The sequence below is a fragment of the Peromyscus californicus genome, unplaced genomic scaffold, assembly GCF_007827085.1.
Source record: "Peromyscus californicus insignis strain IS unplaced genomic scaffold, ASM782708v3 Scaffold_5__1_contigs__length_169319896, whole genome shotgun sequence".
Lineage (NCBI taxonomy): Eukaryota > Metazoa > Chordata > Mammalia > Rodentia > Cricetidae > Peromyscus > Peromyscus californicus.
Window position 1 is genome coordinate 114,515,589 of NW_026294573.1, and position 144,179 is coordinate 114,659,767.

The 144,179-nt window shown below is 40.3% G+C and overlaps 1 protein-coding gene, 1 long non-coding RNA gene and 1 pseudogene across 4 annotated transcripts; 2 read left to right on the top strand and 1 right to left on the bottom strand.

Moving 5' to 3' along the window:
* Positions 1-204: 204 nt before the first annotated feature.
* On the bottom strand, positions 205-64,661 carry Map3k7 (mitogen-activated protein kinase kinase kinase 7). 3 transcript variants are annotated; one of them, XM_052718692.1, is made up of 17 exons: positions 64,486-64,661; positions 51,643-51,753; positions 49,567-49,632; positions 48,263-48,308; positions 46,823-46,961; positions 45,095-45,219; positions 42,050-42,178; positions 39,599-39,729; positions 38,315-38,396; positions 35,206-35,336; positions 34,532-34,661; positions 32,049-32,129; positions 21,636-21,700; positions 13,303-13,408; positions 7,072-7,133; positions 5,665-5,780; positions 205-3,057 (listed from the first exon to the last, which is right to left on the bottom strand). In XM_052718692.1, exons 1-17 carry the CDS (start codon positions 64,603-64,605, stop codon positions 2,877-2,879), a joined length of 1,821 nt encoding a protein of 606 aa, XP_052574652.1. In that variant the 5' UTR covers positions 64,606-64,661; the 3' UTR covers positions 205-2,876. The 3 variants fall into 3 exon arrangements, with proteins under 3 accessions (XP_052574652.1, XP_052574653.1, XP_052574654.1); XM_052718693.1 differs by lacking the exon at positions 32,049-32,129 and having other exon boundaries at positions 64,486-64,660; XM_052718694.1 differs by lacking the exon at positions 64,486-64,661 and having other exon boundaries at positions 46,823-46,983; positions 51,643-51,688.
* Positions 21,707-32,042, top strand: LOC128097868 (40S ribosomal protein S6-like; annotated as a pseudogene).
* Positions 64,662-138,519: 73,858 nt separating the features above from the next.
* LOC128096028 (uncharacterized) lies at positions 138,520-141,243 on the top strand. Its single transcript, XR_008213503.1, has 3 exons — positions 138,520-138,670; positions 139,612-139,736; positions 140,831-141,243. It is a non-coding gene; the product is annotated as an uncharacterized LOC128096028 (long non-coding RNA).
* Positions 141,244-144,179: the final 2,936 nt, after the last annotated feature.

The following is a 144,179-nucleotide window of genomic DNA, read 5'->3' on the forward strand; positions in this document are numbered from 1 at the left end:
TAGTAAGTGCTCTTAACTGCTCAGCCATCTCTCCAGCCCAATGCCTCTACCTCTCCAAAGCATGATTATGGCACAGCAATGCTGAGTATCCTAAGAAACTGGTGTTTTAGTTATTAGTCTGTGTTAGGTAAACTCCACTGGCGCAAACCCCACAGCTCAGCTGCTGAGAGAAGCCAGCTACCATCCCTACATACCAGCCTGAAATAACAATCTGAATTTTATTAGAAACAAAAATAAATTGAAAAAGCCTCCTTTAGTTACATAATATGCACAAGAGTTTCTACATCACATCATTTTACAAGAAATTTCTGAATGACAGGAGTAAAAGTAAAACTTACTACGTGAAGAGAAGAAGACGGAGAGCGCAAGGATGTACACACACACACACACACACACACACACACACACACACACACACACAGGAAACAAGCCTACCTATAATCTCTGGCTGTAGCAGGAGATGGAACTAGGAGCATGACAGAAATCGAAGGAAAAAGATTTTCGCTACTTTAAAAAATACTTCAGCAAAAAGTAGTCGACCATTTGTAAATAACTTTAAGCAGAGCTTTTCAGTATGTAGGATAACATTCTTAACTGACTTTTATTCAATCCAGAACACAGTTTTACCGCTGAGGGGGATTTCTCTCCACATTACACAAACTTTGCTTCCTTTCCTGGAAAAAACAAAATGCAAGTAGTTTCTGTGCAGGGACTGTGATTCCTGGCCATCACTTGGCAAACCTGTCTGCCTATCTGGTACTTGCACCCAGAAAGTTAGGCTTGAATAAACTGTAGAACAGGAACTAACGACACATCCGGTTCCCCGGTACCTTGGGTATTGGACGGTTTTACGGGTAGAGACATCGAGTAAACTGGTATGGATTCAAGTATGTATGTTGTCGTTTTAATCTTCAGGGATAGCGGGAACTTTAAAAAAACATCTGAGTGTGGCAATGCACTTACTTAAGGCTGTCCAGGACCACTACAGTATTGGAAGCCACAAGGAACTGACCACAAGCAACTGCTTAACAGTTTTTTGCCATTGGTACCATGAGTAAATTTAGTATTTTCTTCCATTTACCTGTTTGGATACTTTTATCAAGTGACTGCATACGATGATGCAGATAAAATATCCTTTTAGCTCTAGGATGACCTTACAAAATAAATTTCTGGTTAGAACTGAGGTTATAACCATGTAACATGAAATCTAATGGAAAGTCAAACTCAGCACTCATATTTCGAGATACTTTTGACATGCTGCCTAAGAGAGACCACACCCCTGGGGTGCAGTGGCAGGGAGACTTTGGTCTTTGGCATCTCAGTCTACAGCTATCTTATTTTCTCTGTCATTTTTATTTCAATTATTAATGCTGGGCTTAAATTAATTTCACCTGATAGAATTTGGGAACGATAACATTTAAGTGAAAGAAGACACTTAGCTCCCAGGAGGAAGGCACATGTTACTATAAATTGCCCTATACCTTTATTTGTATACAGAAGGGATTCATTATAAAACTCAGAGAGGAAAAAACAATGGAAGAAAAGTTACCTGCTTCAGCATTTTAAAGAACAATTTTGATAGCTTCTTGTGCTCCTCTGAAACAGAGCAGGAACATGATAGATGTCTAAGGACCACAGCAATCATGCTTTGAGTTCCAAAGTGTTCTCTTTACAAACATGAACACTATAGAAGCAAGACTGATGGCAGCCTTAGTTAAAAGACAATCTCATACTGGTATCAAAATGTAGTAACATGGACTGAAAAAATAGAGCTTAGGGAATTTTTTTTCAATGGCATTTTATTATTTACCTTTAAGTTATTTTGAAGGTTGGTAGTAAACTTAATGTTAACAATATAAATATTTTCTTTGTAAGTGCTGAAATTCTCTTAAAAGCATGGGAAGGTAGCAGTCATTCTAGATCGGACTTCAGAGAAATCAATCCTCCAAATATCTACGGAAAGTGGGTTTTCACTTCATCTTCCTTCCTCAGGTCTCCTGATTTGTCTGCTTATTTGCTATCATAAGCAGACATGCCTTTTTGGCTGGGCCAATCATTTATGTTTCCATTATTTTTCAATTTTCTTCAAATATACCATAACATGATTCAATAATTGTTGTAAGGATCATTTAAGCTAGACCATGTTCTTTCAATTTCATCTGATACTAATATTAAAAGTCAGAAAAACTTCTGTTTCTACACAGAACTGAAAATCCTTAGGGCATACAAAAGAGCACATATTCAGTATCTCATAAACGATGTTCAGCCTAAAGAAAATCACTAAACTTGCTTTCATTAAACACAGCTGCCACCACTTACCTTTAATATTAACAGATGGAACTATGTTTAATATTGCTCCAGGATGTGCTGGCACAAAACCCTGTCTTTGAACTCAGCTTAAACGTTGTGTACTTCCGTAATGTACCACCAGTTATTTATAATACCCTGTCTTTACATTGGTGCACACCAGCTTTTGGAAAATAGCAGACTTTTGAGATGAGCTCTAAGAAGAACATCCTTGAGGTTCCACCTTTTACTACAGAGAAAAGGACGATGCTTGCACACAGTAGCTAGTGTGATACCCCCCTGTCAGCTAGCTCACACCAGGAGCATGCATATACAGCCAAGTTTACTGCATGTGCTCTGAAATTGAGAACTCTTGCCTTTCCAAGCCACAGGTGCTATCATCTTACGCAACAAGACAGTGGACTGTATATCCACCATAAGAAGAAAATAAATGACATACAAATGCAGCAAATATAGGCATTTGGCATTCAGAACACGCCAAAAAGCTAACACTCATGAATTGTCATAATGGTTTGTCTTTTCTTAAAAAAAGGTCTTTGCATATTTTAAAATGTGACGGTCCCAGAGAGTCATGAAGTGCCTTGTCGCTTCTGCTGTTGGCTTCTGATGACCTCTAGTTGTTTTTTGCATTGCTGGTAATAAGTAGAAAGGCTTTTGTTTTCATCTAAAAGCTTTTTATGTTCCTGTACCAGACGAGATGTATTTTGCTGGTCCTTTTCATCCTGGTCCAATTCTGCAACTAGTTCTTGCCTAAAAACAAATTACACAATAACATTACACATGGTGGGAAGAGCTACACCTTTAGCTGATGAAGGAAACTCAGTTAATGTGAACTTTTTCTCCCTATCATTCTGCAGGTTAAGTATTCTACTCCAATACAATCCTAGGACAGAATGGAAATAACCACCCACTCTTCTACAGTAACCACACAAGAACCATAGTCCTTACAGTAAGTACTTAAGGCAATCAGGGAAACAGAGAAATCACTGCAACGTTTCAAAAAACATTTGATATCCTCTTCATTTGGTAGGAAGAAAAAAGGTTCCATCCAGTTCCAGGACGGTAGAACTGTGTCATAGTTCACACTCCACTTTCATATGCCATTATATCTTAATCCATATTCTGAAGTCCCAGACCTATTTAACTACAGCTCCAATGGCAGTAACAGAACATCTGCAAACTAATTAAGAGATATTACACCACTTAAAGTTCTTTTCTACTCTACACAGCAAGAAGAGTATCTGTAAACATTTTCAGGAGATCCTTAGTTTTACAGACAGGTCAGCTTCAACTCCCTCTTCGGAGGATATTGAGAATTAGCCCCTGAAGCAAGAGACTCCTGGGTGTAAATGAATAATGAGGTCTTATTATTCAAAGTAGCTTCCTGACATTTATCATTTAAACTAAGTATTCAGGTTGGTGAGATGACCAGTGGGTAAAAAAGGCATGAGTCACCAAACCTGATGTTGAGTTCAAGCTCAAGAACTCACACAGTGGAAGAAGAGAATAGTACCTCCAGCTGTACTGTGACACTGCCCACATAATAAATAAACTAACTAAAAATTTAAAGCAAGTACTGTGATCTAGTGTCATAGTTTTCACATTCACCTATATCCAACATTTGTATAATTATTTATTTTTATTTGATGTGCATTGATGTTTTGTCATGGGTGTCGTTGGGTCCCCTGAAACTGGAATTATAGACAGCTATGAGCTACCATGGGGGTGCTGGGAATTGAACCTGGGACCTCTGGAGGAGCAGCCAGTGCTCTTAACCACTGAGCCATCTCTCCAGCCCCCCAACATTTGTATTTTGTTAACAGAGAATTCTTCTTTCACATAGTTAAATGTGACAAGGCAGGTTAAATACAGAAATAAATGCAGGGCTCCTCCCCAAACACAGAATTTTAGAAGTTCCATAGCTATGCCTACAGCTTCCAGACCATAATATTCAACTTCCTATTTGAGATCTTCAGGATACCAACTTAGATTCCTTTAAATTATTATACTATTTTCCTCTTTTTAAAAATTATTCTTTTGTTATTACATTTATATTATTGTGTGTGTGCGCACGTGTATGCATGCACATGCACACCACGAGGTGTGTGTAGGTCAGAGGACAAACTCCTTCCATCAAGTGGGCTCTGGAGATGGACTTCACGTCGTCAGGCTTGGCTGCCAATGCCCCTACCCACTGCGCTACCTCGCTGGCTTGAGCCTTCCTTTCTAAAGCACAAGTACAGATGATTTCTTACAAATTACTCTGGAAAATAAGAACTTTTACTCCAGTGCAAGTTACTGTAAGAATTCTATTTCCATATATACACTTATCACAGTTTTTTCTACAACATTTAGTTTTCATTCTTCACAAGTCTAAAATTTCACAAGGTTCATGCTTAAGTGAATACCAACCTTCTAACCAAACCAAACCAAACCAAACCAAACCAAACCAAAAGCACCTGTGTGGAAATAAGCAGGAGTTTTTAAATAGAGAAGGGAGGCGGTTTCTATCGCTCTCGAAAATCATAGGTGGCTATAAAATTACCCCTAAACACTCACAGCTACAAACACAGAGCCTGCTGTCACAGTATCCCTGCTCTAGTCAACACACACTGAAAGACTGTGAAAACCACCTCAGAGACCAAACTCAACCGAATGCCAGGAAAACATTACTTTACCTTTGGTCAAGAACCAATAAACCTTGTAGTGATAACTCTAAACACCCTTCCACTGTTTGACTTTGACAACATAAACTTGGGTATGCAACCAAGTTCATTTTCCTTAGCACTACATGATGTCATCAAAAGGGTGAGTTTTGCATGAAACTGGTTAAAGGGTGCTTATAGTTTAACATAAATCTAGATGGAAATACCTTTTGTATTTATTCATTAACTTATTTTTTGAGAAGGGTCTCCAGATGGCCTTGAACTCACAAAGATTCACTTGCTTCCACTTCCTGAATGTTGAAATTAAAGGCGCATGTCACTACACCAGCCTAAAGATTTATTTTTAGTTATGTGTATGTGTGTGTGTTTGTGTTTGTATGGGTATGTGCACATGAGTGCAGTACCCTCAGAGGCTGGAAGAAGGCATTGGATGCCCTGGAGCAGTAGTTACAAATGGCTGTGAGCTGGCCACTGTGGGTGTGGAAGTAAACTTGGGTCCTCTGCAAGAGCAACATGTGTGCTTTTAATGTGCTGAGCCATCTTTCTAGCTCTTGGAAATGAGTTTAATGACTAATTTTAGGACTCTTAAGACAACAATTTCTTAAAGTTTTTTAAAATAATGTTGCTATCTCAATATATTTTAAATTCAAAGTACCAGTATGTTTTTAACGTTTTTTTTTAAAGGACTTACTTTCTCTGTAGTAACAACGCGATTTCAGTTTGAACTTTCATATATTCCTGTGCCATTTTACAATGTTGTTCAAACACTGCCATGGATTCTTTGGAATTTGGGCATGGTGCTAGAGGCTGCAAAGAAAGCAGAAATGTTAAAATGTAGACCTCAGTATCTACCTAAGATGATGGCTAAGGCAGAGACTGACTGACATGTTTTTATAGCATTAAAGCAATGTAAGCAAAAGTAAGTGTGCTGAGGAGCCCACCAGGTTTCACTGGACAGTGCCAAACCCTGGGCCACACAGAGCTAGACACAGTAAAAAAAATGAAATAAAACTCATGGATGTGAGAAAGAGACTTGTAGGGAAAGAGGTAAGAGTGTAACTAGAGGTGAGCGGATTAGGGTCACCAGAATGCACTTCATACATTCATGAACTGCCCAAGAACAAATTTTCTGAAAGTTGTTTGGAAGTGTTACTGTGTCCTGGTAAACTTGGTGCTCCCTTGTCAGCCAATTCAGAATGGTTGTGACGAGACCAGGTGAAGCTTTGGGATGACATTTCCTGCTGCAGAGCTGGAACATACTAAGGACCCTTCTTTTATTTATTTATTTGTCTGTTTGTTTGTTTTTTTCGAGACAGGGTTTCTCTGTGTAGTTTTGGTACCTATCCTGGATCCTGCTCTGTAGACCATACTGGCCTTGAACTCACAGTGATCCGCCTGGCTCTGCCTCCTGAATGCTGGGATTAAAGGTGTGTGCCACCACCGCCCGGCTCTTTTAATTGGACAGGACTGGGCTGCTAAGGCAGACCTGCAATTTTCAGTCCTATCAGCCCTACAAGTAGCTAGGACTAACAGCACATGCCGGGCTCCCAGGATGCTTATAATTCTCACATTCATAAAGAAGCATTGAAACACTTTACATATGCTTTCAGTTATTATGAACCTAAGGATGCAACACAAATGTTTTAAAAGGAAGTTTTGTATCTTAATACACTAAAAAATTACAGAGTGTAAATGCTATACTTGGCAGTCTTACAACAGAGATATGGAACTATTTTAAGATGACTATAGGGATGAGAACATAAACTATGTTAATCCTAAACCTAAGTAACTTAAAAACAGTAAAAAAAAGAAAAAGAAAAAGAAAAAGAAAAGATTTTTGAGACAGGCTCTCTTGTGGTTCAGGTTGACTTCAACCTCATTTTGTAGCTAAAGCAGACCTTGAACCTCTGACTCTCTGGCTTCTGCTTCTCACATGCTGGGATCAGAGGTGTGAGCACCATGCCTGGCAAAGCCATTTACTTTACTTTGATTGTGAAGTTGGCTGAAGGGGGTCAGCTAAAGGCATAAAGAAATGGACAGGAACACACTGTGAATACCATGAACTACCCCAGGAGGAAAAGCAAATGTGCTCCTTTACCTGTAGCTGGTGATCCAGTGTAAGATACGCCATTGGGATGGAGTTATCTGAGCCATTGGTATCTGGAAGCCAAGCATGCATTTTATTTATTAATTCCTGAATGTAAGTATTCATTTGTTATAACAATAAACAAGTGGGAAAGGGTATGAGATGTTATCCCCTCCAAATATTATTCAATAAAAGTTACTGTTATTGGTAATGAACAGGGTCTGGTTCTGAATACTAATGAAAAAGGGGGAACACGTGGTCACAGATATTAAAATATAAGCTTATTCCACAATTTAAGTTGGCTCTAAACTGAATAGGATACTATATACTAAAGATCACAGGCCCATGTTTAACTAGAAACAAAGAGACATGGCACACAGCCTTTATATTTTCAAATTTAAACTCAGTCCTAACTAATCCTACGCAATTCAAGCCTATATCCCTTTCCCCAGGTTCTGTTCACCAGGAGCTGGATCAACTCTGTCAGCGTCAGTGTACACAAGAAAGGTAAAAGCAAGTGTTCTGGAGTCTCCAGATAGTCTTCAGTTGACACAGATGCTGTTGTGAACACCCCCAGCCTACTCCAATGAGACACTATCGGTGAAAATATACGACATGAACAAACAATAGAGACAAAAGAAGCATTTAGAACTCTGGCTCAACACCATGTCCCAAACAGTTATATTGGTGAATTCAAGCCATTAGCCAATCTTACCAAAAAGTACTCAAAGTATAGGTCTTGTTTGTTTCAAAGGCGGTAAAACTGCCCTCCCACTTCAAAGACTAGTTATAGATTAAAGCAAGGTCATGCATGATGACAGTGGAGACCCTGCATGGAATCCAATGAAAGGCTGAGGAAACGAGATGACCCACTCAGACACTGCTTTCCATAAAACTCAAATGGGATGAAAATGATAGCTTCCTTAGAAGGAAGAATGAACCATCTTGAAAAAGTTTCCTCAATTAAAGACTTGCCTCCCACGGCTCTTCCCCTCAATCACGGCTACCTCTCCACTCCACTGTACCAGCATGTAGTCTCTGATGGGCACTTCAGAATCAAGTAGAATTTGTTGGTATTTCAGAAGCACTGTGCTGGTTCAAACAATGAAAGCTTTCCACAAAGGGAAAATTAAGGTCCTTTACTGGATTTCATCTTTTTTCTCTAAAACCAAGGAGTGGCATTTCACTTTCTCATTTGTACCTAAGTTGGAATACCAGCTTCCAGTTTCTAATATTAACAACTGCTCACAAGATAGCATGGTTATTACTCCATGAAAGTTTATTTTTATATTAATTAGACATGACCTCTTCTCATGAAACATTAAAACTCACACTGTTTTGGTTAAGTAAGGCAAAATTTCTGTTTTTCCAAACATAATAGATATTAACATTGTCCTTTCTTTACAGACATATTCCTTTAGTGGTGGTTTGAATGAGAATGGCCCCCAAAGGCTCATATATCTGAATATTCTGTACCCAGTTACAACTGTTTGGGAAGAATTAGGAGGTGTGGCCTTGTTGGAGGTGTGTCACTGGTGGTGGACTTTGAGGTTTCAAAAGACTTGTGCCATTTCCAGTGTCTCTCTTGGCCTTCTATTTTTGGATCCCGATGTGAGCTCTCAGCTGCTGCTCCAGTACCACGCCTCCTGCCTGCTGCCATATTGTCTGCCATGATGGTCATGGGCTCTAATCCTCTGAAACTGTAAGGTCTGCAGGAAGCCTTGGTCAAGGCTTCTTATCACAGCAGTGGTAAAGTAACTAAGACATACTTCTGTGGATGCTTTCTTTTTCTTTCTGGAATGTGACTGAAGAGTATCTTGGGGAGCTTTTGCTATTATTAATTTTTAATTTACCCAAACTAGAGGGTACGTACATCCCTTGATAAACAGTTCTAAGTTACATGACACAGAGAAAAGCTGCTCATTTAATTTTTAAAATTTAACTATAAACTTGACTAAACTACACTAGGTATCTACAAATACTGGAATCATATTTTAGTTTGTGAAGACAGAAAGCTGAATTCTAAATTTCAATTTAATTGCTACTATTAATAATAGCTGATCTTATGGAAAATTCCAAATGGCTTCATCTTCCAAGGCTTAAGACACCACCTTCCTTTATGACTTACTAGAACACAAATCAAAATCTTTACTTAGCCACATAGAGCCTGGGGTCTGAGCCAAAACCTGTAGCCTTGCTGGTGACCAGGGACCATGCTGGTGCCAGAGCCATCCTGATCTGAGTGGCTGGGGCTTCCATCTGGAGCCAGGTTGTTGACTGGGCTGAGTTGCTGCTGAGGGTCATGTCTGGGTCGGTGGTCCAGCTGCAGTTGGGGTCTGTGTCAAAGTCTGTGGCCCTGGTTTCTACTAGGGCCTACACGGACACCTGGGATCTGGGCAACAGCCTGTGGCCTTGTTGGAGTTTGGGAAGCCATGCTGCAGTGGGGGGGAATACAGATCTGGATGGCCTATGCTGCTACCTGGGACATTCCTTCTGGGCCCAGGTTGCTGCCAAGGGGCATGTCTGGGTCTGTGGCCCTATAATGGCCAGGGTTTGGATGGATATATGTGGCTCCTCTTGCCACCGAGGGCTGTGAGGATGCCCAGGGTCAGGTCAGCCACCTAAGTCCAGGTTGGTGTCTGAGGGCCATGATGCCTTTGGGGCCATGTAGATCTGAGTTTCCTGCACTGCTACCCAAAGCCATGGTAATGTCTGGGCCAGGGATACAGCTGAGGGCCATGTCTGGGTCTGTGGTCCTATTGCAGCTAGGGTCTGTGTTGATGTCTAAGGTTCCTGTTACCATCAAATGCCGTGCGGATGCCCGAGGTTTGGGGCCATGTTGTTGTCCAAGGGCCATATTACTGCTGGGGCCTGTGACGATCTAAGTGGCTTGCACTGCCTCCTGGGGCAATGGTGACATCTAGACCTAACTGCTGCTGAGGACCATGGCTGGGGTCTGTGCTGAAGTACAAGTTCCGTGCTGTCACCAAAGGTTACATAGAAGGCCAGGGTTGGGGCCTCAACCTGAAGCCTTGGTGGTGTCTAGGGGCCATGCTGTTGCCAGAACCATCTCGACCTGAGAGTCCAGTGTTTCCACCCAGAGCTAGGATGTCATCGGGCTCAAGCTGCTGCTGGGGGCCATGTCTGGGTCTGTGGTCCAGGTGCAGCTGGGGACTGTATTGATGTCTGTGGCCCATGTCACCTCAGGCTCATAGGAACTATGAGAGGCGAAATCAGAGGGCCAGGTTGGGCTGGCTCCACCCTTCGCTGACCCAGGGAAAGCTGGCTTTGCCTCTAGCTGGACACTGTAACAAGAGAGCTGACCTCTGCTCTCTCAGGAGAGATGATCCCACCCCTCACAACAGGGGAGGAAATACCGACCCAGAGGCCTTGGGCCTAGGAGGGCTGACTTTGCCCCCTTGTCTGAGGCAGGTGGCCCCAGTGGCTCAGATTGACCAGCTCAGCTACCACCCAGGCCCACAGCTGGGCCCTGGGTCAGCCCACCCTAACATCTACCCCATCTAGGACCTGCTGGAGCTTGTGAAGGGACTGGTCCCGTGGAACAACACCCTCAGGATTTCCATGACTCGGGGTAGCCACAAGATCCCAGAAGAGCTCCAGTGAGGATCCAGTGATGATGGTGTAGCAGAAACCAGAGGCCCTGAACCAGACCAGTGCTTCATTGCAATGAACATTTGCTAATGTAGCTGATTGGACAGAAGGGTGGACAGTGTGATACACTGAGGTTCCTAATGCCACCAGGACAAATGAAGAGGTGGTACTGTTTGCTTGCTTGCTTTGTTTAGATCTTTTAAATGTTCTTTTGTGGGATTGTACTGCAGAGGTAGAAGAGGATATGGAGGGACCGGTAGGGGAGTGGAATTGGGGTGCATGATATGAAACTCCCAGACAATCAATAAAGAAGTTAAATTAAAAACAAAACAAAAAACCAAACAAAAACCCAGAGGCTGACATTCAGGAAATAACACCAACAATTGACAAAATGGATTTCATGAAATTATAAAGCTTCTTCACAGGAAAAAAAAAAGTTAAGCTGGGTGTAGTGGCCTTTAATCGCAGCACTTGTGAGGCAGAGGCAGGCAGATCTCTGTGAGTTTGAAGCCAGCCAGGTTCTACATAGCAAGTTTTGAGGACAGCCAGTGACACACTCTGAGATCCTGGCCCTCTCACAAAACAACCAACCAACCCACAAACCAAACAACCAACAACCAATCTGTTAAGTGAACAGAGTCTACAGAGTGGGAGAAAAGTCTCTGATGGCTGTATGCATGACAGAAGATTAATATTTAGAATATACAAAAGAAAAAAACACTCAAGAAATCAAGCACCCAGCCAATCAACTCAGTACATAAGCTAATAAGTAGAGAGTTCTCAAAAGACGAAACACAAATGGCTGATAAACACATGAGAAAATGACCTGGTTAAAGCCCAGGGCTGATTAGGTTATAGGTCCTAGAAGGGAGCCTAATGTTATCTTGCTAAATTAACATGTTGTTAAGGTGCCTTCTAAATATTTTATGTTTACATCTATAGGTTAGTGGTGCTCTCAGCTTTGGCCAGAGAAGTTGCAGTGGTTAATGCAGAGACTCATTACTGGTTCACGTGTTAAGTTCTAAATGGGACAGCTGTATCAACAGCCCCAAGGCTCAGCACATCACAGAGGAGGAGGAAAGACTCTAAGAACCAGAGGATCTGAAGGAGTGCTGTGAAATGCTGTCTGATGGACAGGGCATGGGCATCACACTCATGAACCCAAAGCAGCTGTGGCTATCTGCACAGGACCAAGTCAGTCAACATACCAGCATGACTGGGAAGAGGCTCAGGAGGCCCACCCTTAGCTAAGCAATTGATGGCTGCCTGGGGAAGGAGAGCCACAAGCATTTTTCTTGGAGGGGTGTGGCTGTTGATAGGTTGCCCATGCTTGGTGGATGATCCAAACCCACGGGTTATCCGAAGCATTCACTGGATTCAGTGGGACATAAAAAAGAAGACACAAATGTGGAAGGGGGACATGTTGGGAAGTGGGTCAAAGGGGGTAGGATAATGGTGCTGGGGATGGGTAAGATACATTGTGTACATGCATGAAATTGTCGAAGAATAAAAGATATTCCCATGGGGGGGAAAAACCCCGAAAAATGCTCAATCTCACTAGCCATTGTTGGGGGGTGGGGAATGCAAATGAGAACTTACCTGCAATCTCAACTCATCTGGCAGAACGACACCTTATATACACTGCTGGTAGAAATGTAAACTTCTCCGGTCATCATAAAATCAATGTACAAGTTCCTTAAAGCACTAAAAGCAGAGCTACCATTTGACCCAGATATACACTCCTGGGTATTTACCCAAAGGACTTAAGTTCAACAAATTCCAGCAAAACTTACACATCCACGCTTAATGCAGCACTAATTCCTAAGAGCTGAGTTACAGAACTCATGGGGTATCCAACAAGAGAGGAGAAAGAAAATGTGGTATGTATACACAACAGTGTTCCGTATGTCCTTTGAAGGAAAATGGAGGCAAATGGAAACAAACTGAACTGGTCTAAGAAAAGCAGTTTATGTTTTCTCTCCTTTGTGTCTTTATATGACATGGAAGTAGAAGAGAGCTGGCCAGGGGGAATGAAGAGGACTAGCAGGAAGGAGGGGGTGAAAGAGAGAAGAGGGTATGGGTACAGAGGTCTGTTCAGCATGCAGTACGTACTTACGTGAAAATGTCCTTAGACAACACAGACTCATGTACAACGAATACACACAATGGAAATTAAACACAAAACTGAGAGTTTGGGAGGCGTTGGAGTAGGGGGTGGGTATGTTCATGTATGAAATACCAAATAATGTATAATAAAAAGTAGAAATGGAGATAAAGAAGATGATGGTTATTTTTTTGTTTTTACCATTCTAGGAATTTTAATTACTGGAAAGATCCAACAGGAAGGATCATGATAAAAAAAATCACAGAGTTAAGTACAAGGACACATGATGTTTTCTAACTGGAAAAACCTATTTTCAACATACATGTTTAGTATTTGGGAGAAAAATATACACAGGGTAAGGCAGTCAGCCTCTGCCATAATACTCCAAAGGACATTTGAAAAGTTATTACCAAGAGTGGATTTTATAAACATGAAAATTTAAATAATTATATCATGCTTGTTTTTGTAAGAATAATGCCTCTCAATTCACTCAATTTCATATTCCAATGAGAAACTAAACTGGTCACCTGTGGAGTCATCGGGGGTCCATGGATGACTGCGAGCTGGCTTCTCTGAGGTTGGTCCTGAGGTAGTGATCATTCTGACACTAGGACTGGACGACCTACTGCTCACCTGGAGGAAGGGATGGAAGGAGGACAAAGTGTCATTGTTTTTAAAAAGAATGACAAGACACATTTTCATTTCTAGTGAAAGGCAAAAAGATTTTCATTTTTATTAATAGAGGCCTCGAGACTCCTGAAAACGGAATTCTAAGTAATATAATCAATGTATATCAAATTCTCAAGTCAATGTATGTTGAATTTGTACAAGACATCTCTTCAACACTTACAAGGCTTGGACGATAAAAGTAGAAATGAAGCCCACAAAGCCAAAGGGAGCTGGGGAGTGCTTAAGCTGCCAGTAGAGGACTCCAACCTAGAGCCCATGATTGCTGTGCCGAGAGGAACTAGTAATAAGGCCTAGTAAGGAACTGGTAATAAGTCCTTGTAGGATGAGAGGCCTGGAGAAAGCCCTGCTTGAAGCTGAAGCAGGGAATGCTTTGTTCTCTGGGAAAGAGAAAACTAATAAAAAATAAAAAAATCTTCTGACAAAGGCAGGTGGCAGACACCTATAAATCAGCACTTGATGGCAGAGGCAGGAGGATCATGAGAAGGGAAGAACAGTGCCCCCTGTACATCCAGGAACCATTTCTAGAATTAATGGAAGACAGAATTGTGCAAATGTACATGAAAAGTATGAGAAATGAGACAAACCATACACTAAGTTCACCATGCTCATATATAATCAAATTCCAGAAAACAGAATGACCTGCAGAGGGAAAAGGGCAGCTATCAGTGAAGCTTCCCTAAGTCAACAGATTTGAAATTAGAAATGCTTTGAAACCTGAAACTGAGTGCTCACAAGATGTCACAGGTAGATACACTGTACCTAACTAACACCCCCCATGCCAGGTACACTGAAACAATCAAATAAAATTACCTGCAGGCATGCTTATTGTACAGGGAAAACAAATGGGTGACAAATTCAGACTTGGGCCTCATTACGGAGGTGTCCCCATCAGATACCTGCAAGTACTTCGAAATCTGAAAAGAAAACCCTCAGCTGGAAACCCAACTGGTTTCATGTGTTTCAGAACAAACATTCAAAACACATTCACAAAATATGAACTACAGCCACAAAGGAAGCCGGAAAAGTGGATTTCTAGCTACACAGTGCTGGCAGAATTACTAATAGCCCAGCGGAAATGAAGAATTAGATCAGAACAGCATCTGCAGATGATGAAAACTGAACTGACCATCCACAGACTCTTATGACAAGAATTTCTAAGAAGAAACCCCACTTAACAAGAAACTTTTCCTTGACAAAAGGGCCAGGATACAATTAACTTGAAGAAAATTCTGACAGAAAAAGGTGCTAGTCTACATAAATTGAAAACCGTAAGTGAAGGAAAGAGTAATTCATTCACAGAACTACCAAACAACACAGCAAAATAATCTACAAAATAATAAAACCCAAATAAGCAAGAACATTGTTGTTAAAATGCCTCTGTTGTTCAGAAAGAGCAGAGGTATTAAGCAGGCTGGATATACAAGTTAAAATCTCAAAGGTACTCACAAAAGTCGTAAAATCTAACTCTTAACCCAGAAAAACAAATGTGATGAGAATCAAGAAATGTACCTATTGAACTTTAAAGAAGGCAAGAAGATAAAAGAGGAGTCTCAAATAAGATGGAGCAAATTTACAAGTAAAAGTAACCAATATAAACTACAATATTATAGCTCAAAATGAAACAAAGCAAAACCCCTAAGCACAGGGCTGGAAGACAGTATGGGGGTTAACTGCTTCCTGTCTTCCAGAGGACTGCTGTCAGAGTTTGGATAACAGTCCTGAGGAGGCTCACAACTCCAGCCCCAGGGGATCTGAGGCCTACTGTGGCCTTTTTGGGGACCCATATTTGTAGCATGCATATGCATGCACATATATACAGACACACATAAGTGAAAAAAAAATAAAGCCCCAACTAAATTAAAGGCCTGCACCACCACCACCACCTGGCTTTTCTTTCCTTTCCTTTTTTTTTTTTTTTAAGATTTATTTTATGCATAAGTGCTCTATCTGCATGTACACCTTTATGACAGAAGAGGGCATCAGATCCCACTAGAGATGGTTGTGAGCCACCATGTAGTTGCTGGGAATTGAACTCAGGACCTCTGGAAGATCAGTCAGTGCTCTCAACTGCTGAGCCATCTCTCCAGCCCTAAATATGCCTAATTTACTGGCAAGATGACTTGTGGGTAAGAGCACTTACTGCTCTTCTAGAGTACTCAAGTTAGGTTCCCAGTACCTACACCAGGCAGCTCACATGTGCCTATAGCTCCAGCTCCAGGAGATCTAATACCCCTTGCCTCTTCAGGCAACTGCATTCTTGTGCACATCCATACTTCCCATTAAAAAAATAAATAAATAAAAATAAAAACAAAAGAATGTGAAAAATTAGAAAAATACTAAGTTAAATAGAAAAGACAAACCAGGTAAAAAGCACTCAAAATAAAATATCTATATTAATATTAGAGAATATATTTTAGGGTCAAATTAAGAAGAAGCAATAATGTATGGTGTTCCAAGGCAGGGAAATCTGGGGGATGTAAGAACGGAAAGTAACCCTCCCCCTGAAATCCAGCCAAAGCTTCTCACCAGCAGAGAAGCAAATGTCCAAAGACAATCAGCAGTGTAAGGCCCTTCTCTCTCCCCTGCCACCAATCTTGAGAGTAACCAAATGGTATACAGGGCTAATGCTAAGACAACTGTGCCTCTCCCTCATGCACACCTGAGGATGTCTTACTCTGGCATTCTGAGATGTACTCAGGCTGCTTTCTTCTGAGAGCTTCTCATTCTCTTAATCCTATGCTTAAGCCTACATTAAAGATATCTTAAAATCTCCAACACTACTTTCTTACATTTGCTAGTCCTACAATGTTTCCAGTATCAGAACTACCAATCTTGGTCTGGCCCAAGCTGATGTCCCTGTCCACTCGGAGTTGGAGCTTCTGCTCTGCCATTTTTAGTGTCACAGCTTTAAATAAGTCTCAAGACACAAGAGTCAAATGAGGGTCCCTTAAGGGTCTTGACAAAAGAACGACGTCCATTAAGTGGTGGCTGTGAGGGAGTAGAAGACACAGGATGATGCCATGCGGCGGTGTGCAGCACTAACAAGTCCTTCCCTAGCTCAAAACCATGTCTGTAAGGCATCTAACTGGCTGGGTGCTATCATGGGGATGCCGCCCCACACCTGCCACTTAGAATTTTGGTTATATTTATAGTGAGTTCCTACATAAACTTGGGCTTTATATTATTATCAAAGATTCTTCAACACTTTAACTTCAAGGACAGAGAAAAAACTAGTAAAGGAAATCTAAAGTTCTCAAAAACAACATCAACAGTACTTTTTAGAGTATCTGAAAAAATATACGGCATAAATAAAATTAGGTCTGATTTGACATTAAAAATTATTTTGTGCTAACCTATGTTACAGCTCACAATTAGGGAAAACGCTTTATTACAGAATCTGCTTTTCAAATCTTGCTGGTAGAATGTCGATGGCCCTAAATGCTAACTATTATAGTTCATTTGGGTTGCTTCTTCCTGAGACATTTCCAGGTTACCCTCTTCTGACATAAACTAAAGTTCAGAGATGCAGAGCAACAATGGACAGAAATGCCATATGGCCACCTGAGGCAGCAAAAGAATGCAAGCCAATGTAAACTCTAGGGGTGAACTGCCAGCAAGAGACATGGACCATAACTGGCCTTTGACCAGAATCTTATCTCTGTATTTATGAAATGGCATGGGGAGTGATTTTAGAGACAAAAAACAAATCTTAGGTTTTTATGTCTCATCAGGTAGACAGGAAAATAATTCCATTAAGTCAATAACTTGCATGTTTGGTGCTATGAGACACATCCTTTTAGAACCTTAGTTACTGCAGTCACAGAAGCACAAAACAGAGACGCAGTACAGGTTGGGTCATAGACTTTAAAGCAGAGATCTAAGTGTCAATGTGGACTTAAGACAGGCACTTCCTTCCTCTAAGGCAGTCCCAGGTACCCAGAACAGTTACTGAAATGCTCTCCAATCTGTACAACTCCAGTCTGCAATTTGCATCATTACAGCGTTTTGTTTTGTGAGACATCATCTCAATATATAGTACACACTAGCCTTGAACTCAAAAGGACATCAGGAGCTTTTATCCACTGACACCTGCCCCCGTTTCCCCCGACACAGAGATAATAGAATGCAAGATTGAACTGATTTCCCAGTACTATCTTCATTTCACATCTGGATAGCAAGAATGCTACAGTGAGGACAAAGAAGTATTACCAAGAGCTCTGTATAGAGGAAGGCTGTAACACAGATCAGCATCTACTGTGTGTCTGTACTCCATTCCATAGGAACCCCATATAGTGGGTGTTACAGTGCGCAGCTGCATAAAGACTGCTGAAGCTCAGGACAATTAAGGAGCATGCTGGGCTCATATTGTGTCTAATTCTCTAGACAATGGTAACTGCATCAGTATGGAATGGCAAACGTATACTGGATGGAATCCTCAAAGGGATGCGTAGATCTACTTTACAGTACATCATTTTAGTGAAACAGGAAGGTTCATCTAAGTGTTTAAAAAGTAAATGTGTTTTGTTGTTGTTAGTTTGTTTTGTTTTTTGAAACAGTTGGTCTCAAATTCATTATGTAGCAGAATGATGATCTTGAATGCCTGATCCTCCTGATACTTCCACTTCCCAAGAGTTGGATTATAGGCATCCATCACCACATCTAGTTCTCCACGTGCTGATGACAAAGTCCAGGATATTATACATCCTAGGTAAGCACTCTGCCAGCTTAGCTACCTCCCTACTCCTGTAATGCAAGACAGAATGAAAAAAGTTGATAGTGCCACTGAATCAGACTTGCATTCAAAACCTCTTCTTAACAGTGTGCTGAAAACATGAAGGAAGAGAGACTTAGGTTTGGTTTCTCATTCTCAGGTGACCCCAACTGCAAAGAAAGTATCCAGTACCTAGGGTTAACATACAGGTAGAGTCTACTAAGTGTCTGCCTGGCACCAAGGCCAGTGCATAACAAATGGCAGCTATTATCAGTAGTGGTTCTCCAACTGTAAGAAAGTCCATCAGGTAAGTATGGTCTGCTTTAAAAAGTCCTTGAGGGGGACTGGAGATGTAGCTCACTTGGTAGTGTTTGCCTAGCACACAGAATGTCCTGTGTTTGGTCCCCCAATGCCACATAGACAGGAGTAGTGGTTGACACCTGTAAGCTGAGCACTTGGGAGGTAGAGGCAGGAAGATAAGTAGGTCAAAATCATCCTTTGCCACATGGTTTCAGGCCAGCCAGGGATATATATTAGACCTCCTCTGAAAGTCTGGGGACAGAAAAGGCTTCACCAAGACTGGGCATTTTTGGTACCGTCTGTCTCCAGGGGATGACTGCTAAGAACACACTGGTGGAAGAAAGTTGGGTTTACTATTGTGGTGATGAAGGTTCTCTATGGGGCACCACAGAGCATCTCTGTACGAATGCTTTAGAAAGAAACTTAGAGAACTGTGACTCTGTGGTTGGTTGATTTGGGGAGGACAGAGTCTTCTCTCTCATTTGGCTGCGGCCAACAGGGGAAATTGTACAGAGAGGCAGACAGGCAGAAGGAGAGAGCTGCATTTGGTAAAGCAGTTGTAGCCATTCTCTTTTGTAGAGAAGGGCAATGATTTCTTTGTTTGGGGTGGCAGGGACCCTCCTACACTGAAGTGGATTTGCTTTGTCTTATTTTCCCAGGGTCTGAGCAATCTTTTTGATATAGCTAGTAAAGAGCTGCTTTTTTTCTTTCCCAAACACGCTAGGAGGCCAGATACATTTTGAGTGCTTCCTAAGCTTCCCAAATTAACTACAAACCATGCACACTGCAAGCTGTGAAGAAACGGTTTTGTATACATTTACACTGTTATATGTAATTAAAAAGCTTGCTTTGCTATTACTCTCAATAGAAAGGGAAGTACCAAAAAACCCAAAAGTCCTACATTTTAATTTACAGGTGAAAAGTAATTTCATTGAGATTACTTCTCAAGTCACAAGCCCAAGTACACACAACTCATCAGTTCACTTTTTTTCTGTGAGATGTAATGCTAAGCTTCACCATCAACTATTCCTTTTCATGAAAATCGTACTACATAGGCCTGCTTTTTTGTCAGGCTCTTTACCGATTTCAGTGTCTAGAAACAAACCTCAAAATAAAACTAAAAGCAGAAGTTGTACCCTCCCCCACCACCTCCCAACCATGCACATCTGCCAATCACTTCATTAAATTTGGGAAGAAGCACACTGTCAAGTTATGGAAACCCATGCTGTGGGCATGCTCCCTCCTACATAATCAATGCTGTTTTCATGAGGAGTTACATGGATTCAACCCAATGGTCATGCAGAAACTTTCCTGGGGAAATGCATTCATAGTATACTATGACTATTCTCTGTCACTCTTATCCCAAAGTGAATACAATGTACTGTAAGGTTATAATAATACTTTGGTAATTTTTAAAGAGGATGAGTTTAAAACACTGGTTATACCAACTATTTTAGAGACAAATCAAATGCTCTTTTCTCCCGTATCTTCTGAAATGGTGTATGATAATTCATGCCAGTGACTGTCCCTCGGCCAGTCTGACTCGGTCCCTGGGTTTTACTACTTGAAGGCATTGTACATTAAAGGGTTAATAGCCACAGGTCTAAGCTAAGTGTGACCAGTGGAGAGATGATCAAGGTGTGGTACTGGGAGTGTTCAGACCGAAGCTCTCACATTAGCAGCTACTCTGTGTTGTAGAGTAAGAGAACACTGGGTTAGGGTTCAAATAACTGGAATATTGATGGTAATAGTAAACACAGCTTAAAAGCTCGTGCCCATCAAGACTATGGACTCGAAGCAAACACCAGATGTTAAATAGGCTGATTAAAGCCTTTAAACATCAGTGAGGGAAAGCAAAAGTTCTAGGGTATCATAAAAACCAATAAACTAGAAAAACACCACTACTGAATGAGTGAGAAAAGGTTTAAATTTATTAATGACTCTAAAAAATTAATAACTTATGTATCTGTACTATATTTTATTACATAAATATATGTGTGTATGCAGTATGAGTTGTCATAAAATATTACCAGATTTAAATAAAGTCAAAGATATTAATCACTTTATCAAGACTTTTTTTTCTTTCTTTTCTTTTTGAGACACAGTTGCTCTCTGTAGTATTGACTGTCCTAGAACTCACTATGTAGACCACGCTGGCCTCAAACTAACAGACATCCATCTGCCTCTGCCTCTCAGGTACTGGGATTAAAGGTGTGTAACACAATGCCCAGCCTATTAAGGTATTTTTAAGTTAAACAGAGAGTTAGAAACATTCTAACTTTTATTAGAAACTACAAAATAAACCATTAATTCTTGTAAAAAATGAATAAAAGTTTCTAAGATGAAAAGCATTAATGTATATTTCCTCAAAGTAAATTACATTGATACTTTAGATGTACACGTGAACCATGTAATAATTTTATCATTTCATATGAATACTATACTCACATGAAAACAAAACAACAAAATACCTCATACTTAGTCCTTACTCATTTTAGAAAACATGATAGAATGTATGTCAAGTGTATTGAGTAACAGAAAAAAAAAACTTAATTACTTAGTTACTTTTATATACCCGATTAATTAGAACTCTATAGTAGAGTCAATATGGCTTGAATTATAGCATTTTCTGGACTATTTACAAAGAAACTATGATAAAGAGTTGGGGGAATTCAGAAGAACATTGAAAAAACAAACAATAAAATCTGTAATGACTAGAACAGAAGTTTCCTGGAGTTTAGCCATCTGCTTAGTAGTATTTTCAAAGGATATTTAAGAAAAATATGTCAGTGGATACATCAAATTAAAAGATGTTACCATTCTCCAGGTGGCCCCAGGAGTAGCATATTAGGGAAATATTTATTTCTCTCATTAGTAAAAAGTATTCACTTTAGAGGACAAAGATAAAGATGCATTATTAAGTTCTATAACAGAGTACTTTCTTAAAACATATGAGAAACACATGGTGCCCTGCTGAACAATATGTTTTCTCACACAGTTCAAAGTGAATTAGGAACATCAGAGCTTCTAAGTTCAGTGGCAATAAACTTCTCCACCACATTTTCAGGTCAACTAGTTTGCAGAGGATATTATGGTTCATTCTTGATCTCTGCTTATTATAGTTCTCCACAGACAGATATTTTGAGTGTTAAGTCTTACCTGACCAGGTTCTGTCCCAGTAACAGTCAAGTCTTGGATGGATCTACGCCTTGGTTGCCCGTTGCCTTTAAACAAAACAACAACAACAACAAAAAAGTAAAACTGCAATCTATTCACACAAGTGAGAAGGGTGTAACTGCTGCAGAGGAAGTGCAATCTGCTGCTCCTGGGATCTACATAACACGTTCGCAGGAAAAAGAATGAGTAAATTTATTGTTAAAACAAACCTACCCAAAAACTGAGAAAGAAAGACACAGAGAAAGAACTATAGTGTATTAACTCAAAATCTGCTGGCCCACAACAGAGTATGTCCGAATACAGTGACACTCCTACCACACAAACAGCAGCTGATCTGTCTTCCACCATCTTCTGTCATGTGTTTAAATAGATGAATGCTTGGGGGCTGGGGCTGATGACGGCATCTATTTCAAGGGCCTTACGTTACAGTTTTCACAGCAAGACAGCTAGCAGGTTGCAAGACACGTTTGGTTGTAGCTGGCAGCAACGCCAAAGAGGATGCTTAGGTTTAAATTATTGCCCAAGTCACATTGAATCCCATTAGTCTTTGTCAGAATGCAGTAATTCATCATTAGTGGGTAACAGCTCAGTTTCCTCTTTGAGAGGAACAATGGTCAGTCTATGCTCAAATAAATGCTTGTTGAGATGGGCTATAATGAACAACCTGCTTTAGAAACATCTGTATTAGCAACTATTTTTAACTCAATAAAAAAAGAATTCTACAAATAAGCCTTCAGCAGAACAGATGGACTTAAACAACAGCTTCACTCAGCACCTTTACTTGGGAGTAGGGTTGTTTATACAGTATCTTTTAACATGAGAGATCAGCTGTTAAAAAGGAACACTAAAATACTACGAGAAACAGCTGGCATAATAGTTACAACTCCTTTGAGCCCGAAAGCTGTACCATATAATTCTGCAACTAGCAGGCAGCACTCAGGACACATGCTCTAACAGCTCTGTTCTGATGAGCAGATAAATCATTTACATTTTTCACACTTCATGATCTCAGATATAAAAAATTGTATCTAAAACCAATCAGTACCACTTAGCATCTTAATCCATGTGATCTCATTATTGTTTGACATATAAACTAAATGGACTTTGAATAGAATTAAGAATGTTTAATGAAATAATACAAGTAGTGAATATAAAACTCAAATGTATAGTCACTCTTGTAAGTATAGCTCATAACTTTTCCCATTTTAGACTGTTTTAAAATTCTTTGCATACTCTGAATTCAAACTTACTTCAAGTTTCAACTTATTCTGAAATGTCCCAACTTTTCATTACAAAGTAAAACAACAAACCGCATTTCTTAAATCAGACACTCTCATGAATGCTTTTAACTATTTTTGTTTCCCCAAACAAAAAGGATACTACTATGACTAATGAGCAATTTTAGGCACATTTCATTCAACACCCTCATTCTAAAATTAGCACAGATGAGACAGACTGTAAAAGTGTCTGGAACTCTTTTCAGATCAGCAACATTTACAAATCTGAGGAACTCCAGCATATGTGTATACACCATGACATCACCATCACAGTTTCACCAAATATGAGTTCAAGTCTAGCTGAGGGACAGAAAGAAAGGGGAAGAAAAACTTTAAGGAAATAGGGTAAAGAAGAGCTGACAGTTAACAAATGCCATCAAATGAGAATTTTCATGCTATAGCATGAGTGGAAGCAAGCAGTATTAGGCAATTCATTTTAATGAGCACAACCATGGCAAACCACCTGGCAAACAGCTCAGACAAAGCAAAAGAGGATTGCAATCAACAAATACTTGTTGCTCCAATATTAAGTTTAAAAGCCATAATTTAGAAATATGAATGTAAATAACTCAAGCTCCTAGTACTGCAAATGAAAATCACTGGGTGTGGTCTTAGAAAATTTGAATTCTCCTTTTTTTGCACTGCATACTAATCTACCAATGTACTCATTTAACACTTCAAATACATCTTACTGTGTATATGTGTGCCTATGTACTCTTGCTACAGCAGGGCTGTGGAGGTTGGAAGACAACGTGTGAGAAGCAGTTCTCTCCTTCCTGCCTGTCAGTCCCGGAGATCACACTTAAACTGTCAGCTTTGGCAGCAAGTTCCCTTACTTGCTGAGCCATCTCCATTTCCCACTTTTTAAAGTTATTTGATATGTGCACACCTGCATTCCATACGCTCTAGTAAACAAAAAGGCAGAAAACCCTAGGGTATTATGATATAAGTAAGAACCAACAGTCTACACAAGACACTCCAGCATCGACAGTGTAAAAATCCTTGACCTTCTGCCAGGCATGGTGGCACATGCCTTTAATCCCAGCACTTGGGAGGTAGAGGCAAGAGGATCTCTGAGTTCAAGGTCAGTTTGGTCTACATTGGGAGTTTAGGACAGCCAGGACTCTATAGAGAGACCTTGTCTTAAAAAAGAAAAAAAAAATCCTGATTGTCTTCAATTTGTAAGAGAAAAATGAGAGTTTTAAGAATGGTTTGTCTAAGATCTCACTGCCAGCTCATGCTATACACTCTCCTCCAGGCCCCGAGGCAGAAAGGGGAGACAAGAACATTAGAAAGCTGCTGTCACAGCTCAGTTCTTCAAGCGTGTCACAGATACAATCTAACTCCTCAAAAAGGCTGCTCTTTTAACTATAGTTGAGTTCCTAAGCAAGTGTTTAAGTCATTTCAGAACAAGTCCAGAGATTACTAAACGGAGGTCTCACACAGTCTACCGCTTTGCTTTCTCATATGGTCTAAATCAGTCCACAGCTTTCTCCACCAATGCCTTAAACTTTCAAAGTACATGCAGACTCTTCACGTAAAAGCAAACTATTATTGTGGAGACGTCTCTAGTCCAAATTGCTGAAAAATCAGAGATCTGTAAGTTCTAAATAAAAATTGTTCTCATGCATAAAATAGGATTGAAAACATTGTATAACATTATATACATAAGTATTAAATTACTGCTTAGTGGTAAACTGAAGATGCAATTTAAAAATGTGTGCTCATTAGATTGCCACAAATCTCTTACTCTTAGTAATTTCAATAAATTGTGTCTCTTTTCTTAGGATACCAGCTTGGCTTTTCAAAGCAATTATTAATGACTGATGAGTTTTGCTCTGGAATTAGCTTTTTTAGATTAGAATTTGAAGTCCACCCCTCTTTTCTTTCTTTCTTTCTTTTTTAAATAAATTTTATTTCTTTTAGACAGAGTTTCACTATGTAGCCCCCCCTGGCTGACTTTGAACTCTGAGAGATCCACAGGCCTCTGTCTCCTGAGTGCTGGGACTAAAGACAAGGGCCAATATACTTAAATGTTACTTTAGTTTTTAGATTATAAAATGTGACCCTGGTAATCTAAAACTTGGTGGAGAGAGTTGCTGAATATTTACAGTAAAGTTAGATTAACTTCTCTATTTAACTAATCACAAATACCAAATTCCATAGGAAGTGAACAGGAGTATCTTAACATAGTCCCCAATCAAAGGCTTACAATTGTTAACGAGACTACCTGAGATAGGTAGGGACTTTTCAACTGTAGAAAAGCTTCAATCTCCCATTATACTGTCTTATATTATATTACAAATGGGAAATTGTATAATTCTAGTTGAAGAAGTATTTACAAACATTAGTGTCTACTAGTTCTTGAAGCAAGCACAGCAATGTCTGGTGTCTCTCAGGACTGCCTCTGCCTCCAGGGCATGGCACTCTAAAGAGCCCTCCTCCCACTGGTCACTATGCCCGGCAATACCTAAGCTGGAGGAGGGCGAGAAACCCAGTTAAATGTCCGCCTGTTTCACCTTTCTCTTCATCATACTCTTGCTATAAAAGTAAATATACAGCACAGCCAATGTCTTATAAAAGTGAAAGTGAGTATTTATTTTTTTGACAGCTAATAGACCTAAATGTGGCTAATAGATCTAAAACTTACAGTTTGTTTCTAACTTCAAAAATAATACTATAAACAATATATCAGATAATTCAAGGTCTTCAGGGAATTGTAAAAAATATTTTATATACGTCAAGAAGGCTCAAAAATATTATTATGCAAAGAAAATACCTAAGATGGAATACTATTTTTAGTGAAGGGATTCTATCCCTCTCCATACCAGGCCATATTATCACTGACTTAGAAACCACAAAGGTATAGTAAATCTGCACTGTTATGCCCTCAAATAGGAGCATTTTAAGATATTGCATATCTAGAGTGGATCAGAGGCTATTCAAGTGCCTTAAAATGAAATCAAACATTATAATTAAGACAAATATTCTATAATACTTTCTAATTTAGCTTGTTTTCTCAAGATATGTATATATTATGACTGTAGTATCAGTATTTATAAGGTGACTTTGTAAGTCAAATTTTGAGTATTTGTTTCATTTTATAGTAGCAATCAAGTTGGTATAAACCATAAATAACTGTAATAAACCAAATAAACCATAAATTTTCGTATTAGAGAAAATGCAGAAGGTTGTTTCAATTACACCATTTGTTTATAGGTGTGTGTGTCTAACTGTGATTTTTTTTCCCAATGGACTATGAAATGCATTATAATCATACCTGGTATCCCTGAGTGCTCCAGTCACTCATAAAGTGACTTTAGGGCACACGTGCTCTTCCCTGACTATTGAATTTAGAATTACAAAGCAAGAGCCACAAAAGACCAAGGACAGCACAAATAATCCTGAGCAAAGAGAACAATGCTGGAGGGATGCCCATTCCAGACCTCAAGCTACATCGCAGAGCCACAGTAGTAAAAACAATATGGCATGGGCACAAAGGGAGACACACAGATCAACAGAACAAAACAGAAGACCCAAACATGAACACATATAACTGCAGCCATGTAATATTTGACAAACATGCCCCAAACAGCTCTCTACTTGGGTATAAGACCTGCTCAACAAGAGGAACATCATGCTTGGTTCTGGAAACCTTGCCCACTACCCACAGCTAGTGAAGTCATGGATCTTGGAGAAAATCCTACAACCACTACTTTGCTAAACCACTGAATCTCTAACTACATTTTAAATATTTGTCCGATGCCCACAGGTAAGTGTAGTTCTTACCTCTTATCAAGGAAATGTCTCTATGCACTGGATAAAGATCATTATAGGAAACTACAACTGGTCAATATGCAGAGCTGCAGAGCCTAGTCCCAAATGATACGTCCACAACACAACTTCTACACCGAAGCCTAAAGGGGTATTTCATAAGATAGGGAAGAAAGATTGTAAAAACCAGAGGAACAGGGAATTTGCTCTGAGACTGTCTCCTAGAAATGTCAGAAGCTACATGTATGAAGTCTCACCAACATGACAGCTTAAACATGACCTAAGACAACAACAGACAATATTAACAGCACAAAGGGAAAGCTCATAAGGTCTCAATCCTTGACCTAAGACAACAACAGACATTATTAACAGCACAAAGGGAAAGTTCATAAGGCCTCAATCCTAGACAAAAAACTATAGGCAACTAAGGAATGCTGAGGCTGGAGAAACAGTCTTCCCAAGCAAGAGTAGACTAACTGACTACTCAATACCGCAAGTATCATTCTACAGATTGAGCAAATTGTATTTATATATTCAGGAACAAATGACACACCACTATCACCACCACTAACACCAATATTTGAAAAGAAGAGGCTGTGAATTTGAACTGGCAAGGAGGGGATATATGGGAGGATTTGAAGAAAGGAAAAGGAGAGAAATGATGTGGTGGCATTATAATCTCAAGAAATAAAAAACTTATTTAAAAACAATTCTGAACAAAATTTGCTTTCTAAACTACTCAGACTCTCATTCTCCATTTTAAACCAGGGAAGGCTGTTGCTTCTTTTATGTAACTTTTAGGTATTTTGCCTATTCATCTTCGACAAACGATGTTTTTGAAGAAATGTACAAGTTAGATATTTTAACACCAGCTGAAAGAGATGACCTCCCACTGCCAGGATAATTTTGCAAATATAATCCCATCTGGGCATCTGAGAAGGGGAAAGGGAGAGAAGAACCAGATCAAAACTTGGGGCAGCAGCCATGTCAAGATGAAGCAAAGATCTCCTTTCTAGGCACTGGCCATCAGAAACTCATTGAAGTGGACGATGAACGTACGTTTCACATTTTCTAGGAGATGTGCACGGCCACAGAAGTAGCTGCTGATGCTCTGGGTGAAGAGTAGAAGGGTTATGCGGTCTGCATTAGTGGTGGGAATGACAAAGTTCTCCCCTGACGAAGCAAAGTGTCTTGACCCATGTCACAGTGTGCCTGCTGTTGAGTAAAGCACATTCTTGTTATAGACCAAGGGAGACTGGAAAGAGGAAACACAGATCTGTTCATGGATATGTTCATGGATATGCCTTGTGGATGCCAATCTCTGTGTTCTCAACTTGGTTACCGTAAAAAAGGGAGAGAAGGATATTCCTGGTCTGTAGAACTAATGTGCCTGGTGGATGGGGACCAAAAGAACTAGCAGAATCTAAAAGCTTTTCAATCTCTCTAAAGAAGATGACGTCTGTCAAAATGCTGTCATACAGCCTTAAACAAAGAAGGCGAGAATCCTAGGACCAAAGCACCCTAGACTCAACATCCTGTTACTCTATTTGTGCTGCAACACAAACACTGATGCACTGCTCTGAAGAAACAGTGCACTAAGAAAAACAAAGAGGAGGCTGCAGAATATGCTAAACTTTTGGCCTAGAGAATGAAGGAAGCAAAAGGAAACACCAGGAACAGATTGCCAAGAGACATAGGCTGTCCTCACTGAGAGCTTCTGAGTCCAGTCAAAAGTAAGTCTTTAAGGGTAACAAATAAACTATCAGACCTCGAAGAAAAAAGTTAAAACTTGGGGGGTAAAGCCAAGTTCAAGATCTATCTTACCTTCTTTATTAAAGAAGTGGAAGGAAAAACAACCAGAAAACTTAAAGCAATCCAATAATACTTCACCCATTTCTGTTTCTTCAAACAAAAGAATCTATTGCAAGTCACTGGAAGCTAGACAGTGGTGACACACTTTCCCTAGCACTCCAAAGACAGAAGCAGGTGAATCTCTGAGTTCCAGGCCAGTCTGGTCTACAGAGCAAGTTCCAGGACAGCCAGAGCTACACAGAGAAACTCCGTCTTAAAAAACCAAACCAAAAAACAAACAAACAAAACCCCAAAAACCAAAAAACAAGTCACCGGCTGTAAAGAAGAAAGGATCATGCTTTCAAAACTCAAGTGTCAAGGGAAGGCACATAAGAAAAGCCCACTGCTTCTTCTAATAGCCCATTTCAATTCATCAGTGTACAATGTAACAAGCAAATGTATTAAGCAGTTATAGTATGAATGTCCTAAGTATGGGTGAGAACCTTCTCATCTGTACTGACATTGCCTAGGGAAAGCTGGCAGCACCTCAAAAGAAATGCATAAGCAGTAAAATGTCACCAGCACTCCATTGATGAGCAGCTCTTAGTGGTGTCCTACTTGGTGTAAGAACAAGACTTAGCTACAGCTCCCTCTGCAGGGCAGGGGACAGCGGAAAATAGAAGGGAGGGTTACTATGCCAAAATTTGCCAACAAATCAGCCCTAGGAATGAGACAAGGTATGGAACTTGTACATTCTCACAGTGTATGAAACAAAAACAAAAAACAGCATCTCCCCAGGGCTTCCCGGCTTGAGCACTGCTAACCTTTCAGACTAGCTCTTCCCAGCAGGCTGTCTAGGGCTACACCGGCTAGGAGCAGCTAACCTCTGGCCATCGCACAACACTAGCTCTTGCCTATCTAGACGATTACTATGTTTCTTCTTTCTTCCCCATTATTTTGTCTGCCCTTTAGACTTAGAGACCTAACTTCAGGTTAAGTTGCTACTTGTCTAAATTTTCTGATTTTGTAATGTGTTCAAGGATAATACAGCTCTATGTAAATTTAAATGCTGCAATTTTGGGGGCACTATATTATACCTATCAGTATGGAAATAAAATAATCACAAATACTTTGTTAATTTCTAAAGAAGCCATCAATCAATAAAAATTGCTACATGAGTGATGAGTTAACAATATCTGAAGTGGTGACAATGTTAAAAAATAGGATATCACTTTGAATATTAAAGAAAACTAGTTTTATATAGACAAAATAGCCCATAAAACTATAATCTGTATTTTTGGGACCTGAGTTTCTAGCTATGAGAGATACTCAATGACTTACTCATCTAATAACCTATTTATTAAACAGTATGTTCAGTGTGGAAAGTACTAAGTACTATGGAGACAGTTACTACTGACAGAATCAATAACAATTAACAAATACATAGTCCTTATCCCTTAGTTTTGAGTTCAGACAGAAAAAATTAGGTGTTCAACTACGGTTGAAACACAACACTAAATAAGTACTATCATGGGCAAAAGTACAGAATGCCAAAGAATCCATCTAAATCACACATGTGAAAAATATCAACTCTATAAAAAGTCATGAGATGAAGGAAAATCTTTAGTTTATTGAGCACAGGGAGAAATGACAATTTTTATAAAAATCTACCTTTATTTTACTTATCTTGTCCCATGTGTGTACACCTTCATGTGTGGAGAACAGACGACAACCTTTGGAAGTCTGTTCTTCCACTATATGGGTCCTAGGAATTGATCTTAGGTCATTAGGCTGAACCGGAAGCGCCTTGACCTGCTAAGTCACCTCAATGGCCCAAATGATCATTTTAAGAAATTATGCCATTTAAGTTCGTCTTAAAAATGGTGGCTTTTAACATTTAGCTTCTGTTTCTACTTGGCATCTTCTTCCTTCCTTGGAGGTCTCACCATTTAAGCAAAACAGATTTGATAAAATGTTGGTAAGGTGAGGTCTTGCTTGTCTCCACTAGGTCATCTTCACATGAATCCAGTGGTTATAAGGTCTTATTTTAGGGGTACTCTTTCATTTTTTTAATAATGGTTTTTAGCTGATGTTCATGAGAGAATGAATCCTTAGAACTGTGCCACTAGGTGAAAGGAAATCATATCTAAGAGTGTGTTTTTTTACAGAGCTTGTCATACCATCCACTGGGCCCTCTGCTGGAAAAGTAGAGTCAAGTCTCAAATAATGCCTTTTCGATTGTATCCTCTAGTATTATAGGTGTAGGACAGCACTGTATCATACCTCTGTGAATGTAAAATAGCTTGTACCTGCTTTATGATACAGAGTAGTGACTGGGCTTTATCAGAGCTGTTTTTTAATGATGTTACTCAGAATTTTTTCTTTCCAGATGACGGTTGAGAAACTAATTTTAAAAAAAAATGGTGTCAGGTACCACAAGAGTAACGGGACTGTGCCGTTTTCTGGGGTTTTGTATTTTTTACTTTCTTTCTTTTATTTTTTTTTAAATGGAGTGTGCTGGATGTCTCTACAATTTTGTTCAAGTGACTGCAGAACCTAGAAAAGCTGTTGCTGCTATTGATGCATAACATACTGCTATTATTGGTCTTTTTATATAAATATAACTATATATATATATATATATATATATATATATATATATATATATATATATAATTTGATTTTTGGAAACTAGCTGTGCTGTCAACTTTGGAAAAAGTATCCCAGTTTACCGTGTTGAGTTGGCATTGTACAGAAATTAACAGCCATATTGGTCTAGAAATGTTGAACTTAATTTTTTTTTTCCATTTGTACAGGAGTAACACACTGTATTAAATATAAGGTCTTATCTATGTGGGTTTGATTACAGAAACTAATAAAGTATTCTCTAAATGAAAAAAAAAAAGGTGGCTTTTATTTATCTATGAAAGGCCCACTATAAGATATAAAAGCATTTACCAACTGACACACTGAAGCATCATGTATGACTAGGATATAAAACACAGTCTGTGGACCTTCCTCTTAACATACTAGCAGCAGAACTAACAGCTGTCCTAGTAGTTTTGTTTCTGGCAAGGTACTCTATAAATGGCAAGCCTTGCCTGGTTTCAACTCTCTGCTCTCCAGGTTAGGATGATGCTGTGCGGCAGCTTTCTTTTTCCAGCTGCATGCCCACCGGCTCCCCAAAGACACAGCTGGACAGGGAGGAAGGGAGCCAAGGACAGCAAAAGTTTCAAGCAGCTGTAGCCTCTTTCTGCTATAACTTCTGCTCTCACGTCCTACAGAAGACTAGTTAAACATGAGGGTGGTGTTATCCCTTATGTGAAGAATGTTACTTCCTTTTTACTTGACTCTTGTTACTAGAGATGTGAAATTACATTTGCAAGTTGGTTTCAGTGTGGCAGTATACAGTTTTCTACTGGTCTCCCTGGGTACAGTATGTGAGGTATCTATTTTCAGATCATATGAAAATTGGAGCAAGAAGCATTTAAAAGTACCAGGATCATTAATCCAGTTCCACAGCTGTTACACCAACACAGGTGGTCTATGATACCTGATATGACGATCTCAGGGACATCCAGAATGTTGCCAAATGAAGCGGTTTTACGGTGGCCCCGTTTAGGCTTGGAATAGGCTGAAAAAACACACATGTACAGTATACATGCAAACAACCACAAACAGTAACACAGGAAATGACTGCAAAACAGAACAGTTCTGAAATAGTCATGTTAATTACATCTCATGCAGAATGGCATGCAGAACTATCTAACTTTTCATCCATGCTTAGGAAGGTGCCGTTAAAGAGCAAAAAACAAACAGTCTAGGAAGTTTTACACACTGGTTTTAATTAGCAGGAAAAAAAAAAACCAAACTAACAAAAAAAAAACACCCAACAACAAATACAGACAGACGAAGCTGCAGGACAATGGAGAAGCTAAATTTCCAATGTGTTCTTAGAAACAGTCTATCTAAGTAAAATCAATGCCATGAGGTGAAGGTAGAACGATGGATGGGAGGAAGGAGAGTGGAGTTAGTAGGTCAGCTGCCAGATTTGTGCTAATGACACAAACGGGAACAGATAGCTCTTTAAATTAGGTGTTTCTCGGAATGTGCTATAAATTAAAATTCTGTGATTAAACAATAGTTATCAAATCAAAGCATAAAAATGTATGTTTCTCTAAGTACTTCTACATTATTTCTAATACACTGAACATTAATAGCTTTCAAGTTTAAGGTATATAGTTGTTAAATATGAAGGCTGTCAAAAGCTGGAATATGAACCTTTCAAAGTAAGACAATTCATTATAAAATTCAAATGATTTAAAATTCAAAGAATGTATTGTCCTATATTTAGGTAGAGAGGACAAAGTAATTTATTTGTATATGATTATCCTTGAACTGGAAAAAACTCATTCCTTTAATATGTAATTACAAACCTGTAACTGACTAGAAAAATAGACTTAGCAAAAGCATAAACTATTACCCTAACATTACTGTGCCTTTTAGGGCAGAATCAATATTGTGTGTCTATTTTGAATGACACCCGAGAAGTGGAAAGGTTTTCCAAAAGTGTTGGGGGTATGTCATGGGGGCCAGTAGATGGCCACTGACCTCTTCTTAGCTTGACACTTTCTGACGATTTACCTGGGGCAGAGACAGCTAGTTCCCTGCTAATCTCTAGTCTTTCCTTTTCCTTAGCAATGGACCCTAACTCTGCTAATGCAGCAATGTCAGATATGGATGCAGATCCCTTCTACTAGAGAGACGGACAGGCCACCTGACCACGTCACTCTGGCTACTGGCATGTATGTACAAGTTGTCAAAATGTCAACAACAGCTTTCATTCTTCTGCTATCTCTTCTTTCATGCCATCAGAATTGTGGAAGTGATGGCGTGAACTGTAACAGCCATTTTGGACCACAAGGTAACCTTGAGAACGGAGTTAAACAATACAGACTGTGACATGGAGACACAGAAAACCAGCTGCCTAATGACCAGGGGGCATGTCTAGACTTGTCTATGTGTGATCAGAGCTTATGTGTTCAGACACCGTTAATTTCAGATATTCTTTCCTGTCTAGAGGCTTTTAGTGCAGGTCGATAAACTCAGTGATTGTGATTAGTTTGGACAAATACAGTACAGTTCATCTGGATGCCACTTTCTACAAAAAGAACACACACAATCAGATTATTTTACTTAGAAAACAACTAAGTTTAAAAAATAAAAAAAGGCTGTATCTATAATTAAATGATATGCAGAGAGACCAAAATATCCTCTGAGGAGAATTTGTAAGATTTTGTTATTTGTTAACACTTTCACATTCTCCAATACAATGTTTATTTTTATAACTCATTCTTCTCTAACCTTGAAGAATCAGAAATAATAAAATAAGACCCAACTAAATGGACACCACTAAAATGGAACCTGGTTAGAAAAGATGCTGGTTGACCGGGTGACAAAACACCATTCTTCTTTATTCTGGCCACTTTGTCTATTGTAACATTTTAAGAGGTGACAAAATGAAATTTAAACACTAGCAAAACCAATGTTTGATGAAACTATTACTATCTCATTTTATCACCAGATAAGCAAACTACAACTAGCTCAGCTATTCTTGCCACTGGCAGGAGAGAGGGACCACAACACAGTTCTGGAGCACAATTTTCTGCCATGATTTTTTGTTTCTGGGCTCAGCATAAAAACAGTGGTAAATTACTCAGTCACTGTAAATATTCTGGTATTGGTAGAATTTCAATTTCTTAGAGCTAGTTTATGTTTGAGGAGAAATATATTTGATAAAATCTGTAACTAGGAAGATGTATTTTATAATTCAATTAATTTTTAAGCCATATTTCTCTTATTTAAAATTCAAGCCAAATATACAAATTTACTGTTGGAAGTTTAGAAAACCTACTATAAACCTGCTATCTGTTTAAAAAAGTACTTAGAAGAAACAACCCCCTGGTAGCCCCACTGAAAACAACGGAGTATCATGGGAACCATGGGCATTTCCCTTTGGACTTGCAGCCCCTTTACCTGCAGTCGCAATGATCCTAGCTTCTATCTCAGACATGTCAGCACTCATCCTCTTGCCCTCAGAAGTCGGGGGCAAGCTTTCCACACTGCTTCCACGAGAGGCTCCCAAGCTCAGCCGTCCGGATTCACTCTGTTAAAATTATAGGTCAATCTCAATTACTGAATTTCTTTTTATGTAGAGATCCAGGGCAGCCAAAGAGGAAGATGACAGATGGATTTTTATGACTATGGTACTGTTCTGAAAGAGGGAATTTTATACTGAGAGGGAGCTAACAAAGGAGAGCAAGCTCAGATACATGTCGCTCAAAGTAATCAAACCAACAATGGCCACAACACAACCAACCTGAACAGGATAAAATGACAGTCTGATGAGAACTCCTTAACTGGCTCACAGAACCAAACTGTATTTCACACTGTTCACAGGACCCTTAGCTAGGGATGGATCACATGGAGGAAGGGGCAGGCATTGGCAAGAGTAACAACCAGCAGAAAGGAAAACAGATTGTTTGGTAACAAATGGCAGCAAAATTTCATGTCTCTCACCATAAGCTCATTTGTCTGGTGCAGGAAGAAAACTTAGGATTGTTAACACACAAGACAAATAATAGATGCCTTTAGTATAATGCTGTGACTACTAGTTAGGTAACCATGCAACTTTACTTTTAATAACAAACCTGTTGCTTCGCCTGATTTTTCAACAGTTTTGACTCTAAGCGTTTAATAGTATCATTTGTGGCAGGGACTTGTTCCATATTAGTGTCACTTTTATTACTGGTATTTGTAGAAGCGATGTCCATGAATGAGCCTAGGAAAGCAGAAACATTTATGACTTAAGGCTGAGAATGATACAAATGCCTCATTCAATAACTGACAAGTTACACATAAAAAAGACTTCCACACCAATGGAGACATCTTAAACAAGCCCACTGTAAATAAAGGGTACAGACAACACAATAAAGAACCATCAGTCTTCCAAACAGATGAGACTAATGTAAGGGTTCACCTGAAGTAGAGCTAAGGGTTCACTAGCTGAGATGGGGAGACCAGAGGATGAATGAGTTTGGAGGACATACTCAGAACTCAGTTTGAAAAGCCTTGTTTGAGTCCCTACTAGAACTCATGTTCTGGATCTATGAGGGTGGAATTCAGGTGTAAGATGAAACAAACATTCTTTCTCATCTGGTCCCAGGCACTTCAGGAGCCACAGGTCACCGTGCAGACATGGCCAAGTCCAAGAACCACACCACAAATAAGAAATCCCCCAAATAGCACAGGATGGCATCAAGAAACCCAGTTACAAAGATACTAATGTCTTAAGGATTGACTTCAAGCTCCTCAGGAACATACACTTTGCCCAAAAGTGCAACTAGAAAGGCTGAAAAAGATGCAGACAAACAAAGCGAAGATGAGTGCACATGCAGAGGTCATTAAGGCCCTTGTAAAGCCCAAGGTGGTTAAGCCCAAGGTGCCAAAGGGCACCAATCGTAAACTTAAGTCTTCTTGCTTTCATCGCTCACTCCAAGCTTGGGAAGCAGACTTGAAGCTACATGGCTAAGGGTTGTAGGCTCCACCAACCAAAGCCCAAGGTTTAAACCAAGGATGAGGATGCAGCTCCAGCTCAGTCTCCCAAAGGTGCTGGGCCCCTCTGAAGGCCCCACAGAAAAGGCTTCTATCAGCCAATATGAAGCTAAATGGACTGATGTGACATACCCACACACTGTTTACAGATGGTTAGTGCTCTATGCTGGTTTTATAAAAAACATGAGGCAAGCTCTCCTGAGGGGGCACGGAAGATGGGGGGGATAGATGGGACAAAGTCCTGGTATTAGAAGAAGTAACCAAGGAGATGGAGATGAATGGCTAAGTGAATAAGTCAACGGCTGAGCTCTTGGCACTCTAGCACTTATAGCTGAGGAAATGTGGAACGACTAGCGAAGAAAGCCAAGAACAAGCTGGGGACAGACAGTCTCAGAGACATAGTTTGTGTAGCATTCCCAAAGTCCTGGCTTTCACTTGTTTTGCAAAACAAAATAATAGCAAAACAATAACTACCACAAAACCCCTAAATGACCAGAAATGCAATGTGAAATTCAGATCAGTATTAGGTCCTGCACAGCAACTTTACAGAGTGTAAGGAGAGAGTGATGAATGCACCCAACACTCATTAGCATCAACTGTGACTATAAAATTGCATTCATTTGCTGTAGTTATACAGAGATAACTGGTGAGCTCCATGAGAACAATTCTGCAGTAGTAGTTGTAAGAGAAGTCTAAGTGAACTTGATGCTAGAGAATGGGAAGGGGGAGCTAGTGCATCTGAATACACTGTATTTGCTCTGGAAATGCTCCCAGTGGAAAGGTGAAGTAATGAGAGGACAGAAAGTTATCTCTCTGCTGGGAAGGGTTAATAGGGCATAATGTACAACAAGCATAGCGTCTTGCCTCTGACTAGAAACATGGGCAGTGAGTTGTAAAAGACAGAAAACAGAGAAGGTGGGCACTGATCCATGTAGCTACGAAGACTCGGGGAACTTGTAGGAGCTGTCTTCTGATGACTCAAACATTCTTAAACAGAAAACAAGGTCAGACTACATCAGGGACTAGAAAGACAGCCGAGCTTTCAGAAGAGGAGCTGGGTGACCGCACAGTGGCACTAAGCATTCACCTGAGGACAGTCAGTGTGTGCTGTCCTCAGCCACATTCGGGTCAGGAGGAAGCTGAGAGCCAGTTAGGCCTGGAACTTAGCTAAGCACGTGGGAGAGAGGAATGCCACCACTGAGTAGGATTCCCGATGGATCATCATTGACCAGAATGAAGTGAGGGATGAAGGAAAAAAGAGCCTCCAGGAACTGAGGGTCAGTGAAAAGGTGGCACCATCGAGGACTGAAAATCAGAAGATGAAGAAGAGGAAAAACACAAAGGGAGTTCTGGAAAAGTTCACTGTGGAATTTCAGGGCAACTCAAAGGTTTTCAGTAAAACTGAATTTAAGTATCATTAGCTTAACAAAAACCTCAAAACAAACCAACCATCTCAAAGTGGGGGAAAGAGACTAATGAAAATATTTGTTGTCAAAAGGTGAAATTTTAAAGTGCAGGGTACATACACATTGACATGTACATGTGTATCTCTAGATGAAGTCAAATAAGTAAGAAAATGTCATTTATTTTGCAAAGTGCAATTTCTCTAAGTTGAGTGCTAGTTCTACTAATTTTGATAACTTCAAACTACCACTTCTACTTTATATTTCAGGAAACTTCTAATTAAAGCAGTTTCTTGCGTAAGTCTCTTTAGAAAAAAACCAAAAAGCAGAACCGAGTTAGTGAAGAAATCTAATGTTCATAGTAATCTGCAGTCCTGTTTGACCCAGTGGTACCCACAGAGAAACTGTTGGGTGTGGTGGCATGTATCTAGTCTGAGAATTCATGAGGTTTTTGAGGCAGGATCACATGACTTTGAAGTTGGCCTGAACCATACAGTGAGTTCTGGGCTATCCTGGATTCAAAGTAAGACTTTATCTCAAAAAGATTGAAATGAAGAATCACAGCAACGTAATATTCAATCCTTTAGCCTTAACTAAGCAGGGACTCTAGACATGGAAGCAGGTCTTAAATAGCTCTTTAACCTCAGGACCATCATGAAGGAAGCACCTGGCAACTCAAACTGCACTGAATCCAGAGAAATGAGAAATTAAAATGCAAACATGGACATCATTCCTTTTTCTCATGACAAACTTCATGGGATCGAGGGGAAATCCTGATGTTGCTCTGATGTCATCCGGTTACCTGTGCTGGTGGCTGAGTTGCTCTGCCCTTCATCAGAGTACTGACAAGGATACTGTAATGGCTCGTCCGCTCCTGGAAAGTACTGTAGTAAAAGCAAGCCACAGTTTAAAATGCCTTTAGTACAGGGTAAACTCTGTTACTCAAGAGCACATCTACATCACTGCTTTAATTTAAGGAGCATTAGAGGCAGACACAGCTCTGCTTTCCCTCAGGTGTGTACTGAATGTGGAGCAACTTTTTTCAGAAAGCTAGCTGTGGACAGTGGCATGTACCTACGTAAGCACTGAGATGACAGGAAGGGAAGTTCACTGCTCCTAAGTACACGGACTTGGAACAGTGACATATACTGAAAACTGCTGCAAGGACTGTTAGTCTGACAACTGGCAGTGAACACCTCTGAATCACGTTTAGAACCAGTATTTTAAACATTAAGAACATACCTTATAGAAGTCCCCTTATGAACTGGGGACATAATACTGAAATTATTTACCTAACAGTGAAAGCAAAATTTAGGGGAAGATTTTGTTTTTTTCAAATTAGATAAAATATGGGTGAACAGTTATAATGTGACTTACACAACCTAAAGTCTAGGTGTACAAACCTGAGTCAAAGCTACCACTTACGACTCTTGTTGAAAAAAATAATCTATTTTCAATAAAGGGAAAAGAAAGCCCTAAAATATTTGAAATAATCCTAAAGTGTTAAGATAGGTAGAGTAGGGAATTTGATTATCTTTTAAAAGGGTTCTTCTAAATTAATTCCATCAGGCCTAAAAAAAAAGTTGAGCTTCTATTGGCATCTGAAAACATGCAATCAAAAGCTAAAACAGGAAACATTAAAATTACTCAAACACATGTTTCTTAAAATACCTCCCCAGCACACTAGAAATGACTGTATTTTGATGAAAAGCTGATGAACTTAGTTTAGTTCAGCACGTTATTAATCACATTAATCACATGGAGGCATGAGAAGCTGTAGATACCTATACCAGCATCTCTTATAAACTCTGGTGCCCTGGAACAAAATGCTTATCTACAAATGTTAGTATGGGACAGCGATCCCAGACATCTCATCTAACCATCTTGCCATTACAGAGAGCTAAATATTTTTCTAAAGTAATGTTTTCTCTTCTGATACTATGAGTAATAAATGCCTATTCTAACTTTAAAACCTAGAAAAGTATAATGCAGAAGTAGTTCCCATTCCTTCATTTTAAAAACCCATTAAAACTTGGTATATATTGAAGTCCCCCAAACCCAAAGCCCCTCAAAAGAAGGATTATACCCGCATCAAGTGAGTCATTATTTTCACAATTTCCTCCATTGAAGGGCGCTGAGAAGGGTCCTTAGACCAACAGCGGGTCATCAAACTCTCAATGGGTTTAGGTAAATTTTTGATCAGTGGTGGTCGAGTACCTATAATTGAAAATTAGAGGAAGAAAAGAATTATCTACCAAAGAGCAGTGCAAGATTTTTATAGTTTATTTCCAAGAATATCTGAATTAGCATTTTGGGTCTTTTAGTTTACCATTTATTGCATCTATATATTTTCACAAAGGGAAAACTATACCAAAGTTACATTAAATTTTGTAACACATGGTGATAATAACAGAGAACTAAGACTACTTCACTTGGGCTAGGTGTACGCCTTTACTCAGTGCTTGTGAGGTAGAGGCTGGCAGAACTCATGGGTTCTAGTTTAGCCAGGACTGCAGAGTGAGCCTCTGTCCCAAAACCCAAGCTGAACTGTCTGTCACAAGCATTCTTTCAACAAACAGCAAAGGCCAAATGCACTAATTAAGAAAATCAAGTAGCTGACTTGAGGGAAGATGAATTTTCAGACTACAAAATCTCAAATGTGTTTGAAAAAAATCTTCCATTTACAGAAAGTGGTCAACCACAGTGTCACACCCACTGACTTTGCTCAGCTGTGGTATCACACTCAGTCTTCCCTCAACCAGTATTAGACTCACTGACTTCCGTAAGCATGGGTCACACTGACATCCCTCAGGCATGTTGTTATACACACTAACTTTCTTCATCTACAATGGTATGCTTGCCCACTTTCCTCTGCTGCATTGTTACACTCACTGGTTGCAGTTAACCGTTTTACAGGATGAAAAGTGCCAACTTTTTTATAATTTATTAAGTCTGCAATAGCATTAATAAGCTTCCCCCACTCAAGAGTGGCTTCAGATACAGTAAGACTTTCATAGGCTAATCAGTCAACAAGTTAGTTCTTTTACCCTGTACGACATTGCCAATCATTTGCTGAGAAATGATAGACAGAGGAAGCACACTGTCTTGGTCAAGGCTCCTGTATTTTCTACAGTGACACTACAGGATGTAATAAAGTTGGCAGAGGAAATTGATATGAAAGCTAAGATTACTCTGATGGTTTTGTTCAGCTAGTCTACAAACACTTTAAAGAGTTAGACAGGTTGTTTGTTCTTTGATCACCTGTGGACTAATATACAAACATGCACCCACTGGAATGATTAGAGGCATATGAAGGAACAGTGATGCGCAGTTCCATCATAAAGAGTTCCTTTATCAAAGAAAATGTGAAGTACCTATTAGTGAGGAAGATACCTTAACACATCTGTGAATAGAAGCATCACTGGAGGTCAGAGAGATATAACACTGTGCCCATTAAGTCACTATGATGAAAAGTAGGAGCACCTGAATCAGAAGGACCTACATTTGGACCCCAGCTCCATCACTTACTACTTGGGATGTTAGTACGTGTAAGTACTGTCGAGAATACACAAATAAAACGTGTGAAGCACTGAATGTTGTGTCCTTTTGAGTTCAAATAACAACTCTTACCAGCAGTTTTGCGTTCTCTCTTTGATGAGAGACTGGTTTCCCCAGGACAGAAGGGGACTAGCTTCCCAACTATCTTAACAATACGAGAGATTTCATTTACCTACTTTCCTGTAATGCTTCTCTATCCCCGAGACTAAAGGTGCTGGCTAAGTACGGATAGTCTTTTCCTAATCTCTGAAGTTGGCAGCCTCAACTCTATGCAGAGGCGTCTAAATTCTCCCCATCAGAACAGGAGAGTGCTAAGGGAAGGTGATCTGGTATACATGGTCTACATTTCAGTGTCAGGTGTACATGGTCTACATTTCAGTGTCAGGTGTACATGGTCTACATTTCAGTGTCAGGTGTACATGGTCTACATTTCAATGTCAGGTATACATGGTCTATATTTCAATGTCAGGTGTACATGGTCTATATTTCAATGTCAGGTGTACATGGTCTACATTTCAGTGTCAGGTGTACATGGTCTACATTTCAGTGTCAGGTGTACATGGTCTACATTTCAGTGTCAGGTGTACATGGTCTACATTTCAGTGTCAGGTGTACATGGTCTACATTTCAGTGTCAGGTGTACATGGTCTACATTTCAGTGTCAGGTGTACATGGTCTACATTTCAGTGTCAGGTGTACATGGTCTACATTTCAATGTCAGGTATACATGGTCTATATTTCAATGTCTGGTATACATGGTCTATATTTCAATGTCAGGTATACATGGTCTATATTTCAATGTCTGGTATACATGGTCTACATTTCAGTGTCAGGTGTACATGGTCTACATTTCAATGTCAGGTATACATGGTCTATATTTCAATGTCTGGTATACATGGTCTCTGGGGAAGAGGATGGGAACGGCTTTCCAAATAGGAAATATACAAAATATATTCAAGAAAAATTTCTTTTGACAAACCGTTATGAACAGCCCACATGATTCGGAAAGCTGGGCCACCAATCTCATCAAAGGGTTTCCGGCGTGTTATCACTTCCCAAAGAATAATACCCCAGCTGAAGACATCACACTTTTCACTGTAATTGCTACCTACAAAAAAAGGCAGTGTAATCTTGAGACTTGTTCCATAGGAATCACAGAAACAATTAGTTTCAAAAATTTTAAAGGAATGGGTATTTTGGCTAAGAGACTGTCATACACAGAGTTAAGCAATTACTTTCTTAAATTTTTCAAAATACAGTTTAATGAATTAAATATAAACAATATACTCAAAATCTACACGAGAAACTCATTATTTTCTACTTTTTCAACAAAATACATTAGCCTTTCTTCTTCTGTGTGCAGACTGACTCTTTTATAGGCATAGTTAGAAACACCTTTCTATTTCTTTCTGTAATTTTTCAATTCCTCTTTTAGAACAAGGTTTATTTAACTTTATTTTATGTGTATGAATGATGTTTTGCCTGTATGTATGTCTGTGTACCATGTGTGGCAAAGTAGTCATCAGGCACCCTGGATCTGGAGTTATAGACCTTTGTAAGCCTTCTGTGGGTACTGGGGATTGAACCTGGGTCCTCTGCAAGAGCAGCAAGGGCTCTTTGCCTCTGAGTTATTGCTCCAGCCCCTCAATTTCTTTTAAGAGTGCTTGTCTGGAGATGGAAGTGAGGGCCGTTTTCATACAAAGCATATGTTCTGTGACTGGACTATATCCCCAGCTCCTGTAATTTGTTACCTTAATACTTCTCCTCCTCTGTGACAGACAGCATTCTTTGCCATTAGAGTAAAGCACTGTTTTAATTTAGTGGCTTCCTCCTTAATATATGGTTAAAATTCTTAATTTAAAAACCACAAAGAAAACTTAAGTGATTAAAATTATGTGTCAAATGAAAACTAAGCAGATTATGAACAAAATTGTACTACTAAGACAGGATACACCAACATTATATATATACGTGCATATACACACATATATATGTATATACACACATATATACATATATATACATACACACAGCAAACTCCACCATCAACAAAAAAATCCATACCCCAGTTATTATAATGATAGATCTGCATGCAAAGAAGTACACAATAATATAGAATTGCCACACATAGCAATCTAATTTAGGCTACAGCTGCTGCCTGATGACACCTTTCAGAAATTTAGAAATTTACATAACCTAATAGTCTAGGCTTTGTTGCCTTCAAAACAGAAATGACAATTGCTCTGCATAACAAACCCCTTTCCTTTATTTACTACAATATTGTGCCACTGTAATGCATAGAAAGGGACATTAAATAAGTGACTAAATTACTAGAAATGGGACCTGCATTATCCAGATGAAAAAAAGGCGTTATTTAATTTTATGTAATTAAACATCTTTAGTCTAACACTGTGTTTTGTTTTTTGAGACAGGGTTTCTCTGTGTAGCCCTGGCTGTCCTGGAACTCACTATGTAGACCAGGCTGGTCTCAAACTCAAGGAGATCTCCCTGCCTCTAGTCCAACAGTTTGTAACTGGCCTTCGAGGAGTAACAGTGCTAGTCAAGTGACAAGCTGCATAGCATTTCCTGTCTCTGGGGGTGGCTAAACACAAAGTGTCAAAAAACTTTAAAATTCACCGAAAGAAAGAAAGTAGGAAAGGAAGGAAGGAAGGAAGGAAGGAAGGAAGGAAGGAAGGAAGGAAGGAAGGAAGGAAGGAAGGAAGGAAAGAAGCAAAGCTCTACCCAGCGGTGGTGGCGCACGCCTTTAATCCCAGCACTCTGGAGGCAGAGGCAGGTGGATCTCTGTGAGTTCGAGGCCAGCCTGGTCTACAGAGCGAGTACTCGGACAGCCAGGGCTACACAAAGAAACTGTCTTGAAAAACAAAATAAAACAACAACAAAACAAAACAAAACAAAACAAAAAGCAAAGCCCCTAAGTAGAGTCTGATTCTTGAATGTGTTTTGAGTATTATGGCATTCATACAAATGGAGATTCACACAAAGCCCATTTCTTTTTTTTTTTTTTTTGGTTTTTCGAGACAGCGTTTCTCTGTGTAGCCCATTTCTTTAGCTCAGTGTCTCTCATTTGAAAGAGAACTTGTTTTCAGACAGAAACTTAAATATACGAACTAATCTTAGGACATCTGAGTGAGCTACGGAGATGTAAACGAAGCAAATGTTAGCTTACTCTTTACAGGTAGATTTCAGTATCATATCTGCACCCACAGTCCTTTCAAGGCATGCCCACCTAAACCTCAGCACTCTTAATTTTTAACTGATAGCAAATCAGTGCAAAGATACAGTTCATTCTCCTTATTTGGGCATATACACTCTATTAAGAAGTCTCCATAATCATTGAACCACTGCTCCCAGGGGAAACACAGAACTAGGTTCCTATGTGTCTTTGTCAATTAATCAATACATGTCCTTGTCTTGTGTGTGTGTTTAAAGACTCTTCACCTAACGCTCCAGTAGTTCATTAGTGTCAAACTCATGGCACTCTGGAGCATGTTGGAGAGAACACCCGCTAACATATATTTTCATGTATCTTACATATTCAAAGCTTTCTTGTACTTAGGCAGCACTATTCCTGGGGATAGTGTAAGCAGTAAAATCACCATGACCACCAACAAAAAAAGGGAAAGCATGGGTCTGAATAAATTGCAAAAGGGTCCCTTATTCACCTTATCAGAGAAACAACCATGGAGAGTGCTGGGTATGACTCAAAATGTGTACTGTTGTACGTGAGGACCTTACTTCTGGACAGTTCTGAAAGCGTCTCAACTAAAGGTCGCAAGTAGACAGCTTCCCAATTTTGCAACCTGTGAACAATGAGGATCGGCTGTACATATGTGTGAATCTGCATAGAATGCCAATTTAAATTCTGCCATAAAATTTGAAATCTTAGGCTATAATCATTTAAGACCCCTTTATGCACTATTCAGAAGTACACTATATATAGTATTGTAAATGCATCCTGGATTTACATAAATCAACCAACCATATCATGCTTTTATGATTGTACCTTCAAAAACTTCAGGTGCCATCCAAGCAGCACTCCCTTTATTATTGGTCATGTGTGTCTGGATGTCACAAGCTGTACCAAAATCGCAGATTTTCAGAACTGTCCCTCCTGCAACCAGCAGCAAGCTATTGTAAAAGATTCAAAAGTCACAATGTCAGTATTTGATTTTATAGTAAAAGAAGAGATAATCATGGAACTGGAAAAAGCCAAGTTAAACGAATGCTATCATTAAACTTCTATAAAATGTTACTTGGTCACTGTATAATGGCCTAACAGTTTGGAGGAATATCAGGAAAAATTAAATGGTCATAACCTAGAGGACTTGGGGAGACCATCGTATTCAAATTTTGATGTCCCATCCTTAGTCCCATGACATTTCCTGACCAAACATCCCTTTGGTTCAGCTACATATAGGTTTAACAGCTTCCTACAGTGCAGCACTATAGTGTCCTGGAGTGGGAGTTTAATCACAAACATTTATTTCTAAAAGAATAGCAACATAACATGAAACAAATAATCTAACTGAAGATAAAGTAAAACAGATCAATACAGAAGGAAACCAATAGTATTGGTTTATGTGTTTTTGCAGTGTAGGAAATTGAACCATGGGTCTTGTGTATGCCAGACAAATGCTCGATTGCTGAGCTACCCCTCCATACTAATGGCTCTGATTTTATGTGTTTATTCAATGTGTAATCTCAATACCATTTCTGAATTTAGAATAGTGTTGGGAGAAGGACTACGAGTCTTGTATAGCTATGCTAGCCTAAATGCTAGAATGTTTCGGAACTTCGGCTGCCTAGGTGCTAGGACTCAAATACAACTACCAAAGAGAATCTTTTTACTTACAAATTTTACTTTTGATAAGAAACAGAAATAGAGATGGGTCATAAAATGTGCATAACCATACTGTAGTAACTATTCAACAGAAGTACATGAAAACTTGCTGTAATTATACATTCTATTAACTTCTTGTATGTAATGTTCTACTTAAACTCTAACTAGAGATCTAGAAAATTCTTTAAATTCAATGTGATTATAATAAGCAAATAAGCCACAATTTACAATGTCGTACTACCAAACACTTTTATCATATTTTAACTTTCCTATGCATGCAATTCAACAACAAAATTTCTGTCTCATTGTTTTGCCTAGATTCTTGTTCAATCCTTTTAAAGGTTCTCTAAGTATCAGGATTCTCACTCACTATGGAGAAATCTGGTCTGTTTGCATCTCTACCCAGATTCAGAAATGCTTTTGCTCAGTCTCTAAGAACAAGAACACCACTGGCACAGTTCTGCAGTGTCCACCATGTGCGACACTGTTCCTGTGAGGAATGCAGCAGGCCACTGGCACCGTTCTGCAGTGTCCACCATGTGCAGACCCCATTCTTGTTAGGAGTGCAGCAGGAACAGTTAGTCAGACTTGTCTCAGCTCTCAGAAAACTATGCAGAAGCAATTTTACACAGTACAAGTACAGAATGGGACTTACAGGCTAATAGATTCTAATTACAATGTAGAGCTGCAGTTAATTAAAACATCCCCCACAGACAACATTCTAAAATATAAGTTTAGATAAATAGCTAGATGATAAACATTTAAGTAAAAAACAATCATGTAAATAAAAAGGAAGAGAAAAGAGGAAGTCAAGAGTGACAATTACCTTGAATTAGAAATGAACTGGGTTGGCAAGAGGGGAGAAACCAGTGTCACACCACTAAAACTTACTTTGGAGGCTTGAGGTCCCTGTGAATTAGTGCTTTGGGCTGCATGCTGTGCAGATAAGCCACTCCTTGGGAACACTGTAAACACCAACTCATGGCATGGGCAGCAGTGTAGTAAGGCAATGGTTCAGCACCATGCAGCACTGCAAGAGAAAGGCACAACAACTAAAAAGAACTTTATTGCACGTAACATGGAACAATATAAATGCAAGCACCATCAGAACACAAATGGGGATTCCTTTACAAATATTTTAGACTTGTTTCTAAGCCTTTTCTAGATTAAAACAACATGTTTAAGAAATTTTAGTAGATAACTTCCAAATAGCTATTCAAATAAAAGAAATAAATACTACCATCCTTTTAAAATTGAGTATCTTTCATACAATCACATAAATTATAAGCAAACCTATTCATTATGAAGGTGGAATAGAGAAACAGTAGTAAAATAAGATGGCCATATCAGATGCTTACAATTATACTGTGTATTGTAGCTAAAAACTAGTAGTTCTCTCAAATAAAATTAGAGTACTATATACAAATTAACAATGAAGAATGTATCAGTGAGTATAACTAAATGTTTATGTAAAATAATGGTAACTTAAAGTAAATGCTGTCGATTTTATAAATCTTACAGGGACAACTCACACATATATGAGGTTGGTATTTGTAGGTTGAGAGCTTTGTTCCACAAGGGTAATACAAGCACAAAGTTTTCTTTCATGGTAACTGTGGTGGTTTGAATGAGAAGGACCAGTATGGACTCTTATGTGTACAAATTTGGCCTCCATATGATGGAACTGTTTGGGAAGGATTAGGAGGAGGAAGCAGTCAATGGAGGCAGGCTTTGAGATTTGAAGACTCAGCCATGCCAGTGTGCTCTCTGCCTCCTGCTTTCAGACAAAGATGTAAGTTCTCAATGGTCCCAGCTAACATGCTTGCTGCCACAATGCCACACCCTTTGAAATCGAAGCCCAGTTAAATGCTTTCTTTAGTAAGTTGCTTTGGTCATGGTTACAATAATAGGAAAGTAACTAAGACAGTAACAATTCAAAATGTTCTGTGAAATGAATTTTTACCATTTTATGTTTTGAAAAGAATGTACAATAAAGAATAGTAAAATGAAATATAGCTAAAGAGTTCTAAAACGAAGGCTCAAAACTAAAAAGATAGAAAGAAAAATGACTGAACACATTTTAAAATCTATTTAAAAAGCAACTGTTATTCAGGCTTTGACCATAATAAAATATTGTTAACTTGAAAAATGTATATAAATGTCACAGCATCTTTCTTGCCCTAAGTCCTTAGCAGTGAAAAAGGCCAAACAACAAAATGAACTCCGAACTCTGATGGCGGATTGTGAAGGTCAATAGGTAATTTAGTTTTCATTAAAAGCTTTTCAACTGCTTCAATCTACTAGCTAAAAGCAGGTTTAGCTGATACTCACCATTGTACAAGGAGCCTCCTTCAGCATATTCCATCACAAGACATACCTAAAGGGAACAGGCCAGAATTAACTGGAGTGACATATTGGGCCCTCCCTGCAGATAACCTACTTCAACTGTCTGACTGCCCTGAAAATGATTCCTTTTAAAAAACCCGGAGCCAGATATTGGAGTAAATGCTGAAAGATCTGAGAGACAAAGAACAAGCCACAGCCACTTCTCTCCTCACCAACTCCATGAATCCTGACTTGTCTCTGAGTCCTCAGCCAAAAGGCTCTTGTTCCTGTCTCCTCAGCCATTTCACTTCCTTCCTAGTGCTAGGACTGATGGCGTGTGTGCTTCCCAAACCTGGTAGCAAAGGCATGAGATCTCAAGAGCTGGGATTAAAGGCGTGTGGCTCCCAAGTACTGGGGTTAAAGGTGTGTGCCACCACTGCCTGGCCCTGTTTCTCTCCTAGACTGAATCATCTCATATAGTCCAGGGTGGCTTTGAACTCACAGATATCCGGACAGATCTCTGCCTCCCCAGTGCAAGGATTAAAGGTATGTGTCACCACTGCCTGGCCTCTATGTTTAATCTAGTGGCTGGCTCTGTCCTTTGATCCTCAGGCAAGCTTTATTTGATACACAATATGTCATCATATATATATATATATATATATATGGATCACAAGGCCAAAACAGAATCACAAGACCTTTTGAGGACCTTCTCCAGTGCTAATAAAGGCATGTTCTAGGACATCAAGTCCTATAACAAGGTGAGTTACTGGCAATGTAGGCTTTTATTCATATGGGGTCTAGTATAGGAAGAAGAGCCCACTGCTTGCTTACAGGCCAGGGTAGTTACAGGGCAGAAAAGAGGAAGGGGAAGGATTGAAACGTTTCCTTTTGTGGCCCCTCATTGGCCACTGTCAGGTTAGCTAAGGAAATAAGATGAGCGATAACATAAGGAATGGCAGGTGATCTCTCTTGGCCAGCAATTACTGGGGTCCACAGGTGGGGAAGGAAAGAATTTAGAAAAACAAATTATATTAGTTCTGGAAATTAAATTAGTTTTGAGAACTGTTGTTTACACAAGATGAAGGAGCTTTATAAAATGGTGTGGCCAAAGCTAACAGGTACCTGAGACAACTCCACCAGCATACTGTTGTGTTAAGACTAGACACAAATGAAATGCAGGAAGTGTAACATTTTCAGAAATAAAGCTAAGACAGAGCAGATCAAAACAGCTTCACGCAGTATCTAAACTGTATACACTTGCCATACTGTTTCCTACAGGCTTATAGAACAATTGGAAGAACACTTACTGGATTCAAGCAGGCTCCATACAACTTTACAATATTAGGATGGTTCACACGTGATAACTGCCGGAGCTGTAACAAATTATTAACAAAAAGTGCTAGTTTTTGAGGTACTTATTTTACCATGTTGTTGAACTCTTACTGTCACACAGAACATCTGTTTAAATCATTCAGTAACATCTGCTCACCAGGTAGCAAGCAATATGGAAATCCCCAATCCCTGCCTGGAATCCCTGTCCTACAGTTCAAGTGGGAACACAGACATAATCAAATATATTAAGATAGAGAAATCATTAAACCATGCACAAAGTGCTGTAATGGGAGTTAAGAACAAGTCAGGACAAACACAGAAGAAACCAGCTGCCAAAAGTCAGGGCATTATCCCAGATGTGCTACTGACCGAGTTACCCACACCAGAAGCTGTGCTACTTTCATTAGAGCTACAGGTGATCAATTTACCTATTCTGTATGTGCTCCTGGATTTCTTTGACTCTGAAGATAGGTACTATTACTTCCATTTTAAATATGACACCTTGAAGCTAAGTTCCAGAGAGAATAAAACAGCTAAGCTGTTAAAGATTCCATAGTCAGGATTTGAACTTCAGTTTATCCGACATGACATACACAGTCTTTCTGAATAGCTGCCCCAATTCCATTTTCTCTCTTAGAGTTACTACAGAGAGCTCCCGTCCTGTCCTGTGTTCCCTGCCCCCACCCCGACTCTTTCTCCTTTTCTCCAGTCACATGCTACTGGCTCATGGGAAGCCCACTAAGGTCTCTTAACCTTTTTATCATAGGCCACTGGACAGTATTTTTTACAGTCGACATTCATGAATTTTTTGTTCTAACAGAAACTATTATGTATTTATTGTATATAAATACATTCCATCTTGGTAAAACTCTAGAGTGAACTTCACATAGCACATTATTCAAGCATTTACTCCTGTTTTCTCCGAGTCTTATAAAGTAGGTGAAATTTTTTGTTGTTGTTTACAAGGCATAAACTCAGAAGGATGACGAGAATCTGAAATGAGACAACAGTATACAATTTTGGAAGTTGACAAGTTAGAGACTAGTAATAACTGACCCAGCAGACCTACAAACAAATCATAAACAAGCAATGAACACAAGAGAAGCAACATGATTTACTTCACAAAACCTCGTTATGCAGAAGAAACTCAAAGTAATAAAATTGATGTTACAAAGGGTTTACCAATAGCCTTGCTTAGGAGATAGGAATCACACAAAGCAGAATTTAGCTAAGGGATCACTGCCTTCAAAACACCCCAAAGATAAATAGTGTGCGAACCAGCCTGTTAGAGATAAACAAAATTTACAATGCTGGATGTAAACATTTGCTCACCAGGATTCACAGCCATTTACACCCATCCCCACATAACATGCCTCTAACTGGCAGCTCGGGGGCAGCACAGGGTCACAACCATTGTTAAGTCCTTGGCTGCCATAAAGCCCTCACTTCTCTTCTTGAGAAAACGTAATTCGGCCGGATGGGCAAGAAGACCCATATGAAAAGAAAACTCTGGTGCTGTGTAAATCTCCCATGTGCATAAGTGGCCAGACATGTGGTCTCCTGTATTGTTTAAACTGTTCCAAGTGTAACCTGGGGCTGAGACCTAAAAGAGTAAGGATTACAACATATGCGAAATGAAAAAGCCCACTGTGTATATAAATGAGAAAAATCTTCAATTTGAGGCGGGCTCCGCTTTGGGTGCTAGCCACAACTGGCCCCGCTTTTTCCGTAAAGAGCTTTTCCTTTATTAATCTCTAAGTAGTTGGAGTAGCTTCTCACTAGAAAGGTGTATTATTTCTACAACATTATAAGAGATTCTAAATTTTAGGTAATGGGAAAGAATACCATTTCAAAATTAAAATACAATACCTTGAAACAGATTTGGAGTCCATGGATGAAAAGCATACTCCTATGGTACTACCTTCAGTTCAATCAAATTGCTGAGGTTCACGTACACAGAAAAACGAAAACTCAGAAACAATGTCTTTTATCACCTTAAGATCAGAGTATCTCTGGTGAAGAATCTGGACAGAAATGACATTGCAGCTTACCTCCACAATGAAAGCCTTCCTCTCGGATTCACTTTCTATCTGTTTAATAGCAACATCTTTTGCTCTCCACTTAGCTTTGCAAACTACTCCAAAGGCTCCTCTTCCGACAACCTTAATTAACAAACAAACAAACAAAAAACCCAAAATTCAGAAGCAGACTCAGTTCAATATGAAACAGGCAGCTTTTAAGTCTGATCAAAGGTTCAGAAACCACCATTATCTGATTTTTCTAAGAATTAATTTTTCATGAGACTGAGGATGAAATGCAGTTTTAATCTGTGAAATAAACCTCTTCATTCTCAAGCAAAAACAAAAAATACAAGACACAAAGCAATGTCTTAATCACAGAAGAAAATTAAAGGCAAGATGAATGAGTAGAGAAGTGGTTCAGAAAAAGAAAGATAAAAAAGAACATATAATATTTTAAGAAATTAAAACCAGCTTTCAAATAATGAAATAGGGGTAGGGAACGGAGGGAGAAAGACTAAAGATACATATGATAAAAGACTCATTCTGAAGTACCCACAAAATGTGTTACTGTCTGTACAATGAAATATTGTTAGGTAAGAAAAATACACAAATATGGCTATATGCAACAACATGGATAAACCTGAAAAATATACTAAGTAAAAAACAAAAACAAAAAACCCTTGACCCTCAATACCACATATTTCAAGGTTCGTTTATAAAATGCCTATGAGCAAGCAGATCAGTGGTTGCCTCAGAGTAGGGCGAAAACTGGAATTAATATAAATGGCTACTGGGCATCCTGCCAAGGTGACGACATGTTTGAGAGTTGAGTGTGATTGGCTGACAACTGGATAAATTTGCAAAAGTCATTAAATCACACTTCACATAGGTGAGTTTTACTTTTAAAAAAGTTATAAAAATACAGATCAACCATATGCCATATTCTTGCTAAAACTAATGGCTATCACATGGGTACATTGCTCTGTCAAGCTGTTCTATTTTTAAAAATACTTGGAAAAGTAAAAAAAGAAAAAGAAAACAAAACTAAAACTTAGCTTGATCTCTGTCAGATCAAAACGATTCAACTGTTATTATGAAGGGCGTTAGTTAAGCATCATCCTCTCCAATCTCCCACCTTCTTCTATGTATCTAAGACTGTGGCATGGCCCTTTCCTTGGGCAAAAGTCCATCTCCATTCATTACATTTTTATATATTTTCTACTAGCGGGCACTGAGAGAGTGCTGTGCCCACATCCCTCTTTACTCAGCCTCAAGAGGAGGTGCTAATGTTCTCCTCGTGTTACATATAAAGTACACAGCTTTAAAGAGGCAAACTCACTCTCTCCAGTCTACACAGGGAACAAACAGTGGAGTGCAGTCAATGGCAGGCAGCCCAACAACACAATGTCAGTGGTTCAACACATAAATCAGATACGAGATCCCTTGGTGAGCACTTCACTTCAGACACATTGATATAAAACTCCTTAACAGCAAAGCTGACTGTAGCTAGGATGATCAAATGGTTGTTTTTAAAAATCTACACTGGATTACTCCACAGAGGAAAAAGGGAGAACTATTCTAGGGCAGAAGCTATAACCTGGGGTGCATGGACAGTCTAGCCATGGCTCCAATTCTATTTCCTAAGTCATATAAAGCAGTGTGAATATTTCTCATACTCAGTGTTCACCATAAGATAGGAGCAGTGTGGTGTATTTTTCATGGATTAGCACATTTAATCCTCTTCCATTTTAAAGGCAAGCAGTCACAGGTCGCAACTTACCCACAATACACAGTAAGAAAGTATTCAGAAGCAGGATCTGAAACCTACAGCACGTAATGTAATTACCACATGCTATGGGCTATATTCAGATTAAAGGTAACCAGGCTGCCTCTAGGCAAGGTCCCAAGTAAGCCAGGTTCGTTTGGAGAGTTTTTCCATTTCCTCATCCTGGGCGCTGAGAGCCCACTGTCTTGTTCTTCAAGCCTTAACAAGAACAAGAAGCCAACACTGGTGATTTATACTCACAACCCAGTTACTTTAACATCACTGGGAAATTGGCTTGAGTTTGAATGTGTCTGCCTACATACTCACTCTTATTGCTAGGTACCCTGTTCACTCTGACTGCTAGATAAATTAACAGCTGAGTTTTTCTTGGCACTAAAGCAGAGATGCTTCTATTTTCCCTAGTGAGTATCTATAGAGTTCCTAAATTAAGTTTATCTACAGGGGTCATAGAATCATAAACATTAAGTGCTCAGGGTTGGGTGTGAATTAGTGTAAGGAGCTGAAGCACTCATTTTTCCCACAGGAAATTAGCAGCAAACAGGTCTTAAGAGGTTTCAACTTCATGGTCATAATAAACTAAGACGATGCACACAGATCAGCTACCTGTTGACATTATTAATTATGAATGAATGATTATAAAGCATTCCAACCATGTATGTACCCACAGATGAATTAAAGTGACTAGTATTTAGCATTCTAAAGAATGTCAGATCCCAAATATTTTCTGTATTTATAGATTATGTACTTGTCAAAATTGCATTGAGTACGCATGACTATTTATGACCCACAAGTGCCACCTAGTGATGAAATGATGACTGACTGAGTTTTCAATTTAAACCATGGGAACAAAATGTGAGCAAATGGATACATGATAAACTCCCTTTTGCTTTGAGTAATCAATTTTATGAAACAATCTGAAATAAAACCAGTCACTCTGAGAACCCATGGCCTTAAGTAATCTCCATTCTTATCTGAGTCATAAATTACTTCACATACACAGTTAAGTAACATGTCCTAAGTAACAGAGAAAGCAAGATGTCAAAGTTGTGCACATTTACTGAAACATCTGATAGAAATAGCTGTCATGATTTCATAGGAGTCAGTTTATAAGCATGGAGCCAGGGCTTAAATAACTATATTTCTTTATATTATAAAGACTTCAATTTTTCATATGGCATTATTAGGTGTAAAATATTAAATATCAGGAGTAAAAAGAAGAAAGTATGTAAAAACTGACTTTTTGTGAGATGAAAATGAGGTAGGAAAGAAATCCAAGGCTACACAATAATAGAACTTAGATTTTTTTCTAACACTTTTTTTTTAACTGCTAAGAATGCCAAAGGCAAGCACTAACAGTAGATTCTACAGACCTCACTAGCCTCCCTTTCCAGAACAGGTTTGGAGATTCAATGGTAGAAAACATTCAGACCTTTCCCCATCCACACTCTTCCCTGAGATGACCAAGGCAGACAGCCTCACAAATGTGCTCCATAAACATGGGCAGCTACAAAGGCCTAAGAACGAGGCAAGGACGGCAAGGACGACATAGACCAGGCCCTACCCCAGGCTTCTTTGGCCTCAGTTGAATATGGAAATGACTCGTAAGTCTTGCAAAAGGAGCAAGACAAGTGAAATTCAAGTCTGACCACAGGGAAGGGGCTACTGAGGGAGGGTTGAGACCTGAAATGGAATGATAGCTGATCAATCAAACCTTAATGCAAAGTCAGTTGAATTTCTGAGGATCGATGACAGTCTGGGGAAGACCAAGTCAGCAAGCAGGAAGAAAGGTCTTTCTTCAGTGGTAAACTGAACTGCAAACTGCATTTCTTTACTCCTGAAACATTTCTTGAGTACCTAATGTATCCAACTGCTGTTTTTTACAGCAGAAATAGGAGAACTGAATGTTGTTCTTTACTTAAACTGACAGCATCAAACTGGAAGAAGCCGTCAGAAGTAGAAAATATGCTACAACTAGCAACCATCTATTTTTTGACATATCACATTCAACAGGTTAACTGTGGAGAGGGGATTTTTAAAAGGGCTCCACCCTTTCATAAACAAGAGTGTCTGGGACTAGCAGAAGCTTGCACATAAAGCAAGTCTCCCAAGATGGCTGCCCTTGGTCTTTTCTGTCCTTGTCTGTCTTTACCATTGCTCTACTGAGGAGTTCACGGCTTCTTCCCTTGAGTCAAGTCTATCAAGAATGGCTTTTATCAGTAGTATAGTGGATGCTCTGGAACCTTCAGAACCAGGGCTCAAGAAACTTTAGCAGCTTCCATTTCCTTCCTTTTAGAACCCAACATCATGAGATAAATGCCCACTTGATACAGAAAGGCCACATGGAGAATGACTGGGCATTGCTAAGAGTCCAACTGAGTCAGCAGACAGGAGTACTACTCTGGCAGGCATAAATAAGCCACTTCAGATGATTTGGTCCAGGTGACAGTAATACGTATCAAGGTACATGTAAACAAGTGTGATCATTTTGACACAGCAATTTGACTTCTAAAACAAACAATCTGACAAGTGTGAAAAGATATTCCTTTGTCTATAGTAACCAAAAATTAGAAACCAAAATGTTAATCATTAGAAGACCAATGAAGGATAATTCTATCTTAGTCTCCTTCACCAATTCTTTTTCCTCTGTCCAACTCTCAGATCCTAGTACTTTTTAGGTTTTGTCTTTGTTGTCTGAACCCCCTCTCCTCGTTTGTGCTCTATCTCATGACTTTATACACCAAAATCATGTTCCCATCCAGGTGTTTGCCCAAGCTCAGGATATAATGTAAGTTGCCTTTACAAGCTGTTGGTACTTGTGGTGGTTTGAAGAATAGCCTAGCCCTATAGGCTCATATACTTGAATGCTTGGTCCCCACTTGGTAGCACTGTTTCAGGGAAGGATTAGGAGGTGTGGCCTTGTTGGAGGAGGTGTGTCATGGGGTAGGCTTTGAGGTTTCCAAAGCCCAAGTCAGGCCCAGTCTCTCACTCTCTCTGCCTCAAACTTGTGGGTAAGATATGTGTTCAGCTACTGCTCCGGTACCACGCTTGCCTGTTGTCAAGTTTCCTGCCACAATGGACTCACCCTCTAAAACTAAGCAATCACCCAATAAACTCATTCTTTTATAAACTGCCACTCTTGTGACATCCTGGCAAAGCATGTGGCTGGGTAGCTTTTATCCTAAGAATCTGCCTAAGGTTAAATTGAAGAATTTTGGACTAATGTCACTAAAAGAGGAGATTTCAAGACTGTCTAGTATTGACTCAGTTGTGTAGTTACTAGAGACCAATCTTAATCAGATCCACAATGAAAAAGAGCATGCAGGGCAAAAAGAAATACAAAAACACAGTTGGGGGAGGGCAGGGACCAGGAAATATAATGTTGGAGGCTTGGTTTGTATTGAAAGAGATTAAGTAGAGGTCTGATTAGGAATGGAATAAAGAGATTGGTGCCCTCAGGATAAGACCCCACTCAGCTAATTCTCTAACTAGTAAAAAGGAAATGCCTAAGAAATCTTCTAAAGCTAAGAAAACAATATTAAACACAGCAAAACATCAAGAGATCCAAGTGTATGCAAATGTAATTCCTGGAGGGGGCAAAGTTCCATCCCAAACCTGGAGCAGAATTTGACAGCTTCTGCCGGGAGTCTGGGTTTAGGGTCAGGAATAATACAATAGTAGAGATTGTAGAATCATCCTCTGGAAAGTCACTAACATCAGGTCATCAGGTGGGTGGCAGGGGGGTCCCTGCATGAAGCTGTGAAAGTATAGCCTATATTGTGATGGAGACCCTAAGATGCTGGAGATGCCAGAGCTGTGTGATGGCTGCTGATGAGAGAAATGTAAACAGGGAGCGGAGACAGCCCAAGAAAGAATGGGACTGGAAGAGTCACCTAAGCCCTTTGACATCAAACATGGTGCTACAGGTTTTGGAGCTTTCCCTGCTGGGTTTCAGTCTTGCTTTGTTCCACAATTTCCTCACCATGCCCCCTTTCCTCCCTTTGGAAATGGTAATTTTCTGTGCTACTGTATGTTGGATGGATGTATTTTACTTTTGAACAGGGGTTATAGTTAAGAGATTGCCTTGAGTATCAGAAGGGGCTTTTTGGGGGACTTTGGAAGTTGGATTAAATGCATTTTGCATTATGATATGACTACAAGTCTATGGGGACCAGGGGCTGGAATGTGATGGTTTGCATGAGAATGGCCCCCCATAGGCTCATATATTTGAATAAGTGGTCCCTAGTTGGTGGAACTCTTTAGAGAAGGTGGTGTGGCCTTGTTGGAGAAGGTGTGTCACTGGGGGTGGGGTGTTTTGAAGTTTCAGAAGTCTCTCTTCCTCTCTGCCTCCAACTTGTGCATAAAATGTAATCCCTCATCTACTTCTCTGGCACCATGCCTGCCTGCTGCCATGTTCCCAGCCATGATGGTCATGGACTCACACTTTGAAACGGTATGCAATTCCCCCTCCCCAATACATTCTTCTAAGTTTAGAAAAGTAACTAAGATAGTACTGTAGGCACTACAAAGGTCTAGCATGTCAAATACCAACTTGAGGCTTTCATGGCTAGTGCTTCTACCCAATGAGCCATCTCTCTGGACAACTCAAGTTCAATCTTGGAATCCACACAAAAAGCCAGATGCAGTGGAACAGATATAATGTAATCCCAGCACACCTACAGGGAGATGGGAAGCAGAAGAGAACTGCCTAGAACTATGCAGCATAGCAGCAGAGAAAGAAAAAAGAGTCTCAAACAAAATGAAAGGCAAGAATGGACTCCTGAAAGTTGTTTTCTAGTCTCTACATGTGTTCTGTGATGTGCATGTGTGCACTCATTAATCTTAAAATGATTTATAGAGTGTGTTATTTATTCTAATTAATCCAATCCTTACATTCTTGAGAAGTTTTATTTGGTCAAAGTTTATTACAACTTAAGCCTTAATCAGATTCCAGTAAAGAACTACATTGAATTAACACACTGTATCTTCACATGTTCTACAATATATACAAAACAGAATACGTTTTGTTTTACTAGGAATGATCAAAACAACACGTAGCCTACTGCCATTATAGGACTCATTAGATAAGAAAGTGTACTTCCAGGGATGGAGAGAGATGGCTCAGCGGTTAACAGTACTGACTGCTTTTTCAAAGGATCTAGGCTTCATTTCCAGAACCCACATGGAGGCTCACAACTGTCTATACCCCTTAGGAGAACTGATGCTCCCTTCTCACCTCTGTGGGCACCAGACACCTATGTGATACACAGATATACATGCAGGCAAAACACTTGCACACCTAAAATATAAAAATAATAAAAGAAAGTCCACTCTCTCTCTGTCTCTCAGACTGATAATGTAAAACAACACTTGGCTGGTGGAGGAAATTTTCACTACTGGAAGAATTAAAAAGTAAATTATTTTTAAAATGCCAATAGCTTGGTAGCAAATTTTATTTTTATACTAATTGAGAATATAAAATGCCAGATCTTCATGAGAGAAACTAGCCTGTCTGGACTAGGAAAAACCAAACCAAAAACATAAAAAAAAATTATGTCCACTGTTAGAAAGACAAGTCAATGTTGCAAATAGCAGCTAGCAACCCAAAAAGGTAACCCTTGAGATACAGTGATAAACTGAAGGAGACAATTACAAAATAATAAAGTTATACTTTATTTGCTACCTCATTTCTAGTTCAAGTTCACAAAACAAGCTTTGCAGACTGTTTTCATAACTGAACAACATAACACAATTTCTATATCAATTTTAATTTCTATACTATCATATACACATTATTTTCCACATAGAACAATTTTCTTTAACAATGTAGAAAAGAGAACATGTAAAGGTTGAAAATATCTATGCCATCATACATGTTTATTAAAATGGTGAACCTGCAAGTAGATTTCAGATAGGTCTTATAATCACTTCTTTGTAAAACAAGAATAGAGAAATATAAAGACACTGATTTTAAAAGCATTTCTTTCTAAATTAAAATGTTTTAGATTCTCTTGTTGCATGCATTTTTTCCTGTGGTTTAGCTCTTTTGATTTTCAAACAATTTAGCTTCATAAAACAGATTCAAATTTAATCCTTAATAAATAAATGAGATGGTATATAGGGTAATCATGCACTTACTACTTAAAGATACAAAAAACAATTAAAATATTAATTTCTTTGGCTGAGGAGAGAGCTCAGTTGGTAAAGTCTTTGCTCCATAAGCATGAGGACCTATTTCTAAAAGCTAAATTTAAAACATTTGGTGTAGTGGCACACATTTATAACTGCAGCACTGGGGAGGCAAAGATGGGCAGACCCCTGGGGTTCACTGGTGAGTTTCAGGCCAGCAAGAGATTTTGTCCTAAGAGGATTGATGGTACTTGAGGAAGAACTCTGGTTGTAGGTCTTCAGGATTCCACGTACATGTGTATACAGGTGCACCGACATAGAGGCGAACATGCACACAGGCAGCCTAATTCCTTTAAGTATGAAACATTAATTACTCCTTTCCTTCATGTAAATAAGATTAAAAACCAACACCTAAACACCTAACCTAAAGTAATAGAAAAGGCTGTATACTCTTGAGCTCGTAATTTAATATTTGATGATTCATGTTAATTGTCTCCATTTTATTTAGTTCAGTGACTATGGCTGTCAGTTTGGTCTAGCTCTGTTCTATGCACTGTATGAATGGAACTCTAGCTATGCTACTATTATTCTGGCAAGAAATCTGGAACATGACAGAACAAGCATAGATCCTAAATTCATTAGTTCGGACGTGGCGTCTCCAACTATTCAGAGCCTCAATATCTATTAATAAACTGTCACAGTGTAGAACTGCTGACAAGGCAGACTTGATAACATAAAAACGAAGCTTTCGTTTTTTTGCTCTTCTAGTCTTTTAAAGCCTGTCAAAATGTCTTCACCATCAACATCTAACTCTCTACAACTGTAAGCCAAAATCAATTCCTCTGTAAGTTGGTTTTGGTCATGATATTTTATCACAGCAATGTAAAAGCAACTAATACCATACCTGACCCACTTAATGAGTCTTTCCTTTAAATGATATGCTCAGATTATCTGTTCAGCAACATGTGTATGACACATAAACAATCTCTGTAGCCATTTCTTTATTGTAACCATTCCCGATTTCTATTGAGATCGGTGGCCACCAGTTTCACATAGAACTTACTGATTATTTTTGGATATCTGTAACAAGCCACTAACAAACCCACAGACTCAGTTTTTTCAGGCCCTATAATTTTAGGCTCTCCTCTAGAATCAGTTGCCTAATAGTTTATAGTCACTGCTAATGTTCTTTCTACATAGTCTCATCCTAGAATATTTTAGCTTTAAAAACAAAACCTTTTCTGTGCCTCTTCAATAAAACATAAGCACACACATAAAAAGAGTGATTGTACATGTCCAATATCCTTGGTTGTGGTCAACATTCTGGGACTCTTTTACAGAGTCACCCCTATAAATACAGTCTATGTACTTAAGTTAAAGTCCACCTTAATGACTGACTCACTCATAGCACCTGGCTCTTCATAGGATCTTTCACCCCTGCTAAATCTAAGTATTTGCTAAGTATAATGGGGTAGAAGGGAATCAAGACTGGAAAGAGTCAGATCTCATTTCTTGTGTAAATGCTGGCTTAGGCAAATTATGTAAATTAACCCTTGATTTACCACATACAAGAAAACCAGATGTGCATGTAATTCTCATAATTTTGTTGTGATAATTTTGTTTACTGGCTCAACAAATAGTTAACAAATGGATAACACCTTTAGGTGCTGTGCACTAGGGTTAGAAATGTAAATAAAACTTCACACCTGTCTCAGAGGGACGCACAATTCAATTACAGGTAAGTGCCACAAAGGACAACAGAAATAACAAAGTCAAGTTGATTAGGGAAAGATTCTCTAGGGAAGGAACATTTGTGGTAGGACTTGAATGGCGAGAAGGAACCAGTCATGTGATGCTTTGGAGGAAAAGCACATAAGGCAGAGGAACAAGTGCAAAGACAATATTCACTAGTGATATTTTGAACCAACGAAAGTGAATTGATTTGGCATCTAGCTTCAATCCTGTCAGCACTTACTGGAGCTGCTGAGAGTCACTCAACTGTCAAGTTATGGCTTATATGCTTGAGCTACACCACATCTACAACTGTGATTCTGAAAATGTAATTAATCCTAGGACTCTTCCACTGAGCCTTAGCGTACTGTACAGAGAAGAAAATGTTAGATGAGGAGGACCAACTCCTATGAAGGAAATCAGTATTTTGTATCTTCACTTCTAGAATAAGGTTCCTTTATGGAGTACTGCAGTGACATTGTAAATCTAGAGGAAAGAACAAGGGACTCATGAGTGAGAAAGTTCAAACACCCAGCTCTACCACTGATGTTACTTTTGGCAAACCAAACTCTATGATCACGAGTCAGTATCTATAAAATGGGCTCTGTCTACCCAACCCCCTTTCCTGGGAGATTATGACTACTGTCTGAGAATGTCTAAATTTACTGTGGAGAACAGGAAGATACAGTTTTTTATTTTACAATTAGAATAGACATCTAATGATCTCGTCCTGTCAATTCAAGAGAGAAATCACAGGTCTCCAAAATGAATGACCTGCCTAAATATATTCTGACATAATCCATACAGCGCCTAATTTTCCACATACTCAGCTTAATACATTTTTCACCAAACCACATTGGTTTTTTTTTAACCATCCCACCCTCAATGGCATCTATAGTTCTAATTTTTTCCACTCAAGTACAAGAAGGTTAAAAACTGAATGACTTTTAAAAGAGTTAAGTACCCATGTAGATTTCTGAAGCAGAGAACTGATAAATTTGACAGCAGAGTTAAATTTTGATAGTGAAGAGCCGCAATACTAAGAATGCAGTGATGGAAAGCATCTGCTGTCTTAGAAATGTGTGTCTATTAAATGATTCCACATCTGTTCTGTAGCTAGATTGCTTTCTTTAACCACAGCTTCTAATTATCTTTGTATAATGCTGATTCCATTATATTGTTATTGAGAAATAAATAATATGGTTCTCTTAACTCACTTTTTGTGTGCTGGAATTGAAGCCAAGCATGGTGGGCAAGAATTCTATTCCTGAGTTACACCCCGAGCCACTATTTTCTTAATTTAAAAGGTGATATACTTGTCCATATAAAACACTGAAAGCAATGTAAGATTGTTTTTGTGTTGGGTCATCTTTCTGTTTTTCTATTTATGATTTAAACTAGAGGTGGAATGTGAGTTGAAAAATAGCTACTGAGTGCTAGTGGTGCACCACTGACTATACAACACTGTTTAGTATGCTCAAAGAAGGCTACAATGGAAAGAATGGAATGGTTTTGACATCAGAAGGGCCTGAATTAAAGCAAGAATATGAAAATAAACTAGGCACTCAAATGAAACAAATTTCAAAAGTGGACCAGCTTTGGGTTGAGAGCATTCAGTTGATTACTGTCTCCCTTAGCAACTTGCAGGCCTCCATGAAGCAAGAGTGTGAAAGCTTTAAAGAGTAGTGTATAAAAAAGAATCGGAGGAAGTTTATGGAAACAAGTGGTAGACCATGAAGTACAAGTTATTATTATATAACAATTTGTAGTCTCCAAGCACAGCAATTCGCCAGAGGACATGTAAACGCTTATTTAAAAACTGCAATTCTTGTATAATGACTCACTGAAATTTTAGTCTTAAAAAAGAATGTTATCCATGAAAGCTGGATCAACTACCCGCTTCTGAAAAGAGGAATTTATCTTAGCTTCAAAGAGGGGGGAAAAAACCCTCACATATAAATGTTTTCCTCTTAAAAAAAACCAGGTCTTCTTTTAGCATGTGACCTTAAAGCAGGTCACCCTTCCTCTCCTGAACTTCATTTCCTAACTATATGGCAGACACTACGTTGGCTTTTATGCATTCACTGCTCAACTGGATTTGTCACACTGATAAAGTAGCAATTACTCCCATCTTACAGCTAAGGAAACCAACACGCAGAGAGCAGAGGGAAACCAAGTCACACAGTGATCTATCCCACCCTCTGAACCCTCTTGTCTTAAACCTCACTCTTATCACACTTGTAAGACAGTCATGTTCTCAATGATCACAGTGATCTCTAAAGTTACTTTTTGTGATAAAAAGATACGACTTAATAATCATCGAAGGTAAAAATGTATGTGTTGAGTGTTAATTAGCTTGCAACTCTTAACTCTTCACTACAATAATTAAAAAAATTTAAAGACAACTGAGAGTCTAGACTTCAATAAACCCCACACTGAGGTACAGAAAACACAAAGTGCTTAAAAATAGGATAAACTCATATTAACTGCATGAAAGCATTTCTAACCAAAATTTTAACGAGTTCTAAGCTGCATTTTAAGTATACACACACACACACACACACACACACACACACACACACACACACAGTTTTTCTTTTGTAAAAATGAAGACTCTTAGAACTAACTGACCCCACTATGGATCTGAAAAAAGGTGATGTATTGAAGACGCTCTGAAACGTTTGTTCTGAAATTCCAACTGAAGGTTTAATTTATTCGGTTTTTCTAACAGTGACTTCTGGTGTAGTGTTATATTCTGACTATCACCATCACCTATCACTATCACCTAATGTGCCATTTTCTTTGCACATTTCAAACATCTTTTCACAACAGACTCATGTCACTGAAGAATGGAATTAATCTACATTAGCTCAATAGAAGACAGAACTACTCTATGGTACCAGAGAAAGAAGCCGGGACCAGGGAAAGCACCGTGACGACGGATCTCTTTACCAGCCTGTCCCGAGCATCCTTTCGTATCACACCACGCTAGAAGACAGATAGACAGACACAGACACACACACCCTTGGCCTTTAACACCACGACCAGCGAACCGAGACTCCGCAGCCGTCAAACTTGGCTCGATCTATTTACGGATAATCGAACGGCGGACCACATCTGTAATCAGGTAGAGAGTCACAGACTCAAAGTCAACCACGAAGCCCGTCCGGAAGCCGCCTCCCGCCCCCGATCCGAGGCGGCGCGGGGCTGCAGGGCCGGGCCTCGCTCACCTCTTCCACTTCGATCTCCTTGTAGTCGATCTCTTCGAAGTTGAGGACCTGCGAGGGCGCTTCGATCATCTCACTGGCAGAAGACGAGGAGGAGGACGAGGCGGCGGAGGCTGTCGACATGATCCCCCGCGGCGCCCGGGGGGCCGCGCCCGCCCACCCGCCCGCGCGCCGCCCTTCAGCCCCGAGCCGCGCCGCCCCGCCGCCGGGCGCTCCGTGGCGCGGGACCGACCGGGGCCACGGCCGAGTCCCGGCTTCGGCGCCTCAGCGCTTTCCGTCGGCCGGCCCCGCCCACCACGCTTCCAGTTCCGGTTTGAAGTCGGAACTGGGAGGAAGGAGGCGAGGCTTGAGGAACCGGACGCGGGAATGTTGTGACTTGGAGAGAAAGAGAGAGAGAGAAGCCAGGGTAGGGGTGGCGTGGAAGAGGGCGAGAGCGGAGCTGTGGGCCTGGGGAACAAGTTTCGCGAGACTTTTGTGAAGGGGCCGCCGCGGCAGGGTGGTACCGCGATACCTGGCGCGGTGACGTCATGAAAATGCGCGAACGGAACGGGCGCGGAAGAAGACGGAAGGCCGTTCGGTTGGTCCCGCAAGAGCCAGCGGGAAAGATAAACGCTGTAGCTTATTGCTTATTTTTCGAGCTGTGTCGTGCCGTCCCCTCCTCTGTTCTGAGCCTTCTGCAGACAGGCAGGGTGGTTGTTTGTGTCGTGCTCTTTTGGCGCCTCTTAATTTTCAGTTTCACTCGTGAGCTGTTGAAGAAGCGTTTACCATTTGCAGAAATGTTTCCGCGCTGTGGCATTTGTGGCATTGTGTCTGTGACTTTGAGCTAACCCCTGAGCCTTGAGGGATTCGGAGAAAAGTAGTTAGTGCGCGTAACCTGAGTAACACCATGAAATAGGAGTGCTCATTGATAGAAGTTAGCATTGTGGTGTAAGACAGATAAAATTTCACACAAGTCATAAAGTAGTTAAAATTGTTTAACTTTGTCAAGTTACCGAGGCGGTCGCCCGCAGCAGCCCGAAGAGTTTGAGAGACTTGCCATCGTGCAAAGCTGGACCCTTAGACACACCAAGGGAAAGAATCCTAAGAGGAGCCAGTATGAAGCAAAGCTGGAAGAAGAATCATACTTCATTGTCCTCACAATGTTTATGTACAGGATTTTGCTGACCTTTGAAGGCATTGCCTTTGATGGCTTGCTAAGGAGTTAAGTGAGATCGTAAGGTGGTTCCTGAAGAATACCTAACAAGATTACGATTGATGTTGTAAAACTCCAGACTCCAGGATTGCTTGAGTTAGGATAACTTCTGTGGAAACAGTTAATACTCATATGAGATTCCCAGAAGATATCTAGCAAAGGACTAAGGCCTTACTTGAAGGGCATAGAGGCTTGAACCTTAAGATCTACTGCTAGTTCAACATGAAATATCTTTATATAAAGGGATGTTGTCAGTCTTCATAGCAAGTGTTAATTGTACTGGAATTCTTGATTTTCTCTAACTTGGTGATGAGCCTAAACTTCTGAGTGAGGGGCTCCTTTCCTTTATGTTCCCATAATTCTTCCATTCCTGCCTTAATGCTAGTGCTGTATGTTTCGTAGAGTACTCATCAATAGTTTTGCAATTCAAGTTCAAGCCTCTCAAGTTAGATCAGAACACCCCAAGATGCATAGTATTGTCCATGTTGTATGACCAACACAATTTTTAGTTTAAGCCAGGTGTTGAATTTTAGTTATTTATCAGCAGGAACACTGGAGTTAGATTTAGTGCTCAAGGATGAACTCCTGAGACTGCCAAGTTCTGACTTTAGTAATGGAGACTGAAATGGAGGGAAGAAGGGGTAGAGGTTCCAGTTTTACTACAGGGAAGCTTTCCAATGAAAGAGTAGCCAACTAAGTTAATGCAAGTAAAAGTAAGTAAGCCATGCTTGGAGTTGCAAGTAGATCGTTGTATTTGACAAGCAAGAAGCTATTGTGAGTTAACCATTCTCATTTTCTAAGTCTAGTAACAATGACAATTTGTTAAATGGATGACAAAGAATAACTTTCTTCCTTCTGTACACATTTTCTAGATAATTTTACCCAAGGTCTTGACCTTCAGTATTATTGTTGTGACAATGACTTCTGAGGTCTTCTGAATAGTAAATTTTATTGGGTTTGGGACCTGTTGGACATCTGTATCTGCCTGTAGATGTAATATAAATGCCTAAGCTTGAATATCAGAGTGGTGGTTCGCCATGCGACTGATAAATGCCTGTAATGAAACTTTTCTGGGATAACTGGGTGGATATGGTTTGGGATTCAAGAGTGAAATATTTGAATCTGCTCTTTCATAGGTAATGATGTGTCTAGTGAGAATCTGATCTGATTCATAATTTTGAGAAAAGAGAAGGTAGGCTTTAGTTTATTTTTATTTTTATGTTTTTACTCTTTGGGGGCCTGCCACCTAGCTCCCAAATAAATATATGGAGACTTATTCATAGTTATGAATACCTGGCCTTAGCTTAGCTTGTTTCTAGCCAGCTTTTCTAACATCTCATTTTTCTTTAACTACTTTTTGCCTCTGGGCTTTATACTTTTTTTAATTCTATATACCTTTCTTTCCTTCTTACTCCATGACTGGCTGCGTAGCTGGGTGGCTGGCCCCTGGCATCTTCCTCTCCTCTTTCTCTATCCTCGCTCTTTTTTAGAGCCTGGATTTCTTCTCCTATTTATTCTCTCTGCCTGGCAGCCTTGCCTATCCCTCTCCTGCCTAGCTATTGGCCGTTCAGCTCTTTTTTTAGACCAATCAGGTGTTTTAAGACAGGCAAAGTAACACAGCTTTACAGAGTTAAACAAATGCAACATAAAAGAATGTAACACATCTTTGAATCACTACATTACACAAATATTCCACAATATAAATGAGTGTATAACACATCTTAAACTAATATTCCACAACAGTAGGTCTTTGGAACTGAGAAGTGTGGAAATTGATAAGGAAGGATATTGATGGATTGTTATTCAATTATCTGCTTTTTCTAGTGATAAATATTACTGAGATGAACATCATGTACTTAAATCTAATGTTAAGGTATTGTTAGGTAAAAGCTATTTTGGTTTTATGGTAATTTTACTTTCTCTGTAACATTTTTAGTTTGCCTGTGTTTTGAAGAAAAGTGCTAATTAATTGCTGTTAGGATTTATGTCTTTTATCTTAAAAGCACAGATTTTAGAATTCTAATAAAATCTCTTATTCCAGTTCCGCCACATATCTTTAATAAATTAAACTCTCAACCTCAGTATGTCTACCTAATACCAACCTCAATGGAATATGAAAAAATTAGAAGAGTGACTGATACAAAAAATTAGTTAACCCTGAAATAGTTATTAGTTTCATATTTTCCTTCTTTGGGGTGTGAAATTAGGGGAAACAGTTATTCATCACAGACACTAGGTTCCGATGATTAGGAGAGTCTGTTATCACGGGATAGCGTAACTGCTGACTGGCTTACCCTTGAAAGTAGAGTCGGGCTTAGGTTGATAAGTAGCTGTTCATCCAAGCTCATTCACACACATTCTTCTTCAGCCACTTATCAACCTAAGCCCGACTCTACTTTCACATCTGGGGATGTGTAAAGTCTCTTGTGGTGGGTTTGAACCCAGGGGAAGGGGACAGGTTAGAGAGAGGATAACTTTGCTCAGACTACCATTTTCTGCTGAAGAGAATGTTATTAAAGATGGAACATCTTTAACTAGTTTGTTGTCTTAAACTAGTTTGTTTGGAATGTATAATTTTTAAATGTTTAGTATGTGGCCCTCTGCTTGTACTCTTGCTCTGGGCCCCTCAAATGTTAGGTTTGGGTGTTTGTTGTTGTTGCTGTTTTATTTATTTATTTTTATTATTTATTTATTCATTTATTTATTTATTTAATTTATTTTGTGTAGCTGGAGTTTTTCTGGCTCTGCCTGGCTCACAGTCAGGACAAATCTCTCTCACCCGTCAGTCCTGCAGCCTCTCAGACCCAACCAAGTAAACACACAGAGACTTATATTGCTTACAAACTGTATGGCCATGGCAGGCTTCTTGTTATTTACTTCTTCTATCTTAAATTAACCCATTTCTTTTAGTCTATAAGTTGCCTTGTGGCTCGTGGCTTACCAGTACCTTACATCTCACTTGTCATGGCAGCGGTGGCTGGCAGTGTCTCTCTGCCTCAGCCTTCCACTTCCCAGAATTCTCCTCTCTTCTTGTTCCGCCTATACTTCCTGCCTGGCTATTGGCCAATCAGTATTTTATTTATTGACCAATCAGAGCAACACATTTAACATACAGAACATCCCACAGCAATTGTGTGTGTGTGTGTGTGTGTGTGTTATTTCTGTTCCTATGTGCTGGCTGGTTATAGGTCAGGTATTCATAACTTGAGTTTCCTATTTCCTAAATTACTCAGGAATGTCTATCTTATCACTTGGGTCTCAGCCCAATCACAACTTCAGAGATAATAATGTCATACTTCCTTAAGCCCCTACCTTTTCAGTTTCTATCTGTTACTGTTTTATTTCTACATAGTTAGCTATCTGACATCTTTAATTTTGTCATAGGCTTATATTCTGTCCCAGTCTCTTTGATCTTACTGTCCTAGTTAGCATTAACTGTTGAGTTGCCACAGCCTATAATCACCTGAAAAACTTCTCCATTGAACAGTTGCCTCTATCAAGTTGGTCTGTGAGGGATTGTCTTGATTGATGTAGGAGAACCCAGCCCACTGTGGGTAGTGCCACTTTCTGTCAGGTGTTCTAAGCTGCATAAGAGAGCTAGCTAACTATGAGCCACAGAGCAGAGGTAATTAGAAGCATCATGTCTCTTTGGTTCTTATGTCTGGATTCTCACCCTGACTTCCCTCAATGATGCATTGTGACCTGGAAGTATAGGTCATTTAAACTCTTTCCTCTCCAAAATTACTTTTGATTAAAGTGTTTTGTCACAACAACAAAAGGAAAGACTAGAACAATTACTGATCAGGATTTAGAGCAATACCTGAAGTTCAGTATACACTTTATAGAAAGTGAATGAGTATAGATCCTAATAAATACTGCATTAGCTTATTTTACATATGAAGCCTGAGTTAACCAATCGTTTTCTGTAACATCATTGGAGAAGACTTAATAAGTAGATGAAATTGATGTGTAGTTAGCATACCAGTTTGTAATGAAAGTTTGCTTTTAAAATGTTTGAGAGTTTTGAAAATGCTTCCTCTCCTAGCAGGTAGCTCTGCTATGTTAGCAGTAGGCAGTTTAGGGGACTCTCTCTTCCCAGAGTTTCCAAAGTTAAACTAGATCTTCTTACCAAACACTAATATTATTTAGCTTGTTTCGATAGATTGCTGTCTAAAGATTAGTAACACTATTATTGTGGCATTAATGATTGTTTTAAAAATAACTGGTATTTTAACTGTTTTAGTTTCTGCATTTCCCAGGTAAGCTAAAGCTTCCTCTTGTAGCTCACATCATCTTTTTTTAAAAAGTAGACCCCTACACAGATAAGAACATGCTTTAGAAAGGAAAACAGTCCTCACGGAAATAGTATTCTTTGTTAAAAACACATTCATTAAATGTCTTATTTCACAGGCTACATCAATAGATGCTTTAGATGATCTTTCTCAGAAGAAATTCTGGAAGCAATTTGGCTTCATTTTCAGGGATAAGTAAGAGTGTTTCATCTCACACAGCCCCAGGGAATCACAAATTAAAACTTTCCACTTTAATGATGCCATCTACTATTCATTATTTCAGCAAACAACACCCCCACTCCCACCAAAGTCACAGTCGGTATGGTATTGGAGTGCTTGAGACATGCAAGGCAGAGAGACCCACTTTGCATTCTTGCTCATAAGCAGTCTGTTTCCCACTGTCCTCTGCTTCTCCAGCACCCCACAGAGCTGCTCTCAGTGGTGAGAGGCTCCACTGAGTGAGAGATTCCCATTCGAAAGTCATCTCTGGGAGCTGAACGTGCTCTAAGAGAGAACTATCGACTGTTAATCAACTGAATCATGTAACACACTTTACACACAATAAAGGGAAAGTAAGAGTCTTTTAATTATGCCCAGAGGCATTCAAGTAGTTAAAGGAAATAAACTAATGGGAAAACCAGCCCTAAACAGTGTATTATTTTGATCCTCAATATTCACTCCTTCTCTCCCACTTGATGAGTTCAGGGAAGAAATACTAGTATCCAGATGCTTAAGAAAGAATTAAAATGGAAGAAGAAATTTAGGAAATGGAATTATAGCATGTATTCCTTAATGGGATTGCTAACCTGAAGTGCAGAAGACAATCTCAATGTGGATTATTAAAGCCATGCAGTTTTATCTTGAACCTATAAATGAAAATTAGATAAACTTTTAATATATGAAGCCAGAGTGACTATGGTAACTAAATATCACACTGCATAAGCTATGCTTATTCCCATCACTATTGTAATGTTTTCTTAGTAGTAAGTATAGGAATTAGTGGGAGCTGTAGAAATTATAGTAAGTATTAAATGTCTGTCTCTAAATCCTTTACTGTGTAAGAAGTGGTATGTGGAATTAGTACATTGCTTCAAAAGTCTATGTGGCCCTCAAAAATCGTATGCTTTTCTGTATGGAAAAGGAGAACCAGGTGACACAATTCAACAGACAGCTGGTCACAGCCCCTCAATGAGTTAGTATTCTGAGTTTCTCATTCAGTAAGTCTCGGGCAACCTTGGTTTAGATTTTGCAGTCCAATCAGAGCTAACTCTTGAGGCCACCTAACAGTAACTGTAGCCATAACATTTATTTTATTGAGTAATTTGACTGTCATTTTGAAGAACAAAACTTTGCTGATTACATTTTAATCTTGGGCCTAGTTTCCTTTTCTCTGAAAGAAGAAAGCTGGCATTAGCAACTTTGTTTTCATTTGTAATATGTTTCTTTTTATTAAGTTTAAGATTTACTTCCAATAGGCTCCGTAAGACTTCGATGTGGACACTGTCTTGGCTGCAGTCTTTTGTTTTGTAATTTTAGTAACTTCGTGTTTTGATTTGTTCAAAGAATGATTGCTTTTAATTCCTTCTTTCCCAGACCACTATTGACCATATGAAGTAAAGAGTCAATACCATTTACTAAATTTTTTCTTGAAAAGTTTAAATCCATTCTATCTATCTATCTATCTATCTATCTATCTATCTATCTATCTATCTATCTATCATCTATCAATCATCTCTCTCTCGCTCGCTCGCTCTCGCTCTTGTGTGTGTGTGTGTGTGTGTGTGTGTGTGTGTGTGTACATGCACATAGTGCAAGAAATGTGACCAAAGGACAACTTGTAAGTTGATTCTTTCCATCCATCCTGTGGGGCTGAGTGTGAAACTCAGGTCCTTAGGCCTGGTGGCAGGCTATTCTACTCCTGAACTGTCTTTCTAGGCCCTGCCATTTGCTAATCTTGAGACAGAAGCTGGAGGAAGGAATTCCCACAACCTGGGGAGAGTTATAAATAATTGGGCTGATGAACAAAAGAGGGCTTGAAGTAAGCTGTGCATATCAAGACGCTGGTACAGGTGAACTCACTGTCCTAGAAAAGTCTTGAGTCAAGTTGATCAGATCACTGAAAGACCTCAGCTACCTTGATGTGCATATGAAGATATTTCAATCCTCTCTAGATGATTTTCCTGTCTCCAAACCTATTTTTCTAAAAAGTGGGAGAGTTACATGCACAATTCTAGTCTTCAGCTGAGCTATCATTATTTCTTTGGGGGGTACATTGCCTTCCTTTAAGATAAATGATTGATTGATTGTAATTTTTTAGTTTGAAGAATGTTATTTTGAGTATGATTCTTCCCTAGGAAAAAAACCAGAAGACTTTAACATTGACTTATTCTAGGTGATAACTATACTTTGAGTTACTTACAGTATTTCTTCTTATCTGATCATTTACTACTTATTCAACCAAGTGTACGTAAAACTTGTGGAATCAAGTGGAGAAAGCTTTGGTTTGGGGGAGAAGGAATCAAAGCTGAAATTGAAGCATAATGAAATACGTTAAAGAGTGCAATCTCATTAATCTCTAGTGATGATTCAGGAATGTTTAGGAAAGTGATGGTTACTGTAATGAGTAGATCAAATGTGATATTGTTAACTGTAGGCATAGGTAACTTGGGGAGGATGGAATATACAAATGCTGTCACTCATTTATGTTAGAATTTTGAATCTTTCCATTTCTTGACTATATAAATACACCTTTCTGGCTTCTTGATAAATGGCAACTGCTTAAGGTAGTATGTTATTATCTTAATCAAAATTGGTTGATATCCACAGCCTAAAGGCAAATTTAATTTTGAGATAAAATTAAGCAATTTTTGATCAATCTCAATAAGTTCCACATCTAGTACATTCAGAATCCAAAAGTTTATCAATCGATATAAACCATCTTCATTAAAAGAAAAACAATAGCATATTTTAATTGACATATGATCTTTATTAAACTAACAAAAATAGAGTTGTCTTTGGTCTTAATGAGGTTGCTTAACTAAATCTGCTGCATGGAATTGATTTCTGCCTTTTTTTAAAGGACTCATTATCAACTTTAATAAGCCAGGGATTGATCCTTTTTGGAAAACAAAGAATATATTATATCCTAGGTCTCCAACTTAATTTGTAGAGAAATAGATACCATCAGAATTGCGAATTCTCCTTCACTGGAACATATTGAACTGGCCTAAGAAAGATTTCTGAAAGCAGCACAATTTAGCTGCAGGACCATAATAGGATGTGGAATCAGCACGGACACCTTAGCCTTGAGATGCTGTTCATTCTAAGAATGTGAAGGATTCAGCAGACAACAAGAAAATGATGTCTCTGCTCTTTAATTTTAGGATGCTTTTCTGCTTCACATTTTAATTGGCTATATAGTTTCATGTTAAAACTCTTAAGGTTAAGCTATTATTTTTATTCTTGGTTCTTTATGGCAAAAAATGCAGTCTGCGACTATCTCTCCCAGAGAAAAGTCCTGCATCAAAGCTAGTTCACCATAGTGAACTCTTTTTTTTTTGGGGGGGGGGGGGGGTTTTTTGAGACAGGGTTTCTCTGTGTAGTTTTGCGCCTTTCCTGGAACTCACTTGGTAGCCCAGGCTGGCCTCGAACTCACAGAGATCCGCCTGGCTCTGCCTCCCGAGTGCTGGGATTAAAGGCGTGCGCCACCACCGCCCGGCTAGTGAACTCTTAAGAAATAAAATTTCCTATCTATGCAGAGCTCAAGGGGTCTGCTGTGGCTGTTCTGGTCTGTCTGTTGCAGATTCTCTTACTATTTCTACATGTTGGTTTGACTTTGTAGGCCAGTGTGCTGGCTAGATTTATGTCAGCATGACACAAACTATAGTCATGGAGAGGAGGAAACCTCGATTGAAACAATGCTTTCATAAGATTAGGTCGTGGGTCAGTCTGTTGAGCATTTTCTTAATTAATGATTGATGTAGAAAGACCCAGCCCATTGTGGTGATGCCATCCTTGGGCTGGTGGTCCTGTGTTCTATAAGAACGCAGGCTTAGCCGGGCGGTGGTGGCGCACGCCTTTAATCCCAGCACTCGGGAGGCAGAGCCAGGTGGATCTCTATGAGTTCGAGGCCAGCCTGGTCTCCAAAGCGAGTTCCAGGAAAGGCGCAAAGCTACACAGAGAAACCCTGTCTCGAAAAACCAAAAAAAAAAAAAAAAAAAAAAGAACGCAGGCTTAGCAAGCCATAGGGAGTAAGCCAGTAAGCAGGACCCCCTCCATGGCCTCTGCATCAGCTCCTGCCTTCAGGTTCCTACCCTGTTTGAGGTCCTGCCTTGACTTTCCTCAGTGATGGACTATCACTTAGAAGAGTAAGCTGAAGTAAACCCTTTCCTCCCCAGTTGTCTTGGTCATGGTGTTTCATCACAGCAATAGGAACCCTAACTAAGACAGCCAACAACTACATATTTGTTGGGGTGCTACCTTTGTGTTACCAAAATCCACTTTCTCCACATAACACAGGCAGGCTATGGAAATTCATGTTCCCCAGGTGATAGGCCTTAACCCAGTGAACTAGGCAATAGAAGTTTAAAGAATTTCCAAGATCTTCACTCCCTTTGCAAGAATAATTTTATAGCTTCTTCATGTCTCCTGGAGTATTTGGCTTAAGAGTTCTCCCTGTACTGGCTATCTTTATTTTTCTGCAATCCTTGTCCTAGGGATTGTTTCTAGGAAAAACATCTAGGAATTTTGTATCCTATAAATAACTCAGGTGGAGGTTTGGTTGTATCAGCACAGTTCTACCAAATATGGATGGTAGATAGGAATGTTGTTTGTCTTTCAGGCCTGGAAACTTACATGCCTTACTGTATGAATAAATATATTAGATTTCAGATTGTTGGTAAATAAATGTTGGTATATAAAAGTCATATGCACACAGTTCACATTCATGTGAATCTTGTGTTTGGTCAGTTGATTTTACTTTGAAATCACTAAACCTCTCCCAAATCATCAGTTATAGATAGTTGAAGTATTTGGTGTAGTGGTACACATTCCTGGCAATTGGGGCTGAAGCAAGATTGACAGCTGGAGGCCAACCAGAGCTGCAGAACCACCTGCAGCCCAGTGTGGGATACATAGCAAAACTGACTCAATGATAACTGGATGAAGCAATTTCTGTGTGTCGCTCTTATTTGAACAAAACTTACCGAATGACTATAATGTGCCAGGCACTATAGTTGCCTTTGGACACACAACAGTGACAAACAGTAATGGTTGCTTACTCTTAAACTCTCTGCCTTTGTGGAAGTTTAAATCTGAGCTGATTTTGCTGTACCCAGATATATTTACATAATATTCTTCCAAAAATACGTTGTTCTTGCCACATATTTTGTGAATCTTACTAGCTGTCTTGATAGATTTCTATTGCTGTGATAAAACATCATAACCAGAAAGCAACTTTCAGAGGAGAAGATTTATTTCTATTTACAGCTTATAAGTCTGTCATGCTGGCAAGTCAAGGCAGGAACCTAAAGGCAGGAACTGAAGCAGAGCCAATTCACTGCCTTTCTCCCCATGGTTTGCTTAGCCCGCCTTCTTATAACCAGGATCACTTGCCCAGGGCGGCATCATCCACCATGTTAACCCTCTCATGTTAACCATCAATCAGTAAAATGCCCAGCAGACATATTTAAAGACCAATCTGAGGCCAAGCATTATCTCAATCAAAGAGTCCTCTTCCCAGATGACCCTACCTTGAGTCAAGACTGAGTGGTACAATTGTTAAGAAGAGGCTCTGGGCTAGGCTATGGTGGTGCATGCCTCTAATCCCAGCATTTGAGAGGCAGAGGCAGGCGGATCTCTGTGAGTTCGAGGCCAGCCTGGTCTACAGAGTGAGATCCAGGACAGCCAGGGTTACACAGAAACCCTGTCTCAAAAGCAACATCTCCAAAAGAAGCTCACTTTGTTTATTTCCTTAGGATTTTCTCTGCAAGCTCGGGGTAGTAGTACACTTTCCGTTATGTTTTTCTATAATGATTGCGGCTTGACTGCATGTCTGCTACATCCATGTATATAGCTTTTTTCCCTCTTCATCTTTGTTCAAGAAGGATTTTTTATTGTAGAATTTCGTTTCAAGTTCTATCTTATTACCTTACTAACATCTCACCAAGGACAGCATTTCTTAATGTTTCATATTTGAGCCAGTTGTATTTACTCAGAGATATTTCTTAGCTTTTAATTAAGTACAAAATAATGTGTTCAAAATTGAATATATTTTTTTATTAAGAAAATAAATGGGAGCAAGTGAGATGGCTTAGTGGGTAAAAACACTTGCCCTATAGCCTCACCTGAGTTTGGTCCTTGGAACCCAAATGGTGGAAGAAAGACTGACTTCTATAAGTTGTACTCTGACCTCCATCTTTGCACCATGACACATGCATGTGTGGGTGTGCACACACACACATACACATGTACACACACACACATGCACACACACACACGCCCAAAGTAATAAAAAAGTTTTTTTAAGTGAAAAGAAAAAAACTAGTCTGAAACACCACTAATTATTCTTTTCTTTTCTTTTTTTGTTTTTTCGAGACAGGGTTTCTCTGTGTAGTTTTGATGCCTGTCCTGTATCTTGCTCTGTAGACCAGGCTGGCCTCAAACTCACAGAGATCCGCCTGGCTCTGCCTCCTGAGTGCTGGGATTAAAGGCATGCACCACTGCCACCTGGCAACTAATTATTATTTTAAGACAAGGTCTTACTATTTTGCTTAAGCTAGTCTTGAACTCAGTGTGTAGGCCAGGCTGGCCTTAGACTCATACAGGTCCTTCTGCCTCAGCCTTCCAAGTGCTAGAATTAATAGCTCATTTAAACCCTTTTTACATTTATCTATTTATCTGTTTTGTGTGCATTTATTTAGAGGTCGGGATAGCCTGTTGGCTTGGTTCTTTCCTTCTGCCGTGTGGGATTCTGGGAGACCCAGTTCATTAGGCTTGGGGGAAAGCGCTTTTACTTGAGCCATCTTGCTGGCCCCAGGGTTAATACTTCTTTTTAAAGATTTACTTTCATTTTAAAATTATTTGTATATATTTGTGTCTACATGTAGGTTTGTGGATGTGAGTACAGATGTCCACAGAAGCCAGAAGAGTCCTGGACCTGGAGTTATATGCAGCTGTGAGTGGCTGGAAACTGAACTTAGGTCCTCTGGAAGAACAGTATTCACTCTTAACCTCTGAGCCATCTCCCACCCCAATAATTCTTCTTTAATTTTTTTATTAAAAATTTTATTTTATGAGTGTGAGTGCTTTGTCTGCATGCATGCCTGTACACTACTTGTGTCTGGTGAACAAGGAGGCTAGAGAGGTTGTTAGATCCCCAGGAACTATAGTTACAGATGGTTGTAAGCTACCATGTAGTATTGGAAATAGAACTTTGGTCCTCTGAAGAGCAGCCAGTGCTCTTAACTGATGAACTGCCTCTCCAGCCTCAAGTTCCAGTATTCTTACTACTTTGCAGGTATTGCATATAGGTTCAAAATAAGTGCCATTTATATTCTTTATATTTCCAGCTTTATTTTGTTGTCAAGTTAATACTCCCTTAAAATGCTGTAGTTTTCTTGCCTAGGCAGTGGTGGCACATGCCTTTAATCCCAGCACTCGGGAGGCAGAGGCAGGCAGATCTCTGTGAGTTTGGGGCCAGCCTGATCTACAGAGGGAGCTCCAGGACAGCCAGGGCTACACAGAGAAACCCTGTCTCGACAAAACAAAACAAAACAAAAACGGCAAAGAAAAAGCTGCAGTTTTCTTATAGTCAGTAGACTCCTGTGCACTTATTTCTTGGGATTCTCACCTAGTCAAGCCTTACAAAAATAGGAAAACTTGTGTGTGTATATGTGTATATGATGTTCCACAATTTGAAAGTTTGAACTCATGCAGTGTATTCTTTGAACAAAGTATTTCTTTGGGAATTGGAGAGATGGCTCAACAGTTAGAGCACTGGCTGCTCTTCCGAGGATCCCAGCATGCACATGGTGGTTCATAACCATCTATAACTCCAGTTCCAGGGGATCCAATGTCCTTTTCTGGCCTTTGTGGGCACCAGACACACATGTGGTGCATAGACATACATGGAGGCAAAACACAGAGACACATAAAATAGTAAAAATAAAATAAAAATTCTAAACAAATCCTTTGTTGTTAAAGTCTTTTCCTGTCTTGAGGGTTGCTTGCAGTTGATGTGTCTGAAGCTGACTTTTCTTTTGGGAGGACACTTTGGTTTCCCTTTGGATGATAAGCAGGAGAGCCTCAGGAAAGGCTTACTGCCCTTCCTTTTTGTGGTAGTCATCTTCTGAGAGTGACCGAGCCAGGAAGTAGTATGTGTCTACCATTGTCCCTTTGCTGACTGTTAACAGGTGCACTGTGGTTGTTTGTTTTTACTCTTTTCTCTTTGTTCTTTTGAGGGGCCTGCCACCCACCTCCCAGATAAATCACGTGGAATCTTATTCTTACTTATGAATGCCTGGCCTTGGCTTGACTTGTTTTTAGCCAGCTTTGCTTAGCTTAAAATTTCCCATCTTCCTCTTGCCTCTGGGCTTTTGTATTTCTGTATACTTTTCTTTACTTCTTATTCCCTGGCTTGCTGTGTAGCTGGGTGGCTGGTCCCTGGAGTCCTCCTCCTTCTCTTGCTCCTCTATCTCCTTTTTTCTCCCAGATTTCTCCTCCTCTTTATTCTCTCTGCCTATCAGCCCCACCTAGCCTTTCACCTGCCTTGCTATTGGCCATTCACCTCTTTATTAGACCAATCAGATGTTTTAGACAGGCACAGTAACACAGCTTCACAGAATTAAACAAATGCAACATAAAAAAATGCAACACATCTTTGCATCATTAAACAAATGTTCCATAGCATAAACAAATGTAACACATCTTAAAATAATATTCCACAGCAGTGCCCACATAAACCTGTTTCTTATACTGTGAGTCATGACCTCAGCATTTCATAGTTGATTGTGGGGGTAGCAAAAAGTTTAGAAAGAATGAAAGATTTCTCAATGCATATTAACCATACTTTAGTTTGAACTCGGAAGCATAAATGAATCCACAATAGTAGTGGCAGCTCTGCCCCTTGTTGCAATTTCACTTCAGCTTGGTTCTGAACATACAACATGCACATGGTGCACCGCACATACCATCATGCCATGCAATGCCAATGAATGCTACCTGAAGGAAAACATTGCAGTGTTTGTTCTGTACATTTTCTGTTTTGTTAGAAACACAATGACATAATTCTAGGAAACAGACTTTTAACATTTTCCTACCTCCGAACCTCTTTGTCTAAGCACCAAATTGGAGTATCTTTGGATTGTATTGTGTTAGAGTGTCTAATTTAAAAAATTAGTATATCTGTCCAGGCAGTGGTGACACACACCTTTAATCCCAGCACTCTGGAAACAGAGGCAGGTGAATCTCTGTGAGTTCGAGGCCAACCTGGTCTACAGAGTGAGTTCTAGGATAGCCAGGGCTGTTACACAGAGAAACCCTGTTTCAACCCCCCACCCCAAATAGTATATCTGTTGCTGGCTTGATTTTCATAAACAGTCACTAAATGAAATTTGGCTTGAGATTAGAACAAAATTTCCAACAACTGTTGAAATGGCCCTAAAGACACTTCTGCTGTTTGTACCATGTGTTTATGCAAAGCAGTGTTCTCCATACTGACCAAGCAATGTTGATAAGTGTTGAAATGTTGGGTTCATATAGTGTATCCTTTGGAAAAAAATTCTTTGGTGGGGGTTGGAGAGATGGCTCAGTGATGTCAAATACTCAGACAAGATCTAATTCTTTGTGTAAAAATAAGCAACTCCTTTCATTTTTAGTAATGGTGAAATTTTGTGTGTACCAAAGAATTGTTTTAAAATAAATTTCCTTACTGTTCATTATCAGTAGAGTTTTTAATCTGGATTGTTATTTTATATACCTGTGTAACTGGGGTCACACAACAAATTTCTTGAGTGAAAAGAGTTTGTGAGAAGAAAAAGTTTAAGATGCCCTGGTGTAAATAAGGCAAGCCCATGGAAGCCAGTAGGCTTTGGCTGGAACTTTGGGGAAAGACATTTTATTCTTGCTAGATCACTAGGGAAACTGTATCTAGGCTACTGGTAATTATCTTTGTAATGACTTGGGAAGAGCTTGTTGGAGAACAAAGCCCATGAAGGGAATTTGCATGGATTGCAGAATCCTAGCACCAAAGCCTGAACATATGGTCCACTGGCACCAGGGGAGCCACCTCTAACTCTTACTTGTTTGAACTGAGTTTTAAATGGTTTGGGATTATTTATTTATTTTATTTTATGTGTCTCAGTGTTTGGTTTGCCTCTATGTATCTGCACCACATCTGTGTCCAATGCCCATGGACGTGAGAAGAGGGGACTGGACCTCCTAGAACTGGTGTTAAAGATGGTTGTGAGCCACCATGTGGGTTTTGGGAACTGAACCCCAGTTCTCTGCAGAAGTGGCTACCGATTTTACCCAGTGAGCTTCCAGCTTTCATTGGAAACTTTAAGTTCTAGATCCTCTACCACTGCTTTCCTGTTACGTTATGACTCTAAAATCTCCACCCCACCTACTCTTTGAACACTTGTTCCTCTCAGCTGGTGGCATTATTGTGGGAGACCTTGGAGCCTTTAGGAGGTGGGGCCCAGCTGCTGAAAGTTTGTCACTAGGGGAGGTCCTTTGAGGTTTTAGTTTGACTCCTGGTCCTACTTTCTGTGTTTTGTCCTCCATGTTGTGAGAGCCCTTCCCAACACACTCTTGTCATGAATTCATGAACTCTGCCATACCATCCACACTGTGATGGACTGAGAACCTCAGAAACCATGAACCAAACCACTGTTTCCCCTAAAGTTGGTTCTGTCCATATCCTGCCAGTGTGGTATAGAACTAGTGATAAAGCCCCTTCACAATCTATCAAGGCCTCATAACAGTCTCACAGAGATTGCACTACTCCATGCTCTTTCCCCTTCTCAAGACTCTCCAAAGAAGTGGACCTCTGGTTTAAGAACCTTCTGACCCTTGACTCACATATGAGAAAGTTAGACTTTTCCTTGCTGTGCAGCAAAAGTGCCCAATGCTGTTGAATCCCCACTTAGATATATACATGGAAGCACAGCTAGGAAGTGTAAGCATTAGCTAACTACATTTATAGAGGACAACTATTTTCTTTGGAGATAGACTGTTCATTCAATACATACATACTGAGTTCCTGCAAACATGTGCAACAGAGCATGAGCAACACAGAAAAAAGCCAGTCTCTGAGAGCTAATATTCTTGTATGTGTTTTGTGGAAGGCTTGATATTCAAATTCTGGGCCAGATGGCACTCAGAAGCTTAATTTTACTACCTAAAACCCTTTAGTGAATTTCATTGTACTTAAAAGTCTAAAAGCCACAGCACCTAACCAGGGCTGCATCAGATCTGACTCGTGTGTACTTGTCCAAAATCTCCCTTGGGGATTTTCGTCGCTGGTTACACTAGTCCCAGCAGCCTGTTTCCCTCCCTTTAATACCACCCGGTTTCCGAAGTGTTGTGTTCACATCTTCCGTCTTGACTGTTTTTCTCCTGCTCGTCACCCTGTACTTCTCTTAGCATGGACACAGCTCAAATGGTGCTGCCTCAGGATGGTTTTTCCTATCCATCCCAACCAAAGCAGGCCTCCTTAAAAGTTCTCTTCAAAAACCCTGTTTTCCATGATGTTTATAATAAATTGTTATATATGTCTGTGCTTGATTTTTAGTGTGCATTTACCACTGTTCTTACACCATTTAGTGTGTACAGTGGTGTACACACTTACACCATTGTAAGCTCCATAAGGTCAGAGGCTATATTTGTGCTTTTCACCACCAAATTTCCAGTGTCTGGCATAATGTCTAGGACAAATATATTTGTTGTATAAATATTTGGCTTGTAGGGACAAATATATTTGTTGAATAAATACTTGGCTTGACTTCAGAGTCTTTAGAAGCAGTCTCAACTCTCAACTCTTTTTCTCAGTCTCAGGCCTTCTAAGTCAGACCCTTTCTGGCCTTCTTCTTTTGATGCCTATCCTAGGGTTATGCTGATACATCAGTCATCATCTATTTATGTAGTAGGTTGTGCTTCAAGCACCCAAGTTGGAAAGTGACTGCAGGGACCTGATGAGCTAACAGGAACCAAAACAGAAACGCTGCCCTCACAACTAGAGCTTCCCGGAGCTAGAACAGAGAGGAGCTGTTTCCCCATTGGCCCTCACTGGTCTGCTGAATCCCAAACCTGAGTGTGGACAGAAGACAGTCAGCCAACAACACGTGAGAGCACGGTGAGACAAAGAGCATGTGCTGTTTGGAATGGGATGTGTGTGAGCTGGTGGCAGTTACACACTGACTAGCTGTGTCTGCGTACAGGCTGACTGTAACCTACAGACTGTGTGCGAGCTGGTGGCAGTTACACACTGACTGGCTGTGTCTGCGTACAGGCTGACTGGAGCCTACAGAGTGTTTGGGAACCTGGGTAAGATTGACCTGGAGGTGAGAGAACCACTGTAGCAGACTGTATGGTGTCTGAGGGTCTGCTCTAGTGAGTTCTGATGACATTCTGACCTATAGTTCTGGCTCTCAGTCTGGTTTTAAATGGAGTATAGACCATTCTCTCAAAACAGCATACTCTGGTCCTTTTAGATTTCAAACTTTCTCAGAATTAAGAAATTAATTTTCCTCCCCAATATCTTATTTTGAAAAATTTCAAATATAACTAGACTTAATTGTTTTTACTGTGAACCCCCAGACCTCTGCCATCTAGATCCTCTCGTTAACATTTCACTGAGTCCATTTCATCACATCTCCACCTGTCTCTACATCCTTTAATTACCCATGTACATCTCAATTTGTGTTTAAAATTGGGGCCTCGAAATGCTCCTCAGAACTAGCTCCAAGTTCCTTGGCTCATGCAATTCTCCTACGTCATCCTTCTGGTTGGTGCCTACCCCTACATTCAAGTTTTTCATAGAATTGTTGTGCAATTTTTTTGCCTAAGTTGGTACCCTTTCCTTAATTCTTCAGAATTCATATCATTATCAAAATTCAATATTTTTACATATAATTTACATGTAATATATATTCAAATATTTAGTATACATACCAAATCCTATCATAATATAAATGTCATCCGTCATCACCGTGGATTCTGCCGTGCTTTTTTCTAGTTAATCCTTTTGACATAGTCTCTAAGAGCCCAGGGTGGTCCTGCTTTTCATTTTATTTTGTTTCTTCTGACTAGTTTCAAGCTACTGATTTATACTAGTTGATGAATTTTGAAATAATCTTTCTTTAATGGATATCTGTTCTTATTATCCACACAGAAAAAAATTCTGCTTCAAAAATTCAGACTCAAAACCTAAGAAAGAATTGGCATGAGAAAGCTAGTGTGAGCTTCATAGTCATTTTCAGTTAGGTGTTATGTGTCTAGCTCAGTTTCCCTGGTTACACCAGGTACAGAATACAAATAGGGTTGTACCTAAGTGATGCTAACAGAAACAAGGCAGAGTTTCCCTGGTTATTACCTCTTCTGTCCCTACTCCAAGATCTTTCTGGCTTCTGAAATCCTTACAGGTGCTTTGAGGACTGCTTCCTATTCTCACATGATCTTATTTATTTATGTATTATGATTCCTTCAGTCTTCTTTTTGTTTTTTTATTGAAACAGATTTTCTCTCTCTCCTACGTAATATATCCTGATTATGCTTTCCCCTCCCTCTACTTTTTCCACACCTTTAATCCCAGCACTCATAAGGCAGAGGCAGGCAGATCTTTGAGTTCAAGGCCAGCCTGGTCTACAGAGTGAGTTCTAGGACAGGTTCCAAAGCTACACAGAGAAACCCTGTCTCAAAAAATCAAAAAGAAAAAGAAGGAAGAAAAACCCAACAACAAATAAGCTTCTAAAGGATAATGATAAAATAAAATACAAAAAGATAAAACAAAAACTAACACATTGTGTGAGGAGAGCCTCAGTGGTCTATATATATCAATTTATTCAGGGGTTCTATGGGGGAAACAGACTCACTGATACAGGATAAGGTAAATTCAATTGCAGAGTCCTTGGAAAGCTGGGGACTGATCACATGCTGCTTCACGCTGCCTGATTCGATCTTTACAACCCAAGAGAGCGTGACGCCCTTTCTCCCCTTTAAGTGGTCACATAAGCAGATAAGAAGCACTGCCTCTGTCAGGCCAGATAGCCCAAGTCATGGGTGGAGGGAATTCCCACTATTCCCTACTTTGGAATAGGACAAAAACAAAACAAAACAAAACAAAACAAAACAAAAAATGAAGAGAAGGAAAAGAGCCCAAGGAAAGGCACAAGAGACAGATATAGATGCAGAGACCACTCATTTTCATATTCAGGAATCCCATAAAGACATTAAACTGGAAGCCACAATATGTTCACAAAGGGTAAAAGAGAGAGAAATATATAAATAAAATAAGATAGAATTTAAAAAAATAAAAGGAAAAGCCCAGTGTGAGACAAGGAACCTCCAAAGATGCTGTTGAGTTCATTTGCTGTTGGCCGTCTACTGCTGGGCATGCAGCCTACTCTTAAGAGTAGTTAGTTTCCCCAGGGAGACTCCCTTGGAGAAAACTAATTTCTCACTTGCAAGTGGTTATGAGTTGGAGATTGATTTGGGGTTAGGAACAGGGGCATGTCTGCTTCTCCTTTCAGCTCTGGGACATCATCTGGTGCAGATCTGTGCAGGCCGTGTGCATGCTGCCTCAGTCTCTGTGAGTTCATACGTGTGTCGGTCCTGTTGATTTTAGAGGGCCTTGCTTCGTTGGTGTCCACCATCCCTTCTGGCTCTTATACTCTTTCTTCCTTCTCTTCTGCTGGGCTCCCTGATCCCTGGTGGGAACGATTTGATGGAGACATCCCGGTATAGTGAGGTTCCTAGGTCCCTCACTCTGCATCAAGTCTGGCTGTGGGCCTTGTGTTTGTTGCTACCTGCTGCAGAAGGAAGCTTCTCTGATGATGGCTGACCTTATTAACCAGCCAAAGTCACCCCTCTGCACTGGCACAAGCTCTTCACAGTTCACTGAGTTTAACTGGTACCTTGAAAGTCTCTGTCTGAAGATGAGTAATTTTCCTGCAATGTCCTTGGTCTCTTTTATAAATAGAACTTTGGTGGTTGAATTGTGCTTGTGTTCTAGACATGCCCAGACATGTCTGGATTTTCTGTGTGTTCACAGCTTGGCTTATTCTTATTACAACTTATTCTTTGACACTAACCCATTGATATGAGTCATATGTTTTATCTAGCTCTTTCTATTCCAATACAGTGGAAGGCATTTTAACTGGGCAGTGTCATACATACCTTTTCAGTATAGACTTTAATGTATTAAGCATAGATGCACAAAATGCCTTCTGTATATTGAATTTGAAATCTATTTTTTTAAAAAAACTCTTTTTATTTATACTTTGTGTCTCTTACATCATGCATCTTGATCCCATTCATTTCCTGTCCCTTCTTATCCACCCTCTGCCCTTGCAACCTCCCCACAAAATAAGATAAAATAAAATTTAAGAGAAAAGAAAAAAGAAAAAATCTCATCATGGAAGCTGTAGTGTGACACAGTGAGCCACACAGTAAACCCTTTTATCCATTTATCTTTACTTGCAAGGATTCATTGAAAGAAGTCATTGGTTTGGTTTGAGGCCTCTAGTTTCTGCTCCAATATCAATGCTGCTGGGCCCTCACTGGGGCTCCTCCTGGGGATCCTCTTGTTACCCTGTGTTGTGGAGATCCCGCAGCTTTGGGCCAGCTGGTCAGGTCCATTTACATACTCCAGCAGATCACAGATGGGGTGGATGTTGGGGTGGTTCAACTCATAACCCTGGTCCTGGGTCTGGGTAGTTGCAGGGTTGGCCAGCCGGCCAGTCCCCCCACTCCCACCCCATCATCACCAGGGTGAGCTCTGCTGCACTGCTCTGGCTAGTTCACCCCTAGCAGGGATGAACAAGGGGGTGGGGCTAGTCTCCTGTTTTCCTGCCCTCAGGTTGGCTCTCCCACACCTGCACCATCAGGGCCAGCTCTACAGTGTTGCCTAGGTGAGGTGCAGGGGCCACTCTCCCAAGTGTTGCAGCTGGTGAGGGGCAGGGACAACTCTTCCACTCTTAAGACATCAGAGCCAGCTCTCCCCCTGCCACAGGCAGCGAGGGCCAGGAGGGTAAGGGTGAAGGGTGGAGGGCATCTCTTCCTTGCTCACACCACCCTATGGCAGATGAGGGGCAGGACCAGATCTCCCATGCTCACGTTCTGGGGAGGTTCTCCTGCACCCCAGTCATTAGGGTCAGCTCCACTGTGCTGCCCAGGCAAGGAGCAGAGCCTGCTTTCCTGACTGCTCCAGCTGCTAACGGGGAGGGAGGGTCAGCTGCCATGTCTGTCACAGGCAGTGCTGAATTTGAAATCTTTTAGACCATTTTATTAGCTGTGGTGTTGGAATAATGCTGAGTTGGAATTGATGGCCAGTCAAAAGTTTAACTTCACTTAAGTTTGTGGTCTTATCTGAGGAGTAGTATCTATTTATATACTTGCATAACTGATTATATTTTATCCTTATTTGAAAAAAATTACTCAGAAAAGTAAAAGGAACCAAAAAGCTAAAAGTACTTAAATGTCTTAACAGTATCCTAACAATAAAGTTTGGACAAGGTCTAAGATAAGCTGAGAGTATTGTTACTTTCACAGACTCTTCTGACTTAGATAGTTGTCTGTTGCGGTATACTGAAAGGAAGAAAAAAGGTTGGTGCCTGTATGCAAGATGTTTCAGGAATATTCCACTCAAGGCAAAGTCTGAAGTACGATGAGAGATATGTCATTTTGTAGCTCTTTGAAGGGAAAATCCTGTGTTAAAATAATTTTCTTATTTCTATTTATCACAACTTGTAATGACATATGCTATGTGATTATTAATCATGTGTAGGTTTAGCCCGCCCTTATAAGTTCTTCTAGGTTTCTTCTAATCACTCTTTTATAAGAAACTTCTAAAATGACCAGGACTTAAGGATAGTCGGTAAATGTGTTGAATGAAGCAATGAGCTTGTGTGAGTGTTCCCAAAGAAAAGCTACCCAGGGGCATTGGAAATGGCTCAGTGGAAGATGCTGTCCAGCAAGCTCAATGACATGAGTGTGACCCCCAGGATCCACCCAGTGGGACAGAATTAACGCTCCACTCACTTACACAAAATAAATAAGTAAATGAAAAAAAAAGCAAAAAAGCTACTTTGATGTTGGGTTGAAAGGTAATTATATTTTAAATATTGATGAATGTGGCCAAATAGTTCTTCAAAACAACAACAACAAAACATATTTTTTTCCCCTGTGGAACTAGAATACCTAAAACTATATGGAAGTTTACTTTATTTCTTGTGAAGAAGTTAATTTGGGGCTATTGTAAAGTCATCCCATTGATTGTATTTTAAACAGGAGAGAGGAAAATGTGTTGTGTGGAGAGATTATGTATTAAGGCTTTGAAATGATTGTTTCTTAAATTGATGGTAGTTAGCCAAGGTGGCCAACATCTATAATCTCAGCACTTGGGAGTCTGAAGGAGGAAGATTACCATAAATCTGAGGCTAGCCTGGGCTATACAGTGATACCTCCAAACAAAACAGAACAAGGAGGAACAAACGGAACCCCATAAAGTTGATGGTGTGGTTTCTCTGTGGGAGTAACATAACAACTAAAACATTCGTTTAAATGTTGGCTAGACAAAAAGTATAGGGAATATGACTTAGATAAAGAAAAGAAGAAGGATAAGAATAAGAGAAAAACATTCCAAATACTGAATAAGACAGATGAAATTAAATGAATAGTGTACACCTGTGCCCTGAGTACTACGGAGTTTTGCAAGGAAGGAAGCATCAGTAAGATGTTCTCATGTAACTGAGGAAAAAGCAAACGTCTATGATCTTGTTTCCCTGAGCCATAGTCGATCCCTCATCATATATGGAGGAACAGGCAGATAGAGAATATATATACCTGTGTTTGTATATATACCTGTGTTTTTGTGCAAGGAAAACACAGGAAAAGTGGGAGCTAGAAACCAAAATGCAACTGTGTTCCCTCCAGGAGTGAATGGATTGGGGCTGTCAGACGGGAAGTCTTCATTTAATATATTTTGGGTCCATTTTTTTTTTAAAAAATTTAATCTATCTACATTTTATAATGAATACTTTTTTTTTTAAAGAAAGGACATATTATATGGAAGCCTGGAGAGCTGCCTGGCAAGCACATAGTTAATAAACTTGTGGGAAGCTTCCAGAAAAATTTTAGGGGTAATTCTTTGTTAGACTTATAAACTAGGTTAGGCTACCTTGGTGATTTTCTGATCCTTTTGTAGCCATGGACTCTGTAGTTTGCATACAGTCTTAGGTAGAGCGCCTGTCCATGAAGAAGATGAAAGCAGAGTGCTTGCTGAGAAGGGACTAAGGGGGGTTTTCTCTCTGTTTCCCTTCCCCACATAATCTTTTCACAGCCCCTGGGGCTCTGCTCTTTCACACAGTTTGAAATACAGTGGTCTCTTCCTGGGATACCTTTGATTTAGTCCTTCCCGAAGGTCAGGGGGATATAGCAGTCCTGTGATTCTAAAATACAAAGAATAAAGGATGCCTAGAGGTAACCCCCGAATTCCACCTTGCCTTGCAGAAGACGTCTGGCTAGGAATCACTCACACCAGGTGAGATGTTTCCTGCTGTACAGTAGAAGGGGCAGCTTCGGTTTGCATGTCTTAGCTTTGGAGTCCTGGAGTTTCACGTCTTAAAGTTTAGGTCTATGGTCTGTAGCCTCTTCATCGCCAGACTGCTAGAACACCATGGTTAAGGTCATGTTTGTAGGCCCTATAAAGTGTTGCTCTACCTCTCTCAGAACTAGAGAAGCAGCTTTTAAAAGTAAGATTGCTTTATATTTATCTAAGACTCCACTTTTTCCAGATGCAAGCAGCTGAACAAAGAAACTACATTTTCTTTAAAAGACATAAATATTTAATAGTGAAACCTATGAAGAATCATTCTTTTAGGACGTGGACACAATTTTATATTTACTGTTTCAAGCAAACACTAATTTTCAGATTATCCCATTAGAACATGTCTCAGTGCTACATATTGTTATGTTTGTTGGCTTGTTATAATTTTAAAGGCTTTGATATAAACATACTAATATGTTCAAAATAACCCAGAATAATACCACTCTTTATTCACATAAATCAAATTTCTGCCTCTCTCCTAGGTGGCTTAATCTCCCTCTCTCCCTCTGCCCCCTCCATCCCCGAACTAGGGGGAGGGGGGAAGACAACCCATAAAGCTGCGGAAGAAAAAGAAATCCCTTTTCCCCACAAGGTGGCACTGTGGTTCTTTTAGTCTTTCAAACAATCCGAGCACACAAATGATACTTCTCTTCCTTCCCCCACGGTTTCCAGGTGATCCTCAATTAGATTCTCATAAAAATGAGAAATAATTTCAAAGGAAACTTGATACTTACAAGTTTGAAGTAACCTGCAAGCAACTTGGATTTCTCTATTTAGCTCTCTTTACAAGAGTCCCCCCACTCCGAGCTTTGCTTTTAAAATAAAGTTCTTATACCAACTTTGGTTATGGTTTATGGCGTTTTATTTATACTCTTTGTGTTCTGTATACTATGATGGTGTACATAGTAGTCTATTATGAGGAAATAACGTATATAAGGAATCTTTGAAATGTTTCAGGAAATAAGCATAATACCAGCTCATCGCCTTTAGATAATCTGGCTTTGTGGTGTTTGAATTTTCTCTTTTCTAGCCAACTTTTATACTTAAATTAATCCATGCCTCTTTCTATAGGTAAAAATTAAAGAATATGTCTTCATATTTTTTGAGTAGCCTTTATGCCACATGCCTGTGTGTGCATTTATATAGATTTATGTAACAGAGAATTTTTTTGGGGGGGGCTTACTGTACTTTTTTTTTTTAATTCTCTTATTCTAATGTAAACGTCTATATAAATTTGTTGTTTTCTGTACCAAGGTTCAGGGCGAGCTAGGTTCCACTCTGCCCGCAGACCACCGGCCTACATGAATCTCTAAGGGTGGCATCGGGTTCTAGGGCCAAGGCGACAAGGCCCGTCTGGTGGCTGCTGCTCCGGGGCAGAGGTGGTCTCCAGGGCGAGGGGCCGGAGCCGTAAGTCTGCTCGGCACAGTCAGCGGTACTTCCTGGCTGCGGCTTGTTGGGTGACCTGCGGAGCGGAGTCCTGGGGGACTGAGGAGTGCTGGGTCTGGGGGTAGGAAGAAGCTTGATGAAACTGTTGGCCACAAAAGCCAACAAGGGGGAGGAAAAGGAGGAAGAAACGGGGAGGCTGGGGAGACAAAAACAGAGAGAAACTGTGATCAGTCGCCAAAGCCAGGGAAGATAAAGGCGGCGGCGCCTAGGAGGGGAAGAGCGGAGGATGCGAAGATGCGGGGTGAAGCCAGGCGCCGGCCAACGCGGGGTCCCCCAGGGCTGGGAGCTGCTGGGTCACTGGCCGCCGGTCCCCAGCTCTGGAGGAGCTGCGGGGACAGGAGCATTCGCCGGCTGCGGAGCTTCCGGGTCCCGGAGCCAAGGCAGAGGCGTCCCAGAGATCGGAGTCCCTGGGCCGCGCCCGGGTCCCGGAGCACGTATCCAGCCCTGCAGGCTGAGGCTGGGGGTTGCCGGCAGCTGCCCAGCTAGCTCCTGTCCCGAACCGCAGCCGTCCTGAAACAAGGTCTCCAGCTCGGACGCTGCAGGCATCATCCCTGCCAGGGTGCCCGCTGAGACCGGAGCCCAGAGGGATTTATAAACCTCACGCTAACTGCCATGAATATGCACAAGTGCTTCGGACTCGGGGAGTGTGTGCCTCGCGGGCGGTAAACGCAAAGCCATCTCTAGGAAGAACAGTGCCCAATCTATACTGTAAATCGCTGCTTTCTTAGTGATAAGCACCCCGTTTAGTGACTAGCTCCTGCCAATCTTCAGTGAGTATTTAATGATTATTAATTGACGAGACACCTTTCACCCGAAAACGGCCTGTCTGGATTGTCTTTCTTAGCAGAGAAGTGCGAATTAAAGTTTCTTTGTTAGGGAGAACAAAGAAATCCCAACTATTTTAAGGAGGCTTTAGCGTTCGACTTGGCAAACAGGTTTTTTACCCCCTAGAGATCAACGCTCTTTGACTCGCCCCCTCTCTGTCACAGCCTCTGCAGAGTTGTCTGTGGGACTAGACTGGTGTTCCGGGTGGGCTGGATCCCCTCTGCTAGAGATTAGCAGTTTAGAGTTAAGAAGTTTAGAAGCACTTTAATTCAGCCTTGTACTTTGACATGGGAGGTGATTGAGATCTGGGGAAGTTAAGGCCGTCTCGCAAGTTTGTGCCCAAGCCAGGAAGGGTCACCAGGTCCCCAGCTCCTTGGAGAAGGGACTCGAGGTTGCTCGGTACCCTAAACTTAAGCTTATCCTCTTGGGAGCCCAGGACAAGCGCCCTTCTTCAAAGTTTGTCAAGAAGGAAATATCTTCCTCCTTTTCATTAAAAAAAAATTATTTTCTCTTGCTGTCAGCCTCATTCTGACATAGATCAGGAGTGGAAAAGCGTGTGCTATGGAATAGAGTCATTAGTAAATCCATCTCGTTTTTTGTTTCATTTGACAGCAACACATTAAATTAATCCCTGTCCAAAAGAATCACATTAAGGGAGCTGTCAATGCTAATCCCCAGCTCATTGTTGCTACCTAGCTCAGGGTTGACTTTAATAGGTCGCGCTGACATTTGTTTCTTTCAAGAGACAAGAGACAAGTCGGTGACTTCATCCAGACCTGAGAACGTTCCCTTCAGAAAGTAGAAGCACCTCAAGTTTTTGTATACTTGGGATTCTTTGGGCTTCTAGCTTTGGGGTTCCAGCTGTTGTAAGAAACATTGATTCTCGTTTCGCCCTTTGAGTGAAGATGCTTATAACAATAAAAAAGAGTATAGAATCTCCCCATGAGGAAAAAAATCACCCCAAACAGCAGCCCGTTAAAAAATTAAAAATAAGGTGATATTGCTATTATTTGTGTACTTCTAGCATCCGACATTAGCTACCACCGTTGTCTATTTATAGACTTGATTGTGCACGAGCCAGATTTAAGATAAATTAGAAAAAAAATGGCCGAGAGGAACAGCTTGCACAACCAGGGAATGAAAAGGGAAGAGAAGCAGGGCTGAGAAAACTTGAAAAAATATATCAGCCAGGACTCTGGAGAGGGTGAGGAGAAGGGAAACTTCTTGGCCCGTCTTGGCAGGAATTCAGATAGGGAGAACTTAGGCAGCACAGACATTAGGAAAAATACATTACGCCAATATGAAAACACCCCTTTAACCGACATTCATAAAGTATAGCTATAAAATGTCCACGTTCTCTCTCCTCTTGCACCCACCCCCACCCCTGCACACTGAGGTGGATTTACCCCGCTTTGTGCTTCTGACATTTATGGATTCCAGATCTCATGGTTATATATTAGTCTTTGTTTGGGCAACTAAGAAAAAGCAGAGGGCTGATTCAACCTTAAATCATTTAACCTGTTGTTAAAATATGCCTCCCATTTTTATTTTCATAGATATTTGGCACAATTTTGAGGACAGAATGTGAGCTAAAAGTTGAGAAATGACCATCTATTATTTAACAGGCTCATAGTGAATGGTTTGTGTACAGGTACTAGGAAAAGTGGTTGTGTGTGTATTATATATCTCTATTATTTGAACCATGCTTTTTCATATTGCAAGGTGACATCGTAAATCATTTTATCAGGTACAAACTCACCTTTGCCAGATCTAACCCCCCCCACCCCCGAAAAAAATCTGTACTTTAAAGTAGACTTAGTACAGTTATGCCTCTTTGATGATTTTAGACATTTTAGTTTTATTATATTATTCTATATTATTGTTTTATTATTATATACTATTATCGTTATTATAGTTTCACTTTCCATTTGCTCCTTTTATGTCCTAAGACTCACTTCTGGATTGCGGGGGCAGCGGGAAATAGCTTTCATTTTATACATATTGGGTTCACACTTGAAGACTCTATTTCAAAAGACAGATAACAAGAGAAAAGCATGCGTATTTATTTGATACAATTATAAGTGCCATAGGAAATAGAGATGTGAAGAAAACAGTTCAATTTAATAGGTTTTTTTGTTTTGTTTTGTTTCTGTTTTATTTTTGAGGATGGATCTCACTTCACAGCCCAGTCTGACTTCCAACTTGTGATCTTTCAGCTCCAGTCTCCTATAGGTTTCTACTATGCCTGGTTTAATTTGAAGTTTTTAAAAGGAGGACGCTTGAGGATGAGTGTTCAGTTATGGAAAAATATGACAGGACAAATGGAGTGTGAGGTAGAGGCCATGAACTGGGGAACATAGCCAGATCAGTATCTCTCTCAGCTTTGGAGATGTGGATTCTTTCCTCTGAGTACAGGAAGGGCACCCCATGTGTGAATGTTATGACCTGCTTCAAGGAATGCTGGGAAACCCTTCCTGGACTTTACCACCTGTTCAGAGAGGAAGGTGGGGGAGGTCAAAGAGGGTTTCCCATTTGTCAGAAAGCTTGGGAAAAACCAAAACTAAAACCACGGTCTTCTTAAAATATACTCAGGCTCTGTATTTGGTAATAGCAAGTCCAGAACCCCGTTTGGACATTGCCACCATTGAAGTAACATTTGTGTTTTTTAAAAGTCATAGTTTGACTATGCAGCTTAGGCTGGCCTCAAACTCACAATCTTCCGGTCTCAGCCTTCAGAGGTGTAGTAGGAGAGGTGTAAACCACCACAACCAGCTTAAAGCCAAGCTTTCCAGTCTCCACCAAACAGTCTTTCATTGCTAGCTGTTGAAGATTATTCCACTTATTTTAATGATTGAACAGACAAGTTTTATTCAGAAAATGGGCTAAGGGTTTTGTATTCCTAACAATAAGGCTTCATAGGATCAGAAAAAAAAGGAACTGTGCATGTACCCAGACTCTGACAAATGTCAGGAGTCTATAAAATAAAAACTTAGGTTGTACGGCACCAGTGGACGAAGACCCAACTGACATTTAGAAATTGGTGGGTTAGTGCAGACACAAATGGGATGTTAAAGCTCCAGGGACTCCAAACAAAACCAACTCTTAGATCAACAGAGTGTGGGTGTATGTGTGTGTATACATGTGAGTGTGTGTGCGGCGGCACACGAGCACATATAGATGCTTGTGTGTGGAGGAAAGAGGTTAATTTCTGGTGTCTATCTCGATTACCTTCCATTTGGGGATTTTGACCGAACCTGAATTTAACCAGATGCAGCTAGCCTGGCCACCTGGCAAGCCTCCGATATCTTCCTGTCTCTGTCTCCTTGGCACATGCTATAGTGCTGGCTCTTTATGTGGGTGTTGAGAATCCAAACTCAGATCCTCATGCATTCTGTATTTTACCATATGAGCTGTCTCCCCAGTTCCTAAACTTAAATTTTCTCTCCTGCTTTCAAGTTCATTGAAAAGACTGTAACTGACAACTGTGGCTCATTTTCACTCAAATGGTATCTGTATAACTTAGGCAAAAAGCCCTGGGGCAGGTGTACTACCCATGCTTGCCTGGATACCAAAGTTACTGAATGCATTAACAAGTGGTCTAATCCTTTCAAGCGATGGGAGCGCTGGGTGTATGGGGAGATAAGAAACCAGAAGACTGGGCCCCACCAATAATTAATAGTGTCTCAAGAGGTGGTCTACTGTTTTTGGATTTCAAATCTCCTTGTTCAATTTCTTGCTGGAGTGAATTCCACACAAAAAAGAACAATCTTTAATTTGATACTTAGTCACTTCAGTGTCCTGTGCTGAGCCAGTTAAGATTGCATATTCTTGTGAAAATATATGCATTCATAATCGGTAAGATAACGTTGCTCTCCAGGGTTCCTGAATGGGAAAGCAAGAGATTATATATTCAGATACGTGGCTTCAAAGTCATAGAACCATCTGAGAAGTTCACATTCTTCATCTTTTACTTTTTATTCTTAGGATTGAAAGGAAAACAACACTGTGAACATTTCTAATTAAATACACAATAAAATTAAGCCCAGCATCCACAAGGTAAGGGTTTCTTAGGAAAGAATTCTTGTCCTTTTGTGTAACAGGCTGCACTGACAGACATTTTAATACAATGACAGGGTAAGTGGCGTATGCCTTTGATTAAGGCTTAATTACCAATTATTGTGTTGCCCCTTGTGCTTATGCCCCATTTACCATCATTTGCTTCGATTAAAATATTCAGAGACCATAGAGAAAGTGGGGAGGAGGCACACGATATTGAGCGTAGTAATTCCTTCCAGAGAACTCTTCCCACATCTGGAACATCCCTCACCTTCTGCCTGCCCTGGCTTTGGTTAAACTTTCCTTCCCTCCATTCCACAGCTTAGGACCTTTGCATTTCTGAGCACATCGCACTTGATTTCAGAGTTGCTTTGTTTACACTCTTGGATGCAGAGACAGAGCTCCCGGCCATCTTTTTTTTAATATCCTCGACTCCTTCCTCTCCTCCAAAGGGACAGTGTCTGTGCTGCAGTCTCATTTAGAGTCTGCAGCATCTTCCTCTGACTTGCTGTAGTGGCTTCCACAGTGGTGAACTCAGCCTAGCCTCCTTACGTCTACTCTTCATGCTGCTGGTGGGTTTTTTGTGTTTTTTTTTTTTTTTTTTTTTTTGTTGTTGTTGTTTTGTTTTGAGACAGGGTTTCTCTGTGTAGCCCTGGCTGTCCTACAACTTACTTTGTAGACCAGGCTGGCCTGGAACTCATAGATCCACCTGCCTCTGCCTCCCAAGTGCTGGGATTAAAGGCATGTGCCACTTCCTTTCACCTTAGGATTTCTGTCTAAAATTCGGGTCTGATTTCATCTCTCCTCTGCTTAAACATCCCCTTCATCAGCTCTAGGGGAAAAGCGTATCCTGAGCAGATAGAAAATTTTATGTTGTCATTTGTCCCTGGCTACCTTCTAGCTTCATTAGTTGCTTTCTGGCAATGGATCTTTATGGAGGGGTGTTCCTTTATATGGGGTGTTTTGCTCCAATCATATTCTTGAATATGACACTCTGTGTGGTTGGAGGGCCTCTTCCCTTGTGTTTGCCTTCCAGTCTTACTGAGAAATCACTGTACTGCATAGGAAATGTTTTCCTCCTCAGCACCATACCGTCTTTCAGGAGAATCTGTCCTTGGACTAGGGATGAATGAAGTCAGATTCTCTTTCAAAGGGTTTGATATAGAGACAGACAGAATGAATTAATTGGCTGTGGGTGTCAGAGATCTAAAGATCTTCAAGGCTAATGTGGTCACATGTGCAAGCTGAGATTTGATCTGTAGAAAGGGTGGGAAAATGAAACAGACTGCAGGAAGAAACAGGCATGGGATATCCTGGCTGTGGGCACAGGAAAGGTTTCTCCTGGTTTCTGTCTGCTTACCAGTCCTTCTTTGAGGCTCTCATAAGATTGCAATTGCTTGTTAGATACTTTTAGCTCTTTATGTTAATGCTTTTTAATCTAACTCCCTTGAATGAATTTTTGTTCCTTGGTGTCAAATCCTTCCTTATTAAGAGTCATTTATTGCATGCAATATAATTTTGTGTGTGTGTGTGTGTGTGTGTGTGTGTGTGTGTGTGTGTGTGTGACTGAATGCACATGGAGATCAGAGGCCAACTTGTGGGAGATAGGGCTCTCTTTCTACCATGGAGGTTCTGGATATTGGACTCAGAAATGTCAGGTTTAGCAGCAGATGCCCTCACCTGCTGATCCATTTTGCCAGGCCCCAAATTATATATGTAGGTATTTACGCCTATTTTCCCCACTTAGACAGTAAACCCTTTGAGAGTAAGGGCATTTAAAAACTTTATGTACTGATTCTCTACTATTAGATCATCTATGGTTGATTGACATAGACCTATGATAGCAAACCCCAGTTTTCAATGCCCCCTTTAAACAAAGGACTTAAGTTATAGGCTGGAGTTGCTGAAATAGCAAGTGGTAAAGGATAAGGTTTTACACCAGCATGTTTGTTTTGTGACAAAAGTTTTTGATAATCAATCCTTTGAGGTATGGGAAAAGCCATAAAAATAGGAGTTTTCCAGTCCTGGATCTCATGGGATGATATTTTCAGAGCTATCTAACATCTCTGGAATTTATAATGTACTTTTGTTTAGTGCCCAGGCAGCATGATTGGGATCTTACTGCTTGGAAGGCATTTGCTTTCTTGAGAATATCTTTAGATAAGTGCAGAATACCCAGGAACAACACACTATTAGTGAACTGGTCAGACATCCAGTTCCTTGTGGCAATATTCGCAGTGGGACACTCTGCTCTGGGAATAATTGTGTTGTTCTTTAAATATTGTCTCTAATAATCCACTGCCTTGGATACTCTCTATGCTAGCATTTCTGATCGAATGACACTTAACAAACATTCAATAAAGACTTCTTTTCTGTGGTGGGGATTAAAAAGGATGCTGTCATATCATAGCTGAGACCTCACTATAGGAAAATCGAAGGGACAGATCGCTGCCATTATCTTTCCTCCAATTAATTCTACCTTCCAAAATACTTAGGTCATTAGAATTCTTGATCTCTTTTAATCATGAGCTGCACACTCTCATCCTCTCCTCTCTTTGTGGTATTACATTAGTAAACCTCCTCATATCTGGCTACAACAAACCAGGGCAGAGAAACTATTATTTTGAAGTTGCCATCCTCCCTGCCTGGCATCTGTGTGATCAGTTACCTTAGAGAACATTAATCTTCCCCATACTGAATCCTGTTTTAGGTGAAGTTTCCCAAAGAACCATTGAACAGGGAATAAACCTTTCCCTCTGTTTCTGGCAAACGGATCAGAGTTAGAGGCTATCTTTGTTTAAGGTCTTAATATATTCAACTGTGGTTTGAGGTGATGCTCTTTTAATGTTAAATGTAATTATAATATTGTAAAGAAACAGTCTATGCATGTTGCCGGAGAGACAAATGTGGGGTACTTAACCGATTCCAGGCTTATTGTAAAGGTTATTTCTCCCTTGTGAAAGTGTTGTCAGTTCTAGTAAAACTTACACATATGAACCTCTGGAGACTCTATGAGTATAAATACAGGTTAAGTAGTCGGACAGAATGCCAGTGCTTTAAAACGTAAGTGGGTATCAAGGCTGGGAAACAAAAAAGACTTCCTTAGTCTCAAAGGCAGCCAGTTGTGTGGCAAACACTATGGTAATAGTTTCTTTATTCAGAGGCTTATTATAAAAAGCACCACGCTGTCTTGAAACAGAAGAAGTTGCGTACAATTGTCTCCATAATCCATAATTGAAAGAATCGGAAATGGAACAATTATTTTCCTCTATGGTTGCTTTCACAATTTCTTGTTCTCAGCAGGATTCTTTTTTGTTTTATTTTGTTTCTTTTGGCTCATTGTAAAAATCAAGCAACTACAGTGTGATTAATTTTAAGATGAAATTTTGTATGACTTCTGAGATATAAAGAACTATTTTTCATAATTGTGAATGTTGTTTATGTAATCAATCTACTTTTAATGTAATAGTATTGATTGTAACATGTACTTCATAAGTGATGTGCTTTTGGCTCAATTTTGTAAGTTTTGTCAATTAATGACTTATAATGTGGAGACTGGGGTATAGCTCAGCAGTATAGCACTTGTCCAACATGCCCAAGACCTTGGGTTTATAAAAAGCATCGTGATTAATTTAAAGATGCTCATAAATATAGTAGCATGGCATTTGAGTCAGAGAAACTGTTTTGTGTGGTGAGAAAGAGATAAGAAATGAAAGTGATTCTCCTCTGATATATTTAATCTTTAAACATTTCTGTCATCTTCCAGGAGCTATTTCTGGCTTTACATACTATAAAATATTTAGCAGTGAACTCAGTGAAGGTGTTATTACTTCTCAGATTCAATATTGTCACTCTGTAGCACCACGTTGTGACAGAGAACTCGTGTGGCTCTATTTCCTCTTCTCTAACCCGAAGAGTTAATATTTGTTGAGTAGTGATTGTTCACTGGGCTTGGATGGGAAAATGCCAAGCTTCTTTGTGAATCTTGACTCAATAGAGCAGAGGGCCTTAGGAAGATCTGAGAAGCTTCTTTTCTGTTTGCCCCTTCCTTCCCTGACCTCAAGACCAGGAGGCAGGAGAATGGAAGTAAGTAACAAAGAGCAGGTGGTGAGCATTGCAGAGAGGCTCGCATGCCTTCCCAGCCAGGACAGACTGCAGAGCAGCTCTCCATGCGCATGTTCATTTGTGCTCTACCTATTTTAGAAATAAATCAAATTGTGCTATTTTATCCTAAGCAATCAGCATTTCATAGGATTTTAAGCTTTATTTATAAAGCACCCAAATATTTGTTTCCATGTATTTTGCATGTATTTTTCACAAACCCTATGTTTTCTATGAGCTCAGAGGTCAAATTCATTCTCCTAGTTTTACAGAAGAAAATAACTGAGTACTTTATATCAGAGTTAGAGTGACTGTATACTTTGTTGCTTAAAGCTGGACACATCTGAGAATAAAAGGATTTGCTGTTAATAATCACCCACAACAACAGATATAAAATAGGAAACTAGAAGTTATGATCACCATGATGATAAAAAGCAGAAATTAGGATTACCAGATGGATGAGGCATTAAAATTAATTCTCTTGCTTTGTTAGAGTTCTGCCATTTCCACTCAGGAAAAAGTTAAATTGGGCATTCTAATAATAGCTAATTCTTTAACAGATTTATTTTATTTGTAGTTAAGTGTATGCATATGTCTCTGTGGGGCATATGCTTCTGAATGCTGATAGAAGCCAGAAAAGGGTATCAGATCTCTGGAAATGTAGTTTATAGGTGGTTGTGAGCTGCCCGACATCAGTCCTGGGAACTGAACTCGGCACTCTGGAAGAGCAGTAAATATTTTAACTCTCGAGCCATCTCTCTCTCCAGCCCCACTAGCATTTTCTTACTTGATTATTGATGTGGGAGGGATCAGCTCAGTGTGGGTGGAGCCACTGCTAGGCTGGTGGTCCTGGGTCCTGTAGGAAAGCAGGCTGAGGAGGACATGGGGAGCAAGCTGGTAAGCAATGTTCCTCCACGGCCTCTGCTTCAGTTCCTGTCTCCAGGTTCCTGCCTTGTATGAGCTCCTGCCTGGACTTCCCTCAGTGATGGACTGTTACCTGTAAGCAAAACAAACGCTTTCCTCCTCCAGTTGCTTTTGGTCATGATGCTTTATCACAGCCATAGAAACCCTGGCTAAGACAGATGGCCTTAGAGTCAGGTCTCAAATGATAGTATTTGAAGGACTATGCAGATCTCAAAAGTTTGCCACCTTTGGGGGTGAAAAAAAAAAAAGAAACCCTGAATATGATGTTGTGAAGTAAATGACAAATCACTTGCTACCAGAGATCAGAAGCTAAGGAAACTACAGTTATGCACAACCCTCCAGTGTTCTTTCCATATGTATGTCTTATATATGTTATTATGAGAGTAGGGGTAATGCCCGAGTGGTGAGTGCAGGTGAGTAGATGTAGTAGCCTTGAACAGAGGAGGGAATACAGGTTGCTGAACACAGATTCGACCTACGTATGACCTACACATAATCTTGGCTTCAGTCTTTTTTTTTTATTAAAGTAAAAGAATTCATCATATTCGTAGAAAATGAAAGGATGGAAGGAACTGGTGCTAACAGGGAAAAGGAGAGGTTTTATGATCAGTGCCCTGAGACTAGTGGGGCACAGCCTTCAATCCTGCTGCTGCTAAAGCGCTGGAGATCGTAGCAGACATCCACCAGGCTAGTGCCACACTGAGAAGCCACAGGGGGACTGTCGGCAGTGCCCCTTGATGTCCAGCTGTCCTCATATCAGGGAATTACGAGATGGAAAAACTCAGGGCCCATTCTGTCTAATGTGAGTTGTGTTGATACTTTAGACAGCTTTTCATCCTTAACGCCAATCATTTGTCATTACATAGAGTTTGATGCAAATGTGTTTACTGCACGCGCTTTACATGTTGAAAAGTACATTATTAGTGTGTGTGTGTGTGTGTGTGTGTGTGTGTGTGTGTGTGTACACATATGTGGAAGTCACAGGACAGCTTGCTGGAATTGGTTAACTCCTTCCACCATGTGGTTCTGGGATCAAACTCAGGTTGTCAAGATTGGCAGCAAGTGCCTCTTCCCATTTAGTCATTTTGGTGGATCCTGCATATACTTTAAAACCCTTTGGAACATGGTGTCTAAGTTTTCTTTAAGAATATGAGAGCACACTCTTTACTGATAATTCGCTCACTGGGTGGCATTTATAGTCTATTCATTAAACACGACACACTTAATCCTGACAATGTTGGTAAACCTTATTGAGGACCCCCGTAACCAAATAGTGGTACTGTGAGGCGCTCACATGAACGGAATAATTCCTGCCTTCAATGTCTGCAGGTGAAACATACAGCAAATCAAACAAAAGGTAAGTTAATTAAACACAATTCAGATAATGGCCAGTGGCAGCAGAGATTACTTACCTTAATTCTCACTTGTTGTCACTTAAAAGTATATATTTTACCTTATCATATTTTGTTTTATTACTAATCATGTATTTTGGATCAAAATAATGGAATCATAAAGGAAAACATAACAAATTTAGAAATCTAACATCTTATAATTTTAGATTAAATGCAAAATGTATATATATATATATTTCCATAAGCATTTAAAAATTTAAATTACAAATGACCTAATTTCATTGCCTCTTTAACTGGGCAATCTCCTGTGTTTTTGCTCAAGGTCACTTGGTTTCACAGACAAAATTAGAATTCAGCTTTCTTATACTTCAGTCTGAATTTCTTTTTATATGTTTGTATTCTCTTAAAATACTAAGATTGCATGGGTAGTTTTACTGATATACAAATACATGGAAAAAAGGTGTTTTCTCTAATCAAATATCATATTCCCATGATGCATACAACAAGCAGCAAAGTGCAGAAATGATTCTGAGTCCTTACCTTGTTTCATAAAGAGTTTTGTGGAATTTTGCAGTAGGTCAATTTACCTCAGTGACAGTTCCTCCAGTACATAATACGAAAACATGTCTTTATCTTCTGAAGCAGGGACAAGGTTGAGCAGTTTTGATTGTTTCCATTCACACGCAGGATTTGACGGTCCCTCTTGCCAGGCGTACTGTCTCGTTTTGGAGAAGAACAGATTACTTAAGTGCTCACAGTGGTGGCATAGAGTGGCCGCTTTACATGCTATTTACGCTTTTCTGTCTATGTCTTTGGTTCTAATTCTACTCTTCTGGACACACACATAAATACATTTTCTGTGTTTTTCAGTCACAACAAAATTGTTGTTGGAAACAAGCTACATTATAGAAATACAACTTTTATAATTTAGTAAGCAGCACTATAAACTACTAAAGCGTTCACCCCAAACTAAACTACTAAAGCATTCACCCCAAATTTCTGCCTCTCCCCAATAGCCAGTTGTTTATGTCACCTGGGTAATTTCTTAACCCCAATTATTTGCTGCCATTACAGCGAATCCAAAAATAAAGGGTCTAAACGCTGAGGAGAAATTGTGAACCTCTCAGCACAAGTAGTCAACTTGTTCGTATATTTCTATTTCTTCGACATGATGAAGATAGTTATTCACTTTAGGTTAGAGAAACAAATGTGAAGGAAGCACCAAAAATTGTCTATTTTTGGAATAATGCTTTCTCTAAACTAGATGCTGAGTGTATAATACCAGAATAGGTGCAACCACATTCTGTATTTCACTCTCAGCGTATGCAAGAAGTAACTATCAATACAAACAGTCGATGTGTTTTAAAATTGGCAACGGGCACTTAAATCTGTTTGGCAAAAGTCCGTTTGCTGCACCTCATCTCCAACCCAGCGTTTGTCTCTTGTTGCTTATCTAAAGGCATCTGGTTTAATTTCAGAGGTAAAGGTTCAAGCCAAAGAAGTTACTTTTAAATGGAAACGATCCTTGAAATGAATCTTGACACTTGTTTTGTGGTTCTCGTTACATTTTTATTTTAACCATTAGAGGGCACATTAGTTCAAGAGAAATTCAACACAAAGCAGAGCCATAAGATAGAAATACGTTTAGAAGTGGTAAAAAAAAAAATTGTATGTATTTAATGGAGCTTATTTTCATTCATTTCATTGTCACTTGCAACGTAAGTTATCAGAATTTCTATACTCTGAAAAAGAATCCCAAGTGTTCATAGTTCCTTATTTAAAAAAAAATAGCTCTTCACTTTTTAGTGGCAGCTGCTGCTCCTAGGAGAGCCAGGCTGGCCTGGTTGAATTTGACGAGGTTGACTGTTATGTGACCAAGGAGGATACAATAAATCATGGCATTTGAAGAACACCCTGAGTTCAAAGGCGCTTGTGATTAGGTTATTATGAAGCAAGGGAAGGCACGTCCTCAGGCTTGTAGTCAGTAAACACACACACACACACACACACACACACACACACACACACACACACACACAACCCCCAGCATCGGTGTGTGAATGGACAAGCTCAGCAACCAGGCTGCACTGCGAGTATTTATAACCTTTAAAATTTGGTACAAATTACAGAGAGAACAATAGATGGCCCCAGAGTGAACACAGCCTTTATTTCACTAGAAAGCCTTGACTGAGGTCATAAACTGTGAGAGGGCAGGCAGCTCAAGTGGCTTATGAATGACTGCCGTGTCTCCGAATGAGTTCATTTGTTTCCAATCCATGGCAAACTATTATTATTTCTAATGTTCAATCTTTTGCTCTAAAGGCTGCAGGTTGTTAATCTGTAAAGGCTGAAATGGATACTAGCTAGCATTCAGCAATAATACTGTCACGATGTCAAGTTAAAGGAAACCTTCCTGTGATTAATTCACTAATTTATTTAATAAAATTTATTGAGCACCCACTACGTTTCACATTCTGAACTGGGTGCTAAGGGATGAAGACAAATACATTATTCTTGGCTTGAGAATACACTTTTTATTGTTGTGTGATTTATAGAGGGATAAATCAGCCAATAACAGTAGTATACAATAACTTTATATATTAGTGGAGAACAGGAAAGAGATTTATCAAACCTATTAGAAAAATATCTCACATATTTTTACGAGAACTGAGGGGTTAGGAAGAGCATTAGTATATACTATCTTCAGTTTGAGACTGCAAAAGCGCTCTGTTCCTTTTCTTTGCGAGTCAATTATACAATAAATTGTAGTAATTAGTAGCATAAAACAAGGTAATAATGTAATTAAAACCAAAATATTTACTTGCTATAGCAGATACTTTGCTGCATTTTAATTCTGCTCCTTTCAGGCTAATAATACTCCATAGGAATTTCCGTGTGGCTTTTACATCTGGAGGTAGTGAATTAGTGTGTGCAAAGAGAGCTCAGAATTATGCTTTAATTATGATTTGAATGATGATTTGAGTCTGAGCATGAGTTGTCAACAGAATTGTGAGCTGAGGGGAAGAGATAAGGGCTGTTAGTGGGATAAAAAGTATGTTTGCGTCACTTACTTTTAAGTGTCTTTTGTTTAAAAAGAAGTAATTAATGTTAGGAATTAATTGGTTTGGATTCTTGATTTTAAAGTTATCACTTGGTTGCAAAGATGAAGCCTTTTCAAAATTACTACATGATATGCAATGGCAGGATCATTTCAGGAGAAGGTAGAAGACATAATTGAAAAGCTGGCTTTTGAAGTGTTTGCTTATCACCCTAATTGATAGCAGATGAGTCCAAAGAACGGAAGACAGTTAGAATAAAGAGATGTATGTGGCCTGATTTCACAGTGAGGTGCTTGCTTCTGCAAGGCAAAGCGTGATTGTTGGTGTTTTCATAGGATATTAGGCTTTAAGGGAGCCTGGTCAGAATGCATTAACTGTCGCAAATCAATCATGAAGTCAATGGATCGATCTATAGTATTAAAATAGTTTAAGGTTTGGATCACCAAATAAAGATATCCATAAAACTAAAAAAAATATGTAGCCCTAAGTAATGTTTTAATTTTTATTTGTTGAAAGAACAGGCATATTACAAGACCGATCATACAGTGCAAGTCCAGGATGGTAAGAAAACAGTAACTATGTAAGGGGGGCAAAAATCAGAAAGGATATCCACCAAATGTCAGCGGTGTTATTTTTAGGCACTAGGAGTAGGGAGATTTTCATTTTCTTCAGTCTTATCTATATTTTCCTAAAGCAAATATGTTTAATTATATAACAAAGGATATATTAGTATCTATATTTCTCGGGAAACTTTTCATATGACCTTAGAACATACAATATATTCTTGCTAGCACTTAATTGGCTCCAATATATATTTACATTTCCCATTTACTCATGTCTTCTGCTCTTATATTTACTTATTCCCCAAATGCATTAATGCTTAGCTAGATATAACACAATTAATTCTTAGTTCATCTTGCACAAAGGAGAGAAATTGGTGAGTTTAGAAACAGAACACAAAGATCTATTGAACAATGGAACAGAATTTAGCTTTACACCTATAGAAGTTTTTGAGTCAATGTGAAGGGATTGGTACAGGATGTGACCTGGTCATCTATATAGGAAAGGAAAAGAAAGGAAACTCAGATGAGACTACATTTGGAGTGGGCAGCAGGGGTGGAGACAGAGGGACTGTTGGAACTGGCTGGTCAACCTGGTCAGAAGGGAGGCTGTGGCATTCATTCCAAGAAGGACAGCAAGTCCTGGCACTCTCTCCTCAGAAGGCTGCTTTCCTTCCCGTGAGGAGAGAGCTTGGCCTGTTGATCTGCTTAAGGAGGCTTTATTTCCTTATTTTCACTTAAGAGACTAGCTCTTGGCAGAGGCGTTCTCCAGGAGCTTAAGTCTCAGACATCACATCAGCGACACCAGCTCAACCACACTTACAAAAATTGAATGAGGTGGGTGGATTTGGGTGGCGATTAAGCATGGTTTTTCTATTGCTAGGAAGGGGGGAAAACACACCAAAAACCAAAACAAAAAACCAAACCAAACCAAAAAAAAAAAAAAAAAACCCAAAAAACACCAAACCAAACCAAAACAAACCAAACAAAACAACAACAAAAACAAAAACAAAAACTCCTCTAAGCTGTTCACTTGAAAAAAAAAAAAACCACCAAAACTAACACTGGCCCCCGACATACAGATACATGTAACACAGCTCTCTGTGGCATCTCTGTTCTGGGTCAAACAAGGTCAGGCTGTAAAAGAAAAAGCTTGCTTTCCTGGTTAGGATTAGCAGTTAAACAAAGGCAAGCATTCACTAGGTGTTGCAAAGAAATGCCATGGGAATCAAAGCTAAGTGAGGAAGTCATGCTCTTGGTGATAAAGTGAGTTTCGGTCTCCATTTTCTGATTAAACAAAGTACTTTAGTGGGGCCTTTGTTTTCTTATTTATTTCCCCGCATAATAGACGTTCTTCATTTGGACACGTGGAAAACAGCTTTTAACTACTTGTGAATGATTAATTTTCCCTTACAATTTTATTAACAGTAAGTAATTAATCAGTGTTTCTATTTTACTTAGGGGGTTGGTTCCAATAGCTGGCTCTGAGGTTTTTTTTCAATCCGAATGAAAATTTGTAAACAAACTCCATTTCAAATTAGTCCCCCACCTGACAAACTGAGCTTCTTGAGACAAAGCTCGGAATGGTTTCTAATCAGCAGTGAGGCGGGATTTCCTGTGGCTCAAGGCTTTCTGCATTCTACTTCTTCAAATTATGCGTAGAGCTTGGTGTTTTCTATTGATCTCTACCATTGTTCTCAGTCATTTAGAAGTTAACTGTGCAGTGATCTCTGGAGAGCATGCTGGAGCCTCAAGTCAGCCCATCGTCCTCTCTGGCGAGCCAGGGGGCAGAGATGATCCCTGCAGCCAGGCTCTCGTACCTGCACAGCAGTGGTGTGGACGACTCCAGCTGCCAGCTCCTTCCGCACCAAAAGCTCTTCTGTTCTCGAGTCTGTAGCTCACATCATAAATGCCTATTCCCCATAAAGAGCTGAGAAGGGAATTATGCTGCATGCGCTTACCTGAGAAACTAAAGATCATTAATTAGGAAGGTGCTGCTGGGCAACAGGAAATGTTTCATTAGAAAGGTTTCAAATCTAAGAAAGTAATTAATTTCTCTTTGGAAGGCGATCACGTTCTCTCTTCTGGTGCCCTTCACTACTTCTATTGAATGGTTCGAGGCGGCACAGAGGGAATTCAACTCCTCTCTCATTAGCTCTCCTAACATCTCCCTCTTTTCTGTGTCGTCCCCTCCCCCCTTCATTTTGGCATGAGTGGTGCCTTCTAGGAATGTGGGGGAGGGATGTTTTATTGTAGTTTTTTGTGAGGGTAAGTTAAGGAATGTTTTAAAAATGTAATATGTGTTAAGTGGAATCCTTCCTCTCTTTCTCATTCTTTATTTTTCTCCCACTTCTCATCCATCTTTCCCTTTTCTCATTCTCTTTTTGGAGGCAGCAGTTATGGCAATCCTCCTGGCTTAGCCTCCCAAGAGCTGGAATTATAGGTGAGAGACCACTCCTGAAGTAAGTAATGCTGTTTTTTCTTTCTTTTTTTTTTTAAATGTGCATTTACTATCCAAAGGTCTTCAAAAACAAAACACCTTCATTTGTTAAAAGGAATGTCTTTTAAAATTTGTTAAAAGACACACGTGACAGATATATGAGCATCTACGTATCTGTTTATCCACACACATATGTATGAAACAGCTTACAATCTTACAAAAATATTTAAACTCCAATCAAAGTAAGAGAAAGGGGCTGAAGAGGTGTCTCAGCAGTTAAGAGCATTTGTTGTTCTTGCAGAAGACCCAGATCCAATTCCCAGCACCCACATCCCTACTGTCTACCCTCTCCTACCCTCTCTCATCTCTGCTGTACCTCATACTTCTGCATGTTTTTTCTTGTGAAGGTAGCCACGGGTACTGTGTTCCTAATTTTAACAGCCATGTCATACCCAGAACACATCATGGCATAGCACCCTTCCCCATCCTCTGGCTCTTACGTTCTTTCTTCCATGCTGTTCCTTGGGCCTGGGGTGGAAGGCCGAGTGATGCAGATGTCCTATTTTAGGGCTGAGTTCACAAAAGTCACTTACTCTCAATGTTTTGACTAGTTATGATCTTCGTCATTAACCATCTCCTGCTGCAAATAGAAGCTTCTCTGACCAGGACTGAATGCAGCTCTAGTCTACGGTGTAAATATAAACACATAGACAGCAGTTTGACTACATGTCCCTTTAGCAAAACAGTCATAGATGCCACTCCCCACCCCCTCGGGACTTCCACAGCTCTAGGCCTTTGGCCAGGTTTACAGTACCTGACATGTATTCCCTGGCATGGAATGGGCTTCAAATCCAATCAGAATGCAGTTAGTTGTTCTCATAAGGGTCATGCCGTTCTCACACCAGTGGGCATATCTTGCCTGTCAGGTTGATATTGTAGCCATTTCACAGGGTGTGTAAGACTGTTGGTGGCTTTTCTCTCCCAGCAATATTCTGGCATTGTTAATCCTTCTTATACTTGGAATCAGTATTTCTACAAGAGCTCCTGTCCCATTTAGTAGAGAATGGCACTTAGAATGAAAATAGGTACTGCATTAGTTCCTTTCCTTGGCTGTGACCAAAGTTTCCTTTAGATAGAAAGAAGGGTTTATTTGTGCTCACAGCTCAAGAGGGATGTGCGCATCATGGCAGGGAGTCAGGATGGCAAACAGCAGGCAGGGCCGCTGGAGAAGGAGGCTGAGAGCTCACATCTTCAAACCCAAGCATGAAACAGAGGAAGTGAATTGGATGGAGAATGTCTTTAAATTCTCAAAGCCTGCCTCCAGTGACATGCATCCTCCAACAGGGAAGCACCTCCTTAACTGCCTCAAACAGCACCATCAACTGGGGACCGAGTGTTCAAATGCTTGCACCTGTGAGGAATATCTCATTCTAAATGTGTGTACTGTGATGAGGCTCCTCTAGGAAAACCTGTGTGTATGTGCATGTGTATGTGTGTATATTGGAAATTGTGAGCTCATGATGATATTTTAAGCCGTATTTACAAAGCTCTGTACAATTCTTCCTCCATTACTGATCTGCAGGCCTCTTTTCTGCAGCGAGCTCTCTGGCTTCTGGCAAAGCCAACACATTCATTCAATTTGCTCATCCCTTCAGAGTGCATAAAATAGTTTCACACGCCTTTATCACTATAAAAGCAAACCCACTATGACAAGTCCAAGATTTATCTGCAATTCTGGAATTCCTTAGCTAGTGCTTAAAAGTAGCTCGAGTTGGTTCTTTATTTCTTCCACAACGCACATGTAATGTTGGCTTAAAACATAGTTTGGCTCACTTGTTTCTGTTTGTTCTTCATTATCGATTTTGTGAGTCGCCTTCAACTTCGTTGACTTGAAACTTTTCAGGTTAGAGTATTCTTAGCTTTGCTCTTTGCTCTATCATTCCCCCGCATTCTTGCCACCTCTACCTCTTTGTAGGTAGCTGAGTTTTTCTATTTCGTTTTTAGAATAATTGTTTTTTTATTTAGCAAAGTCACATCTTTATTATTGGCATTTCTGCACAAAATTTATTTCTGTTGATCTTTCTTCTCCAATTTGAGTGAAATTGAAGTTTTTCATATGGTTACAAAAAATTTTTTGAGTCTTTTTCTTGGTGAATTGACTGTTCATGACTATGGCTTACTTTTCTACAAAATATATATTCATTTAAAATTTTCTTTTTATGGCGATAATATTTGTAATATATGGTATAGATTTTCATTCCAATTTGCCATTTGTCCTTTAATTTTGATTCTGGTGTTTATGTTATGAATGTATCAAAAAATTTCAGGTCGTTGAATACAGGTCAAGCATCTGTAATCTGAAAATGTGAAATGTGAAGTATCCCCCAAATTTTGAACACCAGTATGCTGCCACAAGTATCATAGCTAACCATATACAACAATCACTGCAGTAAATAGGAAGTACTATATAAAAGGACTTTAGGCTACAGTATTACATGTAAATGAAACATAGATGAGGTTTGTATTCAGGGTCTGTCCTAGCTTCATTTCTGTTGCTGTGATAAAATATCACCCAGAAAGCAACTTATGGAAGAAAAGGTCTTATCCAGCTCACAGTTTCAGGTTAAAGTTCACCGTGGCGGGAAGTCACAGCTGCAGGTACTGGAAGCATCCACAGTGAAGAGCAGAGAAGGAACGGTCACTTGCTCTCTTGTGCTCACCTCCGTTTCTCATATTTACACAGGACTTGGGCCTTGGGAATGGTGGCGCCCACAATGGGCTGACTCTTCCCGCACCAATTAATTTAATTAAGACCATTCCCCATGGATATTCTCACAGGTCAACTCAATGTAGACAATCCCTCATTGAGACTTTCTTCCTCAGGTGATTTTAGGTTGTGTGAAGTTAATAATTCTAACCATCACAGAGTCCTAACCTGAAGCTATCTCATTATTATTAGACTTTTGCCAAACTAACACAATTTCTATTTAAAAATTTTACCCATTGGGAGACACAGTAGTCAATTAGGATATGGTCTCAAAGATCATGTGGTCTAGAAGCAGTTATAACCATTCAAACATGCTTAGGATGTATGCAAACTGGAAGTTGATCAGTTGTTTTGGATGAGTGCATATCAGGAAAGATTATATAGCAACTCTATTTAGGTTCAGCATTGAAATGTAGGTTCACTAGCTAGCAGTGGACATTGTGAGTTAGAGAGGTGTGAAGAAAAGAGTATTACATCTAGAGTCACCAGTTATGGAGACTGACAGCAAACCAGATAGGCTGTTTGGACAATTCCATAAATGCCTATTGATTGGAAGTCTCCAGAAGGAAAGATGAATGGAAAACCAGAAACAGTGCACTGTTGGAAGGATTACATGTAAGATCGTAGTTCACACACCAGAATGGATATGGAAACTGAAGAGCATAGACTGCTAAATAGAGAAGTCTCCTGAAGTTTGTTTGGAAATTTTACATGCAGTTCACAATCTGGCCATTGTGGGTTCACATACATTCATTAGAAACTACCTGTAGGAAACTAATTGTCTGCTATTGCCAAGGTATTTCAGTTTTCAGCTGCAGGAGAGATTCACAACAACCACAAATCAGGTCTAAGTTTGAAAACAGATGTCATGAATATGTGAAGAAAGCAGCCACAACGTTGGCCATAAAGTGCTTGGTTAAGCCCCTGGGTAGTAGTTAGGTGAGTTTTGAAATTTGAATGCTTCTTTGGACTCCACAATTTATTTCTATTAGGTTTTCAAGAAAAGAAACTTATCAGCCATACAACATCTCTTCCAATATCTGTCAACAACACTTACCTGCTTTTGCAATTATTGTTTAGAATCTTCTTATTTCATGAGGCATTTTGAAGCAATTTAAATTGTTAGGACAAACATGTTGCAGAAATACTCTATAATTCCATAAAAATTTCTGTTGGGCTTTCTCCATTTTTGGCTATCTTTTTTTTTTTTTTTTTTTTGGCTATCTTTTACTTATATGAGAAAGTTTATTTTGTTGCCTTCCAAAACCTTAGTCTCAGACAGTTCAGCCTACACTCGGAATTTAAATTTAAACTCTCCTGGGTGTAAGACAGGATACTAAGGAGAATCATAATTCATATGCCTGCATTCTCCAAGGTGGAACAAGTGTCTAGACTCCGGAGAGCTGGATGTCAGCAGGTTTTAACACAGCAATTCTCAGTGTAGCAACTGTGGTGGGAAGCCACATCAAGGACTGGAAAATGAGGGGGAGGCAGCTGTCTCCTAAAACACAGGAGACCGAGAGAATGTGAAGTGTGGCAGAGACCTTGTGGTTCCCATCTGTTCACAAAAACTTGGGTGAACATTTTTGTTGGTTTCCATTCTCTGCTTTGTCTCATGATGTGTGCTTACTCTTCCTGGCATCTGCTCCACGTGTTGTAGAGCTGAGAACACACTGCTTCTCCCAGTTTGGGGTATGGTTGTATAGTTCCCATATGGTGTTAATAATGTCATCGTGTGGCTAATGTTTCCCACTTTACAAGATATTTTACCCACATTATTCTAGCTGATCCTTGTGAGAAAGCCTGCAGCACAGTTAAGATTTGAATTTCCCAGCAGGTGATTGATTCCACCATTCCCTGACCCCGACTCCCGGGTCACACAGCTTGTGTGTTAGAACTGGAACCTAGCCTTCTCATCCAAAGTCTGGAGATCTTTCTATTAGTCTTTAATTTGTGTTATCATTAGTTAACAATGACTTTCACATGTGATTTTGGTAAAAGGAAACATGGCAGCAGTAAAGATATGAAAGGATCGCATTTCATGGAAGATGAAAACGGGGCTGAGAATCCCCTTCTGTGGCTGTTCTGGTTTAATTCCAGTGTGGTAGGATTTGATAAGAAGGGAAGCAATGATTACATCATAGTTTTGTATTTTATGCATAGCCAGAAAAATCACCTGAGTTCTCTCTCTTTCTCCCTCTCTGCCCCCATCTCCCTCCTCTCCCTCTCCACTTCTCTTTTCTGTGCTGAGGATCAAATTTAGATCCTCATACGTGCTATAATCTGAGGTCTTGATTTATGAGATCCTGGAAGGAAAAAAAAATACACCTGGTTTCGGTTTTCAAGCCGTGTGCATGTGTGTGTGTGTGTGTGTGTGTGTGTGTGTGTGTGTGTGTGTGTGTGTATCTGTGGATGTGTCTGCACATGCCTTTTTCTGTGTCGCTGTGTGCATGTCCATCCTAGTTTTTCTCAATGTAATCCTTTGCAGAGGTTTAACCTTTCTCATTCTCTCATAGCAGAGTGTTGATGTCCTGTCTAACCTAGATCCAGACTGCTGCCAGCGAAGCCCACACACTTTGTTCAGTAGATGCTAGTGTAGGATTTTTATTGATAGCTTTGGAAGGGTGCAGGAAATGTTCTTGAATGGTTTCTAACTGCTGGCTCTTCCCAGTCACTGATAGTCACACAGTCAGTTGGCAGGCATGGCTATTTTGGGGATAAAAGACAGATATTGGCAAAAATATCTTTCTCCATGCAGGGGTGACTCTATGACGGAATTTTGTGTCGGAAGTGAACCAAGTATCCTTTATATTATCTGCAATGTCATCAGCTCCAAGACCGAGGCCTTCTTCTCATTATTCATGTTTATTTGGCTCAAAGTAAATTAAAAATCAGACTAAAATATTGGATTTAACGTAGATTTTGCAGATGTATCTGACGCCTGTGCTGCTGCCTAGGAACTGCGCTTTGATTTGTACCGTTCAGCCTGCAGCCTGATTCTCTGCAGCCCTGCTGTCTCAAAGGCCTGTCTCTGTCAGCAATTCCCATCAACAGCAAATGAAGGAAGCTGCATATTATCACCATTTTTCTAGCTTCAGAGATTTGAAGGACAGGACTTCAACAGTTAGTAAGTAGCATACATTTAAACAGATTTGCAACACAGAAGAAGCTAAAGTTCTCCGTGGTGTGTTACTGGGCTTCTCGGTTTTCCCGTTTCACCCTACAGTCAACGGAGCAGAACAGTATGAGATGGAGAGGGTGATCTGGGCACTGAGACACAGTACCCCATTGCTCTCTGATCTCGACTGTGGATGTAATGTGACCAAGCTCCTGCCTCTGTGACTCTCTGTCGCAGTGGACTGGAACTCCGTATTAGTTACTGTTCTATTGCTGTGTAGACTGGGCAGACAGAAAGCAGCTTAGGGGAGAAAGGGTTTATTTGCTGACTGACTGGAGACCACGTGTTACAATTACATGAGCCTCAGGAGGACATTTCTCATTCAGAACTTGAGTTGTGAACCCAACAAACCCTTTACTGTTCAAGTGTCCTTTGTCAGGGTATTTTATCACAGCCACGGGGAAATAATCCCCTTTATAGAAAAAAGGTGTGTCCTAAGCTCCTGTGCAGCTGAACTAGCTCCTAGTTTTATGTTATCTGACTGGAATGCTGAGACACCTCTGGAGCACCCTATGATAACATTTATTAAAAAAAGGAGGGAAAAAAATGTAAAATTTAATGTGAAACTTCCCAGCTTCCATTCTGGATGCCAGTTCTAACTGTTCATCAACTTGTACCACCATTGGGTCTGGGTAATAGAGGTGGGAAATACTTTTATTTATTTGTAAGGTTTTAAAAATAATACAGTTTATAAAATTTAAAAAAGTAAAAAGATAAAAATGGAAGAAAAGAGCTGGGCGTTGGTGGCGCACGCCTTTAATCCCAGCACTCGGGAGGCAGAGCCAGGTGGATCTCTGTGAGTTCGAGGCCAGCCTGGACTACCAAGTGAGTTCCAGGAAAGGCGCAAAGCTACACAGAGAAACCCTGTCTCGAAAAAACAAAAAACAAAAAACAAACAAAAAAAATGAAAGAAAAGAAAAAAAGTTTCTTAGCAACTTTTAGAGATGTAAGGGGACCCACCAAAATAGCCCATATGGGTCGTGCTAAGACCGAAGACGGCTAAACATGACTCTGCTTGGGAAAGCCCACACGCATGCTCTCTGGTTTGCCACACTTTTTGCCAAGTACCTTGCTTTCTATTAATCTTACTACATCAAATCTATGTTAAAGTATCTTTTAATAGACCCAACCTTGCTTTATATTATCAAGTCCTAAAACTGTTCTGGAGTGAGGCCAGGACCTGTTCTCTGCCTGAGCTGAGGTGCCTAAAAAATCAAGGGAACTCCTCAGGATGCCGTAGGTGACCGAATGCAGCCATGCCCCAATCTCTACCACGGCTGACAACTTGTTATTACTATTTTTAAATTTGAGTCTGTAATCCTACTAGTTTATCTGGGAAGCACAGAACACATGGAAAATCAGGTTCGGTGTTTAAAAGATAAACAATTTAAAAGTGAATTGTAAATTGCGTCTCTTGTATCCTATACAAATCACAGGTTCAGACAGACAATGTAGGTTTAAAAGTTGCCTTGTAGTCTTTGTTCAAAGGCAACAGCTTGTGGCTGTGAGTTGTGCACACATGCTTACTCTGTGTACACAGATATGGCCCCTGGAAAGGTACCCTGCAGCTACTGGAGTCAGGCAGGAAGCGGGGTTACACTGGGCATCATGGGACAGAAGATTTCTTATAGGGATTGTACCTGTCATGAATGTGGGAGTAACTGGGAAGCCATAGCTGAAATAGGAGTGGGAGGTCCCTGGGGAAGAGCCACTAGTTAGCGTTGCTGAACTGATGGCCATGCTGCACAAGTCGGAGTGTGTAGGACTCTGCACTGGTCCATCTGAGAAGCCGGGTGCTCCAGATGTCCAAGTGGAGCTGCAGAAAGATCTTTGCGAAGCTGATCCTTCTCTGTGGCCAGCTAAGCAGCAGATAGTATATGTGGGCTACTGTTGGCCAGCAGAGGCAGCAGCTGCACACATAAACTGAATGAAGGGCAGAGGAGGGTGAGAACCACTGGGGCTCCCCAAGGAACCTCTCTCTGAGTCTGATTGTGACCACCTTCCAGGAACAAGGGCTGCTGCTTTAATTCTGCATTCAAAATCATGTGCCGGTTTCTCTCTCTTTTGGTCCGCTTAACCCCAGACCTTCAAAGGTCTCAAGTGAATGCATTAGAGCCCAGGGCAACACTAGGTTATGAGACCCTGTGGGACTCTCCAGGAAGAGGAGTTAATTCCTATGTTTAGAAGTAGCAGCATTGCAGGAGTGTCATTTGGGAGGTGTTGAGAGGTTCACCCTCTGACAAATATCCCCTCTATCTGCCAATGAGCATTCACTGATGCTCAAGGCTCACACCACTAGACTCTAACATGATCTAAGATATTATATCTATAGAAATTTCCAGTTGGAATGAAAGATCTTACTGAGAAAGTCAGTATATTAAATCTGGTGTGCTTGTTGCTTATTTAACCACACCGTTTCCTTGATGGCTTAGCACCTGCCATGGGTGGGAATCTAGAAGATAACCAACATTCCAGTGTTGCTGCAGAGGATGAGGTTGAGTGGACAGTCTTGATGGAAGTCCATGAACATACGGAAGGCATATAAGCAAGGGGAACGTGTGCAGAAGGAGAGGTGCTGAGATGAGGGGAGGGGATATGAAGGCTACGGGTGATAGGAAAGTAGAAAGGACCATGGAGGCGGGGCATGAAAGAAGGAGGAAGAATGGGGAAGAAGTGGGGGCTAGAGACACAGAACTTAAGTTTGGTTTAAACAAATTCCATAATAGAACTCAATTCTTTGTAAGCTAACGAAAATAAATGTTCTTGGCAACAGTGCCGAAGTTACAAACAGTCCCCATGAAATGACACTGTTCATATTTGCCTTTATGAAGTAAACACCAGGATCATTTTCATGTTGAACAGGTGTATAACTGCAATCATTTGTTCTTTAGTACCAGAAAAACTCAACGCATGTTCAGATTTCTCACTTTTCACACATGTTTAATTTAGCTTTGCTTGCTCCAGTGATACCAGTTGGGATGGAACTTTGAAGACCTGGGTGTTTAGCGTGTGCCTTCTTAGGCCTTTCCTTCCACTTCTTCCTTTCTGCAACATCTCTTTAAACAAAATGCAGTTGTTATTTGTGTCTCTGACCACTGGCAAAGTGGCTTCCTGTAAATCACTTTGAGCCTCCTCCTCTCGAGGGGTGGGGATACTGACAGACATGGGCAGTTGCTCATGTTCTAGTTGTTCTCAGACGTGATGGACCAGGGCAAAGTAAGGTAAACATGAAAGATTGACATTTGGGGCATGCAAGTTCTCTTAGTTTAGACACGAGACACCACGGGGAATTAATAAGGGAATCTGACATTCATTTATACCTGTGGACGTTGGCAGTCTTCTCTGCTAAGCTGCCTGCAGAAGGTCACAGCTCCCTGCCACAGAGGTGGCTAACAGTGAGTGGAGCTAAGACCAATTCATTTCCAAACATTGTTTAGATATCTTCTACTCTGTGGCAACAGAGGAGGGTCTCATTTCTTCTCCCCCAGCCCTTCCCTGTCCTGAATCTTTAGCTCACTTTGGAACATGCACATGCTCTCTTTCTAAAAACACGCAGAAGCAATAAATCAGCCAGTTAAAGAAGACCCAGCAAGTCCCACACAGATCGATTTCACAGGGAGGTCGATGGGCTGCTAATAGAATTACAACTACCTGTCAAAACAGGGAAAATATATCTGTGACGGTGACAAAGGGCAGATCAATTTGAGAAGAGGCTTTTTTCTTCTAAAAACGTAGATGTGGAGACCATGGACGACTCTGTAAGTCTGTAACTGTGAGTAGAAACCATCTACTAGACTGCTCAAGCTAAGGTTACATCAATGATTCTGGGAGAACACACTTGGTTCTCTTTTTCTTAATGGAGTTTGTCTGATAACTGTAACAATTTGCTTTCTAATAGATTATATACAACACAGAGCAATTGCCTGAAAGCACACTTTATTAACTCTGTTACCTAAATAAGTTGGTCTTGTCCATTAAATAAATTACATTCCCACAAACTTAGCATTTCTACTCTCGTCAGACAGAAGTGTGCATTCCCCAGGACATCCTTCTGGCAAAAGTCAGCTTGGTCATTTTCAGAGACTTTAGAGACAGTTGATAATGTGCCTTTCACTAGGGGCCACTTCCGTGTCCAAGCTCAAGTCTCCTCCAAAGAACTCAATGAGGAGTACAACTTGCAGTCTGGATCCATCATGAATTAGCAGGAGGCTCCTTCAGGTCAAGGATTCTTTTCTTCTCTTTCTTTTTTGTTTTGTTTAAATCTCTTTAAGAATTAATTTAAACATCTAATATACATTAATTTATATCAGAACCATGGATTTTCTGAAAAAAAAAAAAAAAACAGACACAAACAAAACTAACCTCCTGTTACACAACAGTAATAATATAGAAATGAAAAGTTTGTGGGAACGTAATTTACTTAGTGGGCAAGAGCAGCTTTTTCAGGTAACACAGTAAAGTGTGTTTTTAGTCCATTGGTCTGTTATAAGAGACTCTTGCCCTTCACCATAATCAGGAAATACAACAAATGTCATGTGTGTCAAAGTTCAGTAATCCAAGGTACCCTAGTTAACGGGGCTGTTCCATCAGTGGAGGAGAGCTGCTGTGTGGCATGTAGACAGACATGAAGACACACAGCTTGGGAAGCAGGTACATATGCATTCTGGTCTGTTATGTGATGCGAGCCACTTGCCTGGGGTAAGCTGCTTAAACCCTCAAGCCCAGCTCTTGCCTCTGTGCTGTGGTGACATGATCAGTGCTGACCTCATGTATTTGTCATGATGAGGGGGAAGAGCTGGCCTGCTAGACCCAATGTTTCCTGATGCAGAAGGGAGGGGACCTGTGGCAGCCCTTCCATTTCACTTAACTCTGGGAATCCAGGTGAGTAAGTCCACATCTTCATCCCTCTCTTGCTATGTGTCTTGAGGCTCCTTCTCCCTGGGAAGCAGGTAACATAGGTGTTTATTAAGTGGCACTTGTTGCTTGGCCTTCAGGGTCCGTGACCCAGCCTTGTGGCCCAACCTGATCCTCCAGACACTCATTGTCACCCCACTCCCACAGGAGTGGGAAGGGAAGGCACAGCAAGAGGACCGTTATGTTTCAGAATGTTAGTTACCAAGGACAGGTTAAAAAGTCAGACTTTCGGAAAGCTGAAAGGAGCTTTGAAGCTGAACCCCAATCAGCTATATTCAAAGCCAGTAGCTTTATAGGTGGCTCCATTACCAACTTACATCCACATATGTCTCTCATTGGGCCCAATCTCCATTCCTGTTCATGTAGCAGTTTGACGAAATGTCACTGTGATGGTTCAAAACCAGAGCTATGCATATTGCATGAACACTGTCCCTTGGCACATATAAGTATTGAGAGTAGCCTTAATTTTTATTCAATTTAACAACCTCCCTCCACTTAAAAACTTGTGTCTGAGCCTGGTGGGGATGGTGGCACATACCTTTAATTGTAGCACTCAGGAGGCAGAGGCAGGCAGATCTCTGTGAGTTCAAGACCAGCCTAGTCAACAGAGCAACTTCCAGGACAGCCAGGGCTACACAGAGAAACCCTGTACGGAAAAACCAAACCAAACCAAACAACAACAAAAGCTTAGGTCTGTATAAATGGTTATGTAATGATTCCATACTTGGGACACTTTTGCACTGTCACCCTGGGGAACCTGTCTTCATCTTCATAGTGGAATGTCTAACCTCACTTTGAGGTGAGAGGAGCAGAGCGGACTTCCGGCTCCGTGCTGGATGTTTTAAGCACCATGGAGCGGCGGAAGAGTGCGAGGGAACCTAAGCTCCGCCAATCGCCCTTGCCCGGAGGTTCTTTGTGTAAGTCTAGGCTCTCTAACTCAAATCCTTCTGCTCCTGGGAGGTGCTAAGGTTGAAAGCAGTCCGTGAAGGGGTTGCGCGAAGGTCTTAGCTCTGTGGTTGGGGAGTTATCTGCTGCTCTCCACCTGAAGCCAGAGTCCGAGAGGGTGTCCCGAGAAGAACAAGCGTAGTCTGGCTGGTATCTGGGCAGCATGAGCTTCTCTCTTGTTTCTGAGAAAAGAAGACAGGGGCAAGGGGCTAGGACTGGGGCCAGCTGCTGTCACCCACCTGCCGCTCTGTGTTAGCCTGGGTGATGCTTGGTGTGTGCCCTGCCCTGCTCTGCCCGAGGGCTGCGGTGCAGTACGTGGGGAGAACTGCTGCTAGGTTGCGAAGGATGGAAAAAAAACAAAACAAACCAAAACAAAACACTCTCAAACTTAAGAGGTGGATGGAGCAATGATTGCTTTTTTGGATCAATGGCAAGGCCCCGTGAGGTACTGTCACTCTGCAGCCAGTGCGGTCATTTCCTTCCCTGTGGGTTCTTTCCTGCTCCCTCCATCCTGCAGACCTGTTACGGCTATCTCCTCTCCGGCAGACTTCAGACTGTGGAGGGAATACTGGTTAATTGCTGAGCAGCTCATCAGAATTGTAAAGGTCAGTGATAATAGGCAACAACTTACTCATGTTTAAAAACAGCAGGATGTGACAAAAGCAATTTATCTTGATAAATGTGCTTTAGAAAGCTGTTGCCGTGTTTCGTTTCCCTCGGGCTCCCTGTCCATCTTCATCCACTCCTCTCCTTTGCTTCTCAGCTCCCTTTGGGGGGTAAGTTCTTGATTTTGCACGGTCTGTTCTCCTACAGCTCTCCCTCATACTGTAACAATGCTGCTGTGTTTCGGGCTCCCTGTTAGGTCCCCTACCCCCATCATCTTATCTGATTTCATTCTTTAACTTCTTCTATCCCTTATCTCAAATATTTAAATGTCTTTTTCCATTAATAAAACTGAAGTATTCTTGGTATTGTTACCATGGTTTCATGGCTCGCATTTCACCTGCTTCTATATGACCTCCAGCTCTTCTTCAAGGACCTAGCCAATTATTTCCGTAAAACATACATCAGAGAGTGCACAGGTGAGATCTCATGTGAGCTCACAAGCAGCACCTCTGGTCCTTGGGCCAGGCTTTCTAGTGTCAGCTCTGGAGACTGCGAGTGCCCACAGTGCCCGAGTGGTGCGTGACCCCCACGGTTCCTGCCATGCCTCATTCCCCTCAGAATCGGGGATATTGCCCTGTGCCTCACTTTGAACCACATACCAAGACCAGAGGAACATCTGAGTGCTGACATGAGACAGGCTTTGGGAGGCATGAGGTGGTGACAGGGCGAGTTTCCGGAGTTGGCAGTTCTGGTTTGTAGAACATCTGTGGTCACAGTGTTCAGGAAATAGAGCATCCAATGGCGTTTGCTGGCTTATGTGTAATAATTACACAGTTATAAATCATGCCTTTAGATGTTGTGTATACAGGTGAGACCACTGAAGAGTATTCATTTCCTTTGTAATGTAGAGACAAATCCCAAGCCTTTTACATGTCTATAGGGCCCTGAATCTCAATACTTTCACACAGACATCCTCTGTACTCCACCTTTTTTGTTTTGCATTCCAACCAAACTGTTTTTCTAGGGAGGGTCATTGCTCATGCTGATCTAGCCTGCTGGAGCAAGCCCCTTACCCCACCCCTGTGCTTCTCTTTCCATGGTTAACCTATTTCTCATTGTGCAGTATCATTTTCTTAGTGCGCACACTCTTACAACATCATCTGCATTTCCTTCATAGAACCTACGATAAAAGAAGACAACAGACAAGGACCGTGATCACAGTGATTAACTTACCTCAGAGCACTCACACTTCATTCTCCTCGCCCCCATTCTACATGACTGCAGGGATCATGTTCATGTTTTATATTCTGATCTTTCCCAGGCCTAGCACATAATGAAGTAAATATTCACTGTTGACTGGATGCTTACTTACGATGTATGAGCCATTTCAGTTTTCACTGTAACTCTATAAGGCAGGAGTTGGCAAAGCACTGTTCAGAGGCCAGATCCCTCCCATTGCTCGCTCTCAATGGAGTTTTCTTACAACTAAGCCATGATAATTGATGTACGTATTGTTTATGGCAACTGCTGACACAATACCAGAAAGAAGTAGTTACAAAAAGGCTATTTTTTTCTCGAAAATACCAAGACATTGACTATGGGGCCCTTGATGGAAAAAGGCTGCCCCCTACCATAATAAAGTGATGCAGAGATGTGAGTGTGATCTAGCCATTGCTTTTGTCACCATGTTGATTGCTAGGACTGATTTGGCTAATAGGATGGTTTCAACGAGAATGGCCCCCATAGGCTCATGTGTTTGAATGCTTGGTCCCCAGTTAGTGGAACTGTTTGGGAAGGCCTGGGAGGTGTGGCCTTATTGGAGAAGCTATGTCACTGGGGTTGGGCTTTGAGGTTTCAAAAATCCAGACCAGGCCCAGTCTTGCCCTTTCTCTGCCTGCTGCTTGTGGATCAGGTTGTAAGCTCTCAGCTACTGGGCCAACACCATTGCCTGTCTTCCCCTCCAAAGGAGGACTCCTCTTTAGTCAAGGGTATGCAAACAGCCAGGACCCCCTGCTAAAACCTCCAAACACTCCAAGGAATGTTGAACCTCCATTGTGTGGGTGAAGATACAGAAAGTCCTCTTGCCTAGCCGCTGTGCACCTATTTCCTTTGAGTTGAAACACTCCGTCCTTGAGGGAGGAGGAAAGATCCTAAGACTGAGAAGCTCAAGCACCTAGGCGACTGTAGCAGTTGTTGGGGGGAAGAGACTCGCCAAGTGGCTGAGCTGCTGCAAGGCTTTCTGGAAGCCTGGGGATCCGCTTTCCAAGCAGGGCTGGCTTTTGGTGATGCAGCCTTTGAGCCATCCATTCAGCTGTCATCCTCCTGGAGGCAATCTCAAATTCCCCGGTTTTCTAAGAAAGCTTGGGTCTGTTTCCAGTGCCTTGCATGGTAAGAATGATGCTTGCTCAGGCCTCGCAGGAAAAGTTACACAACACCTCAGTTCAGAGGGGAGGACTGGCTGAGGAGATGGGTCAGTGATGGATTAATCGGGATTCTCTGGATAAACAGGGCCAACGGATGAATGTCTATTAAAGAATTCAGTGAGTCGGCTCACGTTAAAAGAGCAACACCTGCTGAATCATACCTGAGAGCTGAGAACTGGGGGACTGTTTGCTCCTGGAGGCTGGGTGCTCAGCAGTCCCAGTCTAGTGCCAAAACCCTGGAGGGTTCCTGAAGAACTGCTGGTTCTACACCCAGGATGGAAGCCTGGAAACTGTTCTGTCCTGAAAGGAATCAGCATCAACAGGAACAGGGCAAATCAACTGGACAGCAATGGGGAAGGCCGATTAGCCAAAGGTGAAATGACCTTCCTTCTGCTACGCTCTTTTTTTTTTTTATCTTGGCTGCTGTGAAGGAGGCTTCCCATACTTAGGTAGGTCTTCCCATATTAATTAAGCAAATAAGACAGTTTTTCAGCTGAGGTTTTCTACTCAGATGTTTCTAGTTTGTGACAAGTTGACATCAAAACCAACCACAAGAATGGGTGAAAGTGCTTCCAAATGTGAGGAAGTTCAAATCCCCAGAACTCATATAAAAGCTGGACACATAGTGCAGGTGTCTGTAAACCAAAGCTTCTATGGGGAGAAGAGGCAGAGACAATAGAAACACTGGAAGTTCAAAGGTCAGCTTGCTTGAAGTATACAGTGGGAAATGAGAAAGGAAACCTGCCTCACAACCAAGTGGGAAGTGAGGTATGACAAGAAGTTGTCCTCTGATTTCACACATGTGCTGTGGAAAACGGGTATCTGTTCTCATACACATGAGCACCGCCCCCCAACCCCCAACTGAGATTCAAAATCATCACACCCATTTTTCATTTCCCCCACAAACTGAATCTCTTAGCTGATACATGTCTAAGAGATCAGAGTATGTTTACACAGGAGAGGTGGAGTTTGGGTAGGGTCTTAGAGAAGGAGTGGGGATTCTGTGATGGGCAAGAGAGGATGGCCGTGCCGGTGGAAACACAGAGGACTAAGCGAGCTTTGTGAGTATAGAAGGAAGCTAGTCAGGTGACCAAAATGTTAGTGATGGGAGGTGTGAGGGAGAACTGATAAAACAACAAACAAATAAACCAAAAGAGGCAGCTAGAGTGAAGGGAACTTGCCAGAAGCTTGAATTTGTGCTCCCAAGCTTCTCTGCTTGATCTCTGCTCTGCCTGAGCATTTTCCCCTCTCAGTCAACTAAGTTGAACTTTTGTTACAAATACATGCTCCGTAAATTGTACACAGGTGTCGTGGTACCAATACTATATTGTATACATCACAAAACATATAAACACTGACAATGTATAAAGTCAAGCTGAAGGTAAAGTGTCTTCCAAAGTATTTACATTTAGTTATTAATGATTCAAAAAACCCTTTTGGCTTCTGGATAATGATATTTAATGGGAGTTATTTAATAAATGTGCTTAAGTATATTTGAATCTTGGTCTTCACTTAGTGATGTGACAGTTTGAAGGAATCATTTTAAGACTAGTTTTCTGTAAAAAGATGGCTCCTGGGGTGTCATAGCTGAAAATGGTGGTGTAGAAGAATGCGTGGATTCCCATACAAGAAACGGCTTTTCTTACTTCTGAAATCACAATCTATCAACCCATCAGTTATTCAAGAGTTTTTTTTTTTTTTTTTTATCTCAGTTTACCTAGCGTGCTTGTGCCTTTCCTGCTGTCCGCTGCTTGGTACTATGCAAATGAACTTGAAGGTAGTTGATTCTTACACATTTCCACAATGGGTTTGTAAACCACCTAAAACCATGGCCCTGGAAAATGATAGGAAGAACAGGAAATGTTTAAGTTTAAGTAGTAATCTTTGACATGACTGCCAATGATGCATACCGATTCCATTGACGAAATTCCTATAACCATAAAAATGTTTGTTTCTGAAATGTTCACCTGCAAAGAAATTCTTGCCTTCCCTGGCACTCTTGCCTGGAAGAGGAAGATTTTGTGTTTAGTGTTTGAAGGTAAACAAATACTTCCCAGTTACAGGTCTGATTGTATCACTGCTGATTGCACCTCCCCTTCTGGGTAAGAGAACGATCTGTCTTGCTATTCATTGCTTTCTTTAGTCCACTGCTTCTCCGAAAGGTCTTAAGATGCTTGTACACTGGGCGATGGCTAGTTCAAAGTAACACGCGTGACCCGCAAACCCACAGTAGCATGTAAACTGTCATAAAGCATGCAAACAAATGAATGACTGTGGGCTCCATTATTAAGTTCTCCAAGTTAGCGTGTATGTTAAATAATAGAACTGTTTTCTTCTTTCTTTTTTTAGGTAAATACAAACAGAAGCTGGCAAATGCTCTTCTCATACCCCAGTGGTTTATCACTTCCCCCTTGGGCATGTACTTATTATTTAAGAGACTAGTGTCTGAGTGCAGAAGAGCAGCCACACGTTACAAGCGGTATGATCAGGTTCAGTTTTGTTTTGGGGGGACTATATTTTGTGCTTTGAGTCAAGACATTTTAAGCATTCCCTAAGGTTTTCACTGTGTACATCTTCAAGCAAACAAATGTGCTGGTTTTGCATAATCTCCAAACATCCCCAGTGTAGGCAGCCCCTCTGAACCCCAGGAAACCCTGACCTCATTGGTACCCACGCTCTCTGGAGTTCTCTGGCAGCTCAGGGCCTTTGTTCTTCGGGTTGGAGAGATGAGATTCTTTGGGTATGAGCGAAGTGTGGGGGTAATTTAAGCACCTTGGAGTGCAAAGAAGAGCAGTTGTATTCTGCGAGAGGCCTGGCAAATGCTTTGGAGACCCTATTAAAAGTGAGGACTCAAGGGAAAGAATTATTAGCTCTGAGTCCATATTTTAAGGGGAGGAAAAAGAAGAAAGAACACAAGGAATAAACCCAGGTTAAGAGTTGCTTGAGGAGCTGTGCCCTTTGCAAGTCTTATGGAGCAATTGTTGTTTTGTTTTGAATATAAGCTTATGAAGATAAAGAACTAACTACTGACCTTGAAAGAGGGAGGCAAAAAATGGAGCTGGTCGCTGAGAAATAGAAGCTGTCAAAACAACCTCCCTGGGTGAAATTTAATGGCCATTTTGGATGAAAGTGCTGTGTTAGCTTAGTGTGTAGACTGTGTGCCCAGTGCACCAGGGACCCCATTCCTTCTTAAGCTTATAGAATTGCTTTTGAAAGAATCTCCCCTATATTTTTAGAAAATAATTACATAAAGTTTATTATTTAATTTTACAATTTTCCCCCAGTTTTTGGGTTTGTGTGAGTTTAGAAGGCAAGAATTTTGAAAAATTTGAGACGATTCTGTGTCTGCCAATGGCTTTATAAGATGGCATCCCCATTTAAAACCAGAACTTGTGAATGCCGGAGAGGATGGCAAGTACATTTTATGTCTCAGGAGAAGGAATATTTGTCCATTATAGCTACTCAGAATGGTAAATTGGAATCTTAACCGAGGTTCCGAGGTGTGATTGGTCTCTGACCCTGGAATGAATTGTGAGATGGAACATCTGTTTGGAATTTCAAAGCAGGTTCAAGTCAGAGACCAGTTTTATGACTCTTAAATACTGTGATACTGGACTCACTTTGAAGACGGAGTTGACAGGGTAGGTATCTGTGGGCAGATGTATGTGTGTGTGTTTCTTTGGAAAAAGTTTCCAGCTGGGTTGTGAGTTTTACTTCCTCATCCTAGGAACAGAGAAAGTTAGAGGGTAACTGCCTCTGGTACTGGCATTTAATAAGATCCCGTGGGGATCTTGGAATGTATTTCCTGCATTCAGCTAGTCACTAGTGACACATACATGCCTCCTGCCTGGGGACTCTGAATGAGGAGGATGGGCACTGGAAGATGAGTCTTTCAGATTCATTGGGGTTGGTTTATGTTTCTTGAATTTGTTTAGTTAAACAAATTATGGGTATTCCCAATAATAGACATAGGGTTGAATAAGAGCTGAAGTGGCCACGCAAGGCTCTCTTCATGAGCTTGATCATAAGGACACTGACTCCTGAGCAGACAGCAAACTGGAAGTTACTACAGAAGAATCCAGGTAACTAGCCAGTGTATAGACACAAGAAGAGAATCATCGTGCTTAAAAATTTCCAAGAAAAGATCCCAAAGGTGCCTCAAAAATAAGACTTTAAACACTGGACAGACTTCAGAGAGTTCTGCACTGTGACTGATGAATGAAAGCTTTACCCTGTTCTTCCCTTTCCTGTTTTCCCAGTTTCATCATAGCAAGACAAGAAATTAGAATGTTAATGGAGCTTTGGAAATGTAGGATGGACGGGGTAAAAAGATGTTGCAAGATAGTTTAAGTCTGTGCTTGTGACTTAAAGTATTGAGGGCGTTTTGATTTGGCAGGGACCTGAGAAGTTATGGGACTGCCCAAAGTTGCACTTGGGGAGTGAAACTTTCCACTGTGGAACACATTTTTCAAGTGTAGTGGGAGGCAGAAATAAAAAAAAAAGTGTGATTACAGTATCTCAACAGTACTGTTTATTCAATGTCCTGGTCACCAGGGCACTGCTTACCTCAGGACTTCCAGAACAAAAGCACCAGAACCCAGAGCTGTCCTTCTGGTCCTGGGACCAAGGGGAAAGGATGGTTTACAATTTTCACCCCTTCCTCTCAGTATTGGTAGTCAGATTGGGGGCAGAGAGGATGAGCCATGGATGTTAATTCTTTGTATCTGAAAGGGGGTTTACTATGGTCTAAATGTTAGTGTTCCCTTTTTTTTTGGTTTGTTTTAAAATAACCCAGCTGAAAACCTTTACTGGGTAGTACTGGACACTGATCATGATTCCACAATGGGCTACTCTGTGACCACAAAATGAACAAAAATGGGCTGGAGAGATGACTTAGTGGTTAAGAGCACTGACTGCTCATGCAGAGGACCCAGGTTCAATTCCCAGCACTTACATGGCAGCTCACAACCACCCATAACCTGGTTCCAGGGGCTCTAACATCCTCTTCTGACCTCCAAGGGCACTGCACACATGCACAAAAACACATGCATTCACACATGTAAAATAGCAGGGCATTTTTTTTTTTAAAAAGAATTAAAACATTTTAAATTATGTAAATGTGCATTGTGCATGGTAATGGGTAACATGAGGATATGGCCATTTTCTCACAGGGAAGCCAAGGTAACAGAGGCCAGCCCATGGTAGGAAACCTTTCTGGTCCCTCTAATCCACTGTAGTTACTGTGTGTGTTTCTGTGAGAACACTGAGGAATGTTCAGCACATGGGCTGAGCAGCCTTTTCTTCATCTGAGGGATCGCTATTGTGCCAGTGAAGCAAGGCCAGGCTTCTGACTCTCTACTTCCTGCCAATCTGTTTTCTATTTTCTGTCCATGTGGCTTCAAAAACACCCCCAGGTTTTGGTAACTCTCCAGATCTGGCCATTGGGAAGAGGCTGTTGGACTATGTGAGGCTCACTGTACCTTCCTCAGATGTCACCATCTAAGTAGAGGGGCTCCTATCAGTGCTGAAGGCACAGAAGCCCAAAAGGGGTGAGGTGGCCTGGGGTAGGTGCCCGGGAAGGTAGGAGGAGGTTTCAGTGATGGGTTGCACCAGGGAATTCTCCAGAAGTCTTGGCCTGGAACCAAAGCTGGGCACCAGTCGGTGGGATGTCCTCTTACGGGGAGAGAGGACTAGGGATTCTCTGGCATGAGCAGGTCTTGTGTGGCCAGCAAGGCCACCTCTTGGAAGCTCACCCCATCCTGGAAACTTCTAGGCTATCTTTACTCATTGCTTCATCTCTTTCTATCCTTAGATTTTTGGGCTCTTCAGGCAACAACTCCAGAAGCCCCAATGCAGGATGCCTCAGGGATGGGAGAGATTCTGCATCTGAGATCAGCTTCTGCTTCTGTGGCAGAGCCACAGGGAGATCTGACACTGAGCTCATGGACCCAAAGTTAGGGAACCAGCTGGGCCAGAAGATGGACCAGTGCAGCTGGGACGCAGTCACCTCTGGATGTGGCTGCAGATGTTCCAGCTGCCAGGCAGGTATTTCTACCTGCTGCAGTGCAGTTAGGTGCATCAGAGCCGGTTCCCCTCTGGCTGTGGTTGACATATAATTAGGTAGTAGAATTACCTGCTGAGTTCCACCCTGTCCCGGTTCCACGCATAAGCTGTCCTTCCTCTCTTTAGAGAAAATATCCCCTTTAATGTTGTTTAGTTTTTTTTTTAATTGTCTCCATTGTTGGGTTGTTATTTAGGTTTTAATATTAATAAAAATTTATTGTTTACTCATTTAAACATTTTTTGGGGTGCATATCAAGGATGGGTTGGGGGCATGGCTGGAAGGGCAGGCACATGCTGATGCAGGATGGGGAGTAGGGGTCCTGATCTCCCTCTCTCGCCCACCCTGTATAACATGTCTTCCCCAGAGTGCCTTAGACAGAGGGTCAGGGAGGAGATCACGTCTCTGTCTCAGGGGCTCTTTCCTCCCTAGTCCTTCCTGTCCTCTGACCTTAGTGTGCTGTACCAGCCTAGGGGTTTTGTCTATTTATTAAAAAGTATTTGACAATAAAAACTCTGGTTGCTTTATTTAGTTGTTTATTTTTGTTGTTTTTAATTATCTTTTTATATTTAAAAGTTTTTTTTTCATTTTACATACCAACCACAGTTCCCCCTCCTTCCCCTCCTCGCTTCAACCCCCACCCTCCCTCCACCCCACCCCCATTCACTCCTCAGAGAGGGTAAGGCCTCCCAAGGGGAGTCAGCAAAGTCTGGCATATCAAGTTGAGGCAGGACCAAGCCCCTCCCCACTGTACCAAGACTGAGCAAGGCATTCCTCCATAGCGAATGGGTTCCAGAAAGCCATTTCACGCACTAGGGATAAATCCTGGTCTCACTGCCAGTAGCCCCACAAACTGCCCAAGCCACACAACTGTCACCCACATTCAGAGGGTCTAGTTCAGTCCTATGCAGGTTCCCCAGCTATCGGTCCACAGTGAGTGAGCTCCCACTAGCTCAGGTCAGCTGTCTTTGTGAGTTTCCCTATCATGATCTTGACCCCCTTGCTCATATAATCCTTCCTCCCTCTCTTTGACTGGACTCTGGGAGTTTGGACCAATGCTTAGCTGTGGATCTCTGCATCTGCTTCCATCAGTTACTAGATAAAGGTTCTATGATGACAATTAGGGTAGTCACCAATCTGATTACAAGGGAAGGCCAGTTCAGGCATCCTCTTTGCTATTGCTTGGAGTTTTAGCTGGGGTCATCCTTGTGGATTCCAGGGAATTTTCCTAGCACCAGGTTTCTTCCTAACCCCATAATGGCTCCCTCTATTGAGGTATCTCTTTCCTTGCTCTCCCTCTCTGTCCCTCCCCCAACTGGACCTCCTTTCCCTCATGTTCTCCTCCCACCTTCCCTTCCCCTCTTCTCCCACCCCCCACCCCAGCCCCACTCAAGCTCCCAATTTGCTCAGGAGATCTTATCTATTTCCCCATCCTAGGGGATCCATGAATGTCTCTCCTAGGGTCCTCCTTGCTACCTAGCTTTTCTGGGGTTGTGGATTGTAACCTGGTTATCCTTTGCTTTACCTCTAATATCCACTTATGAGTGAGTATGTACAGTGTTTGTCTTTATGGGTCTGGGTTACATCACTCAGGATGGTTTTGTTTTGTTTTAGTTCCATCAATTTGCAAATTTTAAGATGTCATTTTTTTTTTTTTTTGGCCGCTGACTAATACTCCATTGTGTAAATGTACCACATCTTTTGTATCCATTCTTTGATTGAGGGGCATCTAGGTTGTTTCCAGGTTCTGGCTATTAGGAATAATGCTGCTATGAAAATAGTTGAGCATTATTGTGACCCCAAAGTGTCCTTGTGGTATGAATGTGGATCCTTTGGGTATATGTCCAAGAATGGAATTGCTGGATCATGAGGTAGATTGATTCCCAATTTTCTGAGAAACTACCACACTGATTTCCAAAGTGGCTGTACAAGTCTACACTCCCACCAGCAGTGGATGATTGCTTGCCTTACTCCACATCCTCTCCATCATAGGCTGTCATCAGTGTTTTTGATCTTAGTCATTCTGACAGGTGTAAGATTACCATTTCAGAATTGTTTTGATTTGCATTTTCCTGATGGCTAAGGATGTTGAACAATTCCTTAAATGTCTTTCAGCCATTAATGTCAGGGTTTTCAATTTGATTCCATTGATCCATGTATCTGTTTTTATGCCAATGTCAAACTGTTTTTATTACTATAGCTCTACAGTAGAGCTTGATGTCAGGGATGCATCCAGAAGTTCCTTTATCATACAGGATTGTTTTTGCTATCCTGGGTTTTTTATTTTTCCATATGAAGTTGGGTATTATTCTTTCCAGGTCTGTGAAGAATTGTGTTGGGATTTTGATGGGGGTTGCACTGATTCTGTAGATTGCTTTTGGTAAGATTGCCATTTTTACTATATTGATCCTACCTTTCCAAGAGCATGGGAGATCTTTCAATTTTCTAATATCTTTAATTTCTTTCTTCAAACACTTAAAGTTCTTGTCATACAGGTCTTTCACTTGTTTGTTTAGAGTTACCCCAAGATATTTTATGTTATTTGTGGCTATTGTAAAGAGTGATGTTTCCCTGATTTCTTTTTCAGCCTGTTTATCATTTGTATATAGTAGGTCTATTGATTTTTTTTAGTTAATCTTGTATCCTGCTACATTACTAAAGGTGTTTATCAGCTGTAGGAGCTCCCTGATAGAATTTTTGGGGTCACTTATGTATACTATCATATCATCTGCAAATAATGAAAGTTTGACTTCTTCCTTTCCAATTTGTATCCTCTTGATCTCCTTTTGTTGTCTTATTGCTCTAGCTAGAACTTCGAACACTATATGAATAGATATGGAGAGAGTGGACAGCCTTGTCTTGTTCGTAATTTTTTAAAGAAGATTTATTTATTTATGTATACAATATTCTGTCTGCATGCATGCCTGCCTGCATGCCAGAAGAGGGCATCAGATCTTATTATATATGGTTGTAGGCTGCCATGTGGTTGCTGGAATTGAACTACTCTGAGCCATCTCTCTAGCTCTTTTTCCTGATTTTATTGGAATCGCTTTGAGTTTCTCTCCATCTAGTTTATTGTTGGCTGTTGGCTTGCTGTAAATTGCCTTTATTATGTTTAGGTATGTTCCTTGTATTCCTGATCTCTCCAAGACCTTTATCATGAATGGTTTGGATTTTGTGAAGGGCTTTTTCAGCATCTAATGAGATGATCATGTAGTTTTTTTTCTTTCAGTTTGTTTATATGGTGGATTACACGGTCAGATTTTCATATGTTGAACCATCCTTGCATCCCTGGGATGAAGCCTACTTGATCATGATGGGTTTTTTTTTTTTTTTTTTTTTTGATGTGTTCTTGGATTCTGTTTGCCAGTATTTTATTGAGTATTTTTGCATCAATGTTCATGAGGGAGATTGGTTTGTAGTTCTCTTTCTTTGTTGTATCTTTGTGTGGTTTGGGTATCAGGGTGACTGTAGCCACATAAAAAGTGTTTGGCAATGTTCATTGTGTTTCTATTGTGTGAACAATTTGAGAAATATTGGTATTAGTTTTTCTTTGAAATTCTGGTAGAATTCTGTGCTGAAACCATCTAGGCCTGGTCTTTTTTTGGTTTGGAGACTTAATAACTGCTTCTATTTCCTTAGGGATTATAGGTCTATTTAAGTTGTTTATTTGGTCTTGATTGCATTTTGGTTAAGTGGTACCTATCTAGAAAATTGCTCATTTCTTTTATGTTTTCCAATTTTGTGGAATACAGGTTTTTGAAGTATGACCTGATGATTTTCTGGATTTCTTCAATGTCTGTTGTTATTGTCCCCCTTTTCATTTCTGATTTTGTTAATTTGGATATTCTCTCTTTGCCTTTTGGTTAGTTTGGATACAGGTTTGTCTATCTTGTTAATTTTCTCGAAGAACCAACTCTTTGTTTCATTGATTCTTTGTATTGTTCTCTTTTATTCAGTTTTATTGATTTCAGTCCTGAGTTTGATTATTTCCTGTTGTCTACTCCTCTTGGGTGAGCTTGCTCCTTTTTGTTCTAGAACTTTCAGGTGTGTTGTTAAGTCACTTGTGTGAGATTTCTTCAAATTCTTTATGTAGGCACTTAGTGCTATGAACTTTATTCTTAGCACTGTTTTCATTGTGTCTTTAATAAGTCTAGGTATGTTGTACATTCATTTTCACTGAATTCTAGGAAGTCTTTGATTTCTTTATTTTTTTTCTTGACCCAGAGGTGGTTCAGTTAAGAGTTGTTCAGTTTTCATGAGTTTGTAGGCCTTCTGTAGTTTGTGTTATTGTTGAACTCTAACTTTAGTCCATGGTGGTCTATAAGATACAAGGGATTATTCCAATTTTTTGTATCTATGGATATTTGCTTTATGACTGAGTATGTGATCAATTTTAGAGAAGGTTCCATGAAGTACTGAGAAGGTATATTCTTTTGTGTTTGGGTAAAATGTTCTGTAGATGTCTATTAAGTCCTTGTGAGTCTATTAGTTCCCTTGTTTCTCTGTTAAGTTTCTGTCTGGCAGACCTATCCATTGGTGAGAGTGGGGTGTTGAAGTCTCCCACTGTTAATGTATGGGGTTTGATATGTGATTTAAGCTTTAGTAATGTTTCTTTTACAAATGTGGTTGCCCTTGTATTTGGAGCATAGATTTCAGAACTGAGACTTCATCTTGGTGGATTTTTTTCTTTGATGAATATAAAATGTACTTCTCAAGCTCTTTTGATTAATTTTAGTTTGTCATCTATTTTGTTAGATATAAGGATAGCTACATTGGCTTGCTTCTTAGATCTATTTGATTGGAAAATCTTTTGCCAGCCCTTTACTCTGAGTAATGTCTGTTCTTGAAATTGAGGTGTGTTTCTTGTATGCAGCAGAAAGATGGATTCTGTTTTTGGATCCATTCTATTAGCCTGTGTCTTTTTATTGGTAAATTGAGTCCACTGATATTAAGGGATGTTATTGACCGGCGGTTGTTAATTCCTGTTATTTTTTTGGTTTTGGTGGTGGTGACGGTAGTGTGTGTGTTTCCCTTCTTTAGGTTTTGCTGTTGTGAGATTATCTATTGCCTGTGTTTTCATGGATGTAATTGAGTTCCTTGGGTTGGAATTTTCCTTCTAGTACTTTCTGTAGTGCTGGGTTTATGGATATATATTGTTTAAATCTGTCTTTGTCACGAAATATCTTGTTTTCTCTTTCTATGTTGATTGAAAGTTTTGTTGGGTATAGTAGTCTGGGCTGGCATCCGTGGTCCCTTATCCATATCTGTAAATCATCTGTCCAGGACCTTCTGGCTTTCAAGGTCTCCATTGAGAAGTTGGGTGTAATTCTGATAGTTCTACCTTTATATGTTACTTGGTCTTTTTCCTTTGTAGCTCTTAAAATTCTTTCTTTTTTCTGTATGTTTAGTGTTTTGATTATTATGTGGCAAAGGGACTTTTTTTTTTTGGTCCAACCTATTTGATATGCAGTTATTTTCTTGTACCTTTATAGGCATATCTTTCTCTAGGTTGAGAAAGTTTTTTTTTTATGATTTTGTTGAATATGTTTTCTGTATCTTTGAGCTGGGATCCTTCTTTCTCTATCCCTGTTATTCTTAGAATTGGTCTTTTCGTGGTGTCCCAGATTTCTTGAATATTTTGTGTTAGGAATTTATTGGATTTAACATTTTCTTTGACTGATAATCTATTTCCTCAATCATGTCTTCAACACCTGAGGTTCTCACTTCCATCTCTTGTACACTGTTGGTGATGCTTGTATCTGTAGTTCCTGTTCACATCCTCAATTTTTCCATTTCCAGAATTCCCTTGGTTTGTATTTTCTTTATTGTTTCTATTTCAGTTTTCAAGTCTTAAACTGTTTCCTGTTTCCTTCACCTGTTTGATTGTTTTTTTCTTGGCTTTCTTTATGAGATTTATTGATTTCTTCTAATTTTTGTTTGTCTTTTCCTCGACTTTAAGGGATTTTTTCATTTCCTCTTTAAGAGCCTCTATCATCTTCATAAAGTAATTTTTAAGTTCATTTTCTCATGTTTCAGCTGCATTGGAATGTTCTGGTTTTGTTGCTGTAGGATCATTGGGTGGTGCCATATTGCTCTTTTGTTGTTGAATGTATTCTTACACTGGTGTTTACTCATCTTTTCTTCCACTGGTTTGACTTTTGCCTTTGCCTCTTCTTCCAACTGTTGTGGTTTGAACCTGTGCCTATGTAGTCTGCTGGGGTTGCCAGGGAGGGCTAGCCATGGGGAGGTTATTCAGGTGCTTGGGGTTGTGCGGCAGGGTGGGTCTTGGTGGGACAGCTCCATTAGGTGGTGGGGTGGGGGCACAGCCTGGAGGCAGGTATCTCACCTGCTTGCAGGCTGGTGGAGACTGCCTTTTGTGTTCCTTTTAATCTCTCAAATTCATTCAAAATCCTGTAACCAAGATGATGACATTAGGAGATGCAAGTTTCTAGGGAGTGGTTAGGTTGTGGAGATGGTAGCCCCATGACTGATGGTGTCCTTTCCCTTACAGAAGTATTTCAGTTTCTTGAGTCTCATTTATTAATTGTTGATCTTAGTGCCTGTGATATTGGTTTCCTGTTTAGGAAGTTGTCTCCTATGCCAATGTGTTCAAGGCTATTCTCCACTTTCTCTTCTATCAGGTTCAGTGTATCTGGATCTTTGATCCACTCAGACTTGAGTTTTGTGCAGGGTGATAGACATGGATCTATTTGCATTTTTCTACAAGCAGACATCCAGTTATTCCAGCACCATTTGTTGAAGATGCTTTTTTTTCTATAATATAATTTTGGCTTCTTTGTCAAAACTCAGGTGCCCATAGGTGTGTGGATTTATATCTGGGTCTTTGATTCAATTACATTGATCCATCTGTCTGTTCTTATGCCAATACCATGTGGTTTTTTTTTTTTTGTTTGTTTGTTTTTTTTTTTTTTTGGTTTTTCGAGACAGGGTTTCCCTGTGTAGCTTTGCGCCTTTTCCTGGAACTCACTTGGTTGCCCAGGCTGGCCTCGAACTCACAGAGATCCGCCTGGCTCTGCCTCCCGAGTGCTGGGATTAAAGGCGTGCGCCACCACTGCCCGGCCCCATGTGGTTTTTATTACTGTGGCTCTGTAGTAGAGCTTGAAATCAGAGGTGGTGATATCTCTAGAAGGTCTTTTATTGTACAAGATTGCTTTAGCTATCCTGGGTTTTTTGTTTTTTTCATATGAATTTGAGTTTTGTTCTTTCAAGGTCTGTAAAGAATTGTGCTGAGACTTCAATGAGGATTGCATTGAATCTGTAAATTGCTTTTGATAAGATGGCTATTTTTACTATGTTAATCCTACCAATCCATGAGCATGGGAGATCTTTCCATCTTCTGATATCTTCTCCAATTTCTTTCTTCAAAGACTTTTTTTTTTTTTTTTTTCCGAGACAGGATTTCTCTGTGTAGTTTTGCGCCTTTCCTGGAAATCATTTTGTAGATCAGGCTGGCCTCCAACTTACTGAGATCCGCCTGGCTCTGCCTCCGGAATGCTGGGATTAAAGGCATGCACCACCACTGTCCGGCAAGACTTGAAGTTCTTGTCACATAGGTCTTTCGCTTGCTTGGTTAGAGTTACACCAAAACATTTTACATTGTATGAGGCTATTGTGAAGGGTATGGATTCTTTCTTAGCCCATTTGTATATAGGAGGACTGCTGATTTTTTTGAGTTAATGTTGTATTCAACCACTTGACTAAAGATGCTTATCAGCTGTAGGATCTATCTGGTAGAATTTTGAGGGTTGCTTGTGTACACTATCATATCATCTGTAAATAAAGATACTTTAACTTCTTTCTTTCCAATTTGTATCCTTTTAATTTCCTTTATTGCTCTAGCTAGAACTTCAAATACAATATTGAATAGGTATGGAGAGAGTGGACAACCTAGCCTTGTTCCTGATTTTAATGGAATTGCTTTGAGTTTCTATTTAATTTGACATTGGCAAAACAACAACCTCCAGAATGGGAAAAGATCTTCACCAATCCCACATCTAATAGAGGGCTGATTTCAAAAGTATATAAAGAACTCAAGAAACTAAACATCAAAAAACTAACTAATCCAATTAAAAAATGGGATACAGATCTAAATAGAGAATTCTCAACAGAGAAATCACCAGTGGCTGCGAAATACTTTAAGAAATGTTCAACATCCTTAGCCATCAGGGAAATGCAAATCAAAATGACTCTGAGATTCCATCTTACACATGTCAGAATGGCTAATGTCAAAAAATATCTCCACTTTGAGAGTCAGTGTTGTGATTTCTTAGAAAACTGGAAATCAATCTACCACAAGACTCAGCTATAACACTCTTGGGCATATACCCAAAGGGTGCTCAATTATACCACATGGACACTTGCTCAACTATGTTCATAGCAGCTTTATTTGTAGTAGCCAGAACCTGAAAACAACCTAAATGTCTTTCAACCAAGGAATGGATAAAGAAAATGTGGTACATTTACACAATGGAGTACTACTCAGCTGTTAAAAAACAATGACTGATATCAAGAAATTTGCAGGCAAATGGATGAGACTAGAAAAAAAATCATCCTAAGTGAGGTAACCTAGACCCAGAAAGACAAACGTGGTAAGTACTCACTCATAAGTGGATATTAGCTGTAAAATAAAAGATAACCATGCTACTATCCACAGATCCAGAGATTCTAAGTAATAAGGAGGGCTCAAGGGGGGATACCTGGACCTCCCTGGGAAGGGGAAATAGAAGAGATTTCATGAATGGACTGCAGAAGAATGGGAATATGAGCTATTAGGTTGTGGAGAGATGTAGGGAGAGTACTGAAAGAGACTCCTGGAAAGGGGGAGGATTTTGGAGTCAGGTAGAAACTTGGCACAAGAGAATCTCCCAGGTATCTCCAAGGATGACCCCAGCTAAGACTCCTAGCAATAGTGGATATGCAGCCTGAACTGGTCATTTCCTGTGACCAGGCAAGACTTCAAGTGGAGGGGTTGGGATACTAACCCAGGGACGTAACCTTTGACCTACAGTCTGTCCTGCCTGTGGGATGTGCTGGGTTAAATGTGGCCTAGAAATTGAGGGAGTGACAAACCAATGACTGGCCTAGCCTAAAACCCATGCCAGGAGAGTAAGCCCACCCTGGACACTGCCTGGAGCACCAGGATCCACAGGCTGGATGATCCAGAGTCCTAGGATAGAACCAAACATGACTGGAGAAAAACTATCAGTGTAACGATGCCTAACAGTATTCTGGTATACTACTCACAGATTGGTGCCTAGCCCAATTATCATCAGAGAGGCTTCATCCAGCAACTGATGGAAACAGATGCAGACTCACAGCCTAACATTAGGAGGAGCTTGGGGAATCCTGCAGAAGAGGGGGAGAAAGGATTGTAGGAGTCAGAGGGATCAAGGACAGTATAAGAAAACCCACAGAATCAACTAATCTGGGCTCATAGGGGCTCACAGAGACTGAATCAACAACCAGGGAGCCTTCATGGGACTGACCTAGGCACTCTGCATATACGTTACAGTTGTGTAATTTGGTCCTCTTGTGAGAATCCTAACAATGGAAGCAGGGGCTGTCTCTAACTCTTTTACTTGCTTTTGGAACCCTACTTCTCATACTGGGTCACTTTGCCCAGCCATAACACATGGGGAGATGCTTAGTCTTCCTGCAACTTGAAATGCCATGATTTGTTGATATTTATGGGTGGCCTGTCTTTTCCTTAACAGAAATGGAGGAGAAATGGATTGGGGCATGGGGACAGAGGGGTGGTGGTGGTGGGTTGGGAGGAGAGGAGGGAGGGGAAACTGTGGCTGGGATGTAAAATAAATAAATAAATAAATTTAAAAAATTACAGAACTTCCAATATTCAAGAGAACAACCTGATCCTTTTACCATGTGAGGATATAACCAAAAGTTATCATCTGTGAGAAATGAGTCCTCACCAATTTTATGTTATACTACTATCACCTTGATCACAACCTCTACAGTTTTGAAAAACAATTCTCTGCTGTTTGTGGTGTATGTATAGTTTCCCCCATCTATGGTATTTTGTTACAGCTTCCCAAGTGAACTATTAGAAGATGAAGAGTGTTTAGTTACATCAGTTGTCTCATCAATGAACTGGACTTGTGGGCATTGTGGACCTGGATGAAGTGTGGACATGGATGAAGTGTGGACTTCAGTGAAAGCAAGATATGTCATCTCAACATTCATGTATGTCCAGTGCAAAGATAGTGTCTTAGTTAGGGTTTCTATTGTTCTGATTAAGCACCATGACCAAAACCAACTTTGGGAAGAAAGGATTTATATCATCTTACTGCTTGCAGTCCATCATTTAGGGAATCTATGCCAGGATCTCAGTGTAAGAACCTGGAGGCAGGAACGGAAGGAAGCAGGAACTGGAGGAGTGTGGCTCACTGGTTCTTATAGCTGCCAGGACCACCAGCCCAAAGACTGCACCTCCTGCAGTGAGATTAGCCCTTACGCATCAATTATCAATTAAGAAAATGGCCCACAGATTTGCCCACAGGCCAATCTAGTGAGGGAATTTTCTCACTGAGGTTCCCTTTTATATCAAGCTAGCCAGCACAGATAGTTTCTTGCCATATTACCATATATGTTATTGTCATCACCATTGTGTAAGTAGGAGACAAGGTAATAAGCATCAGTTTGAATTCTGGGACCACTGGTAACTAACTCTAAACCTTGGTATCGTCATCTATAAGAAGTAAAGCACTGAACTCACTGGTCAGTGCAGAAGATAGCCCCTCCCCCCCCAGCATTGCTACTGTAGTTCTTGGTATTTGATACATACTTACTAATCATTAGTCAAGACTTTGGTTGTTTTTCTAACATGTGCACTGGTTCTCATTATTCATAGTATTCATGTTCTCTTACATTACTTGAACAGTCAATTAGCACCTCCTGAGTCATTGTTTCTGAAGATGATATAGGGTTAAGGCATTTTGAACCTTGGGCCACGTCTTTGTCAATGAATACATAATCCTGTTTTATATATGTTTCTGTTTAAAGACACCTTATTACATATGCATAAATAAAATATGCGTTATTAACTTACTGACTTTATACTCATCCTAGAATCCACACAGATTGAATATTATCTAACACATATGTTCTCTGTGCTCTCATTCCAGAAGCATTTCAGCATTATAATTGGGACCAATTAAACAGAAAGTCACCGAAACCCCAAATGACACTTTGGATATTATGAAGAAGGCAGAGCATGAGCTTTAACCTTAGCTGGGAATTTGTTTGCTGGGTGAGTTAAAGTTTTTGGAGTTTTGAAGAAGGTATAAAAAATTATTTAGAGAGTTGCATAATATTCATTTGAATAGAAATAAATTGTAATCGAATTTATAACCATAAGATTCATGAATAACGATAACTGCCTACATCGGGTGACCAGTACCTAGTGATCGAAGGACTATTTATCTGTGATGAAACAGGAAAGTATCAGGAAAAGCAGCTCATTCCATCCTTGGCCAGAGCTTTTACAGAGCTTGCCAAGTTCTGCCCCATGGGACCTTGAAGAAGCACTTCAACATTCCTTTAAAATGACAGCTATTCATATCCTGGAAGACACTGTTGTCTCTCCTTGGACTGAACAGTAGGTTAAGCAGCCCCTTTTCCTGTAGCTATTCTCCATATGATAATTCTACGATTGCCCTCCCTGTCCCTGTTGCCCTTCCAGAAGACCTTCAGTATTTCAACATCTTTTTTCTTCTATTGTTTTTGAGACTATAATATAATTACATCATTTCTCCCTTTCTTTTTTTTTCTCTTCAACCCTTCTCATATACCCCTTGGCTCTCTTTCAAATCCATGGCCTTTGTTTTTATTGATTCTTGTCACATGTGAGTACACACACACACACACACACACACACATTCCCCAATATAGCCCAATCAGTCTGTTCAATGCTACCTGGCTATATGTTTTCAGGGCTGACCACTGGTATTAGATAACCAATTGGTGTGCTCTTCCCAGGGGAAGACTATTGCTCTCATTCCCAGCATTCCTCAGTTGCCTGTAGCTCTTTGCTTAGGCTTGTGGCCCTGTGGGATTTTCCCTGACCACTTTGGCATGGCTGTTGGTGTCATCTTTGTTGAGCTCACACTTGGGCAGCCATGTTGTTGAGACTCCATGAATGTAGCTTCTGACATTCCTAGGAGACACAGTCTCACAGCACACCCCCTGATCCTCCGGGTCTTACCATCCTTGGATATCTTTTTTAAAGCGAGGAGCTCTGGACTAAAGATGAGCACATGAATGCCAGGTGAAGTCTGACCATAGCTCCACAGAAAAGTGGCAGTTAACTCTCACATTCTCTCTTTGACTAAATTTTTTTTTCAGAATTTGAATGGAAGAGACTGTTGATATCCAGACAGTAAACACCCATGCTTCTTACCATTCCTGTGCCTCATGCATCTAGGCAGGACCATATACATGCTTTTTGCCTGTGGATCACAAGTGGCGATGGTGTTATGCACTGGTAAGCCTCTAATGTGTCTCAAAGAATTCCCAGTAGCCACTTTAGGAGCAACAAGGTAAAAGCAGCCCTGAGTTCCGAGGGACCATAGGTGGAGAGCTGAGCATAAGGGCTGTCTCACCTGCCCTGAGACCTGCACAACTGAAAGAATCTCCGTTTTATTTTTTCAAACAGCACATAGTCTTAATTTGTATCACACACATAACTCACAAAGCCTTTTTGATAGTCATAGTACCCTGCCAATACATCCACTTAGATGAAGTCAACAAATTTTTTATTTTTGGATAGAAGTCCAAGTACTACGTTTATTTTTATTAGATTTTATTTATTTATTTAGCTATAGCAAATCTTTTTCCAGCTTCTCAAAAAAAAAAAACTTCTGTTATTTTTTCCAATCTTGTATCTTCTGCAAATGGATAATTCTTTAAATTCATAGGTAAACACTTTATTATTCAATGCCTTGGAGTTAGCATTTGGGCAAACAAGATGCAAATTATATATCTTGTCCAATACAGATTATTTTTCCATGTGAATTATTCATCAGTGCTGGTGATGGTCAATTTTCTTCAGTTCCCCTCTCTTTTGTATGCTTTTTGTCTATTCTGGTTTGTATGTTTTGATTGTATTTTCCAAGGATTCCTACATTTTGTTCTACTGTGAGGAATTATGAGGATGGGAACTTTATCTGACTGTGTAATTAAGGGTTTGAGGTCTTTGGAAATAGAATTAGATAAGTAATCATGGCAGAATTCCCTTGATTGATTGCTGGTGGCTTTATGAAGGACATCCCAGAAGACACAAGCACACAGACTTCCTGTCTCTTGGGTGATGCTCTATAAAACCTGAATACTCTGCCAGCAAGAAGGCCATCACATCGTCTAGGCCTTTGAACTGTCAGAACTGTGAGCTGAATACACTTCTTTTCTTTGTAATGATAGCCAGATGCATTTTTTTTAAATAACAGTAATACAAAATTGACTAATAGACTTCCCTTCAGCAGTCATTATTTTATCTGTTGCATGGAGTCAATGCATTAAAGATGCCTCAGACAACCTCACACAGTCCTCATGTGATCCTGACATGGGGCACTAACATGTAGTTGGTTTAAATTCGCTAATAATAAATGCCAAGTCACCAATAATGCCTTGGTGTTGTGTTAAGGAAGGAACCTGAAGTACTTTCCCTTGGTATCATTTAAGCTAGTGTAAGCCCAGATTTGAATTCTCTACTTTGCTTGCCCTGCGTCTTCTACATTTCTGCTGTGCGGGCCTGAATGTGTGTCTGCCTGAGTGACTCCCCGCCACCATGTGTGTATGTTTCTGTCCCTAACAAAGGACTTTGCTCTCTATTTATTGAACAGCGCGGAAAGCATCACAAGATGAAGGAATGATGAAGGATACTTTACAGCAAAATACATGAACAGTTTTACAAGGGATTAAGTCCCTGACTCTAACGGACCCCAATAACAAACTGTACTACAAATATCATTGTTTGCTAAGCAATATCTGAATGTTGCAGTCAACATTCATCTCTACTAGATTTTACTTTTTTTAGCTATAGCAAGTTTCTTTCCAGATCCTCACAAACTTCTGTTATCTTTTCTGATCTTGTATCTTCTGCAAATCAATAAAATTGTTTAAATTCACAGGTAAACACTTTATTACCCAATGCCCTGGACTTAGTTACTCATTTTACAAGATTGGTCCCAACATTTGTTGTTCCTGTTATCAGCAAATGATTATTAGAACACACATGGATTAATTTAGGTTGTAAAATTTCTCTACATGAAAATCCAAGGCAAATGAGGTTGGTTGTTACACTGTTCTCCTCTTAAACACAAGTTAAGCAAAGGGGCTGAGCACACAGTAGAACAGCAGTCTTAAGTCTTAAGGGACCTACAGGTGTATTATTAACTCTGACTGTGAGGTCCAGCAACAGTTCCAGGCTCTTAGTACATAAGAGATATTTGTATAATATTACATGGCCACAGTCTGTTTCTTTTTTCCCTTTACCATTTATTTTAGCCCCTAGAAAACGTATTTTCTCTTCGTGAGAAAAGTTCTTGTCAGTAGAACTGGAATATGCATTCTGGATTCTGATGCTGAGGGCTCAGGGATAAAAACCTGACTTTTGACATCATCTACAAAGAAAAGTCCTGCACTGGTTTTTCTAAAATCTTCACTGTTATTTAAAAAGAGGTTAAAAAACACTGTGATGTGATGTATTTTGAGCCCAGTGGAAAGAGACCTGACCCCAGAATTTGATAGAAGACAGTGGTCTTTCCAGTGGTGAGTTTAATGGTTTTGGTAAAATGCCTCAACTTTCATAAACTTCAGGGATGCTTTATTTTATTTTATTTTTGCTTTATTTGTCTCAAATATATAAATAGGAATAACTTCTATCCTGGATATCCCCAGGACTGGTGATGATTGATGAATAAATGCTGTCCCAATGCTTAAGCCTGGATGGATATCACTGTAGGTACTCTCTGGCCCAAAGACATATCTTATGTCTTTCCACAGGAGCCTGTGTCCCCTCACAGATCAGGAGAAGTGGGTGGGGGTCAGTAGATTTGAAGTAATTTGTCTGCATCTCAGATATTATCCTGTAAGTCTGTCTCAGGAAGAGAGAAATACTTCCCACAGACCGTTTTAGACCTAGTCTCACTGAAGTTTCATTCCTCAGGGGCAAGAGAGGGCTGCGGTTCTGAGTTGGCACCACTGTTATTCAGCAGACTCGGCAGTGGACTTTTCTACTGTCTCTTCTAGGTTTTCCTGACAAGAATGCTATAGGGCCATAGGGCCATATCTTTAGGGTGTCTTTAGGGCATCAATGGCCAGATACTCTTCAATGAATAGTAATAATACATCTCATTTTTATTCTATTTCTACAATTTAGATCTGTTCCAGAAAGGCTTCGGGGAGAAGCCACAAAGTAAGTTTGAGTATCACTTTGTTAACTTGTCACACACTGAGAAGAATTCTCTAGACTCTGTCAGTCTTCCAGGGATGCATGTGTCTATGTTCCTAAATGTAAAGTCATCCTTTAGGTTGTGTGACATCAAATAGCTATTGGGAGATGTGTAGCTTTTGTATGTGCCTTTGTGAACAGGCTCTAAAACAGTGGTTCTCAACCTGTGGGTCATGACCCCTTTTGGGGGTGAGTTGAATGACCCTTTCACAGGGGTCACTTAAGATCATCAGAAATATTTAC

What these genes read in the sequence shown, in the direction of transcription:
- Map3k7 (XM_052718692.1), bottom strand. Translation starts at nt 64,605, where the DNA reads ATGTCGACAGCCTCCGCCGCCTCGTCCTCCTCCTCGTCTTCTGCCAGT. An exon ending in GGAAGGCTTTCATTGTGGAG is followed by an intron (nt 49,633 to 51,642) that starts GTAAGCTGCAAT and finishes AATTTGTTACAG; the next exon opens with CTCCGGCAGTTATCACGTGT. An exon ending in CACTGGATCACCAGCTACAG is followed by an intron (nt 5,781 to 7,071) that starts GTAAAGGAGCAC and finishes CTTTCTTTGCAG; the next exon opens with CCTCTAGCACCATGCCCAAA.